Consider the following 144,179-nt stretch of genomic DNA (forward strand, 5'->3'; position numbering starts at 1 on the left):
GAAGAAACTAAAAGCCTCTGCAAACGCACGCAGCGCACCTCTTAAAAGCTTAACAAATATGGGACCCGATGTCGACAAAACTTTCTGCACCATCACACCTACGCCGGATTTCCTCAGCAAACACATAGATGACTCGTTTGATCTAATGCGCCTTTGATCTAAAGCAATATTGAAGGATGACCTATGTCCGCGTGTCTGCAACACGAGCGAACGTTACACAAGCGAACGTTATTGAAACTGTTTACATGACACATAAAATATGTTACACATGACACTGGCCTGGTAGGACTACTTGTGACGACTTTCAGTTTTTCCAAGTTTAATCATACAGAATTTCATAGACAGCGTAGATAGAATAAGATCTTAGATTGCTTTTTGCCTAAACCACATATGCTAGCAATTAAGAGAAGTGGTCATACTCTCTCCTCTCAAAACGTTTTGACTTTTCTCAGTACAGTTATATGGAAACTACATTCTAAGAAAGTTTTGGCATATAACAGGAACTCACATTGTCTCTTATTCAGTGTATTTTTCTGCCATCACAAGGGAGCAACATTCTTTGTTACACATAAACTGCTTCTGACTGATGACAAAGTCCAGCGTTTTTTTAAATATTTTAGTTGGCTAGAACGAGGCTTGGATCGGCTTACTGGCTTTGTAGTTAAATCTGATTCGTCCAGCTTTTATTTTACGCAGGATACTCACTAAAGAGGAAGGCTTCGGGCGTTTTGTACGGTATGCACGGGTTCGTTTTTAGCAACGGTGGGCCTATACAGTTTGCGAGCAGTGAATGCCGTCACAGAGGCACTGAGTGTTAAAATTATTTCATGAAGCTTTGATAAGCACTCCTGACAGGACCTGTCAACAGATTCTCTTGATGTGAAATTTACCCTAGTAAATCAATCATGTAATTCACAGGGCAGAAGAGTTGGTCCAAAGCATGCAAAGCGTAAAATGTACCGCCTTATCGCCTTTTTTAGTGAAGACAATATATAGAGGAAATATAACTGGATACCCTACTAACAAAATGTGGTTGTGGCGACGTAGCCTACTATTAACGTCCTCTATTGGTCTTGTAACGTGCGCTTTACGTTTCAATTTACGTAGTATTAACATTAAAATGTAAGACCAGCGCCCCGTCGCTGCGACGTCGCAAAACAACGTTGTGGATACGTAACAATTACGTCCTTACAACTTTACTTTTGCCAATGTAATAGAATAACCTTACCCCGACGATGTGATTACCTCGCCAGGCAGTCATCCGTAACGTTATAGATTTACGTCGCTGACACGTTGTTTAAACTTCTTTATTACGTTATTTACCTATCCACAACGTTGCTGATTGGTCACTTACTTACTAAACCCTGACCATACATTTAGATTTTGTGTATTAAAAAAAGGTATATCATGGTGTTGTAATTTTGATCTCAATTCTATCCTACCAATGAAATGCCATTGCTTCTGTAATTCATATCTTCAAAATTTATTTTCAAAGATACTCAGTGCAGCAATAAAAAATGTACACACGTCAAGCCCAAATAGAATAGAAAGCCTTTATTGTCATTGTATAGAATACCATTGAGATCAGGTTCAAGTTACATTTCTTGGTAGGCAATATGTGCTGAAGCAAGCACAATTATGGTACAGATGATGAGACAAACATACAGAACTAGATACAAATACAACATAAAAAGGGTGACTTTCACTAGTGCAATGTCCATAGCAGGTCCCCCAAAGCATATGTGCTAGTATAATATACAGTACCTCCTCATCACCATAATCACTTCCACCACCATCATAAGCATCAACTGCAGCATATTGACAGAATATCATGACTACATCCTCCCTAGTATTTTTCTGATAAAATGATGGCATTACCATCCTTACAATTTCTTGATATGTCAACAGATTGAAGTGCACAAGAACTAAATTAAAACACCCAAAACTGCTTGTCAATAAAATATACATTGTCTTGCATTGTTGTAGTTTCAGGACAGTAATAACCATAGACCAATGATTTCAACATTGTAACAGTGTTGAGTATTTTTGTCTTTTTCAAGCGGTGAACTACATTTAAGTTAGGATCCCCCACATATTAAAGTAGGATGTCTGCAGGCATTAGCAAGTTAAATTTAAGGCTTTTTAGACATTTTAAATGCTTCTTAGAATAACATTTAAGACAGTTTGCCACACAAGTAAGCACAGGCAAGTTGTACTCTTAGCTACTTGACATTTTTACAATTATCTAAAACGACAACATTGACATTTGTCCAAATGTTTATTTTGGTCCAAGAAAAGGACACATTGCTGGCTTTTACCATTCAAATACAAATGCATTGTAACCACAGATAAATACACCATGATATTCAACTGTCATGATGTATTAGACAATTTTTTTTGAACAAAAATAAATGTAAGACAAGTTGAGACTTTGTAAGGGCTTGCAATTGCCCTTAAATGCATGTCATGTTACTTAATTTTCAAAAATGCTTTCCATGTTAGCTATTTAATAAGGTTATAAGTGAGGATGAAATTAGTCAAAAACTGAACGACGGTGTTTTCTCACAAACGCGATTCTGTGAAAGAAATCTCAAAATAGAAAAATGGCGATTTATTGGCAACGTGTACTATCGTACTTTCAAGTCATTTGAGCAAGGAATTTGAAACGGACCGTTTGTGCATTTTCACTTCCTGTTAAAGCTGATCCCTGTGAAGTCTCCTTTCTTCACACATCCTTATTTTTCGACATCCCACACACTTTCCGAAAAGTGCGCGGGGCCTTATTAGACCATGATCACTTCAAGATGTGCATTAGCACTGACACACCAAAAGCTCTGCTTAAGTACTCTGACACAGAGGGATTTCTCCTGACGTGACTCCACGCACAAGTCTGGCAATCCGAGAAGCGCCGGTAATTTATGAGTTGCACGGAGCCAGTGGGAGGTGGGGGAGTTCTTACAGATGGTGTTACACAAGGGTCACTCAAACTTAACGACTGCGGTACCGAATCTGCCTGCAGCGCTTCTCAACGGCCTTCTCATTTAAGCTGAAAAGCAGTTGTTTTGTGAAAACAACTCAAGATGGTTACGGCTATCATCAAGTATGGCTGTGAGAAAGGCGATGTTTTAATAATTGCTGCACTTTTCACTGTTTTGAATCAAATGGCCACACTGAGAAAGAAACATTACGCCACCTAAAAAGGCATTTATTTAATAAGAAAATAATATGCAGGATTATTTCATTTTATTGCTTACAAGTGTTCTTGACGAACACGTAGGCTAAAATGTGTACAGTAGAATCCCAGAAGCTTTCAATTAATCTCAGATCAAATCAAATCAAAATGTATTAATATAGCGGGTTTCACAAACAATTGTCACAATTCACTTCACAGACAACCCTGGCCTAAACCCAAAGCAACAGTGGCAAGGAAAAACTCCCTGTAACAGATAGTAAGAAACCTCGGAAGGAACCAGGCTCAAGGGGGGAACCCATCCTCCTCTGGCTGGCTCATAGTGTAGTTTCGTGACCAACAAGGTCAGTCAGTCAATGCACACATGGATCAAATTAGAGGCAGCTAAGCGACAATCCTGAGGTGGCGGCTGAGATGATGGGCGGGGCCGGGTGACGATGAAGGGGGAGTGGTAGGCGGCTACTGAAGTGGGCAGGGTGGAGGTGACGACGAAAGAGGGGCCGGACCGCTGTGGTGGGGGGTCCAGATGACAGTATTCTTTGGATTTTTGGCAAAATCCCCACCGGTGGCATGGGGAAGAAAAATGAAATGGCAGAAGTGGGCAGGCCCAGGCCCGTTAAGCCCGCCCACAGCACCTTAACTTGTAATTGTTGAGTCCTGAGGACAAATAAAAAAAAAACAACACACCAAAAAGCTACTAAGGGCGAAACTAGTTAAACTGTGCATTTTTTATTTTAGTTAACATTGCTGTGTTTCTATACCTAAGTTAAATGAGAATCTACTTGCAACAGCTGGTAAGAGTCTATTTGCATTTTAAAACTACAATACTTTTTCATCCTTTATGATGATATGTTTTGATTTGAAGGCAAGGGACAGATGTAGTGTTAAAACCGTAACACTACAGAGCTCAAATAGCCGTTATGTGAACACCAAACCACCTGTTTGGTTTGGAATTTGTCTTCACATGAATCCTATCAGCCCTTGACTGGATGATTCAGCTGGGATTCAGAGGAATTCTCGAAGGATCTATCTTTGCTAAGCAGTGCTGATGCTAAGGATCAGGGACACCGTATGGTAAGGGCACCTCATCTTTAGGAGGATTCCAAGGCCGTGATCAATAGGAGCCCTAAAAATTGTGCAGTTATTGTTCAGGTGAGATGAGTTGCTGGGGCCCAATGTGAAATATTTTCATAGGGCCCAAAATCCCTGACGACACCCCTGCAGGATGTATGGTAAGTACCTGTGCCATTACTAAGGACGCTTCTGTCCATCTCCCTTTATTCTATTCCTACCTGTCTGTTAATGAACTAGCAAGCTCAGTCTCAGGCTTCTTATATTTTTGTGTAGCTAATTTAGAGAGAAAAATGACCTGAACATTTAATTGAATAGTGCATAAGAAAATTCCCACAAATTCTTTGGCAACCTATAGCTCCCTACTCCAAACACTACGAGGTTGTGGAACCCATCAACCCAGTGCAAAGTATCTCAATTAGTAATCTATTACCACAAGTAAAGCATCTAAGCATGTGGACATAACTTTGAAGTAAATACGTTGACACGATATTGCTTACTGTGCTACTCAGCTCAATAGGGACAGACCCAATGAACCAAATTAAGAGGAAAAGTACTGTATACTTTTTTGGATCTTTACTGCTTTGAGAAATTAATGTGAGCTGGGTGAAAGAATTGTATTTTCTTTTTTATACTTTCCTTCCTTTTACTCAACAATTTGGAATGTCCTTTCATATAGTCTGATGAAAACTTACTGCCACAACCTCCACTGGGTGTCAGTTTGGGTAAGCACAGACAGGGATGTGCCTTCCTCTGAAGCATGTGATGTCAGCTGCCACATTTTATCAGACCAAAGTTTTCAAGTCTGGTACAGAGGTGCTTCCTGTTTAACAGGTAAATTTACAGGCACTCAACTAAACAGCAAGGACTGTCTGTTTCTGGAACTGTCAAATATAGTAGCAGTTTGCCCTCTTGTGGTTTTTTGGGTGAATTACAATTTCGCCTAGACCTGTTCCTCATGCATTAACTTTGCTGGGACTCTTGCAAATCAAAAAATGTAAATAGACAATCTATTTTAATAAAGGGGAAATTATAATAAATTACTTTTGTGAACGAGTTAGGGTTACACTGACGCTAAACAGATAGCCAAGTAGCCAGTGGGATTTTATTGTCCAGGAAGTCAGACAGTATGACAAGTCAGGAGTGAGTACTCCGCCAGCATCTGTCAAAATAACCCTTTTGAAAAGAATTGTGTCTAGTCCAGCATTAAGTTATGTATGAGTCCTTTGTTTACAGTGACTGTAGAATAGGCAGGGTTGAGTATGCGAGCTAAGGTATTCTGTGTGTGTGCTACTGGGGGTGGGAGAGGGGGTGAAAGACTATAGCACTTCTAGGAACAAGGGCACCTAAAATGATTCGAAATTACAAATTCATCATAGTTCACATCAAACCATATGATTGTGATTCTAGCCGAATAAATTCTTGCTTCAATGTAGGCCAAATATGTATTTCTGGCGCCTGGAGCTTCTCTGAATGGGAGGGACCTAGCTCCAAATGGGCGTGACTTATCTCCAAAGAGGAGGGTTATTCCATGACGCCTGGGTTGAAGTTTCGTTTACTTTGTTTCTTTAACGTGAGCCAGGGGGCAGCAATGCCTCTGTTTGTGATCGGACTTGTTTGACTCGTATCTCACTGGAAGAAGAAGACGAAGTGACCACTTCCCGTGATAACGTAGAGCACAAGCGCACACACTTATAGGAAGTAGCGTTTTCCTGTAAATACGGAGCATTTTCCCGTACGATAACGTTAGCTAACGATACAGGCGGTCAGTAAGCTAATTAGCGAATTTGCAAGATTGTCAACTTTCCCGAGACAGATGGCTTATCCAGGATATGGAGGAGTAAGTAACATTCATCTATGTGTAGCTAGCTAGTCTAGCACGTCTTTTTACCCATTTTAATCACGCTACATTCCATCTCGATTTGGCTGGCTAAATTGAGATGGAATGTAGCGAGCCAGCACTAGCTTCTTACCTAATTCAGCTAAGACCAGTTGTATTTAGCAATAGTTCAGATATACCTAGCTCGCTGTGAGATTTTCCGTTAAAACCGTAGCTAGCTGGATTTGATTAGCTAGCCAAGTTAACAATTGTTGCATAACTTGGCGAATAGAAATAAGGAGTAGGCTACCTTATAGACTTCGGACTGGGGAAGTCAGATCGCAGCGTAATTTAGCTAGCTTACTAGAACCAGGCATTACCCCATTGCGTGACTTGGCAGATGTTATATAATAGTAATACGTGCACTTCGTGCTTAACTGGAACAAATGCTTGATTGCGCGACCGTCCCGTCCCGGCCCGCCCCACCATAGCAAGCTAAACTCGTTGACCTGAATGGCCATTTAGGTAAATGCGGTCTTTAAAAATCCGCTGCCTGATTTGGGGAACAAGAAAAGCGTCCCAGAACCAGAATTCAGTTTTCACTTTTTGTAGAATATTGCAGTAAATGGAGGAAGTGCGCTAACTTGCCACACTTGCGATCAGTTTAATATACCCCACTACACAGCCTTAGGCATTAGCTAATTTCCTGAGACGTTAACTTTCCGGAATAAAATCAAAGGGAAGCGGACGTACCTCTACATTATAAATGGAGAAATGTAAAAACTTAACGAAGAATGAGAATCGGGCAATAATGTCGTCAGTGGTTAATCTGCATCTTTTGAAGCAATGATTTAATTTGAGAAAAGATAATCATGTTGCACGAACAGGCAATTCTAAATTATGCAGCCCTACTCATGAGTAGGCTATAGTGCAGGTGTGTACAACAAGGGCCGACCCATTTCAGGATTTTGTGACAACTTTTGCTCTTAATTATTTAATTGGCTCAATCACATCTTGATCTGACATTTATGTAAGCACCAATTACAGCCGGAAGTTGCCAGTGTATCCTACATATTTTTCCTGTGCTCATGTACAGGAGTGAGCCAGCATTGTTTGTAGAGCTGTCAGAAAACTAAACCTAACGTAACTGATTGGAACAAAAACCCGGCATTCGGACTTGTACCTCCGGGACCGGAGTCGTGCACACCTGATTAACAGCGTCTTTTTCATTTTCAAGTATGGGGCCATGCCTGGCCAGGGAATGCAGATGCACGGGGGAATGATGGGGGGTCCCCCGCAAGGAGGGTTTCCCGGACAAGGTGGCTACCACGGGACTTTTGCTGCTCCTCCTCCTGCTGTTAATGACCCCATGTGGGGTTACTTCACAGCTATTGCTGGGCAGGTGAGTGTCCGTTCAGAAATCACATTTTCATCAAGGTGTTTAACGTCCAAAAATACGAAAAAGTGAGTTGCATGTTGGTACATTGTTATGACCACCAACCCCCTGGGTTGTAACAACAAGGTAGTTTAAAGATTAGCAAGTGCGACACATGAAGCACAGTATTAAAAAGAGTGGTATTTAATACAAGAACATAAATCAACAGGTCAGCATTATACAGACGTGACAGGGACAGGGCAGGCATAGGGCATGTTACAGTGCCGTGTAGGCCTGTATGAGATCGCCTGGAAAAGGTCAGCCTACTTGAATGAACATGATCGCTGGCATGTATACATACTTCTGCGGTGATGTAAGCTATGGTATTACCCATCTTGTCCCGAAACGGAAAAAAAAAAAAAAAAACCTGAAAGAAACGACCAATTTATGAACGCCACAGAATGACAACCAAAAGGAAAACTAGATAAATAAAGCGAAATGCTGCATTTGCTTTCACTTTGGAAACTTCTTTTCTGTTTTTGGATGGGAAACCCAAGGCATTTAAAATGTACTGATCTTTATTTGATTAAATTTAGGAAGTCAGCTGAGCACCTGCATTTGGCCCCAAACCACCTAACAAAAATTGCAGGGATGGAAAATTGTGCATCTATTCAATCCATGAAGCTTAGAGTAGAGAAATATGCAAAATATTACTCCTGACAATTGTTCACTGTTAACTGCCGAGACAGCTTGATGCTCTTTAACGTAACGAGTACAAGAACACTGAATGAGTTGACAGTTTCTCTTGTTGTGGACATATTAAATTGAATAATGCTTTGGATTTGAATTTAAGTTGGTGGAGTGTAAATGGTCTGTCTAATGGCTAGTGTAGATACTTGTTTGGATTTTATTTATATTACATTTTTAAACTATGTTACGTCACAGGTATTTAATGTTATTGGTTTGTGGCTACAGCACAACAAAATGTGCCTTTTTTTCTACGGTACACGAGTACGGCCATTATTTGAGCTGTTCTCTGACGTGGTGTTTTTGGTGGTTTTTACGCGCGCAGGATGGAGAAGTCGATGCGGAGGAACTGCAGAGGTGTCTGACGCAGAGCGGTTTCAGTGGCAGCTATAATCGTAAGTGCAGAAGGAAAAAAATGTTGTCTTTTTTTTTTTTTTTTTTGCAGGTGTCTTTGTTCTTCTATTAACCTGCATTACGGGTATATTCTCCTGAACTACCAGCTGACACGGTCACTGAAATGTCTACAAAATGGACCCCAGAACTCGCACACCTCTGTTTGAGGTTCTGAGGTCTGCTCATCAAAGGCTGTTTAGCGTTTTTTTGTGTGTGAGGTCTGCGTTGTGTGTGCTTGTCTCTCATTTACCCTGGTGTTTATTTCTGTGCACTACCTATACCTTTACAGATAATTATAGTAAAACAAGTGTCAGGTTAGTTTGATGTTATTTTTTTACACTATGAGATTACAAGAAATTGGCAATTGTCTCTGTCCAGGTAGCCACAAGTAACATTCGGAAACATTTCGTGCATCACTCATTGAAGATTTTTTTGCTCTTTTACAAAGGCTTATTTTTTGTTAATGAAACATAGAATTCATATTTTAATTGTTTTATGAAATGTGTTCGCACAGCGATTTACAACTGTGGGCATATATAGTAATATATGATACAGCTTCTAAGCCAGTCAGGATTAAGTATTAGTCCCAGCCATGTTGTGCACGTGTGTGAATTTATTTACTTACTTATTTTTTTTATTTTTATTTTTACCTTCAGCGTTCAGTTTGGAGACTTGTAGAATCATGATCGCTATGCTGGATGTATCCTTTTCAGATCAATGACTCAAGCAAGCCACCCCAAAATGTGCTGACAGTGCACCCCGACTCCCAGCCATACCAGCGGTAAATGCCGCAAAAAATGCCCATCCAGGTGTTTTCATGTTAGAAATTCTCATGAAACCTAAATCCCAGAATGTGCAGGGCATTGTGGGTAGAGGCAGAGTGAGAAAAAAAAAGACACACACCAAACATGAGCCATTTGTCGAGTTGCTGGTTGGTGGGGCCATACCCATTACCTGTAATACAGCACAGAGTTTGGCACTCTTTAGGGTTTCCTGCAGAAATGGCTCCATTCTCCACAGACTCGGTCTTTACGCGCGTTACACACACCTGTAGACAGCGCTGGATGTACGTGCACAGAACCTGTATTCAGGGCGGAGTTTTCTTGTATGCTACTTAGGCACCTTGCCATTTGTTTAAGCTGCCTGTTAAATTCAGCCCTGCAGCTCCCTTGTTACACCTTTAGTGCACCGAATTAACATTCTTCTTTGGAAAAGAACCGTGTTGACCTGTGCTGCTTCCTGGAGTGCTTTAGCCAATCACAGCACCTTAGGAGGCCTGCCCATATTTCCTACTGCTAATACTCAAATGAGTAATGGACCTTTCCATGGTGGGAAGCACAGTGAGATTGGTACGAAACCGCTAGAAACTATGTCACCGTTACAGCGTCTACTGATCATTCAAAAGTGCTGTCGGAAATTAACGCCAGGGTTCGTACGGTCATGAAAAACCTGGAATAGTCATTGAAATTTAAAATGCAATTTCCAGGCCCTGGAAAAGTTATGGAAAATAATATTTTTTGAAAAGTTTTGGAAAAGTAATGGAAATATAGCTACAGTTGCATCAAATACAATTGCTAATTAATCCAATCATAAAAATAGTATGTATAGTAATAAAACGTAAATTGGCACGTAACCTTCGCGGTATTTTGGTGGTGTGAGAAGTTAATTCGGTCTGGCTCAGTCTGTTTACAGGCACGCCCAACAGGCACGCTTCTGCTAATGTAGCAGTTAGTAAACGTAGGCCCTACTGTGCCAACAATATGCCAGGGAAGTGCAGCTTCAATTATATATCAGGGCTCGAAATGAACTTTCTTTACTTGGTAGCACTGGTGCTACCAATTTCAAAAGTTAGGAGCACCCACCAAAATGTAAGGAGCACCAACAATATATGCAATAGATTTTTATTGATAAAAACGACAATAACAGTACGGTTTACAAGTAACAGTTAAACTGTCACGCCTAAAATGTGTCGACTCTTCAAGGAATTGCGTGTTATACATTCAAACGACAAAGCGCTTCTCGTCACATTAATACCGCTAATTAAATCAACCGCCAGTAAACTGCATCGGAGAAATTAGCTGTTTCAACCGGGTCGCTACACAAAACGCTACGTTAATGTTTCAAAAAAAAAAAAATGCCGTAATCGTTCGCTTCAACTTTTCAGCTTTCGATAACGCTAATAAATTGAACATAAACTTTTGTCTTCAGGTAACAAGTAAACGCATTAGCTCTCTGTGTCGCGTGACAGTGGAGCGCTGCAAAAGGGAGTGATTGAAGGCTAATATTAACCAATTTAAAATCAGCATTAAAGGTAAGAATGTCAAGCTCACGATTGATTAGAAGGGTCACCGTCAGCTCACAAGGCACATACTGAGTGTACTAACTAGCGAATGTACAGAGAAAGAGACGTTCGACTGAAAAAAGAAAAAAAAAAGGTTGCACCAGAACAATTATTTGCACTCGCACAAATGCTCCCAATTATATTTCGAAGTCGCACAGATTAAATTTTGGGAGCATATGCGACCAAAATGGTCGCAATTTCGAGCCCTGTTTGAGACATTGACGAAAATGTTAAACTATTCGAATTAAAAAATGAAAGAATGTATCCAAGTGTGTCTGTCTGGTGTTTATTTGTTTTAGAGAGGCACCATATGTTTCAGATGCAGACCTCATTTTACTTAGTGTTACAATAAATAATTTTAAATCGTCCCGCTGAGATAAAGTCATTTGTTTTGGTCATGGAAATTCAGTTAAAGGTTGTGGAGAAGTCATGGAAAAGTCATTGAAAATCATTGGTGAAAAAGTGTATGAACCCTGTAACGTTGTTTCAGCTGGCCCATTGTTTCGTTATTGGCGCATAGGGTCATCGGATCATTAACCTGTTTAAAGATTCTCTCCTCTAATTGGTCTGCTTTGCGATGTCATGACATTCTTAAAGACTATGCTGTAAAATGCACAAATCAAGGTATTTCTATTCAGTGGTGAAAGCCACGAGATGAAACTAATGCTGGGTCCTTCTGTTGTTGTGAAAGCACTTTAGAAACACTAATGTTCTCTCTTTGCTGTCGTCGTTTCATTCTTCAGTACACAAATGCATTTACATTGAAAAGTGATTTTAATATTAGCGTCATTTAACGATCCATATACTGTAGTTCATATGAGTATTTACTAGAAAGTAAAGGTTAACTGGTAGTTTGCATTAACGTCTTGTGTGAATACGTTTACTGTCCAATTATTGCGCCATTCATTGATGTCAGCTGGTTGTCGTTCACTGCACTGAACATTGGGAAGTCCTTAACCTGGTCCCCTCCCAGCGGGATATGACGGGGAAGATGGGATTCAACGAGTTCAAAGAGCTTTTCACGGCTCTGAACGGCTGGAAGCAGAACTTCATGATGTTCGACCAGGACAGGAGTGGCACGATGGAGCCCCACGAGCTGGCACAGGCCATCACCTCCATGGGTGAGTGCTCCGGAAGGCTCCGGAAGGCTAGCGTTTTGGCTTCCCTTTTTATTTTTTTTAAACAGTGTTTTTTTTTGCCTTTGCGCTTTTCTGGGGTGGGAATTGTACCCTCTATGGCATAGACTTTAATAATAATGGAAAAAAAAAAAAATGATGGGCTTTTCAGCTTTATTGGAGAGTGACTGGACAGTGTAGAGAGACAGGAAGAGCGGGGGAAGGAGAGAGGGGGAGAGACGTGTGACAAAGTTTGCGCGGTCGGGCTCGAACCGCCAACGTCGCGGTTTGCAATGAGCATGTGGACAGTGCTCTACAGGCTACTCCACAAGACACCCCCAGACTTCAGTATTTAAAAAAAAAAAAAAAAAAAAAATTAATTGTTGAAAACTGGATTTTAAATCCATTTGTATATGAGCCCTAATTGTCACATGACCCTTAATCTTAGCTTGTCGGCCAGTACCTGTAAATTAATCTTTTTTTTTTTTTTTGCGATAATGACTTTCAATACGCACTTCCAGCCAAGGCTTGACGCGTTGCTTCCTGTGGTTGGGGCCTCCTCTTGTGAAACAGGTTACAGGCTCAGCCCTCACGCGGGCAACGCCATCATGAAGCGCTACAGCAAGGGCGGCAGGATCTTCTTCGATGACTACGTGGCGTGCTGCGTGAAGCTTCGCGCGCTTACAGGTGAGGGGCCCTAGGTGTCATGGGTAAGCTTCACCTGCGCACAGTGCGCAAGGCATTGCTCTCTGTCCATCCATCCATCCATCCATCCATCCATCCATCCATCCATCCATCCATACATCCACTATGTATACCTCCTTATTCCTGGAGCCTGTCCCATAATGCACTGGGCCGGGAGGCATCGCTTTAACTGCAAAACTCATTTTGCAGAGAACTTCAGGAAGAGAGATGCCATGCAGCAAGGAACGGTAAACTTCCAGTATGATGATGTAAGCGTCCAAATTTTTTTTTTTTTCTTCTTTCATTCTTATATTCGTTGTCACCGGCGATGCTTAATTTGCCAAGTGCTCGCCGAAACGCTAATCGATTCGCCGTCCTTGTCTCCCCTGGTTCCCTATGTAGTTCATCATGTGCACCATGGCAGTCTAAGGGACCCCACTGACGTTCTGCTCTGCAAGGCCACCTACGGAGAACAGGATTTTCAAATAGATGCCACCAAGGGCATTAAGACTACTAGACCAGAGGATTTGATACAGTCGTGTGCTTTTGCTAACCATCACATAAAAAAAACAAGATATACATATAAATATGCATTTAATCATTTTTATTGTGCTATGCAACGCAAGGATGTCACTTAAATTTAACTGCTTGCACGAATTGCTACTAAGTGTGCTAAGTGAGATACTGTTGTATTTTTTTTATTTTTATTTTTTTATATCTGGTGCCAACATCCGTTTTTTAATATTTTCATATCTGGATTGTTATTGTAATCTGTGCTTATGCTCTGCTAGAGTAAACATTAACGACTGAACAATGGGATAGTTTTCGACAGCAGTCCCAAGATTTTACACTTTCGCACGTTTGGAAGATATTCCTTCGACCACTTTCCAGTCACACTTGAATTTAACGCAGCTGTTCTGTTTCATTGCCTGTGTAACGGTGAAAATGTAAGAAGTCAATGGATATAGGGCTCTGTATTACTCTGTATCAGTGATCTCAAACTCCAGACCACGCTGTATGCATGTTTTAGTGGTTTCCTCCAATCAGCAGCCAGACTGATTCGGCATGGATTGTTGATTCACTCCATTCAGCGACTTCAATTAAGCGCTTAACGTTACGAAAACCAACAGAGATCTGAGTCTGAGAGCCCTGATCTACATAATCTGCTAACTGCTTCCTGTACGCCACGCCATCATGTTCTACTGCCATGTATAGAGAGCTTCATTATACCTGTTTCAGGGACATTAAAAATTTTTATTCATAAGAAACAGTGAACTCCAGATTATTTCTGGTATGCATTTTATTTATACAGTTGCACACAAGTTCATATCTAAATCAGCCGTGATTATTTACATATTATATATATGTATATATGGAACATAAATATTCAAATCTACTGTAAAGTGTTGCTTTATATAAAATATGCAGTGGCAAACTTTAAAAATGCATAGAAATACTTCAGACACGCATTCGATTTAAAATGTACAGATTTCCACAGTACAAGTTTGAAATCCATGTGCAAAAGTTTGCAAGTCTATTAATTGTGTGAGAAACAGTCCTGTGGAGATCTCTCCGGACCTTCAACAGCTAAGTTTAATCAAGCTTGTGGAATATATTCACTGTCAAAGCTTATTAAAAACACTATTATAGCTTAACCGGTGCAGTAAAAGTGCAAATACCGGAATCCAGCTAATGTGGAAGTCTCTAAAATTTAAGAGGATCTTTCTGAATACTTCAGCAAGTGATACGTACATCTGTACATCTTTACACCTGACTGTACATCTCTGGGCAGTTCAGGCAGTATTTTTTTTTTTTTTTATTAACTTTTTTCTAAACTTTGAAGTCATGATGAAAATTAACATGAAAATGTGAATGTATTTTGCCAACTCACTGTAGAGCCTATTCCAAACATTTTGTTGTGCGTACATGCCATTCATAAAACATCTCATTTCAGGGAATGTTTAAACCAAACACATATAGTTCATCTATAGAAATGTATTTTAGAATTGCCCTTAAATTCCAAATGTAAGATGAATTACAACTGGTTTTTATAAACTTGTGTTCATGGTCGCAGTACGTAGCCACCATCTCTTTTGGGAACGCTGGCATTTTGATGGCCCTTCCGGCCTTTTACACAAGGTGAAGGAGTAAAACTCAAGGACAAATTCATGCGCAGTTGCCAGCAAACTCTATGTTGCCGTACAACATTCGAGATCTAGCATGTCTGTTTTCATTTTAATACCCACCCTCCTGTAGCCTGTTGGGAGAAAAGGATTAGCTTTAGTTTTTCAAATATAAATCTTACAGTACATGTTGATTAAATCATCCTAATGTGTACCAGTTATAGTTGTAGTAAAAATAAATGACATTGGAAAAGGCGAGGCATATGATGTTTCGCACAACACCATGAAAAAAATAAATAAAAATTCTAGTTAGTGATGGAAAGAAAATGCCACTTAGGTTTCAGAAGATCGTTCTAACAATGAGTTGCCAGAAGCAGCAGTTTTATTAAATAAATAACATTACAAATATAATGTCCAAAAATAATATGTAAAAAGGTTTTTCTTAATTTTTTTTATTTATTTTTTTTACAGTAAATGTGTTTACTATGGAAGAGGATTAGGGCCACGTGCAATTTCTTTTGGAATTCTGACTTTAAAGTCTGAGATTTTTTCACGTGACCCTAATCCTCTTCCGTAGTTTACCTCTAGGTTTAAAAAAAAAAAAAATTATGCGAAGTTGGCTTTGTAAGGTAAAACGCATCTGGAATTCCAAAAGACACTTAAAGAGACAAGAAATCTAAATCAGTGCTTGAGGAAAGTTTACCCCAAGGTTAGTCTCCACTAATAAACTTTGACTTTACTGTTGTAGCCCCAGCATTAATATGACGCTTGTGCTGTGGTTTCAAATGATGTTGCCTAATCTTACCGTATAAATCTGTTCCCTTGTTAAAAAACAATTATAATGGCTTTGGATGATACGTTTTCAAATAACTTTCTCATTAAGATCCACTATATACTTAATTGACCTGGCGATGGTTATTTACTCTGTATGGAATGTATACAGTATACATTATTATATATGTGTGTTTGTGATCAATTTAAAATTGTTTGTGAAATTGATTATCTGAAATATTTGTCTGGTTTTAGGCACAGTATTGCATCTGGCTGTGAAGTTTATTACTAGGATAAATATGGTGCCGTTGTACACATTTACATTTATATTACCCGATAAATATAGATTTTTTTATTTTTCCAAATATAAGGTTACAGAAAACACTAGCATATTTGAGAATATATGAGAATATACTAATGTGCCTATGGCAAAAAAAAAAAAAAAAATTTTGGTTCAAGTAAGCTTTGTCCTGTAGAAGTGATTTTACAAACATGCCCACAGCAGGACTGGTAACCAGTGGGGTGAGCTGTTTCAACATGCAGGAGAAAACCCACCCCAACATGCACTTCTCTTCTGAAACAAGCATGTAAGGTGCCTTGTGTTGAGGGCAGTGTTAAACCTGCTCCGTTTACACAGTCATTGGGTACACCGTGCCCTCCGTCACGTTTTGGGACATTTTTTCTCGATTTGGCTCTGTACTCCACAAATTTTAGATTTGCAATCAAACAGTGCGCATGTAGCTGAAGTGCAGATTCTCAGCTTCACAGGGTACTTAAAATACTTGTTAGTTTCTCCATTTAGAAATTACAGCACTTTTTAGACATAGCCCCCCATTTCAGGTCACCATAATGTTTGGACACATTATAAAAAATACCCTTTTAATAAAAGCGGAGAATCTGCACCTTTACCCCGTGTGAATTGTTTGATTGCGAAACTAAAATCGTGGAGTACAGAGCCAAATCAAGAAGAGAAAAAAAAAGTATCTCCCAAACATTATGGAGGGGCACTGTGCATGTTTTACATACGCCATTCAAAAGATAGGAAAATAATCTACAGTATTCCTTGCATATGGCAGGCGTACATACAGTAATCCTTCTAGACCCTGAGTCAGGCTTCAGAGGGTGTGCGGTGCAGCTGATCTGGGGGGGGGGGGGGGCGGGCAGCCGCAGGCGCGGTCTACTCCCACGGAAGAGCGGGATCGGAGACGGGCCTCCGCAGGGCCGGCGTTCCCGCGTCGCCCGGGGAACGCAGGGCGGAATGGTTCTGGCCGGGAAGCAGGAGGGATTTTGGCCGTTGCTGCCGCGGAAGAGCGGCTGGGTCCCGGTTCTGTCCGTGGAGGGCTTCCGAGTCCCCCAGCAGAACTGCTACGTGCTCCTCGGAGTCCACTCCCGTACCCGGCAGATGCTCTTTGGGTTTCTGGTGGGGATTCCGTAGGTCGAGGAATTCAGAACTCTGTCGAATGCGCACGCAAACACAGACACACACACACACACAAAATGGATATTTTCTGTCTGTAGGTCAAGGTGTCAGTGGTGTAGAGCGGCAGCATAGCTGACCATAAAATAAAGCTTATGGGGTTATTCCACAATAAATATCAATACAAGCCAATCTCTACAAACCCCAGAATTGGGCTCCTTTTCAAAGCTCATTAGTTACGCTACTAATGTGTAAACTTGAGTTATGAATAAATTATAGGTAATGTACTTTTCCTGTTAGTGTCCAAAATTTCTAAAGGTGAATATGCCACATTATTCAATACACTGTACATTCACGAAAATCATACGGCGAAACAATGCTAATATGAATATTGTACTTTAGATCTGTATAGGATTGTGAGTAAACAGAGTAAGGCATGTTAGATATCAGATACTGGTTTGCGTCACTTGGAATTTCAGGTTGGGGCAACATCTAAAAAAACGCATCGTAAACACATTTTTTTTTTTTTTTACTGAATGAAAACTGGTGTAAATTAAGGAGTATTTTTAAACCGGTGGCTAAACAGGATTAGCGGATTAGCACCCGGCCGAGCTGTTCATCTGATTGGTGCGCATTAGCGACCCGTCGTTGCTAATGAATGGGTCGTGACGCAGTGCGAGTCCCAGAGTGCGCGTGATACCTGCGCTGACCCGGAGCTGCAGCTCAGCTCGGTCCTGGCGGCGGGGCAGGCGGTGGGCCCCCGGTACTCCGGACTGGCCGTCACCATGCTGTAGGTGGGGGGGCCGTGGGCCGACTGCCTGTGCAGCAGCTGCAGGATGGTCTGTATGTCGGAGGTCATCTGCGACTCCAGCCTGGAATAGGGAGACGTTGATCGAGTTACCCTGGGCACTGGCAACTAAAAAAAAAAGCACAAGCGCGAATCCGCGACAGCTGCGACCGCACACGCGCATGCATCCATGTGCGCACGCATCCACACACACACCCTCACACCCTCACACAAACATGTGACCTCTTCTTTGGCTCATGACCAACCTTTCCACAAAATCTTGTGCAAATCTGAAAATCCATTCGGGAGTTATGCGCCTTTTTGTGATAGGCTGTGCCCATCGCCACGCCCCCTCTTGGTCAATCGGCCTGAAAGTTACTCGGCTCTACCTTCGGTCATAGGCAACCTCCATGCCAAATTTCAGCCTCCTGGGGCGAAAACTGTGGCTGCTACGGGGTGGGACACTTTTGTAGAACAATCGACCGACCGACCGACTGACAGACAGAGCTATAGAGCTGCGTTCGCAGCTAAAAAATGGGATACAGTTATGAATTAAATATTTATTAAAAGAAAGCTTTTGTGAGGTTTGCTTCAATGTTTGCGTCAGTATTTTTTTAGCATCGATTTTTAAAATGAACAAAATTAGGAACTGTAGAATACCCTTATAATCAAGTAATGCGAATCAGTAGATGCTCATTTATGCAGTTCATTTTATATACACCAGGGGGAGTATGTGCTCTAATGATTCGGCGTGGTTCCCTCACTGTTCGTGCAAAAAAAAAAATCTCAGCTTTTTCTTTTTCTTTGCCATGTCTGCTTACAAACAGCTAGAAAAATTGTGGATTTGTCTCCAGAGCATGTTCAGTTCTGTTTAGGTACTGTAGTGGGCTTTTTACATTACACCTTATCTCTTCAATTATTTACTGCTGTAGTTGTCATTCATATCCAAATGGGCCTCATGCACAAAACTTTTCTTAAATTATTCTTACTTTTGTTCTTAAAAATGTTCCTACGAAAAACCAATATGGGATTCATGACATGTGCAGACATGCAGTTTTTGTGGATATCCCAGGTGTATGAGATGATGAATGCTAACTGTGTGTAAATTTATTGCACAATGTGAATAGCCAAAGGAAACAGCCATGAGCAAATACAGATAATGAAAAAAAAGATCGATGCCAAAATGTTCTTGGAAATTCTGTTCTGTTCTTACAAACAGTTTACGATCAAACGTGATCGTACATGTTTTGTGAATGAGGCCCATTGTGAGAACATTTGTGGATATTGAAGAAATTATGTAACATGAAGCAGGTGCCTCGTCTGTGCTTATGCAAATAGGATGACAAATACCAAGTCATCATAACATAACATAACATAACATAATGACAAGAGCAGGCCATTCAGCCCAACAATGCTCGCCATTTTCCTGACTAAATTAGTGCTTTGATTACCTACAGACTAGATAGTATCTAACACTGTATAAATCTTAGCCTTGAGTTTAGTTCTGATGCAGTAGTGTACTACTGAGTACAAAATACAAAATAAGGAGAACACTATTTTCCCTAAGCTGAGATACAAAATGGCCATTTTGGTCACAGTGATTTTCGAGCTTTGGCAAACAGGATGTCACAAGCAGTGTAAAATTCAGCACCGAATTAGACTACCAAAGACGCTCAGACACAAACAGCAGCATAAATATCAGTACCAAAGTACCAAAGACACTCAGAAACAAACAGCAGCATAAATATCAGTACCAAAGTACCAAAAACTCTCAGACACAAACAGCAGCATAAATATCAGTACCAAAGTACCAAAAACTCTCAGACACAAACAGCAGCATAAATATCAGTACCAAAGTACCAAAGACACTCAGACACAAACAGCAGCATAAATATCAGTACCAAAGACGCTCAGACACAAACAGCAGCATAAATGTCAGTACCAAAGTACCAAAGACACTCAGAAACAAACAGCAGCATAAATATCAGTACCAAAGTACCAAAGACACTCAGAAACAAACAGCAGCATAAATATCAGTACCAAAGTACCAAAGACACTCAGAAACAAACAGCAGCATAAATATCAGTACCAAAGTACCAAAGACGCTCAGACACAAACAGTAGCATAAATATCAGTACCAAAGTACCAAAGACGCTAAGACACAAACAGTAGCATAAATATCAGTACCAAAGTACCAAAGACGCTCAGACACAAACAGTAGCATAAATATCAGTACCAAAGTACCATAGACGCTCAGACACAAACAGTAGCATAAATGTCAGTACCAAAGTACCAAAGATGCTCAGACAAAAACAGTAGCATAAATATCAGTACCAAAGTACCAAAAACTCTCAGACACAAGCAGTAGCATAAATATCAGTACCAAAGTACCAAAGACGCTAAGACACAAACAGTAGCATAAATCATACAAGTACCAAAGCTCAGACACCATAGATAAAATCAGTCAAATACCAAGACTAACACAAACAGTAGCATAAATACATCAAGTACCAAAGAGTACCATAATCGCCTCAGACGCAACACAAACAGTAGCATAAATATCAGTACCAATGTACCATAGACGCTCAGACACAAACAGTAGCATAAATATCAGTACCAAAGTACCATAGATGCGCAGACACAAACAGTAGCATAAATATCAGTACCAAAGTACCAAAGATGCGCAGACACAAACAGCAGCATAAATGTCAGTACCAAAGTATCATAGACGCTCAGACACAAACAGCAGCATAAATATCAGTACAAGTACCCTAGCGCTCAGACACAAAGTACAAATATCAGTACAATACCAAGCGTCAGACACAACAGTAGCATAAATATCAGTACCAATGTACCATAGACGCTCAGACACAAAGTAGCATAAATATCAGTACCAAGTACCATAGATGCGCAGACACAAACAGTAGCATAAATATCAGTACCAAAGTACATAGATCAGACACAAACATGATAATTCTCAATACCAAGATGCAACCAAGTAGCTAATATCAGTACAAGTACAAGATGCAACACAACAGCAGCATAAAGTCAGTACCAAAGTATCAGACTCAACACAACAGCAGCATAATATCGTACCAAAGTACCAAGACGCCACACAACGTAGCTAAATATCAGTACCAAAGTACCAAAGACACTCAGACACAAACAACATTTATTTCTGTGATGCTTTTCTATTTTTGGCCATTACTCCTCAAATGAAGATAAATGGGAGGGAGACAGAAGCGAGTGGAAGGACGGGAGGTAGCCTGCGGTCTCTTCCAGAAGACATAAATAAGGAGGTCAGACAGAGGGCAGTGAGAAATGTCTGAGTGAGAGATGGAACGATGAGTCTCTGCTTATACGAGAAGGTTTTTTTTTTGTTGTTGTTGTTGCTGCGATTATTTCTCATAACACTACCACCTGCTCTCTGTCCACCTCCCTAATCAGCGAGCCAGAACAGACCGGTTTCACATTAAGCAAAGAGAAAAGGAACTAGGGCTGCTTCTGGTGTGGCGATACACGTTTGCTGAGTAACACGCAGAGGCTGCAACAGGGCTGTTTCAAGCCTTCACAGTATATTATAGCTCAGGAGACTCTTTGCCTGAACTCTCAAAACCCAGCCTACCTAGAGCTGAAAATGGGCAGTTTAGCGTATGCTAAACCCTATAGCTGTTTGCGTGTTCATGAGATCTTAATATTAATGGGTGTTTCTTTTTTTGTCCAGATTCAACTTTCGCATTGAGGTCGGCTTGTCCATTTTGTATTAGTTGCTAAAATATATTTTGGCAATGCAATATCAAGAAGTAGGCTCGGCTATGCTCTTATTATGTGGACAGCTGAAAATATGGATAATCTGAGATGAAACCATGATTTGAGTTTAAATCTCTATCCGCTTCCATCGGTCTCTTTACTGTGTTTGAGGCCATGCGCTGAAAAGCCCTCTCGGTTCCTACAGTCGGAGCGGGGGGTGTGGTCTTGGGGAAACGGTGGGTTTTCACCTGTTCAGGTGCTCCTGCAGAAGGTCCAGGCGGTTCTCCACCTCCCCGTACGTGATTTCGCTTTCTGTGTCGTCCGCGACTTTCAGGATCTGCGACTGCGCCGACTCGTCCCGGGACCTCCTGGGCTTCTCGCCGGTCCACTCCTCGCCGCAGACGTCTGCCGGAACAAAACACGCGAGAACGCGTCTCTTCACGCACGGCTCAGTTCCTCGAATTCATTCGAAACACAAAGAACAGAAATAGAGCGCGCTTAGTCATCGCTGGCGCTTCTTCTTCCGCGCTCTCCCGTTGTTGGCAATTCGTCCGTTTGTTTGTTGCTAGCGGCCGTCGTTGCAAAGGCTGGTTATCTCGGTGGACCCAGGCCCTCCCCGAATGGCCAGACCACGCAGGTTATCTCTGGCAGACCCCCGTAAAGCCCACTAGTCTCAGTGATCTATTGTTATTCGGGTCTTGATGTCTGAATTTATGGCTCTATAATGTTTGCTAATTAATCCTAGCCATAAGCTTAAACCAGCGACGTGACAGGCAGTGTAGGTCTAAGTGCTGCATAGACCTTAATGTCTTTAATGTATTTGGTGGATAGAAATGAGAACGAACAGCCGTTCCGTTGAACAGATTGCTTTACTGTAATATAGCTGGAGCTGCGTAATGACTATAATGACTAAAAAAATGTCCTGCTGTGAACGTTATTGCAATTAAAATCATACAGGACAAAACAACTCACTGTCACAGTTATGTTTACTGCACGCCGATGGGTTCAGCAATGAATTGAACAATGGAGTCTTTGTGTAATCAAATGTAATCAGATTACCCCATTATGTTCCCGCAATACTGTACAGCCAAATTGAACCATTCCATTGTACCATTCGTTTCCTATTTCCATATTTTTGCAATGGCATGACCCTCAAAATGGTGAATTTAAAATAATTATCTTCCGTTACACAGTAGGCTTAGGCTACTCATTTTTACAAAAACAATAATTGCGGCGCAACATGTCCTGCAAAGTTCCAATAGCTGCGCTGTAACTGAAGTACCTGCACGCTTAATAATGGCTCCACAGATAACTGCTGTACGTGAAAGGTTACTGTTTATGTAAAATATTTGCGTATAAATTAAGTTAGCTAAATTAAGATTTGCAGACTTGTGTGTAATGTAAGGTACTGTCCTCAGACTGCCATAATTACAAGGCTTTTAAAAATAAAAAAAAACCAGTTATTTCTGCCACCTACCTGCTGCTCCCTAAAATGTGCCATGACTGCATTATCTACATCTGGGACTGAAGCAGATGTGGTACTGGTAGCATGCAGGTTTTGGTTCTTCAGATCAGTTGTGCATCACACAGTTAAATTTATGTAAGAGTGAAACTCTGAAAGCCACAAATAAATCAGTTTCATTGTTTATAAATGGTTTCCTAAAGCAGTCTGGTGTTGCCCTGCCAACAGTATTAAATGTCTAGACTCAATTACAAGCCATAAAATTCAAAAATGGTAAATTATTTAAAGAAGTCTGACATCACCAGAGAGTAAGAGGCGATTTGATCCCCGGCCTTCCGGGCATGTCCAAGTGCCCTTGAGGAAGTCACCTGACCTCAATTGCTCCTGACGAGCAGGTTGGTGCCTTGCATGGCAGCCTTTTACCACTGTTGTGTGAGTGTGTGTGAGTGTGTGTGAGTGGTGTGTGTGTGTGTGTGAGTGTGTGTGAGTGTGTGTGTGTGTGTGTGTGTGAGTGGGTGTGTGCGGGTGTGTGTGTGTGTGTGAACGGGTGAGTGAGAGGCACTCATTCTCCACTATGATCTCTAATCCCTCTGGGAACCCTTATGAAGTGCCATAGTCCCTGTAGCTGTGGGTCTGAACCTCATGAAGATTCTCATACGGCACAGTCACAATCTGTGTGATTTGGGAGAGCCCGTTCCAGTGTTAAAAACGGAGGAATTACCCCGGGGGGACGGGATCCTCCCCAGGCTGTTCCGGGTGTGGACGTCCAGGGGACCGTCGAAGTCCGGCCCCAGATGGGGGTCCTGCTCGGAGGGGTACCCCAGCACCTCCGAGCTCAGGAGCCCCTCCTCCTCCAGCGAGCGCTTGTCGTCTCCTGCCTCTCTCTTGTCTTTCTCCGCGTCGCTCTCTGTGCCCTTGTTGCTTCTCCCTGTGGAACGGTAATCAGCTGATTTGGCGGAACACTCCATTCACAGTCACGGAGAGCACCAGCGCTGAAGTTAATACGCTCGACCTATCAGTCTACTTTCTGTCCTTCAAGGTCCAAGTTAAAAATAAATCAAAAGCTGTCCTTTGGCTTCTATGATATTGAGTGAGTTTCCCATAATGCGTCTTTCAAATTATTTTCAATAGTTCTGGTAGATTTGTGAATCTGCAAGCTTTATTGCTCGTGTTTACAAGTCTAAAAGCATGTGTGCTGCCCACACACTTCAATTTATGTGCCAAAATATAGCAGGAGTAAATATATATTGTGAGAGCTCGAGCTACTTCAATATCAAATAGGAGATATACTCTATTTAATTCAACAGACATATTTTCAAAGCCCCCCTTTATGTAGTGTAACTTTTATTTGTCATGTTTATTGGTCATGTTTAATAGAACCAGTGACATCACACTCGTTTAATACCAAGTCAATATGCTGCCCAGTCATACCTGGACAAAAAAGGTACTGCATGCATTTTACCCTACCATTGCACGATTTCCGTTTGAGGGAGAACTTTCTTCTGCTTTTGTCTTCCTCATCCGAATCACTGCTTTGGGAATAGTTTGCCTGCACGGGCAAATGAAACAGAGGATCATTACAAGCCTGGCAAACAGAGAAGACATTTTAAGATGAAGTCACTGCTCAGTTATGCGTTTCGATAAATCCCGGTCGTGGTCATTCTTCTAATCCGCACAATTCCACTTTAATTTCCCCCCCAGCAGCCACGGCAGACTGAGCGTGCCCAGACCGGTCTGATTCCTACCGTGTCAGTGTTGTTTAGATTAAATACCGCATAATAATAGTATCTGCATTTCAGGATTACAGCGTCCAGGGCAGGGCAGTACATCTATAGCAAATGCGCTGGATTATTGCCCGTCTACTGCATGCTGCACATTCTACGAGCTGACAGATGGCCATACATGCACATAGGAAATACATGGAAGGGAATCATCTAAATACAGTTAGTCACTACAGTCCATGTTAAAGTATAGTTTGTTGGCTGAGGCATTTAGGCTGCACATCTTTTGTTTTGAGAATGTGCAATTGTTTCATCATTTGTTTGCTGTTTTTTGGAATGACTCACTGACCCACAGCCTCATAAACCTGAAGCCGTTAATCTGGGATAAGAGCCCCTCGTCCCTATCAGACGTGCTGAAATCGCACCTTTGCTTCCTCGTCCCTCAGGTTGAACGTCAGCTCCAGGTTGGTGAGGAAGTAGTCGGCGAACTCGGGGTACATGTCCAGCACTTCCAGGAGCTCCTCCCTCTGGATGGTGTGCAGGTCGCAGTAGCTCAGCGCTCTGACGTCGGCTTTCGACTTCCCCGGCTTCGCGTAGAGGTGGATCATTTCTCCGAAGATGTCGTTTTTCCCTGGAAGAGAAAAAAAGGGCAGCTAGGAACAGTGCGGTTCTCCCAGTGGGAGCCGTCACCGCTGATGTGCTTTTCCTTAAGAGCTTTATCACCACCGCTTCCTGTGAGGATAATTTATAACGGGAAGCTAATATTTTTCCTCTCCACATTATCAACAGCGGTACGGCTGTCGGCGAGCATTATTCGCACCGTTTCTCCCCGTGAGCATACAAAGAAACGTTTTGTTTTAGTTCTCTCTGTTTATATTACAGGTCTGCTAGTCTTCAGCGTCTCCACACTGAGAACCAGAGAAAGTATTAAACACAACAAACCACAAAAACACAAATCTAGCAGGGCTCCTGTTTGTGCCCGGTCAGTTAGGGGTGATAGAAGTCTTTCTTGAATAAGATGGAGGACAATTTTCACCAGGAACATAAATAGTTACAGAGTAACACCTTTGCTTAGGTTGTTAGAAGCATTTATCTTTGTGAATCATAAAGTGTAAACAATCCACTGATCACTCTCAGTCTAAAGTATAGCTGACTCAACTAATCAGACAAAAAAAAAAAAAAAGAAGCAAAACCATTTCAATCATAAACCTTTAATCAGTCATTTGGCTTTCCTATTTTTATCAGTAGGTTGTCCATCATATATTTTTTAAAGAAGCATGGAACCTGTAATCTCACTAGTGAAACCTGCCCCCCCCCCCCCATTTCTCTCCTTCGGAATCAGCTTTTCCACGGAGCTGAACAAAGTGAGCGGTGGAAAAATGCCTGAGACCAGCGCTGTCTGTTAACACCTGGCATGCACTTCACACAGGACCCACACGTCACACACCTCACCCCGTGTCATTAGCGAAGATCTGATTCACAGATAGAGCTGTCAACAGAACGCATTCCCTTTGTTACTATTGTCATCCCACCAGATTGCTGCGAGTGTGAACGGAGGTAGGTCATTTCAACTGAGTAACATTCAGCTTTATGTTGTGAGATACTAGTTGTGGATGAGTGTCTAGTGTGCCAGCTATTACCACGCATATTGATAATTAGCAGTGACCTTACTGGCGTTGTCCTCGACCTGTTTGATACACTATTTACCGCAGAGAAACTGCATCCGCTAACAAAACATTATTTTATGTGAAGAAACACATCCAATAGAGAGCCATGCGCTTTACTCAGTTCGCTTCAAAGGGAATGACTACATTCATTGGGAGTAAATTATAAATGATGTCATGTTGCACTTTTAAATATTAAGCTTATAGAAAGAAAAAAAAACATTTTCCAGAATAAAAGCCTCTGGCCTTTAAGTCTATAGACCTATGGGGACCTGGCCCACCTTAAAGAGGAGACTTAAAAGGGGGACATTCAGTGGGGCTAGGTCAATCTAAATGTCATCCCCTGCCTGGCATTTCCATTTGAAGGAGAAGTGAAAGGTTAGGGTGCTGTGCAGTAGAGGATGACCTATATGGAGCCACCGCAAGGCTCTGTCTCTCGCCTGCTTCCCCCGCGCTTTAGGAACACAGCACAGCACGGAGCATGCAAATACGCGCACGGGCCTGGAGTGTGTGTGTGTGTGTGTGTGTGAGAGAGAGAGCACCCAGGGCTACAGGCCTGGTGTGCGTGTGTGTGTGTGTGGGAGAGAGCACCCAGGGCTACAGGCCTGGTGTGCGTGTGCGTGTGTGTGCATGTGTGTGTGTGTGTGAGAGAGAGCACCCAGGGCTACAGGCCTGGTGATTGTGTGTGTGTGTGTGTGAGAGAGAGCACCCAGGGCTACAGGCCTGGTGTGTGTGTGTGTGTGTGTGTGTGCATGTGTGTGTGTTTATTTGTGTGTGTGAGAGAGAGAGAGCACCCAGGGCTAAAGGCCTGCTTTAGATGCCACAAGCAAATGGCCCACAGCTCTTTTAGTGCTTTAGGTTTCCCCAGTACATGTCCCTGCAGTGTTAAAACATACACATGAGCACACACACACACACACACACGCCATGCAGTAAACACGCTCACTCTCACACGTAAACTCACACACTTTCAAGTCTTTTCATAGTGCTGTTTCAACATAGCACCCTCTGATTTTATTTTTTATTATTATCCTGAGATGTTTTTTTAGGGTTTTTTAGGGTTATGAAAAAGCAGGTTAGCAGTCCTGTTGCCTAATTCCTTTGCTGTGACGTTCAAAGTTGCACTTCCTAACTGAAACTAGGACCTCTGCCCTAATTCAGTCAATGGCTTTGCGAAGACCATTCATATTGCGGAAATATGGGACCTTAAAATGAGGCTTACCCTACTGCACCTGTTCTGCGGAAAGTAGTTCCCCTTATTACACACAGGATCTGGCTGTACAGCACAAAGCAGGGACCATTTGCTTCTTTCACACATCGATGTTGGAATCAGGGGCCTAATACGAAACTAACTGCATACGATATGTATTACACAGCGTACAAAATTATGCACGTGCTTGAAAAAGATGAGCCAAGAAGGCGGTACAAAGTAAACCATGAGCTGTATCGGACGGTCAATGAAATGGGGGAAAATACTATTATATGAATACTGCTTCAGTCCGTATGTGTGGGTAGTTTGGGAAACACATTTTGGTTAAATGAACTGTTATATTGGTCAATTCCACTGAGTCACTATTAACACTATTTTCCACATGTAAGGGAATTGAAATATAGCTGAGCAATTGTTTATTTTAGTATTCTTAGTTGATCCTTATTATAGGTGTGAATAATTTTTGAGGGCCCTGTATATAAGAGTCAGTACAAAAGTCCTGCCCTGCTTTCTTTTCCATCTCTTTTACTCTTTACTAAAAAAAAAATCATAGAGACACTGTTCCTTTAAGATGCCAAACCTTTTGCCGAGAACTCGATGAATAGAAATGTCAAATCTCGCCATTCCATCAGACCTCTGTAGGGATAATGAGCAGGGCCAGAAGATATCACCGCGTCCTGTATCTTTAGGACAGGAAGTACATGCAGTCATCGCGGAAGAAATGTAAGCTGGCATTTGGGGAATATGGCTGTGTTACAATTAACCAGACGACAGGAGCGCATTTTTGAAAGGAGATTCTTCTCCCCAAGGAAAATAAGACTTCAATAATGCAGATATCGTCGCTGGTTATAAATACAGACGCTGCACGCTTTCAAAAGCAGCAGGATAAAGAGTCTGTAGCCGTGCTCGTGCGCTAGCATTTTATCACTGTATTTTTTGTATAAAGATTAATCAGTTTTGGTCCTGAGAGAAGGAAGTTCTCTGTTTAAGTTCCCTCAAAGAGCCTTCACCAAGTCATTGTTAAAAATAATGACCGAGCTTTTCAGTGAGGAAGTCACTGTGTCCCTCTTCTGGAATCGATGGCCATCGCTTGTATATTAGCAAGCACCATATTCCTCTATTTCTGAGAAAGGTAATTCCCCAGCCTCCTTCCTGGGATAATTTCAGTCATGCAGCTGGGGCACGCAGACTGTAGGTTCAGTTTACCAGGGGAGCCGCTAGTGCAATGAGACTGATGACACCCTAACAAACGAAGTCACTCTGGAGTGTCTGCTAAACAAATGTAATGTTTAATTATTACAGTTAATATGGTAATTATTACAACCTCTATTGTTGTTATAGGTCTAATACAAAAGCCATCAGTCATCAGCCATCAACCACTCCATGCTCTTATCTGGTTAAACTGAAGCAAGTTAAAATAATAGAATGGAAATCCAATGTCCTAGCACATTGATGGACACTGTGCTGTAGACAGTTCCATCTTCCAGCTGAGAGGTTAAACTAAGATTTGATAGCGATTAAAGATCTCAGGTCACTTTTTAAAAGCCTATGGGCTTTTAAAAGCCCTGGTGATTCCCTGTCAAATTACTATAAAATCTGGCTCTTAACATTATCATTTTGTTATTATTTCTACATTATGGCCACCTAATCATCACTTATATCAGATAGGCTACACAGTTCCTTGCATTTTCTACCAAAATTGATGCCCATGCCATCAGGGCAAAGGTGAAATGAGATCTCAGTTGACTGACCTGACCTGAATAAAGGTAAAACACGTTGAATTCACATAAACAGGTAACCATAGACATTATCGCTCATTAGAATTTCTATGCCGCGAAGACTTAGCAGCTTGTGAGCTCACCCAAAATGGCCACCACGATGTCGTCCTTCAGGATCTCGATGGAGCCTCGGGACAGGAAGTAGAGGGCGGTGAGGACGTCCCCGCCGTGCACCAGCGTGTCGCCGGGCGGGGCATGGGTGGTCTTGAAGCGGACGGCCAGGGCGCGCAGGCAGCCCTTGGTCGCGCCTTGGAAGGCCTTGCAGTTCTCCAGCAGGTTCTGGTTCAGGTGGAGGCAGATGTCTGCCTGCAGGCACTCTGGGAAGCCCTTTAAGACCTGTGTGCATACCGGCCACAGCGCAAGCAAAAAGGGGATCAACGGATTCAAAGACTTATTAACCGCCACATAATCCCATAAACTGTGTTTGTTCAGGATGACTGATTGCATTAGTGTTTACATTAGTTTACAGTACCTGTTTCCACTTCAGATATATGTGTGTTTTTGTGCAGACAATACAGTCTGTGAATGTGAATGGTAGTAGAATGCAGTAAGGTATATTTTCTAACTTATCAGATACTTAAAATATATAGATAAATCTCTGATAGATAACTTAAGTCTAAGTGTGTTAAAAGCACGTACTGTACAACAAATAGATCCTGAGTCTTTGCTTTTTAATAATATTTGCAGTCAACTGAATACCAAAATGTTTCTCTGAATTATTAGTTTAATGCAAACACTTATACGGGCACTGAAATTCTATGCATGCTTGCAACAAAACAGAAATATTGCAATTGAATTTATTATTTACTGAAAAAAGAAACTTATTTTAAAACAAAGTGAAACCCTGTCTCTTCTCAAAGTGAAGCAGGCCTTTCACCGTTTGCAGTGTTTGGATGAAGCAGGTTTAGTTTCACAATACGCATGCACACGCACAACAGACACTGCTTAGGAACGAATTACAGAGGAGAATATTGTGAAAGGACATGCATGGCAGCTTCTGGCTAACGTCCAGAAGTGTCAGCTTGGAATGACTAGAACATTCCGGCTGGGGAGGTTCACTCTGAGCCTTACGTGATACGAAGGCGACAGCGTCACGTGTGCGTGAACGCGCCTTTCACGCCGAAGCCAACCCGCGCCGGCGCACGCGGGCGAGCCCGTGACGCGCGCGGACGGCCGACGGCACGAATCGGGCGGCTGATTGCTGACAGACGCGCTCGGACCCGCGGCGAGGAACAACCAAATGAACCGCCGAGCGGCGGCGGGGGGATTCCGTTCGCTGGCGGATTTCCTCCACCAGTCGTATTCCGTAATAGAGAGGCGGGAGAAGCACGGCACGAGAGAGGGGCGCCGTGCCGACCGTGACCTCGTCCCCGGCGGTGCTGCGGGAAGGCGGCTGTTCAACGTACCGAAACGCTCATCCCTCACTTGGATATATTACATGCCCCCCCCCCACCAGCGCACTGACCACTTTATTATCACAAAAACAGTCGGCTGATGTAAGATTACAAGGCTAAGGGGCAAGAGGAGCATTTTTCGCTGCTCATTTATATGCTTTCCCCCTTCTCCAGATGAGTCTTCATATCGCCAGTGTCTTCAGGACTTATTCTTACTCCAAACAAAGACATCAGTCAATAAGCTGAAGTACATCCATACAAGATAGTGCCGTATATCTAATAATCATTTTAAAATGCAATCAGAATCTGGTCAACCCACCAGTGTTTAGCTCCGCCCTCTTACAAGCATGTAAACAGGGCTCTTTTGTGAATTGTGATAAGAAAATGGTCTGTTGGAGTCCGCTTCACCTGTTACCTAAGTGCCTGCCTGTTACCTACGCGTAAAAAACGGGCTATTCTTATCAGCACAGAGACAGTGTACGGACAATCCCTCCGGCAGGGATCTGTGTTAATCGGTTTGCCTGTACGCCAGTACCTCCTGCTCTTACCACAGTGGTGAGGCCATTCCGTTCGGTATGAAGCAGACAAGAAAAAAGACAAGTGCTACATAAGTACATTGATTACAACCACAAAACGAGCCTGGCCAAGCAAGCAAGTGACATGCACGTATTTACTGCATTTACAATAACAAGGAAAAGATATATAGTTAGGTCATTTCACATACTGTATGAATGTGTACTGTGCAATAACAGTATGATTAGTAAACAAGGTCAGCAAATACAGGGAATGCATAAGTTGGGAATACTCTGGTAAGTATGCTGGACTGGAATAACATCGGGTTCTGTTCTACGGGCCTTTTGGCCGAGGGGCAGACGGGAGCCACGCGGCGCTCGTACCGTGTTCATGTCGATGCCGTTGGTGTAGGTCCAGGAGTGCTGGAAGTACTCCTCCAGGCGCTGGCGCAGCGGGTTGGGGATCTGGTGGAAGCGGATGAACTCCTTGACCCGCAGCATCTGCATGTGGTAGCGCGCCGTGCCCGAGTACAGCCGCTGGATGATGGCCGACACGTTCCCGAAGATGCTGGCGTACATGAGGGCTGCGTCACAGGGGAGGGGACGGGGGCCGCGCGTGAAACCTCAACAAGCCAACCATGTCTATCGGCCCATCAGCGCGGGCCCTATTAAGAATTGTACTCAAGACTACGAAGGGGCGGCAGCAGAGTGATAGACTGCCACATGTGGAGTTGCTAGTTCAAACCCCTGGTGGGCATGTACGGATGCTGACTTGTATCTGGAGATATGAATTTGGGTCTCTACAAAAAAAACTATGCCGTTGAGCCCTTGAGCAAGACCCTTAGCCCAACCAATTGCTCCTGGGGCAATTACCCTTGTTCTCTCTCTCTCTGACTCCCCACTTGTGACTGTTATCTCCGGCCTTTCTCCCAGAGTGTCCTTGTGAAAGAGAAACATGTTCTCAATGGACCTTCCCTGGTTAAAAAAAGGATTTTGTTCAAAAAAGGGACTGAAGCGTGAGGTGTTTGACTACAATGAAATAAACTGCACTCATCTTGCACCTTACTATACCTGTTGTGCTTTGATAGTGCTTCCGATAAACTTTTAGCAACTCCCTCTGTCTTACTAGTGTTGTGGCACTGCTAATAAATTTCAATTTAGTCAGTGGTAGACAGTTGGAACCCTGCTCTTTCACCTTGGTGTGCAAAGAATACATGTTTATAGGCAATCCCATATACTGACACATTCCATATAGCTGTGGTGCATGATGAACATTGTTTTGAGTGAGCTTGTAGGTTTGTCAGCACCTAAGAGAAAGGAAATAGTGCGGGAGAAATAATGGCCTGGAGAAGGACTTACAGCCGATGAGCATGACGCAGATGGAGAAGATCTTCTCGGAGTTGGTGTTGGGCGAGACGTTGCCGAAGCCCACGCTGGTCAGGCTGCTGAAGGTGAAGTAGAGGGCGGTGACGTACTTGTCCTTGATGGAGGGTCCGGAGTCCGGGTCGCTGAGGTTGTACCGTTTGCCGATGGACAGGCCCAGGTTGTCCAGCCAGCCGATCTTGTGCTCCAGGAAGGGCCTCTCCACGTTGCCGATGGCGTACCAGATGCAGGCCAGCCAGTGGGCGATCAGCGCGAAGATGCACATCAGCAGCATGAGCACCGCGGCACCGTACTCCGAGTAGCGGTCCAGTTTCCGAGCGACGCGGACCAATCGCAGGAGCCTGGCCGTTTTCAACAGCCCAATCAGAGTGGTGGTCTGGGGACACAGAGAAACGGAGATATCCAATTAACTACCATAGATTTGTGCATTCCATTCAACACTGTAAATCAGGCATTTTTATTTCATGTAATCATCGACTGGACATTGAACGACTCCTGGGTGAACAGAATCTAAAAAATACAGTGTTCAGAAAAAGGCCAAAAAAAGCATTGAACTATTTTTGTGAAATTGTGGAATGTGTTAGAATGAGATAGCCTACAGCAATTCCTGAAAGAAATAAAATACAGTTCCTCTGAGTAGAGTTTGAGTATAAAGGTTTTATATTGTCTTGCGGTTTGGTTTAATGGTGTCCAAGTAATACCTCTGGTTTTTCACGTACACTTTGAGATTTCAGCTCAGGCTGGAAATCTGCTGAAGGTGTTTGTCTGTGAAAACTTGTGATGTGTCTGAAGGTACACTTGTCTGGAGTTATTATTATCTGTATGTCTATAAAGATGGAATGTTATTTGTTTCTTCATGGTTGTACTTGTTGTCCTCTCTCTAGTATTTAATCAAAATGCCTTTGGCCAGTCAGTACTCTGGTCTGAACAGAAAGTAAACTTTAAATTACATAGTACCGGGATGCACATTGAGCACTATTTGGAGTCATATAAACCACACTGTAATGGTAATTTGAAATTTTATTTAAGAGATGTGACAGTAATACAGAAATATATGAAGACGGCTGGACTATACCTTCAATAACACAATTGTAGCAAAATATCCATTAGATACTCCTGCCAGTAATCCAAATGTCTCCTTTCTGGCTGGATCAGCCATTTTCATTTTAGTCAAGTCTTCTCCATAGTTTAATGCAGTCTTAATCCCGAGAATGTTGCTCGATTAAACACAGCGCCAGGTCATAAAACAGCCAGCCCGAGCATAAATCCTCATTTAATAAAAAGACACGGAGCGTAACCGCATCAACTGGCGAGGCCCAGAGCTTACCATTCGGTTCACATCTCATCAGGAAAAGGTCCACCGACACCTTCATGCGGGGAAAACGCATTACCCTGACAATCACCAGTCCCCGGGAATTTGAGTTTGCGACTGTGCGCGGTTATTTTTGGAGCATAAATTTTCGTTAGCGGATGAGGAACTGACAATGATTAAATTTCGTAGGAAAATGGGGCCGGGGCTCTGTACGGGCAGGCAAAAGTGCAGGGTTAGCATGTGTTCACGCTGCTTTGGGATGATGATGTTGTACTGAAAACGAGATTCCAATATGCAGCGCAAATAGGTTTAAATCAATCTGAGAGTTACATAAAATAAGGTAGCGACATATAACAGCACTTATTTGAATCTGACTAAAATATGACTTTTAATGCTTTACATATTGTTATACGTGTTGCTAAACGAGATGGTACATCTCAAGGGGTTATTCCTAATAAAGAATTTTCCTATATTCCCTGCAAACATCCCATTGTCATTAGGATAAGAGTCACATAACCCTAACCTAAAGGTCAGAGGTTCGATTCCTGAGTAAGACACTGCCAAGCAAGGTACTTAACCTGCATTGCTTCAGTATATATCTCGCTGTATAAATCGATGCAATATAAATGCTATGTAATAGTTATGTAAGTCCCTCTGGATAAAAGTGTCTGTCAAATACCTGTATTGTAATGTAATGTACGAGGTGGATTGCGTATCCCTTCCACTAAACAAACTGGCTGTTGCCACGGGTGGGACATTCAAGCACTCAAGATCTCTGCATGGTGAGACGTTAAAAAGAAATTTGGACGTGTTCTGAAATAGCCTTCTCCTTTGACACATTCTATATATTTTTAAGTCGTTAACCAAACGCCACGAACGGCCCCACATTTTGAGCGGCGCCTCTCCCGAGGGCTCTCGAAAAAAAAAAGCTCTCGCTGAAACGTCAAGCTATTTGTGGAACTTGTTTGGTGGCGTCAAATATTAAAGTCTTTGAGGGCTATTTCTGAGCGTGTCCAACTTTCTTTTGAGGCACTGATTTGTTGTGTGGATAAACGCCCAAAGAAGAAGACGCACGCTGTTTTTCTATTGGCTGTCATCAAAACACACACGATCCCGGGAAGGCTCGGCTGCCCGTATGCTGACGCAGTCACGCAGGTTAGAAAACCGCTTCGGAAAGACCGGGGACCCGACTCAGAGGTGCCAAGGTCATAACCCTGTCGCCAGGATAAACAAACAAATGCGCCCGGGCAGGTTATATATCTTCCCTGTTGTGATGGATGGAATCGCTTCCTTAGCGTCATCATGTCATGCTGCCAGATAGATATCCACTGTGCTGTTGTGGATGTTCCGTCGTCAGCAAAGCCAGTATAATTGCCCTACGATTGTGAGGTTACGAGATTATCATTATTACAGTAGCAGATGGAACATACCGGTCTGGAACGCTGTCCAAACTAACCCTGGCGGAACCTCCTCTCTCCTTCTTCGGGAACGCGCTGTGCCGGCCGTGACTAGCTAATGCATTTTATGCCACGCGTGATTCTGGCGACATTATTTTTCATTTATTATGAATGGGAACTGCCGCGCATAGCAAAACAAGGGACTTATTGGTGTTTATTAATATTTGATTGGAATCATTACGTAAGCCGCTGGTGTGTTCATGTATTTATTTGAATGGTCCGCAATACACTCACCGGGACTTACTGGGGACCTCGGTTTTCAGAAGCGAACATCTGCCCTTGGGTTCAGCACGACTCGCATTAAAACGCAGCAGACCGCCGGCTTCTCTCTGTGGCGGCCATCTGGTCTACCGCTGTAGTAGTTACCCCTTCACACACTGACCCTCTCACCTCTGCTCGTCCGAACAGCTCATCTAAAAATAAATCTACCGGCAAAAGGATGATTGAGCCATGGGTGATGTGCCACTGTGCTGACTTGAGAAGGTTAATAAGAACATTGTCATTCCGTTATTGATATGCGCGCCGGTCGATCAGTGTAGACTGCATCGCGTGTCAACACCTCCTCCGTCATTTCCTTGTTTGGGCGGGTTTCTAACTTAACCATGCAGAGCCGGCTGCTGGCTTAAACGCTCTATGCGGTCGTTTAGGGCCACAACCGTCTGTTCTTCCGCTGGTTCCCGGTCCACAATCACCGACAACCCCCCCCCCCTCCTGGTTCCCACCGGTTCGTTCTTATTAGGGCCCAATCCGAGTGTCAGCTCCGTAACCACGCCAACGTGTCCAAGAGCTGTCAGGAGGAGTGTCGACGGCCTATTAACGTCACGCTTAAAGGTCTGACTTAGCGTGCCCACAGAGGAGGCCGCTCTTCAGACCCGGCAGCGCGCAGAGAGAGGAGAGTCTTTGAGCCGAGTCAGAGGGATCCTTTTTAATGCGGTATTCACGCGGCTTGGGAATACTACGCACCGCACGCGTGACGGGGGACCCCAGCTGAGCTTCGAAAGGTCAGAGATATAAACAAATTCCCTCCCGCTGGCCGTGGTAAATAGGCCCCGCTGCCTTAAGATGGCTGATCAATAAAGTAAACTGATACGAATCTCCACCGGTTACCCTCTGACAGTGACAAGCCAAAGCTCTCAAGCAACAGAGCAATTTGTCACAAGAAAACGATTTGTACGGCCGCTATACGTCCCGCAGGAGATGTTCAAGATGCGCTTTTATAATGGTTTGCCTATTGTTAAGCAAGATTAACTGGAAAGGGAATGAAACCTGCTTGTGTTCCTGCCAGTCATCCTCTTCACTGGAGCCAATTTGTGTCACTGCAAACTGCGGTTTATGTTACGGCTAACAGTTTCAGCTCTTCACCGCAGAGCTTATTATGCCACCCAGATGTAGTGTACAAGCATCGGACTAGCTGCTGTTCCATAAGGTTTTATTCGAGTACCATTCTCACTTGGTAAGAGAAGAAAAGGTGAATTTGAGATTAGCATTGACTCTCTGACTCTTTACGGTGCAACAGAATACCACAGACTGCTGATGCAGCACCTGCCCCTGGAGGTACATCTCAGTACCAACAACCAAGCAAAGAGACATGCCAACCAGCCCTCCACTCACATGTACAAACACACACACACACACACACACACACACACACACACACACACACACACACACACACACACTCACTCACACACAGTCACTCTCACACACACACACACACGGACACACACACATTCACAAACACACACACGCACACACACACACATACACACATGCACACACACTCACTCACACACACACACACACACACACACACACACACACACACACACACACACACAAACACACACACAAACACACACACACACACAAACACACACACACACACACACACACACACACACACACACACACACACACACATACACACATGCACACACACTCACTCACACATGCACACACACACACACACACAGATACACACATGCACACACACTCACTCACACATGATTGCATTCCTCATTTAAAAGCACCATTGATTGCCATTTGGTAAGCCATTAATCCACGTGAATAGATTCAAAAGCAATGTCCATTCAGAAAAAACAAAAACGAAACAAAAAAAAAAAAAAAGCGATTTAATGCTGTAAGCCTTTCGGATCTGAGATGGAAGCATTACTGCAATAGGAAGTAGCCTAATGCTATAAGCTTACTGAATTAAAAAAAAAAAAATCCAGTATGAAAACAAGAGGCGATTAAAGGCTATTTTAACATCGTACAGGACGAGTTCTACGCTGTAAGAAACATTTAAAAATAACGTGTCGACGACGACCGCTTACTTCATCAGACCCCGAGCCGAAAATGAGCAGGTCGAAGGGGATGGCGGCGACCATGTCGATGAGGAACCAGCCCTTGAAGTAGTGGACGGCGATCCGGCCCGGGTGGCTGACCACCTCCTCGTTGACGTTGACGTAGGTGGTGCGGAAGTTGATGAGGATGTCGATGATGAACATGATGTCCACCACCAGGTCCACCATGTCCAGCGGGTTGCAGGAGTAGCCGCAGCGGTGCCGCCGCTGCTCCTCGCGGCCGTTGAGGAGGAAGGCTGCCGAGTAGGGCGTCAGGATGGCGGTGTAGATGACCAGCAGCAGGATCAGCCAGTCCCACACCGCCTTGAACGGGCTGTAGTGGAGGATGGTGAACCTGTTGATGCCCGGAGTCTGGAGCTTGTACTCGGGCAGGACGTCCGCTCCCAGGGACAGCACCTGCGGTAATGACAGCGTGAGAGAAGCGTGAGAAGCCTTAAAAAAAAAAAAGAACCACGTCGCCTTGTTATCAGCTGACTGCCGTTTAAAATAAACCATCCCCGTTTCCTAGAAGGACAAAGCTTTTTTTTTAATTTCAGCCAGTTTAGCTAACTTTCATCATTCGTCAGTTTTAGAACTTAAAGAATGCACTCAAAAAGCAGGTTAAACGCAGCACATAACATGCCATTTTTTAATGACTCCAAGATTAGTTAAAGACAACACATTTAGCGTTACTTTCAACGCAGTCTGTGTAGAAAGTTTCCCTTTGTAGCACATACATTGTATATTCATCCATCCCTTGCATACTTTTAGTTCCAAAAAGTGTAAATTAAGTACGGATGAATCACAGCACAAACACATATATCCTTGTAATGAAGGAAAGACAGTTATAAAAGATTGCATCATCCATCCATTATCTATACCCGCTTATCCTAGTCAGGGTTTGTGGGAGGTGCTGGAGCCTATCCCAGCGTGCATTGGGCGAGAGGCAGGAATACACCCTGGACAGGCCGCCAATCTATCGCAGGGCACATAATATGAGCTTTTTTATTTATTTATTTATTTTTGAGGCCTAAGATTATTCACTCACACCTTTTACTCACCACTCACTCACACACTCATACCTATGGGATATTTAGAGTCTCCAATAGCCCACCTGCATGTCTTTGGACTGTGGGAGGAAACCAGGCCGGGATTTGTACCCAAGAACCCCATCTCTGCTTCTTATCCCATTCTACTGCATTTCAAGGTTTCATTCCCTTATCTTGCTTTTTTTTACTGCTGTGATCTTTAAAATACTCTCCATGAGCTATTACCTTTTCAATAATCTCAAGCCGCAACAATGAATACATAAAAAAGCTCATGGCTTTTTTATGGCTGCTAGCTTATATGCAGCTAAATGACACAGGTCTACTAAAAAGCTTGCGTTTATATAATACTTATGTTTTATTATTATCCAACAGTAATCTGGGCACTTAAGTCAATGAAGGGGAGAGACAGTTTCAGTTAAACCTGTATCTACTTATAATAACAATGATTTTAATAGCAAACAAACTCAGTGAATCCAGCCATTACTCCTAAATGATGATCTGCAAGTAGCAGTTTTCTATCACACCATAGCACATATCATCATATCATTACTTTGAAACGCAGTGCAAATTCTATCCTAGCAGCGCACCTTATTTTAAGAAAGCCAATCTGTTACCAAGCCAACAGCGAAATCTAAATATAAATGATATTCCTCAATATCTATGGCATAAAAAGGATTTGCATGAGCAACACTCGTAGCATCAGAAGCCGACAGATCCAGCTTGCGAGAAGCCCAAACAGCAGCAGATACCCAGGAGGAGTCAGCTCTAATTTTGTTATTGAATATTTGGGACACTTTTAATACATTAAGACAGAGTTAAGTCAGTTAATGCTTCATGTCTTATACTTTATATATTCTGTGATCACCAATAATATCAGTTATTATATTATATTGCATGTTTACTTTGGCAATATAAGTTTCATGTGTCTATTTAGCCTTAATGGGTGTGATAGACATTTGCACAAGACCTCATGTTTGGTTTTGTGACTCTGCAAGTCTGGCCGGGCATACTGAAATGCATTATTTTCACGCCCAGTTTACTCTACAGCATGGAAATCACCTCAGCATGGAAAAGCAGCTATCACAGGTCCAGGGGAAAAAGAAATGCATTTCACAGACCAGATATAAGCTGCTTCTGTCCTGGCCGCAAATTCAATTTCCAAGCCGGCTGGAGAGTCTGATTCAAGTGGATGGAGAGACTGGCAGATAGCATCTAGGGTTTTTAGCGCCGCTCGAGAAGACAGGTGTACAACAGGAGGAAAAATATTAGCCGAGAACACTGCCTAAAAATAAGTGCACGAATATTGCCCAAGAACAGGCCCGTGTTCCGTTAAACTATTGCGAAAGTGCACCATCCTCCGAGCTTATGAAATAAACAGCGTCGCTTTGCACTGTCAATGTGCTCATTTCAAATGTGAAATATACACATAACAGACAGGAAGTGGTTCTGCAACTCTATAACTCCTTTCATTGGTTTTCAATGCAACTGCTCTAATTAAGGCTGAAGTGTTTTCAGTGTGAGCATTGTGGGTATTGAGCAACCGACTGCCCATTGCCCAACGGTGATTTCCTATGGCCGCAGGCAAAATTACACCTCTCTCTGGGATGTTTATTATCACTGGTGTGGGTCAATAAATGATTCAGACTCTATTTTTAACTAATTAAGCTTAGCTGAGATACGCTATAATTCAGCACTCTGCAAGCTTTTAATTCTTATCTAGATTTAATGAGGACTGGCGGTCAGTGGACAGGGGCCCTTTCCTTCATAAACACCACACCGGAAATAAACGATGAAGGCATCAGGAATTTTTAATAAGGACTGACAGTCGGTGGATGCGAGCCCTTTCCTGTATAAATACTACATCGGAAACGATGGAGGCAGTGGGAATTTTTTTCGTGTTGCCTCAGCATATTTTTCTGCAATGGAAGGCATGAATTATGAATTTTTCTATATGTCTTAGCAGGCAGGAGAGGCAATGCTTCTCAGAGTCACGCTGAAATCACTCACATACAGGAAGGTAAGAGACAACAGGGAAAAATGGAGAAACACTGAAAACAGGAAGTTATAGAAAAATAACAAACATTGCCTTTCGGATAAAAAACTTTTTCGTTCATACCTGGAATAAGGAGAGCAGCCATTACCACTGTGATATAGAGCAGAGTCTGGTTCGCCCTCCGACACATTCTGTACACTCATTGACATTAATAAGAGGATACTTCCTAATCTGAGTGTGGAAAAAAACTGGAATCTCCTATACTGTGCTCCTGTTTTTAGGAACAATTCTGATATTACATTACAGGCATTTAGCAGACACTCTTATCCAGAGCGACTTATATAGTATTTTACATTGTATCCATTTATACAGCTGGATATATACTGAATAAATGCAGGTTAAGTACCTTGCTCAAGGGCACAATGGCAGTGTCCTACCCAGGAATCGAACCTACGATCTTTAGGTTACAAGACCGTTTCCTTTCCTGTTATACTACACTGCCGCCCTATGAACTATCACATCATAATACATCGCACAAGTTTTCATAACAACATGTCAATGTAAGAATTCATTCGTTAAGAAATTCTTAACTTCAAACAAGCTTTATAGCGAATTCAGGGTTTGATCTGGACAATCTTCCCTCTGCAGCAAGAAAATCCTGTCTGAAGGACTTTTGTGGTATATGTACATAATGATTCTGCAGACAGGAATAGCATTATCAATCTCAGGAACACAGCAGACATTGATTTAACCTGTGTCTGATCCAATAATGCGCTTTCTGTGCCACCCAGACAAACTTCCAGCTGTCCTTCAATACACAGAAACATGCATTAGGGAACTTGGCTCTGTTCTAATACTGCCAACTAATTTGTTTTGCTGGCTGCGAGCTCCAAATTGTGGTACGTGTAACAGTGGCCAAACCCCGAAGCATCGAAGCCGCAGTGCAACGGTTTCAAAGAAGGCCACGGCCATCTGAAAACAGAAACACCTGTAATGGTGAAAAAGGCATCTGTCTGTAATGAATACCATCTGTCCTATTACTGACATCACCTGTTTCAGACAAGAAGACCAGCCAATAGCGGATCCGGCTGTTGGTTTCTGGCCCAGGACTGTTTCCTCTGCACTGGAATCAGTGTAGCTGAGCAGTTAGGAAACTGGACTTTCAATCAGAAGGTTCAGAAGAGTTCAGAAGGGGATTAGTTCTGCCGCTACCTCGAGCAAGTTACTTAACCTGAATTGCTTTTTTAGAATGACAAAATTCTAGAATATGCAAAATATCCAAGTTACCCTTAATGAGTGTCTAATGAATAATTTAAACAAAATGATTTAAATCAATTAAATGCGACAAAATAACTTCAATTGGTTTTGGGTGTGGCATTACTCCGATGCACTCACTATTCAATTAAAAATACAGGGCAGCAATGATTATGCATGGCAGTAAAAAAAGAGCGATGTCACACAAGTGGCTCAACACTCACTGAGAGAAGAGTTCCATTTTAACGTATCAGCGCAGAGTGACGGATCAAGCAGTCGCTGAAAGGAGCAGTATTGCGTGAGAATGCGACGTGTAACCCGCTTGAATGTGCCGCTCCGGCGGTGACTGACCTGCGTGACCTTCTCCGTGACGTTGTGCGCTCGGTCCTTGACCTTGGGCGCCACGATGGTCTTCTCCGAGGAGGGCGGCGAGGCGGTCTTCTTCTCGTTGGTCTCGGAGAAGTTGAGCGCGATCAGCGGGATCTTGTTGATGGTGCTGTACTTGTTCAGGTTGGAGTCCGAGGTGGAGCCCAGCAAGCTGGACTTTAAATGGTTGAACGGGCCTTGAAGACAAAAGCAGAAACCATGTCGACAACGGAATGGCTAGCGTGCCGGGGTGCAATACTGCCTGTGGATGGTAAAGAGAGATTTCTTAACCAATGTCTCACTACCAGTGCTTTTTTGTTGACTTACCACCATACAATTCAAGTATGAGTGGCAGTAACAAGGTAGCTAAGGCAATACTGTACCAACCAGCTAGCAGGCAATTGAAGTAATCCTATTGAAGGCTAACTCAGCTCACACATGCCAGAAGGACAAAATGCACTGAATGTATTTACATATTTCACTAATTATGTTACACATGGCCAATGATTCCACAGCCTTATTCCTCTTTTCACACATTGCACGACCTGTGTCTATTCTGATCCTCTAGCACTTTTATATTACACTTGTATCCACTATTCATCCAGCTGTTATATTGCACTTGTATCTTTATTCTTGATGTTGTTGGTCTATCATATCTTGTAATCAGACCTCATTCTAGCTTCACTTGGCATAGCTTTCTGACCTAGCCTGGACTTACTGTGTGGACTGGATTTGATGTTCATGGCTATGAACAACAGTCACATAATGAGTATTGTACCTTATCGGGTCGGCTTTTTAATTGTCCAATAACCTTCGATATGAACTTATTGTAAGTCACTTTGGATATTATAATTATTATTTTATTATTATTATGTATTATCATGAGATGTCTTGGGGTGCTGTTGCTTCAGAGGAAATATTTTGAAATGTTAACAAGCAACAAACCATTAATATTTCTACATGAAGGTGAAAACAAATCCATGGGTTATAAAAAAATAATGTTCACTCATTGAATTAGGCGATCCTAACCACACATGTTCTTGTGTTGCAAAATGCACGACTCAGTATCACTTTATTCCATTGAATCTAATAACACTGTAATAAAGCTCCATCGATAAATTAGCTGAGAACTGGAGACCGCAAAGCTTGTCCTCACATCAGCAGTACAGATGGGAACTTTGAAACAGTGAGGCAGCTGGTAGTGCAGTATAGCAGGAAGCTGAAGCTCTGTGGAGCAAGGGCTTATTAAGTAAAAAAAATAGCAAACTGGACTCAACAATTACAAACAATACAAAATTAAAATTAAATAAATAAAAACGAACGGACGGACGGACGGACGGACGGACTGACTGACTGACTGACTGACTGACTGACTGACTGACTGACTGACTGACTGACTGACTGACTGACTGACTGACTGACTGACTGACTAAATAAGCCACTCATTTTTAATATTGCAACTTTTGAATAAAGGGTTTTTTACCTATTCATTAAAGGGAGTGGCTTGAAGTTTAAAAAATATTTCTGGCCATGCTTTTTGAAGACATGAGTTATAAAATTGACTGCACACTAAATCATTAAACAAAAAAGATGGATTATTCCCTGTGTTATACTGCCATGTTTAGAAAAATAAGCACTCAAATGGAAACAAGAAATGAATAAATAAATACACATTTTTTATCAGTCATGACAGGTTGCATAATTATTTTGAAGGAGGGAGAATGGGCATTCGGCATTCAAAAATGACATACTTTCAAAAACAAATTCAAGGCAAGGCTTGCTTCATGCGGGCTAGCAGGGGGGTTATTTATGCTTTACAATGAGAACAAGCCACAGTTCAGAAGCATCTCTCAGTGGCCTAGCGGTCAGCAGTAACAAGCCCGTGACACCGTGAGAACCTCCACAAAACATCCTCATAAATCATCCATGTTCCAGATCATACATGCCAAGTGCGTTCGAAAGAGACTTTGTGCTCATCGTCTTCCACAGAAAACATGCACCAAGCAGTCCGATATATCATGTCGCAGGCACGTGCATGAAGCATACTGTTACCTTTGAAAGTGCGACCATTGTCTGAAACGTAGCACCGGTGTGTTGGAAAAAAAAAAAAAAGACGGGGGAATAAGAAATATGAAATTCCAGCTGTATGTATTTCTCAACTGAAACCAACAGTTTCTTCAAACACAATTAATAACCAATATGCCATCTGCTACTTGTGTTACATAAATATTACTGTTGTACCGTTATAAGTATTAAGTATAACAGTATTACTGAACAGTATTACTGATGGCGTGTTTGCGCTATGCGATTTGTTCATCTGATTGGTTCTTTAAAAGCCTGGTTGGTTCTGATTGGTTCTTTCTCAGGACGGACCGGCCTACCTTCGCTTGCGTGGCGGTCTCTGAAGGCGCTCTTGGCGTTGGTGCTGAAGGCCTCGATGTCCTGCACGGAGGACGCCCGGCGCATGCCGCAGACCCCGTCGCGGGCCGGGCCCGGGGCCAGGCAGGAGGAGGACACCCGCTGCTCCGGGTGCGGCCGGCCCCAGCGGCGTTTGGGCGAGGAGTGGTCCAGGGGCCCCGGCGCGCTGACGGGGGGCGCCGGGGGGCGGCGGGAGCCGATGAGGGCCCGGGTGTCGTCGGCGGCCGAGGGGCTGCGGCTCTCCCCGGCGGGGGACCGGTGGCTCCGCCCGGCGAAGGAGTCCTCGCTCCGTTTGGGGGAGTCCACCGTGACGGCGTCCGGGTCGTCCTGGGGGAGGGACCGCTTGCTGGCCCCCAGGAGGCTCAAGAGGGGCAGGCGGAATCGGAAGAACCTCCCCTTCTCTGCGAGAGAACGAACGGAAGACCATTAACAATCCATCTGCCCATATGCTTTTAAAAATAGCGCGGGTTTGATTGACAGCTTTAGACTGCACCGAACGAATAAATCCCCTGTTCTTCCTCCAGGGCAATGCCTCCCTCAAGCAGACATGGAGACTCTCACAACACTGCACATTACTTTGGGGCTTTTCATGACCAAAACACAATCATGTTAAGTTCTTTAATCTTCCTAAAAGCATCAGGGCCCAAAATTCAATATATTTTCCAAGCATGAGCAAGAACATTATCTGAAAATTTCAACAGGATTCTTTTGGACATGAGATCGTAACATAATGTACAGCTCCTGGTTAAATGGGTGCTTAAATCCTTGCAGCTGAATTTGGCCTTTTCAATAGCAGTTTTCAACAGTCTCCTTGGCCAAAGCATAAAGGTAATAATCAGATTTGGAACAGGTGAAAGCTTCATATATACAGTATTTTGGTCTTAATTGAATGGGATTTTTTTGTTCTCCTAGAGATCCCCTAATACAGTACCTTGTAGTCATGTTAGTATCAATTATATTGTATGTCTGACAGTTATTTTGAAACAACTTTAATTTAGCAGGTTTGAACTGCAAGCATTGCCATGTTACTGAATATTTCCCCCCTTGGAAATCTATCGCATAATATTAAATAGTATTTATCCAAATCAAAATGTAATTTACAAGAAACATTAATATATAACATTTTTAAATAAAATAGATATGACAAAACACGTGTCATTATCGCTCACATGTCTTGTACTATATGCAGACAATGTCAAAGTAATTTAAGCTTGAATGACGTGCTATATTTACTCTCATGCAACATCCGTGATGTTTCTTTCATTCCTTTCGCTCAAACAGCAGACGAGAGAGGGTGCAGTCAGTGTATGTACTGACAATGCCACAGTGATTGAAGGCTCTCCTTATTGATCATTAATGCAGAAGAGAAGAGAAACTGAGACAGAACGTAGAAACACAAGGCTGTCATTCAGCGCAACCGCTGTATCTCCTCAGTTTCCTTCTCGATTACCTTGCGGCATTCACCAATGTCACAGTGCTCCATTGACACAGTACACCCATCTGATTAAAAAAAGGTGTGAAGTACAGCAATGAAGATGCCTGTTAATCGATTATTTTGACAGGTGATGAATTGCAAAGCAACAACAAATTAGTAGCAGGAATATCTGTACTTGTTCTTGCACACCTGAATCACCATTTTTCTTAAACGTGCACATTTTATCAGATAACTGACCGCCCGCCAGTATTCAACAAACAGCTTAATAAACCCTAATTATCTTAGCTCATTCGGAATCAAAGCTAACATTCATGGTCAGCATACCAGTGTAATTTGTGTCAACAGTGCTAACATGTACAACTCCTTTAACTCATTAATTCTGCTGGAGCAATGCTATCATTCCACTGCCACACAATTGCCATGGCTGGCTTGATTTGTGCTATGGGTGTCCATTAGTAGGCTGTTCATGGGCAGACAAATGGACCGGCTCTGAAATTGCTTACTGGTATGTAATCTGTAAATCGACACACAGCATGACAATTCCACATATCACACAGGAATAGGCCAAATCTATTTCTGCTTAGAACTCATGACACAGAATTTCATATTTCATACTATCATGTTTAGTCTTTTGTGCTCAATTATAGAAAGCACAAAGTGCATAATAACATAATTTTGTGATGTATATTTAATCATATTCTGACGTGGTTACTAAATTAAATAACTCCCCTCTACTGGCTCAACTGCATTGCTTTCCAGTTGAGACTGACTAAATAAATACCCATATTTTACGGCAAAAAATACATAAAAAACTGAAAGCTCAACTTCCGCTCGCGTGCAGGGTGTCACACGCACCAGCGGGCTAACAGCGTTGTTATCCCAATTACTCGTTCCTCTGTCTTGTACGAATTCAGCTGGAATGGGAGCATGAAATCCCGCTGCCAGTGTTATTGTACACACTCCGCGGCCAAGGGAAGTAGAGCAGGTCTTCGGAATGGCAAACCGGAGAGTTAATCTCTTTATACTTCAGTTCATGACTCCTCTATTTTACAACATGGGAAATAAGCAGTGTGTCTAATTTTATGTGCCATCAGGGGTCAGCCAGTCTCGGCACATTCATTTGCAATTTCCTACAGCGGCTATTAAGCCATTGATATAAATTATTGCGGAATTAGACGGAATAGTTCACAAGGGGACCGCGATTTGGAAAAACTCCCACGACTTTAATTTAGTTCCGGACATGAAATTAATAGACGTGACACTTCTTTTAAAAGCAAAAATAATGAATGTCGGGGCTCTTAATGCAAAATCCAATGTTTCTCCTGTCTGTTTTCTCTTAAATCGGCTTTGGCGCGATTCATTTCTCAAGACGTGTGTCTAATGGCGTGATTTTAATGGGATAAATGTTCCCGCTCTCATTCACAGTATGTGGTAATATCCTGAAACAATGGGGCATTCCTTAATTGGATAACAATTTATGGTTACCAGTGAGCATTATTCTTGGATCTTTGATAAATGCTTCGGGGTTGTTGTTTTTTCTTTTTTTTTTCTTTTGCAGGGTATCTAGCCTACACAATGCTCGTTAAGAATGCAGTAGCCTACATTAATACTCAGTTATGGGTGGCGCAGAACGTGGTGTATTATGAATGTGGTGGAGCAGGCAGACTGAAATCAGGGGGTTATACTCCATTACATGCACATTTTTGCTTGTTGCTATGATACCACCAGATATATTTGCATAGAATGATAATTAGATTTGAGTTGCCCGTTTCCCCTGAAGTATGAAAGCACGTTTTAGAACAGGCGGGCAAAAGGGCAGCAAATGTATTTCCTTGTACCCGTTTAATTTCCTGATATGAATCTACTAGTCAGCCATTTCCTTACTGCTTGACCACATGTTAATTCTTCCATTTCTAAATGTACCGTTCTTTATCCCTGTGAGTCATGACTTCTGTTATAGTGGGAAATAATCACTTCTGAGAAGCAGCATGGAGAACAGTAGAGAGGAGCGTGCACATGCGGGCACACACAAAGACATAGATGTACAGTATATGTGCGCATTTACTAATACTCACACGTGCACACTTCACTAAAACACAGCTGGACATGCATACATGAACAAGCATACATGCACACACACTCACACACATGCACACGCGCGCACACACACGCACACACACACACACTCACACACATGCACACTCACACACATGCACACACACACACACACACACACACACAGGCAGTGGTGGCACCCCGTTGCCCTGAGTGATGGAGATGCTCTTTCCCTGGGCGGCTCTGGGGCGCTCAGTAACTGAAGAAACTGGAGCCTCACGTCTTCAAACAGGAGGCCGAAAAGCCTTTTCTCTGACACTCACGCCTTCTGACACATAGCTAAGAGGAGTAGAGGAGTAAATAAGCACCACACTCAGCTGCTGATGTTCTCTACATTAGCCAAGAAAACCAAGGGACGCTTCTGGAAATGACAAAGCACGCTGAATGCTGCGTAGGGGGAAATCTCGAAATGCGGTATAATAATAGAAATCTTCACGGTCTGGAAACGCAGCGGTTGCGTCGCCCGCTTTGTAAAAGTCATCTCCGATCATTCTGCTCGGCTAAGTTCCTGTGGGTTCCTTCCTGCTTCCATGATACTGATGAGAAGAGAACGTGCTCTGCGCAGGTCAAACAACGCAAGTGAAAAATGATCACTGCTCCCTTTACAGTATGTGGTTTCTGCAACATACTGTACGATATCGAAGGGAAAATATGATAAATAGCAGAAATAGCAAGTGAACTCATTCTACACTATAGCCTTTTAAAATTTGCGTGAAAAATGACAACAATAAATATCAGTTTATTTGTTCTTTTCTCAGTGAATAGTGAATAAAACGTGAATAGAGATGCAGCCAATAAATCACACGTTCAGCTAGCGGCCTTATGAAGAGCTACCACTTAACAGATAAGCGTGACATAATATTTTATTCATGTGGCAGCTAATTATGAAATAACCATTTCGTTTGGCAGGATGTCTTCTATGAAGCCGTGCGGACGCCTATTTCAGGGGCGCGCAGAACTGCTGAGGGCTCCCCGGCCAATTAAGGAGATCTGGACGATGACCCCGCTCGGTAACCAGGGGGCCCGTTCACGTCCCTCTGCCTCGAAGGGGGGGGGGTTAGGGGTGCCGTATAACTGCTTAGCGCTGGACACCCAGATTAATCTGGAGACAGCGGCAGCACGAGGGGGTGCACTGACGGAGGGGGAGTACTGAGGGAAGAAGTATCACTTCCAGCTTTATGTTAAAATACAAGAAATAGAGAAGGCTGCAGCCAATATTTAAAACTAAAACGTGAGTTTTGTGAGGACACCTATATAGATAATGTAAACAAATGAAGATAAGTAATAATAATACTAATAATAATAATAATCATACTAATAATAAATATTTTTATTATTAATAATAATAATAATAATAATAATAATAATAATAAATATTTACACTTATTTAAAATATTTACAATAATAATAATAATAATAATAATGATAATAATAATAATTATTATTATTATTTGTTTTGCTGGGTTCAGTTCTGGGTACTTCATACTAGGATGAAGCAGGCCTAGAGGAGCTGATAGGATGACTTATTTAAAAGCAGACTCTCTACAGTGCTTCTCGCTGGCCCTTGGTGTTCTGAGGGAACAGGTGGTGGCAGGTGTGTGTGCCGTGCGCAAATGACGCTGGAGACTGCTGGGCCACACAGCTGCTGGAGCTCGCTGATGGAGAGCGACAGCAGGTTTGGAACCGCAGCTATCTATGTTAAAAAAGGAGCACAATTCAGCGTACTGGAGTGTAATTATCTAAACCTTAATTACAATTCAAGTGCGCTTAAGTATAAAATAACGTCCTCCAAGTATAATTCAGGATACTGTTATTCACATGGGTATGCAGGTGTTATGAGGATCAAGGTATAACATTTTTTACTGTATTAACAGAAAATGCATTTGTGGAAAAGAATGATTTGACATGCTTTTGGGGAGTCTTAACTGTTGTAAGAAATCAAATCCCGCCCCCTCAAAAGACAGAAAAGTACACTATATGACCAAAAGTATCTGGACGCCCCTAGGTCTGGGGCTGTTTGTCATGGTTTCGTTTGGCTCCTCAGTTCCAGAGGTGGCAAATCTCAATGCAAAGACATTCTAGATGACTCTGTGCTTCCAACTTTGTGGCAACAGTTTGGGGAAGGCCCTTTCCTGTTTCAGCATGACAATGCCCCCGGCCACACAACAAGGTCGATAAAGAAATGGTTTTGTCAAGTTTGGTGTGGAAGAACTTGACTGGCCTGTACAGAGCCCTGACCTCAAGCCCATCCAACACCATTGGGATCAATTGGAAAGCCAACTGTGAGCCAGGCCTAATCGCTCAATCAGTGCCCAATCTCAGTAATGCTCTTCTGGCTAAATGGAAGCAAATCCCTGCAGCAATGCTCCAACATCTAGTATAAAGCCTTCCCAGAAGAGTGAAAGTTGTCATAGCTGGAAAGGGTGGACCAACACCATATTAACGCCCATAATTTTGGATGAGATGTTGGATGTTAGGTGTCCACACATACTTTTGGCCATGTAGTGTAGGTCTGATACCGTGTCCTGGTCAGGGCCATGCCTGGGTGAGGCTGATGTTAAAGTGGAGCATCACAGGTCTTCCATTACATTACATTACATAGCCCCTGGCTCAGCATGACTGTATAGATATAGGACATCCTACATCACTGCTGCTCAGAGTCTGATGGCAAGGGTTCCAATTTGGCACTGTGAGTCTGGATCGGGGAGGTGTTTGAAAGAAGAGCATACCCTCCCTCTTCTCATTGGCCCAAGCCGGATTCGAGGCGGCCAATGAGAGACGAGCTGCACAGGAAGTCCACACGGCTCAACCTGTTAGGAGCACATAATGAACTGCACACCACACAGCAGAGAGAATGGCGCTGGGCCGGGTACTCACTGTGGTTGGATTTGGCGGAAGACGTGTGGCTAAGCTTCTCTAAGGATTCGCTGCTGGACTCATCCAGGACGTAGTCGAAGTTTAGGATGAACATCATCACCACCCCTTCCTCGTTCTTCACTGGGATTATGTGAGTGTTGCACAGGAAGTCGGACCCTCCGGGAGAAACAAACAAACAAACAACGTTTTCAACCTCAGCTTGAAAAATGTCATACATTTTCAAATGTAGCTATTACTTGACTCTTCATTCTGCCATGGTTAGCGAAGAGACCTTGAGTGCTCAAAGTCATCTACATCCATCCATCTACACCCGTTTATTCCTGGTCAGGGTCATGGGGGGCAAGGGCAAAGTCATCTCCAGTACCTTCCAAATATGTAGTGAAATTGTAAAGGGCTTTTTGAAGTTTGCATAGTGCAGAACAATATGAGTGCGAGGCTCATAGGCTTAAAATAAAATAGCCACATTTCTGTGAGAAATGCATCTTAAAAGCACACATTTGTTTTTACTAAATCACAGACATGTAATATGGACGATAATAATCTATTCATTGATTACAAAAGATTATTGTGCTCAGTCGACAGTTACAGAGTTACAGCATGCGTACGGTATAGAGAATAATGCAGTAGATGAAAAGGTCAGCGTGACAGACAGACGTATGATGTGTCTCTGTAGCGGAGGGCCACGCGGGTTGTCAGGTGGCCTGATCGCTGGCGAAAGAAGTGGAGCGAAGGCCCGGGGGTCAGATTAGGCCGGGCCGCCCTGATCCCATCACCAGCAATCAGCGCGCTCCCCGGACGTCACGAGAGCCCTGAGGGGGGCGGGACGCGCCAACGAGGGCCGCGTCAGACGTGCGGGGAGCCGGGACGCCCCGGCGCAGGCCCCGGTGCCATTTTGCGGGATTTCCGGTGCTTTCCGGCGCCCGTTCGCTCGGTCTCTCCGGTTCCCCTGGTGCGGCCGGGAGACCATTCCATAGGACCATGGAATTTATTAGCGCTAGGAACGCGTGCAGTTCATTATTCATTTCCTTTAATCAAAAAACGGGAGCGGTAGAAAATTGGTCAAGACTTCAATCCCCGCATAATTCATGAAGGCTAAGCATTAGCGGAATACAGAGTGCGCTGCGCATTAATATGATAGCAGGTCACATTAAGGTTTCACAGAGCCGGCATCTTCACTCCGCATTCTATTAGCGAGTGAACCAATCAGCAACGAGAGGAAAAGGTTCATAATCACTGCAGTAGAAAGTTACGGTGGACAAACTTATTTTGCAGTGTCTTCATGCTATGCAGCTTACGAAGGATACGCACTGCAGGTGTACTCCTACATAGCACTTCACGCCCATGTAATCTCTGAAAATCAAGAAAAAAATGTTTTCAAAAAAATAATTACCGCTGTGAATATGGCAAAGCTGCTCACAAGGGACGTACCAGAACCAGGGAACAACCAGAAATGACATTAGGCCCAAATGTCAGCAGAATCACAGCAAACACGAGCATAAAAAAGTCAGGTACACGGTAGTTTCTCCACCGGGTGCTCTTTCCGCGCTTTCATTAGTGATGGAAATACCACAGCTTTGACGGTACTTTAGCGATGAACTCAAAGACCCGCCGTCGAAACAGCTCTATTTATACCACAGACACAGTCCGAAGCTCTCCCCCCGATGCTCTCCCCCCGATGAGCCCGGCGCAAAAACCACACACGCTCCGCATCCATCAAAAAACAGCGACGGTAATAATGATGCGGGAAAATCTATTTTCCGCGCGCGGGGGGGCTCAGCGAATCTATTCGCAGCCGCTGTAATGTGCTGGGTTAAGCACCTCCGCGGCCTCAGCGTTCCGTCAGCGTCACTTACGCCGAGCTGCGCCGCGTGCGGAGGGTCGCCCGAACCTGAAGTGCGGCGGAAAGCATTCTTCCTCAGGTTACCCAGTGCACTGCAGTGTCAGAGCGGCGATCGAGAAAATTAGACAAGGAACCGTTTTTGGCGCGTTCTGTGCATGTCCTCCTACCACGTATAGTCTAGACCCCAGCTATGCTTCAGTATCTGGCAAGGGAAGCTACAGTTTGTGAGATTTGTTTTCTTCAATCTGAACACTTGGCTGGTAAACCATTGAATTTAGATCTTATGCATTTTCGCTCTTATTCGCAGTGAATTATGCAGCCTGTTTTAATTTTACATACAACCCATTTGTACAGCTGGGTGTTCACTAAAGCAATTCAGCTCAAGTACCTTTCTCGAGAGTACAATAGTAATGCCCTACCTGGGAATTGACCATAAAACCAGGAAGTTCCCAGCCCAGTTGTCTAAACATTATGATATACAACTACCTCCTGTCTCTTACTTCACCCCTCCCACTGACGAGACTTCTCTGACTACTTCCTGTTGCGTCCAACTAAGATTACTCCTCTCCCCTGCACTTGACAATTCTAGTGTACAGTAAGTAGACGACTGTAAACACAGATAAACATGGATATTTCAGATTTTTTTTCCCAACCAGCTATACTTTTTCAAAAGTTCACTGCAGTGTTCATTATATCCCTTCTTTGGAGGCAGTGTTGCTCGCATCCAGGCCACGGAATGCACAGTAGACATGGTCGCCCATAAATTTTTCACAGCAAGGCATTCTGACCCGCAGAATATTGCTTTCGGTGAGTGCACCGGAGCTCAAGGTCTGGGTCTTAGTGACTGCATGCTTCACCAACACTTGAATTTCATGCTTCCGTGATACCAGCACAGAGAAGTAAAAAGCTTTTAAGTCCACACATCACCTGCAAAACAGAACGCATTTCCTCTTAAGCTCTCTATAAACCATTTCATGCCCATAGCACTCCACAGCGATTGGACATGAGTGCCTGGCAAGTGTGATATTTAAAAGTGGACGAACAAGAAAAACGTTTTTAGCCATTTTAGCATTCAGCAATAAGCACTTTAGCCATATGATTATCCAATTAACGCCTTTTAAAACATCTTACTCCATGTCCACCTCTCCATTTCGAAGGTCTAGGTGGAACTATAGGCCTGTGTCATTACAGCAGTGTTGAGGAGGGTGTACACTAACATGTAAATGGTAAATAGACTGCATTTATATAGCGCTTTTATCCAAAGTGCTTTACAATTGATGCCTCTCATTCACCCATTCACACACACATACTCACACACCAACGGTGAAAGGCTGCCATGCAAGGTACCAATCAGCTCGTTGGGAGCAATTAGGGGTTAGGTGTCTTGCTCAGGGACACTTTGACACGCCCAGGGTGGGGGATCGAATCGGCAACCCTCCGACTGCCAGACAACCGCTCTTACCTCCTGAGCTATGTTGCCCCCACACGTGTGTCCTCTGAATTATGTACAGCCCGTGGAAAACATATTTTCACTCGACATTTCAGCGCCTGTGTCTGGCTCATGCACACCTGGCTCAAATGCTTCCTCTTTGGGTGCTCTGTGAACCATAGGGGTGCATCACAGACAGTCCACGAGCCCCAGTGAACTTCTATTCACCATGACCTCCATGTTCTTCATGTTACGTGTTCAGCACAGCATGGACCTGGATACGAGGTTTATCCGTGCAGAGATCTTTGATAGAAGGGTGTCCATGGCTTGCCCTAGTGTCAGTGTGCTGTGTATATTAAATGTATTTAGCAGCTACTAAACACAACAAGCCAGGTAGGTTTTGGGTTTTGGAAATTCTTCAAACAAGTCGCCAACGATTCCAACCAATATTTATTAACCAAACGCTATAATACAACAGTATATATAATGCCTTCAGGTTTAGAATATGCACTCTGTAATTGATGAGTCAACTATTGTGTTCCCTCACCCAATATAGGGCTTCACAGACAAAGAATGCTTCACAGATCTTGCCAAGTACGAGGGGTAAAAAAAAAAAAACTACACGTCAGCTTTTATGAAGGCTTTTGTTTCCCATTGAGCGCTGTCCTCTCCTGGTAAATGAAAAGGCCTCTTTAATGCAAAAGCCTTCCGCTGAAAAATGCTAACTGATGTCTGTCATCCAGAACGCAGCAGCGCGTCTGGTCTTCAACCTCCCCAGACATTCCCACGTTACCCCCCTGCTCACCACCCTCCACTGGCTCCCCGTGATGGCTCGCATCAAATTTAAAACATTAGTGCTTGCCTTCAAAGCAGCCAGGGGGTCAGCCCCTCCCTATCTACGTCAACTCATCAGACCCTACACCCCAGCTAGACCTCTCCGTTCTGCTGCCACATGTCGCCTGGTCCCTGCCCCGGCTCGCACCAGCACCCGGTCACGCCTCCTGTCTGTTCTAGCCCCACGGTGGTGGAATGACCTTCCTGTGCAAGTCAGAACAGCAGAGACCCTGGCCGTCTTCAAACGTAGACTGAAGACTCACCTCTTCAAGCTACATCTTACCTCATCACCCCCCACTACCCTCTAACAAAAAAAAAAAAAAAAAAAAAAAAATAGGGTGTACAATTCACACTTATACCTAAGCAAAGTTATACCTATTGTAGCTCTCTTGCAGGAATGTTGTAAAGCGCTTGTCTCTGAGTTTTGTAATGCACTTGTTGTAAGTCGCTCTGGATAAGAGCGTCTGCTAAGAACCTATAATGTAATGTAATGTAATGTAATGTCTGGCTCTCCCGGCAACCAGCCACGTCACGAAGGCACGTTTGCACTCCAGAATCCAATTCACACTTCCCAGCTTCTCCAGCAGCATTAATTAGCCAAATGCTCCCTGTCTATCTGCAAAGTACTCGTGCCTGTTGTTCTAAATTTATGTGTTGGGATTTCACAGGGCTGACTGCCACTGTCTGAACTTGTACAAATGTGAGATACAGAGAAATCATTTCCCTTAGTGGACGTGGCCCAGGAAGAGCTGCCGCCATGTTCCTTCGGACAAAAAACTGAAGAAATACTCTCTTCTCTCTAACTTATTTCCTTCAAAATGTTCCTGCCATTTCCCTAGGCCATATTATCTGGATCAGACACATTCCACATTTTATCATCTGCAGGTATCGCCCCCCTCTCCCAGAAGTAAGATTAAGGGGTTAACATCAATTATTCTCTTATTTTATACAGTGGCTGCAATGTAAACAGCCACGGTAAGGGGTAAGGGAAAATAAGGGAATAATTTATGTTAACCCCTTATTCTGACTGTCTTGCTACGAGCTGGGGGAGGGGGTTGAAACATATGGATGATAAAATGTGACGTGATCTTTTCACTTCTACAATATGAGAACATGCACCTGGTTTCCCTACAGTGCATTACAGTATGTACAGACGTCGAGCGCAAGCTGAATACGCCGGGCCAAAGAAGTAGACAGAATAAAATAAGACTAGCCTCAGTCCAGGATGCTCTCAGTTAAATCTTAACCGAGGATTTTAAGTGCCCTGGCATTTTAGAATCTACACAGAAGGGATAATGCATTGACATTAAATAATCATGGCTTTTAGTTTTCTGAGTCCCGGCTTCATTGAAATTGCCTACAGGAACAGCCCCTTTGAGTCTCTCAAGACATCTTTTCTGGTAATTAATTTTTCAAGTTAAACTATGCGCTCGCGTCTTAGCAGGCTCCCCGCTACCATATGCTTTCTGTCAGGCCCCTTTCTGTTCAAATGAAACCGTTAATGGAAAAGCCGCATAAAGGAACATCATTTAAAAACCTACAATGACCCTGCATCGCTTACACACCTCGTTGTTGTTATTACAGAGATTAAATGAGCTAATTAAAATTGTGGATTAAAATAAAAATACTCTAAACACAAATACACCAGCTTATTATTAGCACTGCTTTTCAATAAATGGTCACAGTTCAGAACAACTGGACCTGCAACATTGCCAAGCCCGTATCCCTAACTTCACAAAAATGTACCATTACTTTTCTTCAGTGATATTTGGTGTCAGTTGTCAATCTAGCAATATATTGAACTCTGTATTGACAATGAGCAGCACAGTTTAAATGTCTGATTACAGTTATTGGCTATTTTAAATACAAATAATTATGTAACAACTTATCATGGGTTGGGTTTCTAAATTCTCTGAATGCTGGCAATAATTTAAAAAAAGTAATACCAACAAAAGGCACTCTTTGTCCAGAGACTAATGTATTCCAAATGGGTCAAAGTTATATTGATCAGCTCAGAGTAATTTGACAACACACACTAGGAAAAGCCTAAATGTTTCCGATGGTCAACAACCTACCACACAGTATTCAGTGTGACCATTTTTTTTTTTTTTGGTTGACCTTTATTTAACCCGGCAGGTCAACTGATGACCTGGGGAATCAATGTGGACACAGTGTAAAATGCAAAGGATTGTCTCGCCAATCAAATGTCAGGGTGATAGGCTGGCCAGATGTAGACAGCCAGGTTGTAAACATGAATTTTGCCAGGACACCAAGATCTCCCCAGTTTTCCCCTATGTTCAGGGAAGCGTCACTTTAAGACCACAATGCTACAAGCATTTCAGAGACATACTGAAAAAAGAATCATCGATTTTTCTCACTGTGGCCCAAAAGAGTTCGTGCTTTTCTGTATTTGCAGATATCCTAACTGGGAATTCAACTAACACGGAAGTAAACCAATTCTGTTATATCAGTTTAAAGAATAAAATTTTTTTTAAATGCTAATCTTTATTTCCAAGTTCACCACCCAGTTCATTTAAGAACGAATGCTGGAAATGAGACATCGCAAGCCACTTTTCAACATAAACAGGTGGTCCTGAAGCGGTTTCATTCACACACCTTGATTGCCATTAGCGCTTATTGTTAGCGGCAGGTACCTACAGGACTGACTGACCTGCGGACCGCTCTGCTCACAGCATGGCTTGTGTGTGCTCACTTACTGTAACTGAAAAAGGGATCAAAACTAAAAAAAGAACGCTAAAAATAGGAGAAAAATGCATGAGCTGAAAAATGACTCACCTCACTAAAATAGATTGTAAATAATGGTATGGCACGATTTTCTGGTATTTATGGCATGATTTTCTGGAATTTATATAATACTCACTATATATACATATACAGTATATATATATGTGTGTGTAGTAATCAGCTAGAACTGTAGTTAAATACAATATGAAGACAGTGTTTCATTGAGAATGACGGTTTTAATGGGATCGAATCTAGTTGCATTCCTTATTATGCTCATATAACACAAATTTACTGACAATAAATGTCAAATAAAATGTCTACTATTCTTTAAAAAAAGAAGAAAAAGAACGAAGCCGTAAAGATAATGGCACTGCGGAACGAGCTTGTATTTCCCATCTATCGCTATAGTTCTACCGAAAACTGTCCGATATCCCATCAGCACTGGCGCATGTATTATTTATAGCATTTGAAACAAAATGAATAATAGATCATTAAGCTATTTCTAGGGTGGCTCCAGTAACACCAACTCCGAAGGGTTCTACCGTAAATCGCTGATTCGGCAGTTGCTGTTCTGGCAAACAACTTGTGAAAACAACACGTCGCTGGTCCAAGCTGCCAGAAACTAACCCGGCCCCCAGCGCTTTCGACATCGCCGACAAAACGCTGACCGGAGAATAACAAATATTCTCGTTTTGCAAAGTCGCAGCATTTCAAACGTTTCGCCGTGACGGAAGCCAGGCGATGATGCAGAGAGACATCCTTTCACACCTCCGGATGGACTGACCTTTTGCCCGTCCTCTGTTCTGTCACATAGTCCATTCTCTTTGAAGACAACGTTGTCAGGAGAAGCCTACAGTACATCCATCCATGCTGGTGGATATTTACAGAAGCAGATTCAGGTTAATGTTTTGCTCAAAGGCAAAACGGCAATCTCCCAAACCACTATGCCACAATGCTACTTCAGAGGATGTATGAAGTCTGTAAATGTGTACGTGTTGTTAGCATTATGTACTTTCAATTATGTACCCGCTCAACCAAGGTTAGGCTATGCAGCAACCACACCTCACATCCATTTGACCTCAACCTTCTCAGAGAGCAGTGTGTAACCCAAGCAGGACATCGAAGGGGAAGCAAAGCTGAAGACCGAATGGTTGAATCGATAAGGCCTGCATTCTCCTGTGGCCTGTACTTCGGCTTTCTCAAACACTAAGGATGGGCAGGGAATTGTGGGAAGCTCATTTGCCCTTCTACCGTGAGTGTGCATTTGTGTGTGTGTGTGTGTGTGTGTGTGTGTGGGCGTGTGTGTGCGCGTGAGTGTGTGTGTGTGTGTGTGTGTGTGTGTGTGCATGTGTGTGTGCGTTTGTGTGTCTGTGTGTGTGTGTATGTGTTTGTGTGTATATCTGTGTGTGTGGGTGGGTGGGTGTGAGTGTGTGAGCGTGTGTGTGTGTGTGTATGAGTGTGTGTGTGCATGTGAGTGTGTGTGTTTGTGCATGTGTGTGAGTGCGTTAGTGTGTGTGTGTGCGTGCGTACGTGTGTGTGTGTGTGTGTAGGTATGTGTTTGTGTAAGTACGTGAGCGTGTGTGAGCGTGTGGGTGTGTATGTGTGTGCATGTGCGCATGTGTAGATATTTGTGTGTGTGTGTTGGGGGATGGGTAAAAACAGCATATATACTTTGTAAGGGTTGCACTATATATTTGAAAATTGAGATATTGAAACATGCAGAAATATAAAATGACACAATTTTATACAATATATACAAGTTCTCATTAGCTGCATTTATATATATTATATCATTATATTTTTGTGGTCTGTGTTCATGAGAAATCATGGCACCATTATTCCAGACAAAGGTGGATTTTGTTTCTCGCTGAACTGGATACATTTTCTGTACGCAAGCTTTTTACTGGTATAATTCTTGCGAAACAGTACTCTGTATGAAACAAATTACATTTTTGAGTATCTGTGACTATGTGATTCACAAGTCAGCTTGATGCTTTTTTAAACTCAGAGAGAGAAGTGCACCAGAATAACTAGGGTTTATTTTTTTCTTAGTTGCTACGTGCCATTGCTCCACCTTCACTTTATAATAAGGTCATTTCCATGTATGCAAAAGATTTGCATGTATAAAGACTGCACTGTTTGCCATGTCCTATGAACTGCAGCCCGGATTGTGGTTTAATTCTGGTTTATTTAAAATCGGATTTGTGTGGTGCTGATTTGCATTAATCTGGATATGAATTTTATTAAAACATCTAATATGTAATATGATTACCACTGTAATATCGTAATTTTGTGGGTATTTGTGACATTTCAGTCACAAATAAGCAAACAAACCCTTTCCATTTACGAGCCTGCGTTCTCATTCTCTTACTGTAGTACATACAGGGGAAGATGAGGAGGGAGATGAGCAGTGTAACACGTAACATCTGCACCACCCAATACAGCGCAACCTCAAGCATCTGTCTACATCAGAGCCCGAGAAGGGTCACATGACTCGCCCAAGTCGCCGAGATAAAGGCTCGCTATTGTGCGCACATAAATAGATACGCTGTTGAGATCAGTTCCAGTTTCAGCATAATGGAAATTTCATTAGGTTCGATTTCCACCATAAATTATTAAAACAACGCGGCTCATCGGCCAATTCTCAATATTTTTTTGGACCGCAAACATAGCTTCACTTCGTGTGCGGAGGCAGTATAAAAGAAAAAAAACTTAAACCCATCACTTTTTAATTTTCTTTTAAAATACACAAATCATTCATTTCCACGTAATTCAAGGCATATACTAGATTGTGCTACTGAGCTGTCTCAACAGCATTAAGCTGATAACATTTTACTCCGCAGCTTCTACACCTCTATCCTGATAAAAATCTAGAGAGGAAAGTCAGTTTATGATGTTCAGAGCTGGACATCCAGGCTCTTTGAACTGTTCATTGGATACCCTAGAAATGGATGTGATTGTTACAGCATCCGAGTGGCAGAGAATCCAGCAGACATTGTGCTATGGATGGCTTTCACGTTTCTGTTTGAGCTTCTCATAAGATGTCCATACTGTATTTGCAATATGAATATTATGATAGTCGGCATGAGAAAACGTACTCTGCTGCCAATTAGCGTACAACAAATCCAAACAAACTGTACCCCACCCACTTTTGTGATGAAATTTTATTTGCATAGCACTGATGATTAGCAGTGATGCTGCCACAAAAGCACTTCATAGGAACATAGGAAACCAGCAAAAGGGGCACATGAGGAAAGTGTGAACCGTCCTTTCCAAAGACATGCTCATTCTGGCTGGCAGTGACAGCTCTATTCCTCGACGACAGAAACCCAGCGCTGTCTTCTCTTGGAACACTTCTATCTCAAACGCTAGAGCGACAGTACAAAGTTGTCAGCCACGCAGTGAGAGAGAAAGAGGAACTCTGTTGAAGAGAACTCCTCAGTCGAAATATCAATGAGGTCCATTGGCTGGCCATTCGGCCAATCTCGTCTGTAGCTCACTGCTTTTCTGTCGTAATTTTTCCTGCAACCATTATTTGTGCAACAAACGAAAATTAATCTCTCATAAAATCACAGTCAAGTTTTCAATTAGGGTTACTGAATCAGTGCTTGCCAAACTAAAAAAAGCAGCCTTTTATGTGTGCATTCATAAAGATAATTGAAACCAAGAATTCTGAGTTAAGAAAACAATCGTGCTCAGACCAGGGAGACAGTCTCAAGTGTAAACTAATCCAGTAGAAGAGAGGAAGTTTGGGGCAACACTCGCTCTCATGAGGGTTGATACGATGGACAAAAGGTCGCATTTTGCAAATAAACGTGTCCACTTATCGTACATGTGAACTTCACTCATATCATCGTACCTGTGAACTGCACTTGATCTGCATCAATACTTTTGTGTATCCATCTATAATATGGTGTGGGTACCATTTGGTGCTATTGTGCAATAAGCAGTACGAATGGAGATCTGTACTAAGTCAATCCACCGCTGAATGTGGGTTAGGCCCAGTTTATACTTGTCTCTTCATTCAACGTGTAACTGATTTCTTGACAAATTCGATACCCCAGTTGGTAACCGCAAATCTAACCGTACGTAACCCGATTTGAGTCGCATCTGGAGTTGGTCTAGGTCAGATTCAGACAGCATCGAATCTAAACGAAGACACTCCAGCGCCCGTCTTCTCCCTTCACCAACATCCCACTGACGCACAGCATCCCATAATAAGCGCGTGGGATGCACCTCAGCTGGCTGTCAGGTCGGATGGAACGGCGAGCGCAACAGCGAGGAAAAATGCAAGCTCATCTCGTACCATCTCATGACTCGCGCTTATTATGGGATGGCATGTGTCAGTCTGCACATACAGCTTCGGATATTCAACGCATTACAAATCCACTGTAAGCACCGCGCTGCATGTACTGGATATAAAGAAATCTGATTTGCCAACTATTCAATATGAAAGCAAACAGGGTCTAAAGTGCTTTCACATTCATTTGATCTGAATGCCCATCACGTCCATGCAATGTAATGCAGTATATAAATATACGTCCAAGTGTCCATGGAAACCCTGGTGTGATTGAAAGTTTTGTGCATTTTGTAAAGGATCGAACAGTGCATTGTGCCATATCTATCAAAGAGCACTGAAGTATTGTCCATGGCAGATGCACTGACAGAAAGGACAGCTTGTTCTTTCTGTAACATACGAGCCACCGTGTCTCACAGTCTGTGTTGAAGTCTCACAGCCGATAATTTGAATAAGCAAAATATGTCCAGGCTTGCGTTCAATTCTGATACTTAACAACAGATGATTTTCATCTGCAATATCATCATGCATTTGACAAGGTTGGTGTGAAATGTGTCGGAAATCTGCGGTCTATTTCTTCGACACTTACGGAGATGTGGACAGTCAGGAGAAACTAAATAAACTTTTCTTATTTACAGCGCTTGACTTGACATCGCTGAGAGTGGAAATATATTCATTATTATTACTATCGTTTTCTCAGCGATCCTCATTCAGTGCAAATGACACATAACGGGTGTATTCTCATGTGATTCCCATTTCCATTTCTGCACCTCAGAGATACATTAAGCTGTGCTAAAACCTCTGTCCTTTATGAATACAGTCCAGCATTTCAACAAGTGCGTCACAGGCCATCTAAAGAAGTGGTTATTTTGGCATGCAGGCAAATGTATGATTTCCCCTCTTGGGGGAATGTCTTGACCCTGCTGTGACCGTGAAGCCTTTTACGAGCCATACGTGCTGCAGATCGACTTTCCGTACTTGTTCTGTGAATGCTTTGATGAGGTAACTTCTGATGTGATTTGACTTCTGTTGTCTTTTCTGGCCTTCTTTAAAGAGGCACTGGTCCATAAAATAATTCCGCGAGTGATGGGTTTTTGTCGAAATCTTTTGCTTCTAGCCCTCTTTGTAATTGCCAGAAGAAAGAGATGAACGTGTCTTTATGGAACGATGAAATCCAGGAAGGGCTGGGCTTCAGTGCATCGGTGCGCCTCTAAGAGAAAAAACTTTGATGTCATTCATAGGCCAGACTGTGGGTTTTAAAATAATGAAAATATAATGCGCAAAAAAAAAACAAGTTCAGGACATACTCGGAGTTCTCCATTTAAAAAACATCTCAGTTAGATTGCACTGAAACTTTAGTTGCAGATGCACTTTAATTAGAGGGTATGATTTATGAAACAGAAGGTATTCATTATTTATTTGAGAGTACAGTCTATTCACTGGAGGGTAAGCACCCCGTAGGTGGGCCTTATTTATTTTATGCTATGGATCAGCAAAAACAAGATCGACTCAAGTTTTGATTCGGTAGAGTGGGCTCTGTACAAATAAATAACATAAAGAATAAAATAACTTAAAAAAACCCCCCAAAATCTGAATTTTCAAAGCTGTCTCAAAAACAATAAATAAAATAAAAAAACCCAAAATCTAAATTTTCAAAGCTGTCTCCTAGATACAGCCTGGTAGGTGTGAAATGTTTGGCAGGAGAGTTGTTGTACAGAATAGTGACGAAGAGTTAACCTAACCCTGTGCCTGACCCTAGGCGCTGTGCGCAGGCCACGCGGCCGCCCCTGTCCTCATTAAAGCCTCTGTACGCCAGCTGCCACAGGCTCCACTCATTTTTAATCAGTGCAGCCCAAAGCCATTATATCTGGCCGCTAACTCAATCAGCTAATTACAAACTTTTGGCAAGACTCATTTTTGCCCAACCTTTGATTTGTCTTTTCCAGCTGCGTTTCAATATTTGTTTCGGGTTATGATTAGCCTGACACTCTCGATTAGTGCCGTCGAAACGGCTAAATTGTTTAGCTGATTGCGCTGGACCCTGTGACAATGAGCACTTTCCTGAAGGAACATCATTCAGGTTATTTTTGAGGGCAGTATATCACTTTTAAAGAGGCCACGTATAAACTGTGCACAGGGTAGTCATCAGCTGAGAGTAAAACTCTATTACCTCCCAGGAAATTAGGATATGCAGGCTTATACTTGACATCATCATTAATGGCCGAAACGCTATTTAATTAATACTAGTACAATGAGTACAATGTATTTCATCAAATATATGAAATTATGTGTGCTTTGTTACATTATAACATCACTTTGGTAAACAGTACGTGCCTCACACAGAACTGTAAATGCATTTGCTGAGCGTTAATTCTAATTGAGATTAGGGCCTATCGGATCCACTTTAAATGGGGGATCTGTTAGGACAAGAATAGAACTTTAATAGTAACATGTCACTGTCTTTCACTGTCTGTAACACAAAGCCACTACAGACAGCTACCGGAACTTGCTTCAGATCACACTGTAAACGTATATAAATATTAAACATAAATATTGATTTTGAACATTCCGGACAAACACTATGCTTACGGTTAACCAAGCCTAAATTATTTCACCCAGTATGGATTAGTAGACCTGTTCCATCAATGCAAATGATGTTGAGCATGCTGCTAGACATATTGTGTCTCACCCAGCAGCCCCCAGTCCACCAGCCAGGCGTCTGAAGACCACACTCCATGTTCAGCAGGCACAGACGGACTGAGAGTGCTCGCTAGAGCAGAAGCGATGCTCTTGCTAAGTGAGAGTCGCATCACAGGAAATCGGCAGATTTTAAACGTTGTTTGATATAGTCTCTGAACTGCAAAACAGTGCAGCGTGTGCGGTGCCATACAGTACGCCAATACAGTAAATCTCGGTCATAAATACTAAACACCATAATGGCTGGAACAATATGTGGCCCAAAGGTGTGTCCATACCATATCACATAAGTTAACAGGACATAAGGACTGGTTTGCACTTACACCTATAAAAAGAAATATATCGGCAGCAGCAATACATTTTAAGACATATATTTAACGCACCCCTATGCATCATCAAGCTATGCCTAACAGAGACATGTAGGTCTTGTAATGTTTATTGGAGAAATGCAGTGATCGCACTGGGACCTGTGAGATCACTACACCGGTTATCCTTCATCCCTGCACATAATAATAGTCATATATCATGGCTCCTCAACTCCAGGTCATGAGGGCCACAATGCCTGCAGATATTTGTTGCAGCCACATACTACACCACCTGATTTTTACTGATGAGCTTACTACCGGAACCAAGGAGGTTAAATAATTGGTGAAATCTGGTGCCCGCAGGACCTGGGGTTGAGTATCCCTGATATTGATACAGAATTACCAGCCTGCACGCATATTGACAACAGCAGTCTGGTGCATGGCCTGTGGCCATTTTGGTGAGAAGCCCTGCCTATGAAAGAATTTACACAATACAAAAGTAATACCTGCATTTCAGTGACTCTCATAAGCTCTGATTAACTATGCACCTTCTCAGGGTACCAAAGAATCTGAATGCCGCAGCCAATAAAGTCATTTTACACCTATGAAAAATAATAACTATTATAAAGTCGCTGATGAAACCTCACCTTGAAGAAGAAGAGGTATGTCATCATGGATGAGACAATTGGAGAATGCAGCCCTTTCTTTGCCGCTGGGATTCAGTTGCTATAGCAACATTTTACAGCACGGCAGATAATTGGGCAATTCTTTTTGTGGTTTTAAGCAAATGCACTTCAAAGGAACAAGTTAGATGGAGAGAAGAAGAAAAAACTAAATGAAATGGTTTCACTTTTGTATTAATGTGCTTGGGCAAACAAGAAAACAGAATCAGCTTTCCTTTTATAATCCATTAGTTGAACAGAAATGCTCCTCCACTGACAAAACAATTGGATCATAGCAAGTAATATATTTTAAGGAAACTCGATTGGTTCACATGAAAATAACTGCCAAAGGACAGTGAACTCCTTTTTTATGGCTGCCATGGCAGCGTTGTTGCCTCATGAAGTGCACAGCAGACATTAAAAACGGGAATGCCTTGCACTGCATTACTTTCACACCAGCCGCTCTGAACTGCCCTGTCCATCAAAGGTAACCATGCCACCAAAGGTAATGTCTGCAACCCCGCTGCTTTTAACGTAATCCCGAAATAGAGCTACGTCTAGCGCGGCGCGGTAAACCCAGGCACGGTTTTCATTCAGAAAACATGGGCCTTCTAATGTTTCATTGCACTGAATGGTTGTGAGTATATGCTAGCTCTGTTGCACCATCATCAGCAGAGATGGGAGAGATGGGAAAGAGCAAGGCTACAGACCCAGGGCACTAAGTGAGCATTGCATCCCATCTACATGCACTCTATACTACCCTGGCCCTGGAGGCAGTTATATGTATTTTTATTCAGCATGACACCTGAGTATGCTATTCAAGCCCTGTGTCTTTAATTTAGTCTGTAAACTGAAACAAGATCCTGCCCTGTCCAATAATCAAATGGAATATATTTAAGTATGAGGACCTTTTGGAAAATAAAACGGTAAAAACATTTCACAACAGTGTAAAATATTGCGATGACATAAATAAGCAACGACTTGTATCTTAAAAGCATTGCAATACATTTTAAAATAGAGTTAATGTCCATACAGGGTACAGTTTACTTGCAATAAAACCGCATAAAGCTTTGCAGCAACTGACATAACTACCATTAAATCAACCATAACAGAGTCCAATATAGACAATATGCTCTCTATGACAAGCATATTATACCAGAGCTGATTTACACTGAAGACTTTGCTGTGCAAAAGATATAATAAGCAATCGTGACTAACATGAGATCCACATGGCGCAATTGCAAAAATTGTCCCGGGCAGAGAGGATATTTTAAAGGAAAATATTCACTGAGACAGGCCTGTGCGTATGATAACACAACGGGGAAAAAAGCCCACGCAGAGCGATCCACAGTGCCTGCCTCGCCTGTCACTGACTGAGAGTGAGAGAGACAAATATAGCATCATGTGCTTCTTGGTATTATTTTTAGCCTCGGCATTTACCATCCCAGACCCAGGTAGAGCGCTCACATTCAGCTTGAGCTGTCTTTTATTTTTTTTTCACAACGTGAACGATAAAGGTAAAGGCCGGTCCAACAGGACATTTGCCCCTGTCACTTTCCATTCGTTAGCGCAAATGCTACGGCGGGGTCTCCTCAGCTCAAGGCTTAAGCCCGCACGAAGCAGCGGGACCGTAGAAATTAAATTAAAGCGCGAGGAGGGACGCCGGCTCAGTTTGGCAAACGCCGAGCGGAACGCCGCGGGCACCGGCGATTTGAACAGACGGCTCGGGGGCTACTGGGCTGCATTCGAGGAGCGTTTCTGAGCCCGAAATTCAGTTCAGATGAATCAGCGTCTGAGTGTTTGCAGCAGACACAGTTCCACGCTAAGGCTGCCTAATGATTCCACGTGAAGCAGGTCGGCATATTTCTGAAACGGCAGACCCGCTTCACGTCCATGTCCGGGTTCGGTAAGGCCATGGTTGAAAAAAGAAAAAGAAAAAAAGAGAGAGAGAAAAAGATCTAGCAGGTTTTATAAGTCACTCTAAATCTGGTTCTGAACTTAATTCATCTCTCCTCCTTCAGAGCCACGTTATCATCTGTTCAAGCAGGGCTAGCAGTGGGTACACGTCTCCCAACTCACTGCTAAACAGATCAGCTGCCACGATATCAGGCTGTCAAACTGACATCACTCTAACCAACACCTAAACTTTCTGAAAGGAACAACAGGACTTTTGGAAAGGGAAGGGAGGTAACCGAACGGGACAAGAACGTTATAGCTTGTGAGTGGCCCGTTTAAAAGCAGTCGTCCTCAGCTCGCCCACCCCTGCACCCCGTTTGATCCCACGGTACAGGAAGTAGAACAAAGGACTACAAAAGTGAATGACAGCCCCACAGGAACTCAGCATTCCCCTGTACCCCATGGCTATACGCGGCCCAACCCGTCCTCACTTTACACCCGTTAACACGATTTCATACTCTTTTAAATATTCATTTGAGCAAAAACACCTCTGAAGTCCTTTTCATACGCATTCTGAAACACGAATATGTATCACAACAAGAAAGATGGTCGCAGCGAATGCTAGCATTCGCGTGTTTAATGATGAATCATTCCGTGAAACTGAAAGGCCGGTCACTTGTCTTAATTGCGCACTGTGCAAAGAAAATGGCCCTGTTTCGCCTGGTGTAAGATTTCTGTCTGCATCTGAGGTCTTCGTTGGAGTTTTTGTTTGTATTTCTGAGCGTGTGCATAAGCGGCTTAACCTTCCAGTATTTGCCTACAAAGTGAGCCAAGAAGCAAGCCTGGACCTGCTGTTTCTGCTACCGCGGAGAATGGCCCATTCAACTTTTACCATTACAGGCCTCATTTGCTTTCAGATTTGAAAATATTTACATGCCGCGGAACCGGTTCTCGTGCCAATTGATAAATAAATATGAAACCAAATGGCAGTAAGCCAACCTTGAAGAGCGCTTCAGGTCGACTTCCGCGCAAAGACGAAGGCCGCCGCGTCGCGCGTGAGGACGCGTCTAACGGAAAACAGCGGCAGCGACCGGAGCTTTTACATCGGCTTCAGCGTAATTCCTTAAAAAAGCACAGATTGATATGATTAGCGCTGGCACCCAAATGTGAGTGCAATGGCTGTACTAAAGGGAGGGAGGGAGGGAGGGAGGGAGGGTGAGGGAGAGAGAGAAAGAGAGATGGAGGGAGAGACAATGAGAGACAGAGACGGAGAGAGAGAGTGCAAGTGAAAGAGAGAGAGAGAGTGAGAGTGAAAGAGAGAATAGTACGATAGAGTTGCATTATTTAAGCTGAAAGCTGGCGAAGGCCTTATTTGCCTGTTTGCCTCGCCTCTGTTTGCTGTGGGTGTTTGCACATCGTCTGCCTGCCGCACGGTGACCATTTTAGGGCGTTCCTCCTACCCACTCCAGATACGCGTCCTGCCAAATTCGCCGAAACGCTCTCCTGCAACGGGACATCTTTCCGAGCTAAGTCCTGTCCTACTCGCTCGCCCTCCATTCCTCTGGGCGGGGCCACCGAAAGCCTCCATTTAAATCTCCATTTCTCGCCACTCAACATATTGGACTGAAATGAAGGCGAAATAATCTGCATGAGCGCCAGTAACAGACAAAGAATGTTCAGTCTGATAAAAGGATGCACCGGCTTATTGTGCATTACTGCTATTACTGTTGTCACGACTATTGTTACGCATTACCATTTTAATCATGGATGTCACTATCGCTATCATTATCATTATATATAATGAGGTTAACAACTACTTATCCTGTCTTGTTCAGCCATATATTTTTACCTTCAATCAGGAAGTGTACTAGAAGCATAACCAACTTAATAAACAATAAACAACTTCAGGGCCGAGTCTACCCGAGCAAGATAGGGTGGGCTGAACAACTCCAAAGAATAAAATATACATCTGTGGATTCACGAGGAGGGGGGAGTTTGACCATTTTAGTTTTACAGGACATAGTTAAGTCATTCATATAAAGAGACAAGGAGGGGTAAAGATGTTCAGATGACTTGCGCCAAATGAGTTGTTTGCCATACCGCATTCAAAGCTACATTATAGCTATATTTATACGCGTAAAAAAAAAAATAGGAACAAAATCTGTGGTGAGATGAAGACAGGAGAGAGAATACAGCGAGTCTGCCGCTGCTTTTAAAAGCTGCGTCGCGGTCACCTCATATTTGGGTTTCGGTGTAAAACCGGGCGTGTGCGCCGCGCCGCGCCGCGCTAATGCATTTCTGCTGTAAGCCGCTCGTTCTTGGGCGCGTTCGGGACACGTCTCCGGCGGCTTTATTCATGAGCGGGGCCTGCTCAATGCAGTATAGATTGCTCAGCCCTCCAGGGAATGCAAAATGTCTGCCGGAGCAGCAGATGTAGGTAGATGGATCAGTGAAAATTAAATTTGAGACGCGTTCGATGTTCTTTTTACCCCCCCCCGTTTTCGCCCCAAATGTCCATTGTCCAATTGCATAATGGTTTTAATAGCTGTGGAATTGCAACGGTTTCTGGAACATTCCATTATCAAGTCGAAAAAATTAAATTAAACCCAGAGACAGAATGTCTTTTTCGATAATCATAAACGTGAGGAAGCGCAACTGGATTCACCATAAAATGAAATAAATGAAACAATGTACCATGCACGCTGAAGCAGTAAGAATCCTAGAATAATGTTGAATGTAACTATAGTCATCCTGTGGCTTCACTGAGCGTGGCATGCATACTATTTGTATCTTACAATACAAAATAACTTCATAAAATAACATTGTAAAAATGTCGGTAAGGCTAGGTACATATTACATGATTTGAAGATATACTATATGACCAAAAGTATCTGGAGACCCCTTGGACTGAGGCTGTTTTTCGTGGTTGGGTCTAGGCCCCTTAGTACCAGTGAAGGCAAATCATGAGGCTACAGCATACCTTCTAGTTGATTCTGTGCTTCCCCAACAGTTTGGGGAAGGCCTTGTCCTGTTTCAGCATGACAATGCCCCCAGGCACACAGTGATCACCCAATCAGTGCCAGACCTCACTAATGCTCTTCTGGCTGAATGGAAGCAAATCCCTGCAGCAATGCACCAACATCTAGTATAAAGCCTTCTTAGAAGAGTAGAGGTTGTTGTAGCAGCAAAAGTGGACCGAGTCCATATCAATGTCCATAATTTTATATGAGATGTTGGATGTCAGGTGTCCACATACTTTTGGCCATGTAGTGTATTAGTGAATTTTAAAATGGTTTTAAAATTTAACCTTTACGTCTGTATACCATCTATAAATAGACGGATGCGCAGTTCACCAAAGCACAAGAAGGAATCTGAATCTATTCATTCTTTGAAATCCTGTTCTGTTGAGGAAGGACCTCATACATGTAAAACACTACGGTCATTCCTCTTTGACACGGACTAAAAAGATCCTGGATGAAACAGCCCCGACTGCAAAAACAGCAACTACAGAACATCTGAAGGCTGATCTGAGATCAGTCTGAACGCAGCTCATCCACTCCCCTCTGTCTGAGGGGCCCTGAGGAATATCAGGCATTGGGTACTAATCCATTATCGCTGTACTACAGGGCTGTATGCAGGACGTGCAGGTGAGCTGCTGTGTACTGCACACTAGAAGATCGGAGGTAGCATAATCTGCACAAGTCTCCACGCTGTCTGTAAGGCACACACACACTCACATACAAACACACATGCACACACACATACTCTCACTCACACACACACTCACACACACACCAGCACACACGCTCTCACTCACACACACACAATCACTCACACACTCACACACATGCACACACACATACTCTCACTCACACACGCGCTCACTCGATCACACACACACACATACTGACTCTCTCTCACACACACACACACACACACCTATACATGCGTACACACACTCACACACTCTCTAACTCACACACATACTCACTCACTCACTCACACACACATACACTCATTCACTAACTCACTCACTCACACACACATGAACACACACACATACGCACACACGGAGACACACACGCACGCACAGTAAAAACAAATTAGGCACCAAAAAGTTGTCATATCAAAACTGCCACTGAAGTGCAAGCTGAAGTAATTTGCAATTAGCAATGTGTTCCCAATGTTAGAGGCATTAGAGGCAAGTAGCACAATGCAGAATGACTTGAGCATTCAAACACTGATTTTGGAACAATACGTGAACTGCAGGACACAATGTGCATCGAATTAAAGACTGATCGCTGGGACAAGAAACAAATAAAACACATTTTAACTGTCTTGAAACAAGGAAAAACGTCTTTTTAATAATGATTTCAAAAGCAGGATAATATTTCTCTGAATAGCATTAACCGTTCTCGTGAAACCCACTGTGATTAAAGTGCGATGCTCAGGCCTCTGCGGTCGTACCTGCCACTCCACTGATTTCCCTGTTATGCAATAGTAGTGATTGTCACCACCCTAAAGATCACCGCCGCTTCTTCTGTCTCCCCTTGTGAATGTGACATATGATACAACTGATTAAATAAAACATTCTCCACGCAATGCAACGTAACTAGCCCAATGTATATGAGCTGTGGCGTGAAGCCATGGTTGTGCATTTGCCTACATAAGCTATACAATACCAGAAATGCTAGCAGTTGCTTTTCCCCCCCACTGCTATAAGATCACTGTGAATAAATAAATCTATGAATAACCAACTATGCCTACGGCCATGTTTTCCAACCAGTGTGCCACATCGCGCTAGTGTGCCAAGAGAGTTTACCAGGGGTTTTTTCAAATTCCACCACAACTGAACGTTTGTGTGACATTTAATAAATTTTTACTGGTCAATGGCATAATAGTATGCCATAGAATTTTTTATTATAAAGAAGTGTGTCTTCACAGAAAAAATGTCGGGAAACAATGGTCTAAGGGGCCAAACTAGTTGAACCAAAGTTTGCTTATCGTTTTTCAATCAGCTTTATAATGTTTACCAGTTATTAATTTGTTCACTTTCCAAATTAGCCCTGAAGCAAAAGAGTGTATGGAAGTGAAGCTGCCCTGAGTGTTGACATTGATTGTCCCCCACATTATTTCATTGCTAGGGCCGATCTCTCCATAAGTATATCAGCAGTGCAAATTGCTGATCACTGCCTACATGTAGGCAGATTAGTGTTTTATATTACATTAGATGCAAACAACAATTAACTGCTGATTTTACTGCGCAGATGTAGTGGAAAATTACTGCACTGCAAAATATTTCAAGGTGGCCTTCATCTGAATCTTCAGTTCTTCATACTTCTTCAGTATGAACAGTATGAAGAAGTATGTAGAACTGAAAGTCCGCTGTTCGCCTGATTCAAGATTTTAAGGCTGACAGGTTACTCTGTATTTTAAGTAGAGCCGCCTTTGAAATTCATACGGCGTGTCATTTTGGTGCGTCCTCCTGGTCGCGATCTCACACCACGGGCGTCGGTGCGCACGTTCACAAGAGTAGCGCGCGCAGTAATCCAGCACGGACTCACCATCCTTGCGATGATAGGTAATTTCCACCCGCCTTTCCTCTGAGCCCAGCAGAGCTTGGGCCATCTGGGCGATGGCGTGCCGTTTGGTGTGCTGTCCGTGGAGAAAGTCACAGGTGCACGGCTTCTGCATGACGTCTGGTCTGGAGTAACCAGTCATCTCGCAAAAGCCATCATTGCAGTAGATGATCGCACAGTTCTGGACTCTAGCATTGGCTATTATGAATTTCTTATCTGCAAAACAGACAGGATAGCTGCAGTTCTTTTCTCAATTTCACTGTTATGTATTATTATTATTGTTATTATTATTATTATTATTATTATTATTATTATTATCATCATCATCATCATCATTATTATTATTAACAAAACAGTTTTCATCACAATCATAATAACGGAAAAAATATGATAATATATTCCATTAAATAGACTGGAATTCGGTTTACAGTTCAACACTTTTCTCGATATCGATAGACAATACAACTGCTCAAAACTATAACAATACATTCTAAACTTACCATACTGTTTACATATAGACATATCGTCATCCTTTCACTCAGTCAGTGCTTGCAAATGATGTGTGCATACTATTGGACGACTCGAAGAGCATGTGTCTATATGCATGTATGCAACTACATGGGGAACATATTTATTAAAAGAGCACAGCGCTATCTACATTAAAAGATCTATCCGTAATTTCGCGAGGACGTAGTGTTTTTCATTTGCCTAATCCTCAGCTCATTCTTTTAACCACGTTTTCGTACGAATGTTGCAGATATTGATATTTTATGATGTACAGTACAAGGACACGACATTCTGTCTCTACATTTCACCTTACTAACTGTACCCAGCCACATACTCCGCAAGTTGCTTTAGAGTGAAAAAACTCTATAGATCGTACAATCATTGCCATGCCACTTCCCCGTTCAAATAAAATCAATGCTTCAAGCAGCTCGCGGTGCTGAAATCTCCATGGATGAAAAATACTTACTTTGTCCTTCGAATTTCCGTATTATGACGCCGAGAAATGTATTTTGTGGAGCAACGTGACCTCTCCGAACAGGCATGATTGAAAAATATCCCCAGTTATAGTAGTAACAAGCTTCTGCCGAACAGCTTTTCTTCAGTTACAAACGTTGTAGCCTTACGATATCCCTTTTGTCACAAGTCATCCTCGGAGCACGTGAAGTCCCCACTTTCATGACCTCTTCCCATTTAATTGGTGACCGCTCGTGTCAGGGCGCAAAACCCAGCCTTTGAAACACCACTCTGTCAATACGATGGGGAAAAATAAGGAGCCGGGGGGAAAAAGTCGAGTCAAATTTTTGTTTGACTAACATTGCAAATTGCACCGATGGTGGGTACGATCTTTCTGGTTTCCGAAACGATGTGGCGGTAGTGAATGGAAGACTGAATTTGATCAGCAAGGGGAGTGACGTTACCCCTCAGGGTTTAGCAACAGCACCGCGCTCAGCTCCAGCCTACCTAGGGCAAGGCTCGGCGAGTGCTAAGGAAAAGCCTTTGCACGGGCGCAGTTAATACGGATGAGTTGCTACGCTCAAAACAAAACACGTGCATAAATTTTCCACGCCAACGCTGGGGCTGGACTCTTCAAGTGAACAGAACTGGATATTCACGTATACCGAACTCCCGAGGAACTGGATACTAAACGCTTAAATTACAACCGCTGTTTATGACATAATACTTTTGAACCGCAGCATTATATTTGAACTCCTCAACGGCCACATCACGCTTGAATTTGAGCATCAGTATGTATGAGCCCTCTAGAGAGGTGACTTGTCCATGGTGCTGAAGTCTATAGGCTAGCAGTTGTTCTAACCGCTGTCGTCTGTTGCAATGTTGCCCCACTTAAAAAAATAAAAAATAAAATATCGGGCGGGGGAGGGGGTCATAACTAAATAATAAAATAATAACAATGGTCAACAAATATTTATATTTTACTATTATTATTTTGATTTCACAGAAAACATTTTAAAAGTCACGTTTAAGTAAACGTAATGTAAATATTCTGAATGGGTTTTAAATTGAAATGACACTAAGCCGCACGTGCCTAATGCGGTTAGCTTATATATGAATTACAAGCGAGCCGCATGGAGGCTGGGTAAAAATGCAAATATGATGTAGAATGGAAAGCCTACTGCTTTGAAACATCTGTCTCTGTATTTCTCCAAGACCTCATCGGCCATCTGCTCATTTGAGAAAAAAAGTGGTATAGAACAAAACAAATAGATACATGCATGAATAAATAACTTCAGGGAGATCTGTGGAATTTCAATTTAAATATGTAAACACAATCAAATATTTGATAGTCTTCGTCACTGCATGACGAACTGCCTCAGTATAAGTTCCCTGAGTTTCACACATCTCAAATGAGAGTGTTCTCAGAATAGTTTAATAAGCCGAAACAGCAAGGGGCAAATGCCTTTCATGCGAATTAACCTTTTCAAATTATGGTTCGTGAACGAGTAGATAAATGCTTGTTAAGGACTTTTAAAGCACGAACAGCTAGACTAAAGTAGTCTTTTTAATAAATGATCTTTGTTAATACATTAAGACCCCATCAGATGTGTGCAATTATTGTTGATAATGTCAAATTGATCGTTTCCGGATTCACCATTAGTGAATGCAAAATCAGTTCAAAAATGCTTTTTATAGCAATTCATCTGCAGATAATTTGAACTTTTTGAACATGACAGAACCGATAAAACGATGAAGCCGCTAATCAGTTTGCCACTCATCCACAATAGTATCTTACCTCAAAGCGGAATTTGCAGAATAGCGTGAAGTGGACAGAACCTTCTTTCCAGTGCAAAGTGCAACAAATGCAAATTTCATCTTTAAAACGAAAAACTGATAAGTCACAGACAAACTAAGAGACGAAAGTGTTGACAGCTGTGGAGTATAATAAAATGTAAATTGTATGTATACAGAATACAAATAGTATCAATAGCTGTTGTTTCTTGTCACACAGGCTTGAATAAATGTATATTTTCAGAACATAAACAATTGTGTCATGAACTTTCTCAGAGAGCACAAGCAATAATTGCTTATTACTGCAATACATCCGAGCAGACTTTAGGGGACACTTCCATGCCAGACCCGTCAACTGTACAACTGTAAAATGTATATGTTGAACTGTGAAGTTTACTAAATTAATTTGTGGTTTTCATATGGCAAAAGTAAATGTACAATATAATACTGGACACTGCTTTAAGGTCTACTACAACCAAAGTTTTTTTCCCTTTAAAATCCACACCTATTCAAATACGTGCGCCAGGTTCTGTTTCACATTTGAATAGGCAAAGTACGCCCCTTAGTCATCCACGGCCGTTTTACCACGTGCCCTCCATTACAGCATATAGCATTACATTCCATCATCAGTCACTGCATGCATGTACTGGCACCCTTGATACTGAGCAAAAAGGCTGTATAAAATAAACAACAGGTAATGGGCTATATTATATGCTGACATAATTGGATAATTATATTCTTTCATTCTGATACAAATGCTCAGAGAAAACATTTTTTAACAAGTAATACTTTTATTTCCCAAAAAGATACACTATAGGTGTCAAAGGTCACCTTCCATTCACAAGGACCAAACTGCTTGAATTGTCTTCTACAATGTTTTATGAGACTGATGATCATATTGACCATATTGATGATCATATTGACCGTTCCTCCATACAAAATCTTTCAGATTCCTCCAGATCCATTGGCCTGCACTTGTGGACTGCCCTCTTCAGTTCAAACCTCAAATCAGGTTCAAGTCCTGGAGGCTGAATTGGCCATTGCAAAACAGAAATTTTGTGGTGAGTTAACCTTTTGTTGGTAGGCGGTGGGCAGGTATACAGAGTGAAATGGTGAAATATTTTGGAGTATTTTGTAATACTTGATGTAACGGAATTGTTTTGCATCTAAGGGTCTGGGGGCACTTTTTAAAGTCAACGGGGCCACAAACCCCATCAAAAAACTACAGTAAGCCTAGTTTATTCAATGGACATAAATAAATTGGCTGAACATTAGGATTAAAAAATATGAAATATACTGACTCCCAAGAAGGTGGTTTTCGCCCCCATTTTAAGTGCTCCATACAGGGAAAACCATCTCCTCTGGAGGCTGCAAATCCTTGAAGGGCGGAGTGGAAAATAAACACTAAAAAATAAACTTACTTTCAACAGCATCTGCACCTGTCCACAGTATTTTAAAATAGGTATGTGTAAAATAAGTATTTAAAATCACACAACAACAGCATTTTGTTTATATTTCTGAGTAGCGTCACAAGTCACATAGGAGGTCTTTAACAAAATGGCCACGGATCCAGTTGCAGAAATCCTCGCCGAATGCGGACAGAATGTTAAATTCGAGACTGAGCGAGACGGCGACAGAGAAATGGCATGGGGGAGGAGGACGCATTATGTGCAAATTGGACAGGCATGCCTAAGCGGTGACACATTGCACTCCTGCTTTTTTTCCATTCGCTGCTGAGGGGATGGCAGATATCCGAGGCAAGATTCACCACGCAGATGGAAAAAGAGCCCAATCATCATTCCTTCTTCGCCGTCGTGCTCATCAGCACAGCATTGCATGTAAATCACTTTTTTAAAACACAAATTTGGTGCCCGACGTGGGGCTGCACGTATCCAATTCCCATTGTAGTTTGGAGCAGTGCAGTTACCCGCAACCATGGCCACATTCGTGCGCAAACACCGCTGCCGATTCAGGAGCGTAGACATCCGCAGTTATGCTCCGAAACACGTGATGTCGCCAACTGTTTCATTTCACACTGCAGGTTACAGCTAGTGTGGAGTAGGAGGAAGATCTTTCATATGTGGCATTGCCATGCTGTCCCCGAGGTCCGCCGGGCCAGTGGGGGTCACTAGATATTGATGAGAAGCAGACCCCTAACAGCCTGAACCCACCCATGCCCTGGACAAGGCAACTGAGAATTGTGCATCGCCCTACGGAGCTACCAGCCACAGTAGGCACTTGCATGGTCCAGATTTGATCCGAGACTGTGGGCATATTTCCATTTAGGCCTCTGTGTAACATTGCGATGCATCAAGTTTGTGGATATTTCCATGCTACATTTGGTTAGAAACTCTAATTTCTCACTCACAGGTCAACTCTGCGTCTACAAAACAATATCTTTACAGTATGTGTCGACAGCATTTTATCATACTGCACACACATTTTAACCAAATAATATGTTAGGTTGTTACATGTTTCGAAGACAATAGATCCATATTCACACCATCTCTGACAGGACAAGCCGAATAGTTCGGGTATTTCCTATATCGACAATGACCTAACTAACAAGGAACAAGAATATTGGGTAACATTCTGGTGGAATTCTCTTTGTTTATTAGATAGCATCATGGCTAAAACATTCCTGTAAGGCGTTTTCCAAAGTTCGAAGTTCAAAAAAGATTCTGTCAAACTCAAAGAACAGAATGTTCCATATATATATATATATATATATTGTGCACATACTTACTAGTTTCTGATGATCCCTGATGAATATAATTTAAAAAAGAAATACAATGCAGGGCATGTCTTGACAACATTTCCAGAATGTAATTTTTGACAGAATAACGGTGCGCAATTCAAGCAAAACTTAAAAGCTCAACATGCTAAGCTGAACATCCAAAGTATATATAAGCAAAAATCCATGTGCCTTGAAAACAGTGTTCCAGTGAAATCAAGAAACCCAGAGAAGATTTACAAGTTAGGCGCACTTACCCAAAAGTTCTGACACTGTTTGGGGAGCCAATATTTATTAACTAGATATACAGCAGATCTATAGATACCTGGGGCTATATTCACAAAACATGTTGTGGCTAAAAGTAGCTCCTAATTTGCCAATTTTTGGAGAAACTGTTAAAAATAACTGTTAATAATAATAGCCGTGTCAGTCATAACTACTGGACTCCCTAGTCATTGGTCTAAGAGTAATTCACAAAGCATTTTAGCATTGAAACCAGCTTCTAATTATGCAAAAAGTTAGCGGTAGTCAAAGAGGACTCCTGAGTCACTAAGACCAGATCACATATGGTAATGGAAATGGCCACTTCCAGCAGTCCATCCCATAATCATGTCAATATTTACATCTAATAACATTGAGATTTAAAAATGGTATCTCCCCAGTCTTGTAGGTATTATGATTATAGTAAAATGGAAAGTACAAGTTGCCATGCTTTTGAAGTATTCATGTTGTCATGCTTCCTTCTTGGCTTTTGAAGTGATCCCTACCCCAAATTCCCTGTCATTAATGGTCTTTCTTTCATGAACCACTTGGGCAAGAAGCAAAAGCTGTTCTTGTGTCCAGAGTGGTTTTGATTTTAATTTGCAGGGCAATGCAGTGTCACACTTGCTGCTGTCAGACATGCCCATTCTAGCCTAATAATTAAAAAACTGTTTAAATACATATCTGTTAATTAATTTACAAGTTGTCAGACACATAAGACAATTATCCAAATATACACTTGACTAGTCAGTAGCTTATGTTAAATCAGCAATACTCAGCCTATATTTTTATTTAAAAACCTGTATTTGAATATGGCAATATTCTATTCTACGAATATTTCTACAATGAATTTGCTGTCACAGACGCATCCCCTATCAACCAATCACTGTGGGCATAGGAAGTAAGCTCATTCATGAAACACTACGTCACCCATAGCAACGAGGTCAACCCCACCCTTTCTCTGAGCTTAAGAGTTTTCCCCATTCCTTCCAGACCCATAAGTTGGTCTCAGCAGTTTTGTGAATACATTTTAAGAGGAAACTCTTAGAAACTCTTGGAGCCACATTGGTGGTAAAATGAAATGTTTTATGAATACAGCCTACAGATTTTTGTTGGTGTAAGCCAGTGATTTAAGAGAAATATTTTTCACTTGTTACATATTGACTTTTCAAGGTAAAATGAGACGTTGAAATTGAATCTAACTCTACAGGCAATAATAGAATTTGTAGACTGATCACCGGACTGTCTGCCTAAATATCTGTCACCCTGAGACTGCCGCTAGAGATGAAAACAAGTTATTTTTGTTCATCGTTCACTTTTATTTTGCCCAACTGCAGTCCCAGCAAAACAAACATTGTAAATGACAGTGATACGTGTACAAATTATATTGGTATTGCTTTCCCTCACAAACACACACACACACGCACACGCAAACACACGCAGACACACTCACACACGCTCGCACATGCACGTGCACACACACACAGACACACACAAACACAGGCACACACACATACACACACTCGCACACACACACACACAAACACAGACACACACACACCTACACACACACTCACACAAACACACACACACACACGCACACACATGCATAAGTGTTTCATATAATAAAGCGAGATTGTAGTGCTTAGATTTGAATACTGTCGTGTTGGGTAGACCACAGTGTCTTCCTGTGTCTTCCTGCACATCTTATTCCAGCTTGTGCCTCACAGGCTGACAGCGTTCCTGTGATGAAGAGAAAGCGAGAGGCATATAATGGTCCAGCCCACCTGAGTATCACGGGATGGATGCTGCTGTGCGTTCGCGTCTGACTGGTAGGTGGGAGCACGTAAGGACATGCACAGCATCATTCCTGTGTCTTTTTACGTGCACGCGCGCGCTCTTTCTCACACCTTCATCCAATTACCGTATACCTGCTAAGCAACGCTGACAGGAATGGTTAGCTTCATTCAAACCGTGTATTTCAATATCAGGGTGAGTTGAACTGAGCCATTCAGCAGATTTGGCTAAATAATCACTTGACCTCCACTGAGCAGCTTCCATTGCAGAACAATGGCTGCTGACAACTCAGCAAGAGATGGTTGCAGAGAAGAATGATTACATCATTTCCACTCGGTTGAGATTTCCATCTCTTGTAAAAGGTTTTTCGGGAAACAATGTTTGATAGCACAGAAACCTCTTAACCCAGTCTACTGGTTTATTTTATACAAAAAAAATTACTTTTCTTTATAGATGGACTTTTAATTCCATCGCTTGGATTTAGAAAAAAAAAGAAAACCTAACGATGCATAAGATCATAGCGTATTATTAAAATATAATTATATATCACATAATTAAATGCATATTGTAATGTATTTACATAAACTTTCACAGTAATACACATTTTCCCTACAAGACAAAAAAGAAGGTGAATCCACAAGACTTAATTTGTATCTACAGTATATGTCACATGGGCCTGTTTCTGGCCAATCATGTAGCCTTATTTTGTCACTATATGGAGCCATTTAACAGCCGTAGATGGGGGGGGGGGTCAGTTAAATCTGCATCTCATCGGCGGAGCGTGCTCTCCTCTGTCCTCTGGAGGGGACGGTCCCGTACTCCCACGCGGCGCAGCGCGATTAGGGCCAACCCTCAGAGGGAACAGAGCGAGGCGCTTACCCCCTCCGTTAAACCTCCAGGCCATTACCGCCCCGGCCCGGGAGTAATCCGCACCTCCCGTCCCACAAAGCGAAAACACTGAGCTTGCCCCAGATTAACGAGCACACAAAACCATCTGCCCAAAGCATGGGAAGAACAATACGAGCCATGCCTGAGTTCACACCCATTTTTAGGATTAGGATTCATTTGCTCAGTTTGTGTTTTTGTCCGTGCTACGCCTACATTCACAAGCATGTCCGTTTCTACAGCTCAGGGTTCACAGAAGCCTTGTTAAGTAATGAAGGGTACAGCAGAAAGGTCTGTCCCCCCCTGCTGAAAATTCCGGCGAAGACCAGCTGGGATTCTAAGGTGGTTTTAGCTGGTCATAGCTGGTCTAAACCGGTCTGTGGCTGGTCAAAGCTGGTTAAGATGATTAAACTAGCAGAGTTAGCCGGTGGCTAAACTGGCGGACTAGCCGACTACAGGCTGGTGAACAGCTGGTCAAGCTGGTCGACCAGCTAGAAGTTTCAACAATACAGCCTAAACCAGCTTAAACCAGCTTTGGCCAGTTTAGGCTGGTTTTATCTGGAATTGTCAGCAGGGCTGGGGTTTTGGCCCCGAAGCCTGGCGGTTGAAAGGCCCATCCCGTTACCCTGGCTTGCCCTCCCAGCTTTTCTTCAGCCGGCTCTCCTCCAGCGGCAGACTTTCCCTCCATTGTCTCGGAGCACAAAGGGCCCGGCGGCGGCCATCGTGAATCAGGAGCGCCGTGTCAGACCAGCCGCTCCTCGCGCATTTTTATTGCGCTGGAGAACAACAGGCCCTCCGACTGTCCCGCCGATGATAAGGGGGGCGGGGCGGGGAGGGGGGGTGGGGGGGGGGGGATGTGTCCCGGGAGTTTAATGACACCGAAAGCACAACACGGGGAGGGGGGCGGCAAGGGCCCCGGCGATTTGTCAAGGGGCCCCCGGTCGCCGGGAGACGGAGTCACAAAGCCGCCTCGCGTAGGTCAGCTGCCGATAACCGCCACCGCCGTCCGTCTCTAGCGCCGCTATCTTAAGGACGCGGCTCGTGGGAACGGGACGTGACGGGGGGGGGTGGGGGCATGCGCGACGGGCGATGGGCCCCCGGGTCACCCGCCGATAGGGCCCCGCGCCTCCGCCAACTTTGTCTACCGTCACAGTCGCCCTCCGGCTGAAGCGCCCGTGACAGTGCGGCACGTCGCGCTCGGATAAGACTTCCCCAGGAATGCGCCCTAATCTGCGGCGGAGGCCACCCGCGCGAGAGAAAGGCGGCGTCGCCGCAGAGAGGCCTCTCCAAGCACCCCGCTCCAGTGAAAACATGCGTAGGCGCTCCAGCCGTTCGCCGATAACACGTTAAACTCAATTCAGATTCATCTGTTTTTCATGTTGATTAATCAGCCAATGAGCTAAAGTGGCTGATATCGTAAAGTATGTGCATGTGTTTTTCTTAAGAAAGGTGAACTTACGTTGCACCCTTTGAGTTATGCTTCAGTTGCCATCTAACAGACGGAGTTCAAAATCCCTCACTTCAAACGCACCTTTTGCCATCATAAATAATGCATCTCTTCTCCACGAGGGAAATATCTGAAGACTTGAACCACTTATCACATCACAGAGTGAGTAAAAATAAACGCATAGAATGGCAATGCCAATAAATGGGAAACACGCAGTATTTTTAAAATGTAATATTAAAGTCATTCAATAACCAGTGAATCATGACAATACGTTTTTATATGCCTCCCCATACAGTACAGCAGGCGCTGCTCTGAATAAAATTGATGCAGGATTAATTATTTGCTTGGGAGGCACACTATTCACGGTGACCTGATGAATAAGCACATTTGTACCAGCAAGATCCAAGTCAAACATACAGAGCGAGTCATGTTCTCCACAGGGTATTTGCACAGTACTTCAAGGCACTTCCTATGTACAGAGCGTCTATTTTTGGAAGCAACTGGCGAAATAGCCAGTGTCATGTATTGGCTTTCTCTTCAGAGTGGAGGAGGGGGAGGTGTTTGTGTGTGTGTGCGTGTGTGTCTGTGTGTGCGTATGTGTGAGCAGGCAACAATGAGAAAATTATGTTTAATTAATTCTGTGCATGTTAAATTTTTTACATTCGTGATTGAATTCCTTTCACTGCTCTGATTGAATCAGCAATTCAGCAATTCAGGAACAGCCATGCATAAGTTAGTGAGCCTAACTTGGCCTTCCTCTCCGGGGGAACTTTTACGAGGGAGCTGAAATGCGGATTGCAGCCCTGAAGTTTTCTGGGAGCCAGCGCGCTACGCGCTGCTGCCAGACCAGTGGCAGGTACTCGATTGCCTCATTTTCACTGCAGCCAGTCAGCGTGATCCGAGGTAACCATAGAAACCGCTCTGTCCCTCAGGATTCTCTCTCCTGCTTTTTTTCTTTTTTTTTTCTCAATGCGAAAGCTTTTCCACAGTTTAATATGATCCCCGTATCTCTGTTCCATTAGTCCGGCCTGGCACCGTGCGGGTTCTGGGCAGATGATTGTTAAGATCTGATGAGATTATCGGTGCTGCTGGTGCCCGACGGCGCACGCGGCGGCGCATCCCTTATCAATAGCCGGCGAGACTGAGATTTAGCCCTCCCTAATGCAGCGTAATGACATCCCGCATGTAATGCAAGCGCCGACAATCCATCCTCAAAGAACATCTGTCTCTCTGAGTGTGTGTAATGCGGACACGCCGCACCCGAGCAGCGCTGGTTTTTTTTTAGCGGAACTGTGCTTAAGCAGACGTGCCTCTCTCTCTCTCTCTCTCTTTCACTCTCTCTCTCTCTCTCTCTGGTAGGCGCGACGGTCTCCGGGTACTACTCTTTTTGCGGACAGACTCTCCGGACAGCACAGCCGACGAGAAGACAAACAACTTGTTTTTCCACGCATGAAAATGCTGGAGTCATTGTCTGATTTTTCTTTATTCACTACCACGGTCAGAGAACAAGAGACAGCAGAGGTCGTGTTCAGTAGACTTTTGGACACTTGAGTTAGTGTTTCATTAAGTGCGAGAGACCTCCCAGTAAATGTTAGGAATGCTTTCACCTTGCAGAGTGACTCGTAAAAAAAATCAGCGATGGAAACTGTGCGGAAATGCTTCTTTATTTTATGAGCATGCGCGATACATCAATCTGCATGCATGCATTGCAGGAAAGGTCTTTATCCTAGCCACTGTTGATTATCCAAGTGTAGCAACCGGCTTAGAGAATTATGATTGATATCCATTATGGAATATGACCTCATACACACAGAACGTGCATGCTGCTTGGTTTGACTACCCAGCCTTGACGACCGTGATGGATATTCAGTACTTTCGATGGCCATATGTATTTCTCAATGAAATGCATCTTCATTCATGAAGTGGAGCTTTGCGAAAGGCTCAGAGCTGGCTACCGAGGGAGTGTTGAAACAAGGCTCAACCAGACACAGATACACATTTACCAAGCGGCTGATCCTATCAACCAGAGGATTTAGCTTGTCACAGGCCTTCTCATAATCACCTGACACTGCACAGACCTGTCATGAAGGGGGTTATTTTTTTTCTGTATTCCTGTATATCATGATGTTGCATCACACAGGGAGAGCCACATATCATTATCAAATTTTCTATTTCAGTTTGTCCATTACTATATGCCCGACACCCAACTGAAGGTTTTCCCAGCATGCACTGTGGCTTGTTCACCTCATTAAATATAAATCTATTTGAATGAGTCACCCTGGACTGATCCATCAAAAAGTGCTCTTTGACAACAAACCACGGTGTATAAAACCAATAACCAAAGAGTGTAAAAATACAGACAGTCATTGTGAATTGAACATAGAGGAAACAATGCCCTAAACAGGAAGTACAGGCCTACTGATTAAGAAATGGGTTCATGTGTCAAAACTCCATTTCCCTTATTCATGCTGTGACTAACCCTAACCGTAACCATTTAAGATGAAATATCACAAATAATTAATAAGAATGTTCTTAGCATTCTAGTGCTGATGTAGCAATTGAAATTGCTACAGTAATTGAAAGCAATGGAGCTCTAGAAAACTACTCTTCAAAAAGATAAATGGTGAAAGACAAGGTAACAGCAGCACACAACCAAGGTCACAGACAAAGGTAGAAAAACAAGAGCTATTTTTATTTCATCCATCTGTCCTGGCCCAGCAACCTATTCATTCACCCACATCTTCATCAATAAGGAAGTATGAAAGTATGCATGCTATCCCACAACACCATGTCTACACTATTTTATAATTTATATTTTATTATATTTTGAATGATCCATTTATTCATTTTTTCTGATATTTTCAAAGTATTTGGAAAAGAGACATTCTTTTAGAGAGAGCTATCATTTTACTACCACTGGCATATAGGCTGCATAGGGTGCAGATATCCCTTCTTCTAGAATGCATAGTCCATATTTAGTTGAAAAAAATAGAGTTAATACAGCCATCTACTGGATAATACAAACAATTACACCCAAAAATGATGACAGAAAGAACATGTTTTTGTTGCTGCGTCCTCAAATTTGGTCTTTTTTTCTGCAATGGAAACTGGACCAACCAATCAATACAAGAGTCACATTTGCAGTCCTAGTACAACTTCTAATTCTTCTTCTGCCACAGCAGCCCAAAACATTCACAGGTCATAGTGCTGCCACTTAGGTCTTATAATCAATTCTCGGTGTAGCCCCAAATGTAGACTATGATTCTGTCGTACAAGTACTGCACAAAGCAATGCATTGAACACAGCTGTATATGTGCTGTCGAGACTGTCTTTGGGGGAGCTTGGCTGTCAGTATGCCTATTTGAAAACATTGGCCTATCTGACCCTTAGCAGCTTAAGGAGTGGGGGACTGCTAGGCCCTCATATATATATATGTAAAAGGCATGCATCTAGAGGGTGTAATAACTGACACATGTTATGTACAAACTAAGCTTAAATGCACACAGCACACAGGGACCGTAGCTCACTCAGCATTGGGCCTGCTTCACACCTGTGTGGCTTGTGGCTGTGGTGTGAAAAGAAGCAGCTGGCTGGCGCTGCGTGTTTCGCAGGAGAACCACAGGCTTTCCTCACTCTCCTGAGCAGGTAGCAGGGGGCATATATGAATGTGCTTGTGCATAGCGAGCAAACTGGCATCTCCCAAAGTCGGGGGGGATTGGAGACCCCGAATAAACAAACACATTTAAATAAATACATAAGTAAATAAAAAAGAGAGGAAAAAAACAGTAAATACAGAACCAGTCTAAAGCTCATTGACCTTAAAGTGGTAATTCAAACTGGTGGTATTAGCCATCAGTTACAGACTCCTGTTTACAAAAAGAGACACAGTGGGCAATTAAGAGGCAATCTGAAAGGGAAAAAGCACTCGCTCCTGAGGTGACCTGACATTCTGAGGGTGGAGAAAACAAAATAAAGTGAAGGTCACCTTGTCATTTCCATACTCCTCCCTGCTTTTGGCTAAGACACCTCTGTATGTGAGGAGTACAAAAAGGACATTACCCCTAAAGAGTCAAGTATAAGAGTAAGGAGATGGAATTTTATCTAGTATTACAAATATATTTCATGACTTCGAGGGCTTGGTGATTGTGGAATGCACAACAATGTTTGCATTTAATGTTTTAACAATTGTTATTTAATATGCTAATAAATATTATGAAATGAATTTTTCAGATTATCATGATTTTGAGATTTTAATTTCTCAACTGCTAAATGTCTGATGTCTTTTAAAACTTGCATTTGTCTAAATTTGCTACATGTCCCACAAACAATTATACAAACAATTAAGCTCATGCATTTAGAATCATATCAATAACAGTCAAATTGAGACCATTTGCCACAAGGGCCTGACATTTATCAGTGTTAGTAATGCATAAAGAATTTTAGGATCTTAGAATTTTCCATTTGTACATGCACACTTTCTGTCTTTTCTTACTGTCTTTTACTTCCATTTGAATATGTGCATGTACAAATGGCTACCACAAATGGCATGTACAAATGGCTACCACTCCAGACATCATCTGCAAATATCCTGGGTCCAAGCACAACTATTCTGAAAAAAAATAAATAAATAAATAAAATGTCATCTCTTCCACCGTAAGGCAAAGTGTGAACGTGAGTGTGCATCATTTATCAACAAACGCTGGAAGGCCAGGCCCGTTTGAGCTGAAGTGGCAGATCTAATCTGTGGGGTGTCCAGAGACACACGTGAGCCTCGGGGTCTGCCGCGCCCCGGAGCTCGCTGGGTAATGGCTGTCTTATCTGGGAGGAGGGCTGCGCCAGGAAAGACCACTTTCCGTTAGGACGCCGCGGTTTCCGCGGCCTCTGCCAGTGCAAAGCTCTAAGTGTGAGCGCCGTACAACGTATCCCAAGCGAGCTAGACGCCGGTCCTAATTCAAATGAGGGTCTAAATGGTAAATGGACTGCATTTATATAGTGCTTTTATCCAAAGCGCTTTACAATTGATGCCTCTCATTCACCAGAGCAGTTAGGGGTTAGGCTCAGGGACACTTCAACACGCCCAGGGCGGGGATCGAACCGGCAACCGACTACCAGACAACCGCTCTTACCCCCTCTAAACGCTAGCCGTTCCGTTTGAAGAGATTTAAAGCGTCTTCTCTGTTGGCCCCGCACACACCAAGTTCAACAGATGAGCGCAGGACTTGGGTACTTACTGGGAACATTCTGATCTGACACACAAGAAGAGAGCCGGGAAACCTGAGTGGAGGCAACAGTGCAGATTTAGCAGACTCACCAGGTACTGGGCTCATCAAGATGCATCTGAATGTTCTGCCGCTTTACTGATAAACTAAAAGCTGAAAGTCCGTGCATCTTCTGAAAATTAACTGAATAGAAATTCAGAGTTACAGTATTTTATTGATCCCTCCATTCTACGATGTTGAGAAAAAAAAAAAAAAGATCAACGTCCTGTGTCCAAAACAGGCCTCTCCGCAGGCTCAGTGACATTTTTATCAAAAATGAGTCGCACATATACATGTACTCTATATAACATCCTCCACAAGTGGTGGTGTTAAATACCTACGATTAGCTAGCTATAGCATTATCTGCTTCTTCGTTAGAAAACTGCCTTCCTCGTTACATCGGCTTTAGCTGTCGCTTACTGGATTCTTGCACTGGAGAAGGACGTTTCTGTAACAGTGAGCATAGCAGGCCTCAAACGTTTTCTTATTGGAAGTGCTGTCCTGTCCACAGCTCCAACCAAAGCTCTCTGACGACAACAGTATCTGAAGCCTATCAGATGCTGAGGAACATTTGCGCTCCAAAGTGTCTGATGCCTTGGCAGTTGGCAGCAGAGTACAAATTGGCAGGGCACGGAATGAACGAGGCAAACGATAAACTGCTAAACCCTTGACCCGGCATTGCTCTGCTTTCACTTTATTTAGCTCATTTTAAGAAATAAGCTTCCCTCCCAAACACACCACAGGCCCCACATGCCTTCGTCCAGTGCAGGAGGGGGCTAGGGATGTTGAGCCGCTCCAGCAGCCTCTCCAAGCACACATGCCTTACCCTGTCAAAAGCCTTCTCTTGACCGTTCTCCAGCGTGCCAATGGCCATCGAAGGTGAGCTCTTGCCCACTCACGTTGATTGTGGCGCCGAACTGCAGACAAATCAAGACCCCGGTGAGGACGTCGAGCACGCAGATGAGCTTCCCTGAGGCGATTTCTGACTGTTTGAGCAGAAATTCTACGGTTGTGTGAACCAACTGTGTCATCAGCTGTTTGTGTGGCCGGCCTAAGACGATCCCCGAGGGGAAGAAGTGGGATGTGGCGGTCCTGGGATGGCGTGGTTACACGTGGTCTGCGGTTGTGAGGCCTGTTGGACGAACTTCCAAAATCTCTGAAACAACGCTGGAGGAGGCTTATGGTGGAGAAATGAACACCCATTACTCTGGCAACAGCTCTACACGACATCCCTGCAGTCAGCACGCCAATTGCATGATCTCTTAACTCTTGAGGCATCTGTGACATGGTGTTGAACAACAAAAAATTCAACATTTTAGGGTGGCCTTTTATTGACCCCATCATAAGGAACACCTGTGTAGTGATCATGGCTTTTAATCAGCATCTTGATATGCCACACCTGTGCAGGAGATGGATTATCTTGACAAAGGAGAAGTGCTCGCAAACAGTGATATAAACAAATTTGTGGGGAAAATTTGAGAGAAATAAGATCTCTGTGCACATAAAACAAATCTTTGAGGTATTATTTAAACGCATTAAAAATGGCTGAAAAATAAAAGTGTTGCGTTTATATTTTTGTTCAGTGTATTAAGGAGGCCTGTGGTAGTAATTCTTACACTGCCACATTGTATTTGAAAATGTCATGTAATTTCTCTTCATGTCAACCAAAATGCCTGTTTCAGGAGGAGCATTTATTTATTTGTAAGTTTGTTTATCATAAAGTACACAGCATAGCGTGTTTTAATTCATTAAAAATGTAAAAATTGTATCTTAAATCTTGCATAATGTGGCTGGTAGCCCATGTCCAGCATAGACGGTGCACCATCATCCAAGGTGCACTCACAACACCTGAGTGAAACTGCTTTCCACATTAAACAGATGTTCCTATGAAAAAAAATCCGAAAACCCTCCAGGACAGAGGTGGGTAAAAATAGCCTACCACTCCGTACTATAGGAATACGGCCATTGGCGTAGGAACCGGCTGGAACGGGTGGGACGTGTCCCCCCAATGTTTGTAAAGAATCGAATTGTCCCCCATAACTGATCTCTCTCCCATGTAAAGCTTTCATACAATAAAGTCTGCAACAGCAATAAAAGATGACTTCAAAAGCATCTGTCCAAAACGTGAACAAGCAAGGCAGTTTTCACGGTCGCGAAAACTTTTATGACGACGTCAGCTGGCTACCTGGCGATAGCTGCACTCGGTTGCTAAGCAGGGAATTAACGTGACTCCCAGTGTTGCAGTCTTATTATTTTAGCCAATGTTTTGTGTAACGTTATGGACACGTCTTGTAAAATTACACGTTTGTTTTAACTATCGATATCTCTTTTTAACGTTAGCTCCCCCTCAATAGCCCCCCTAAATCTTGTGTTTTCCTTTACATTTCCACCATAAATTGGTGCAGAAAAGGCACAAATTGGTCCATAAAAATTCACCAGAATGCAGGAAATTAAGTGTTTGGCGCTCAAAATTTCCTGGGGGAGAACCCACAGACCCCCGCTTATGTGTCCCCCTTCAACGTGTTCAAACGAAACCTACGGCACTGACTAGGGCTACAACTGCGGCCAATCACACCTGTTCAGTGAAGCAAGGGCTCAGTTTATAAAACCGTTTGCAACGTATTTATTATCCTGAACAGGGCCTAGATGGAAGGTTCTGTTGACACTAAATTACTGCTAATTCAATACCCTGATGTATGTAACTACTTACGTTATTAATATTCAATAATGGCGAGTTTACAATGATTGATAGAAAACAGATGATGTGGTGAAATACAAATATTGAACGACTTTTAAGATTACATTACATTACATTACAAGCATTTGGCAGACGCTCTTATCCAGAGCGACGTACAACAAAGTGTATGAGGTAGTCTATTACCGTAATAGACCACTACCTCATCTTAAAAGTCAATCGCAGTTAAACCAAAGAGATTCGAATCTCTGGTTAAACCACAACAGGCCTATTATTTTTCAAACTTCAGACACTACTGTTCGCTACAGTGGCAACTGTGACGCGACAGTATATCGATTACATTTAATAGTTCAAATTAATTCCAATTATATATATTTGGCAGTCTCCATCTGTTGACTATCATTTGACTTATTTTCTTCATTCAGTATTACGCCCGTTTGATACGCTTATTGAAATACCAAGGAGGGGACAGCCTATACAAGTCCTGCCATCATGGCAGGAATTCTTATGCAAATCCTTCTGTTGGTTTTGCTTTTTCAGTATAGGCACGGACCGCGATTAAGAAACTACACGCGTTACGGTGAGTTTACTATACCTTTCTAGTCTGGCGAATTGTTGAGCTGTGAATCACAATTTTAACAATAATAAAATTTATATTTTAGTGTTAATATGCCCTCCTTTGCAGGAGGTGGTGCTGCTGTATCATCTTAACGGCAGCGAATTATCGAATTTATCGAGCTAACACGCGAACTTTTCACATGGCCTTACTCACAGACAAGTTAGCCAACTTTACAGTACGGTAAAACTTACATCCGGTTAGCTATCATCAGATCTATGTGGATTTGTTATGCGTAAATAGCCCGATGATTTCCACAGTACCTAGCTAAACTCACTATCAAATGTGGTCTTGTAATACGGTAAAGCAGCCCTATATATCTACTACCTCTAACGCAAATTTGCGGTAAACTGGTTCATGGTTTGCTAAGAAACCAATTTACCACTTTTTATTAATCACTATGTGATGTAAGCGGAACTTGTTTTAGCATCTTCCTGTGGACCTGCTTAACATTAGCAGCGGTATCTGACGTCATTTCCTCCCTCTCACCAGCGGTACTTTGCCAAGGGGATGAGACTTATAATGAAAACTCATCCCTTCTTTCCTTTGACGCCATTTTAGGAAATGTAAGTATGAATTCAGTTCGATACATAATAATTCAGTAACTGTTTTGTGTTATGTTTGTGAGGGTGAGCATAGATCAATTCTTCATTGACCATTTCCTGTTTTATGCATAAACAGGGTGTAAACCAGAATGGATTTGGACCTGGACCGGATGACCCCAACAGACCCAGTGAAATATATTCTACGGCTTTTGTGGAGGTAGGCCCACTGTGGAAATGGCTTTTCTAATTATCTACGTTTAATCCAGAATACTAATGTTCGCAAATACCCACAATTCCCTCTTGCTTCCTGGCAAGTACCCACAATTCCCTACGCTTCCAAGTTGCTCATGAGATATGTGGCCACTAGTCAAGACCATTGAGTTGTTCAGATAATTCCAGTTTTTCTTCATTTTCCTTTTTCCCCTTTTAGGAAACATCCTTTGCCCATGCCGGTTGGGACGCGACCCCTCTCCCCTCTGCTGTGGCACTGATTGAGATCGCTCCGGCACAGGAGTCCGTCTGGCCCAGCTTCACGGCTCTCAGACGCTTCTTCCACCAGACTCTGGAGCGTTTCCACACTTACCTGAGAGAGGTGAGCATTAAAACCGCCTTCCACAGAAGCACTTAGGGTAGAGGTCATGGTACTATGCTTTAAAATCAACAGGATGCAGGTTCTTATGATTATAATAACAATAAATTTATTTATTAACAGCTTTTAAGCCAACTGGGCTTAGGGGATGGACAGCAGGACCACACCAAACCCCGTGAAATACATTTCTCTGACAAACTAGAGACCGTTGTGGAGGTAGGCACTGAGCATGTGCTTTTATCATGAAATGCTTTTTTTTTTTTAACCAGATTCTCAGGGTTGCCAAATGCCCACAATTCCCTCTGCTCCCAGGCAAATACCCACAATTCCCTCTGCTCCCAGGCAAATTCCCACAATTCCCTCTGCTTCCTGACAAATATCCACAATACCCTCTGATTTCAGGCAAATACCCACAATTCCCTCTGCTCCCAGGCAAACACCCACAATTCCCTCTGTTTCCAATCAAATACCCACAATACCCTCTGATTTCAGACAAATAACCACAATTCCCTCTGCTTCCTGGAAAATAGCCACAATTCCCTCTGCTTCCAAGTTGCTCAGGAGTTATGTGGCCATTAGTCCCTGTTAAGACCATCAGGTTGTTTGTTAAGATCATTTCAGGTTTTCTTTTTCCCCTTTTAGGAAACATCCTTTGCCCATGACGGTCGGGACGCGACCCCTCTCCCCTCTGCTGTGGCACTGATTGAGATCGCTCCGGCACAGGAGTCCGTCTGGCCCAGCTTCACGACTCTCAGACGCTTCTTCCACCAGACTCTGGAGCGTTTCCACACTTACCTGAGAGAGGTGAGCATTAAAACCGCCTTCCACAGAATCACTTAGGGTAGAAGTCATGGTACTACGCTTTAAACTCAACAGGATGCAGGTTCTTGTGATTATAATAATAACAATAAATTTATTTATTAACAGCTTTTAAGCCAACTGGGCTTAGGAGATGGACGGCAAGACCACACCAAACCCCGTGAAATACATTTCTCTGACAAACTAGAGACCGTTGTGGAGGTAGGCACTGTGAGCATGTGCTTTTATTATGAAATGCTTTTTTTTAATTTTTAATTTTTTACCAGATTCTCAGGGTTACCAAATGCCCACAATTCCCTCCGCTCCCAGGAAAATTCCCACAATTCCCTCTGCTTCCAATCAAATACCCACAATACCCTCTGCTTCCAATCAAATACCCACAATACCCTCTGATTTCAGACAAATAACCACAATTCCCTCTGCTTCCTGGAAAATAGCCACAATTCCCTCTGCTTCCAAGTTGCTCAGGAGTTATGTGGCCATTAGTCCCTGTTAAGACCATCAGGTTGTTTGTTAAGATCATTTCAGGTTTTCTTTTTCCCCTTTTAGGAAACATCCTTTGCCCATGACGGTCGCGACGCGACCCCTCTCCCCTCTGCTGTGGCACTGATTGAGATCGCCCCGGCACAGGAGTCCATCTGGCCCAGCTTCACGACTCTCAGACGCTTCTTCCACCAGACTCTGGAGCGTTTCCACACTTACCTGAGAGAGGTGAGCATTAAAACCGCCTTCCACAGAATAACTTAGGGTAGAGGTCATGGTACTATGCTTTAAACTCAACAGGATGCAGGTTCTTATGATTATAATAACAATAAATTTATTTATTAACAGCTTTTAAGCCAACTGGGCTTAGGGGATGGACGGCAGGACCACACCAAACCCCGTGAAATACATTTCTCTGACAAACTAGAGACCGTTGTGGAGGTAGGCACTGTGAGCATGTGCTTTTATTATGAAATGCTTTTTAAAAAAAAATCAGATTCTCAGGGTTACCAAATGCCCACAATTCCCTCTGCTCCCAGGCAAATACCCACAATTCCCTCTGCTCCCAGGCAAATTCCCACAATTCCCTCTGCTTCCTGACAAATATCCACAATACCCTCTGATTTCAGGCAAATACCCACAATTCCCTCTGCTCCCAGGCAAATACCCACAATTCCCTCTGCTTCCAAACAAATACCCACAATACCCTCTGATTTCAGGCAAATACCCATAAATCCCTCTGCTTCCTGACAAATATCCACAATACCCTCTGATTTCAGGCAAATACCCACAATTCCCTCTGCTCCCAGGCAAACACCCACAATTCCCTCTGTTTCCAATCAAATACCCACAATACCCTCTGATTTCAGACAAATAACCACAGTTCCCTCTGCTTCCTGGAAAATAGCCACAATTCCCTCTGCTTCCAAGTTGCTCAGGAGTTATGTGGCCATTAGTCCCTGTTAAGACCATCAGGTTGTTTGTTAAGATCATTTCAGGTTTTCTTTTTCCCCTTTTAGGAAACATCCTTTGCCCATGACGGTCGGGACGCGACCCCTCTCCCCTCTGCTGTGGCACTGATTGAGATCACCCCGGCACAGGAGTCCGTCTGGCCCAGCTTCACGGCTCTCAGACGCTTCTTCCACCAGACTCTGGAGCGTTTCCACAATTACCTGAGAGAGGTGAGCATTAAAACCGCCTTCCACAGAATCACTTAGGGTAGAAGTCATGGTACTATGCTTTAAACTCAACAGGATGCAGGTTCTTGTGATTATAATAATAACAATAAATTTATTTATTAACAGCTTTTAAGCCAACTGGGCTTAGGGGATGGACAGCAGGACCACACCAAACCCCGTGAAATACATTTCTCTGACAAACTAGAGACCGTTGTGGAGGTAGGCACTGTGAGCATGTGCTTTTATTATGAAATGCTTTTTTTTTTTAAACCAGATTCTCAGGGTTACCAAATGCCCACAATTCCCTCTGCTCCCAGGCAAATACCCACAATTCCCTCTGCTCCCAGGCAAATTCCCACAATTCCCTCTGCTTCCAATCAAATACCCACAATACCCTCTGATTTCAGGCAAATACCCACAATTCCCTCTGCTCCCAGGCAAACACCCACAATTCTCTCTGTTTCCAATCAAATACCCACAATACCCTCTGATTTCAGACAAATAACCACAATTCCCTCTGCTTCCTGGAAAATAGCCACAATTCCCTCTGCTTCCAAGTTGCTCAGGAGTTATGTGGCCATTAGTCCCTGTTAAGACCATCAGGTTGTTTGTTAAGATCATTTCAGTTTTTCTTTTTCCCCTTTTAGGAAACATCCTTTGCCCATGACGGTCGGGACGCGACCCCTCTCCCCTCTGCTGTGGCGCTGATTGAGATCGCCCCGGCACAGGAGTCCATCTGGCCCAGCTTCACGACTCTCAGACGCTTCTTCCACCAGACTCTGGAGCGTTTCCACACTTACCTGAGAGAGGTGAGCGTAAAAACCGCCTCCCACAGAATCACTTAGGTTAGAAGTCATGGGACTGTGGATTTTTATTGCATAAATGATAAAATATCCAGCTGTATAAGTGGATAGCATTATATGCTAAGTAAGTAAATGAAAGTTGTCTGAGTTATATTTGTGTAGTGAGCTCTGTTTGGCTTTTCATGGGCTCAGAGAGCAAGTGTGTACTGAGCTCTGATTGGCTGTTCATGGTCTCAGAGAGCAGGTGTGTACTTAGCTCTGACTGGCTGTTCATGGGCTCAGAGAGCAGGTCTGTACTGAGCTCTGATTGGCTGTTCATGGGCTGAATGGACAGGTCTTTTAAACCTTGTTTTTTTCCCCCCCTAAGCTGATTGGCGGCTTGCCGGAAGAGTGGCAGCCAAACTTCGCCCTGCACGAATGGAGCAGCCAGATGTTGTCCTTCGTGGCCACTGTGGAAGCTGTCCTAATTGTTGGCAGCGTCTTCATCTCACAATGCATTGTACGTTTTGAAAATGTTTCTTTATTAATGTCTTGGTACTGTTAACGAGAGTGAAAGGGAATGGGCCTGTGCACTGTGTTCTGATCAGGCTTAAAGCAGTTGTATGAATTGGAGCCTGTGACGACACAGTATATCGGTTGCTTGTTTTGTTTTGTTTTTTTGCTGTAGTTGCAGGAACACAAGGGTGAAAGGGTTGTGATTGGTTGCTGTGTTTGCCTTACAGGTGGAATCTGCCTTCCTACACAGTGAGGAGGAACTAGACAAGGTCTACAGGAAACTACTCAATCAGCAGAATCAGACTCGGGCTATGGAAAGTAAGCTGTCATGTACTGCATTTTGTCTCACAGCACCAACACAGCGTAATGGCAGACTCATTAAAAACACGTCAGCCACTCATTTTCAACTCTGAAGTGCCACAATGTTTTGTCATTTTTGTGCCATTGAGAGTAGAAGTTTATCTATTACCATGGCAACGTGTCAAATGGGTAAAGTTTTATTGTTAGTGGCGCCATTTCGTTGATTGACAGTGTAAAAAAGCACATTGCCACGCTCCCCCCTCCCAGTGCATCCTTGCTGGGCACTTAATGCATCAGCGCACAAGAATCTGTGCAGCGTGCGCGTCTCTCACTGCGGTCCCTAGTGCATCAGGCAGCCTGGGCAAAGCGGTTCCCTGTGAGCTGACCTGTGGCCGTGTTTGTGTGCGCTCACCAGATCAAGTCAAGGAGCTGGAGCTGCAGCTGCAGGTGTACGAGCGAGAGAGGGTGTTCCAGGAGCTGCAGGTCCGAGAGGCCCAGGGCCACCTCAGCACCATCGACAGGAAGTGCACAGAGCGCGTCCTTAACCAGTAAGCAACGGGCCGCTGGATTGGGTGGAGGGATAGAGGGCTGCTGTGCATGTGGCATGTTGTTCAGGGCAGGGCTTGAGCTGCAGGAAGAGAGCTCTATTTTGCAGGAAGCTGGCTTAGGGCAGAATGAGTCGGAAGCCCCTAGCAGGAAGCTAGCTCAAGGTCAGTGTAAGCCTGAATCTTGTGTGCTCGCTATTTTGCAGGAAGCGCGTTCAGGAGCTGGAGGAAGCCAGAATGATGCAGGCACGGGAAGAATTAATGGCTCACAAGCGGAAGGTGAAGAAGAACCATCAAACGAACTCGGTGAGATAGCAAGCCTGCGTCTGCTTCACACGCCCACCTGACAAGAATCACAGTTCCACCCCTGATAGTTATACGAAGGTCTCCTTCAACAGTTTGTTCCCTGGTTCGGCAGTAAAATCCTACATTCAACATTCAAATGATGGAGGTCATTAAAAATAACCCTCCCATGTGACTCGGTTCCCAAACCTGTTCCTGGAGATCTACCGTCCTGTAATTTTTAACTCTGACCCCAAAAAAGCACGCCTCATTCAACAGCTAGAGTTTTTGTTCAGCCGCTAATTAAGAGTCAGGTGTGCCAAATTAGGGTTGAAATGAAAACCTGCTGGAAGGTAGATCTCCAGGAACAGGGTTAGGAACCGCTGCTTTAGACTGTTTAAAAAAAATAATACATTTTGTCCTCCCTTCCACATTTCCGGTTACCTCTACCCTGTGGCCACCTGACTGTGTGCACCTTTTCACTGACACCTTCACAGGCTTGGTTTGGTCCCCAACGTCGGTGGAACATTAATGTAACGTTTGAATCCCTCTGTTCACTATCCCTCCGCAGTCCGCAGAGGTCACCCTTCAGGAAGAACAGCTGTCACTCGAGATCCGAGAGACCAGGAGGTCTCGCAGAGAGTGAGTGTTCACCTCCAAAGGTCCCTTTACTGATGAGAGTCATGAATACACACTGAGAGAGCCTCATTCTAAACCACAGGGTTTGGCTGTTATGACATAAACCCTTTTTTTTTCCAAAGGCTGGCTAAGATGAAATCAGCAATGGATGAGGTGGACGAACTGGTCTTTGATTCCACGGCACGCTGTTCTAAAAGCCAGACTCCCCCTCCCGAGACGGGTGAGTGCGTTTTCCCAAAACTCGTTTGCAGTGTGTTCCAGCACATTATACTCGCCTGAGGGAGCCCTTATCCGCAGAGTCCCCACTGCACACCTGGACTGTTAGTTGACGCTGCATTTCATACTGTTATCAGGAAGTGTCTTCATTTCGCACTTAATGTTCTAAATTCATAGAGTAACTTGCCAGGTCTTCTGAGCTTTCTGTTTGATCAATGTATCTCTGTCTCTCTCTCTTTTCCAGACACTCATGGCTCACAGACTGATTGATGTGTCAAAATTCACCGAACACAGGTGCACCAGGCTCTTTACCAATAAAAAACTGATCTACCAAGCTCTTCACCAATCAAAACTTACCTAACAGAGCCGCTCCAAGCTTCTCACCAATCAAAATTCACCTAACACAGGTGTACCAGGCTCCTTACCAATCAAACCTGATCTACCAAGATTCTCACCAATCAAAACTCACCTAACAGAGCCGCACCAAGCTTCTCACCAATCACAATTCACCTAACAGAGCTGCGCCAAGCTCCTCACCAATCAAAATTTACCTAACAGAGCTGTATCAGGCTCCTCACCAATGAAAACTTATCTAATAGAGCGTATAATCCAAATGAGTGTCCTGTAATTGAACTATTTCTCTCTCAATAAAGCATTGTCCAAAAAAAATGAAACTGTTTTGTTGTTTATTTTGCTGTTAGTAGAGTTGAGAGAGGTGCTGTGACTTCATATGGGTGGAACAGCCTCCATGCCTATGGTTTTAAAGCATTTAAGATAAAAGTTACACAGTATTTAGTCTGTTATGCTTCCCCCCTTTTCTCCCACCATGATTGGTCCAATCCAGTCTCCCTCCGCTGTTGAATCAGGAGAGCAGTGCCAATCAATTTGCTCGCCTCCAAAACGGGATGTCGGCCTCTGCTTCTGATCACACTGTAGTTCACAGGCAAGGGCACTTCCTGTGCAACAGACTGCAGGGAGCAGACAGGGTCAGGTCAACTGAGTCCTCTTCCCTCTGCAGGGGTCACTGATACTCGGTCAGCTCAACCGAGTCCTCTTCCACTCTGCAGGGGTCACTGATACACAGTCAGCTCAACCGAGTCCTCTTCCACTCTGCAGGGGTCACTGATACACAGTCAGCTCAACTGAGTCCTCTTCCACTCTGCAGGGGTCACTGATACACAGTCAGCTCAACTGAGTCCTCTTCCCTCTGCAGGGGTCACTGATACACGGTCAGCTCAACCGAGTCCTCTTCCACTCTGCAGGGGTGACTGATACACGGTCAGCTCAACCGAGTCCTCTTCCACTCTGCAGGGGTCACTGATCCACGGTCAGCTCAGCCGAGTCCTCTTCCCTCTGCAGGGGTCACTGATACACAGTCAGCTCAACTGAGTCCTCTTCCCCTTTGCAGGGGTCACTGATACACAGTCAGCTCAACCGAGTCCTCTTCCCCTCTGCAGGGGTCACTGATACACGGTCAGCTCAACTGAGTCCTCTTCCACTCTGCAGGGGTCACTGATACACAGTCAGCTCAACCGAGTCCTCTTCCCTCTGCAGGGGTCACTGATACACAGTCAGCTCAACCGAGTCCTCTTCCACTCTGCAGGGGTCACTGATACACAGTCAGCTCAACTGAGTCCTCTTCCCTCTGCAGGGGTCAGTGATACACGGTCAGCTCAACCGAGTCCTCTTCCCTCTGCAGGGGTCACTGATACTCGGTCAGCTCAACCGAGTCCTCTTCCCTCTGCAGGGGTCACTGATACTCGGTCAGTTAAACTGAGTCCTCATATCCACTGATACTCGGTCAGTTCAACTGAGTCCTCTTATCCACTGATACTCGGTCAGCTCAACCAAGTCCTCTTCCACTCTGCAGGGGTCACTGATACACAGTCAGCTCAACCGAGTCCTCTTCCACTCTGCAGGGGTCACTGATACTCGGTCAGCTCAACCGAGTCCTCTTCCCTCTGCAGGGGTCACTGATACTCGGTCAGCTCAACCGAGTCCTCTTCCCTTTGCAGGGGTCACTGATACACAGTCAGCTCAACCGAGTCCTCATATCCACTGATACTCGGTCAGTTCAACTGAGTCCTCTTATCCACTGATACTCGGTCAGTTCAACTGAGTCCTCATATCCACTGATACTCGATCAGTTCAACTGAGTCCTCATATCCACTGATACTCGGTCAGTTCAACTGAGTCCTCTTATCCACTGATACTCGGTCAGTTCAACTGAGTCCTCTTATCCACTGATACTCGGTCAGTTCAACTGAGTCCTCTTATCCACTGATACTCGATCAGTTCAACTGAGTCCTCATATCCACTGATACTCGATCAGTTCAACTGAGTCCTCATATCCACTGATACTCGGTCAGTTCAACTGAGTCCTCATATCCACTGATACACGGTCAGCTCAACTGAGTCCTCATATCCACTGATACTCGGTCAGTTCAACTGAGTCCTCTTATCCACTGATACTCGATCAGTTCAACTGAGTCCTCATATCCACTGATACACGGTCAGCTCAACTGAGTCCTCTTCCCCTTTGCAGGGGTCACTGATACACGGTCAGCTCAACTGAGTCCTCTTCCCCTTTGCAGGGGTCACTGATACTCGGTCAGTTAAACTGAGTCCTCTTCCCTCTGCAGGGGTCACTGATACTCGGTCAGCTCAACCGAGTCCTCTTCCACTCTGCAGGGGTCACTGATGCACGGTCAGGTCAACTGAGTCCTCTTCCACTCTGCAGGGGTCACTGATACACGGTCAGGTCAACTGAGTCCTCTTCCCTCTGCAGGGGTCAGTGATACACGGTCAGCTCAACCGAGTCCTCTTCCTCTTTGCAGGGGTCACTGATACTCGGTCAGTTAAACTGAGTCCTCATATCCACTGATACTCGGTCAGTTCAACTGAGCCCTCATATCCACTGATACTCGGCCAGCTCAACCGAGTCCTCATATCCACTGATACACTGTTAGCTCAACTGAGTTCTCATATCCACTGATATACTGTTAGTTCAACTGAGTCCTCACATCCACAAGATCACACTTATCCCACCCGAGTCCTCATGTCCTCTGAGAGATGCTGGGTATAATTTTGTAAAGTGCACATAGTGCTCAAAAGAAGACTCTACATTACATTGTATCAAGCAGCGTTTAATGGGTCTGTGGTTTAATGACATACTGATGATGTATCAACATGTTATCTTTTGTTATCTGGTGCTGGACATATTCAAATGCGCCACAGAATTTGGAAGCTACTTTTTTCAAAGGCTTGTAAAGAAAGTGTTGCATTGTTAAGGCAGTCTCTCATTTGTTTTGATGAAATTTAATGTTACTTTTGTCTCTTTTTGGGAAGTTGTTGGTTTTATGTTTCAGAGGCAAATAAGAGGATGCACAGGAACACACTATCAAATACGGAAGCATGCAGAAGATTAAAATAATGACCCACGAAATGCATTTTGAAAAATTCCTTGCAGTGTGTGGCAGTTTATCCAGCGTTTCTAGACGCAATGTCTGTGTCTAAGTTGCTTTGAAGTCCGGTGAAAAGTATTTCTTGCTTTCAACCACAAACCACAAAATGATGTGACACACCTCTGTAAAAACTGTCTTGGTCTATGAATGTGATCTATGTAGGATGGAACATGTTCGAATCGGCTTAGTATGTTCAATCACGTTTGAACATGTATAAATCTGATGTAAGTATAGTAAATCAGTAAGTAAGTAAGTTAGTGAATACATAAATAAATAGTTAAGGAAAAATGATGATTGAATCTAAAATGTGTCTCTCTTGTGACTGAGCTGCTGTAAGGATGATGTAATGAAGGAACACACATATCACAGAGGGATTCACTCTGTAATGGAGGCCCAGCCCTCTCTCTTTCTCAAAGCGTGAATGCATGACCTATGGCAGGAGCCCAGGGCAGGACTGAGGCCTTCTACAACCCACAGACAATGCCTGCTGACTCTGCTCCTGATAATGCATTGAGATCACTTTCTGTGGGATTGCTGACACGGTAGAGATAAACAACTTAAACGCACTGCTGGCCTCAAGTCACAGGCCATTCAATTAGCTGGCTACTAGCACATTATTAATCATCAAATTCACTAAATCACAAGAAAGCATCTGCTGGGTATAAGGTATAGATGTCCATACAATGTCCCCCATAAATTTATAATTATAATTATACTGTAATATATATTTATTTTACAAAGCAAATTTCATAAGGCACTGGTACTGTGCATTGAGCACAACAGTTAGTACAGGCATATACTTAAAAAGTGCATACTCAAAAGTAAACTACAATAGATGTTATAAACTGAAAAATAAAGACATATGATTTATATGACAGCTGATTACAGGTCTAATTGATCTAGTCAGGGGTAACTCCCACTTCACCTGCTGATCAACCCATAATAAGACATTTCAAAGTTAGGATGGGCAGAAATAAAGCATTACATTACATTACATTACATTATAGGCATTTAGCAGACGCTCTTATCCAGAGCAACGTACAACAAGTGCATTGGTTCATGATGTAGAGGTGCAAAAGAAACACTAGAGTGAAGTAAGGATCGTAGTGCCAGAAGTGACCACATCGATCAGGACTCCAACCCTGTAGAGTAAGCTTGTTCAGCAAGCAAGAATCCTACCAAGTACAAACTAGCACTGGAATCACATCTAATCACACCTAATCAGACAAAAACAATCCTGCCAGATACACTAACATAATCATATTATCCTAACTAGGTACAGTGAGCTAAACTATAGGCTCTCGCAGCACCTTCAGACGGGTGGCAGTCTCTGTCTCCTTGAGTTGGGGCGAAAGGAACATCCATTGTCATTATTTTAGTATATACTTGGCAGATGTCCTCACTCAGGATAACCTGCAGACTGTCAGGCCTTTCTATTTATGCAGCTGGATATTTACTGAAGCAATTCAGAAGCGACAACAGGTTGTGTGTGTGTGTGTGTGTGTTTGTATGCATGTGTGCGTGTGTGCGTGTGCATGTTTTGGTATATACGTGTGTGTAAGTGTGTGCGTTTTTCAGTATTATCCCGTCATAAAATACTTTTAAAAACCCAGTTTACGGTAATTACACGAATCAAAATGCGATTGGTTCTGCATGCGACGCAAATGCAGTAATCAATATTTAGAGCACTGAAATAGCGTAAGCTCTGAAGGTTTATCCGTGTATGTTCGGCTGCTGGCTCTGCGATTCTATCTGCGCTATTTGAGAAGCTTCCCCTAATTGTTTAGACGGGTGTTAGACTGATAGTGGGAGGTCGTCCGAGGGTTACCCGAGTGATATGCTAACAGATATGATCGCGGTTTGTGCGTGTGGAGCAAGGCACTGGGAGAGCTCAGGTGCTCAGCCAGCTCTGTCTTCTCTTTAAGGGCCTGTCAGTCGTGGGTGTCAGGCAGCAGGGGATGAGCGGTCAGCCAGTGATGAACACACGACTCTCATGTGTCCTTGTTTGGGTCGTCATGCTGTGGTGCCAAGTGTGTGATCTCAACAAGCATTCCTGAACGGGCACAGTGCAATGGACTTTTTTAAATGAAAGATTTATTATTATTAGTGTGGTTGCCTTTGGCAATCACACTACTATTATCTGACATATTATTCTTCTTTATTCCACCAATTTTTGGACAGCTACTCCTCACAGAGTTTTCGCACCACATACACGTGCAATATGTCAAATTGAGCGGCTTCATCGGGAATGGAGTGCTATTACTTTGTGGAAAGTTTCAGTGCATGGTTTCTGAAAAATTCAACTTGTTGTGGGCAATTTTCCCCATAGAGAATGAATAGTGGAATGATGACCATAGTGACATCACATCTGCTGAAGACAGAGCATTGTGACATCACGAGGGTGAACATTCCACCATTCATTTAAATAGCCAGTGTTTATTATTTCATAGCTTTTGAACTGTGTTAGGGTAACCCTAACCCTAACCATAGCTGTAACCCTAACCCTAATCACAGGTGTAAACCTAACCCTAACCCTTCCTGTAACCCTAACCCTAAACCTAGCTCTAAACCTAACCCTAACCCTACCTGTAACCCTAACCCTAATCCTAACTGTATGTCTAACATTACATTACATTACATTACAGGCATTTAGCAGACGCTCTTATCCAGAGCGACTTACACAACTTTTTACATAGCACTTTACATTGTATCCATTTATACAGCTGGATATATACTGAAGCAATGCAGGTTAAGTACCTTGCTCAAGGGTACAACGGCAGTGTCCTTACCCGGGAATCGAACCTGCGACCTTTCGGTTACAAGCGCAGTTCCTTACCCACTGTGCCACACTCCGCACTCTAACCCTAACCCTAAGCCTAACTCTAGCTGTAACCCTAACCCTAACGCTAACCCTAGCTGTAACCCTAACCCTATCACTAACCCTAACCCTAGCTGTAACCCTAACCCTAACCCTAGCGGTAACCTTAACCCTAACCCTATCCCTAGCTGTAACCCTAACCCTAGCCCTAGCTGTAACCCTAACCCAAATCCTAAACCTAACCCTTGCTGTAACCCTAACCCTAAACCTATCCCAATCTGTAACCCTAACCCTAACCCTAACCCTAGCTGTAACCTTAACCCTAACCCTAACCCTTGCTGTAACCCTAACCCTACCTGTAACCCTAACCCTAACACTAACCCTGACCCTAGCTGTAATCCTAAACCTATCCCAAACCCATACCCTAACCCTTGCTGTAACCCTAACCTTAACCCTAATCCTAGATGTAACCCTAACCCTAACAATAGCTGTAACCCTAACCCTAGCTTTAACCCTAACTCTAACCCTAACCCTAGATGTAACCCTAACCCTAACAATAGGTGTAAACCTAACCCTAACCCTAGCTGTAACCCTAATCCTAACTCTTACTATAACCCTAACCCTAAACCTAGCTGTAACCCTAACCCTATCCTTAACCCTAGTTGTAACCCTAACCCTAACCCTAGCTTTAACCCTAACCCTAGATGTATGCCTACCCCTGACAATAGCTGTAACCCTAACCCTAACCCTAGCTGTAACCCTAACCCTAAACCTAACCCTAGCTGTTACCGTAACCCGAACCCAAAATCTAGCTGTAATCTAGCTTACCCTAACCCTAGCTTTAACCCTAACCCTAGATGTTACCCTAACCCTAACAATAGCTGTAACCCTAACCCTAACCATAGCTGTAACCCTAACCCTAATCACAGGTGTAAACCTAACCCTAACCCTAGCTGTAACCCTAACCCTTACCCAAACCCTAGTTGTAACCCTAACCCTATCACAAACCCTAACTGTAACCCTAACCCTAACCCTAGCTTTAACCCTAACCCTAGATGTAACCCTTACCCTAACAATAGCTGTAACCCTAACCCTAATCCCCAACTCTAACCCTAGCCGTAAACCTAACCCTAACCCTAGCTGTGACCCTAACCCTAATACCTACTCTAACCCTAGCTGTAAACCTAACCCTAACCCTAGCATTAACCCTAATCCTAGATGTAACCCTAACCCTAACAATAGCTATAACCCTAACCCTAGCTGTTACCCTAACCTTAATTCCCAACTCTAACCCTAGCTGTAACCCTAACCTTATCCCAAGCTATAACCCTAATCCTAACCCTAACCTTAACGCTTGCTGTTACACTAACACTAACCCTAACCCTAGATGTAACCCTAACCCTTTCCCTAGCCCTAGCCCTAACCCCAACCCTAACCCTAGCTGTAACCCTAAACCTAACCCTAGCTCTAACTTTCACCCTAAGCCAGGCTGTAACCCTTACCCTAACCCTAGATGTAATCCTAACCCTAACCCTAGCTGGAACCCTAACCCTAACCCTAATGCTAGCTGCAACCCTAAACCTAGCTGTAACCTTAACACTATCCCTATCTGTAACTCTAACCCTAACTCTAGATGTATCCCTAACCCTTGCCTTAACCCTAACACTAACCCTATGCCTAGCTATAACCCTAACTCTAACCCCAGCTGTAAATCTCACCCTAAGCCTAGCTGTAACCCTATCCCTAACCCTAGCTGTAAACCTGACCACAAGCCTAGCTGTAACCCTAACCCTAACTCTAACCCTAACCCTAGCTTCAACCAATACCTTAACCCTAGGTGTAACTCTAAACCTAACCCTAGTTGTAGCAACCTCCTAAAACACCCTAGCAAGCACCTAGAACTCCATAGCAACCACATAGCAATACCCTAGAAACCGCCTAGAACTCCATAGGAGCCACGTAGCAACACCCTAGCAACGACCTACAACTCCATAGCAACCACCTAGCAACACCCTAGATACCACCTAGAACACCCTAGAAACCACCTATTACTCCATAGCAACCACCTAGCAACACCCTAGCAACCGCCTTGAACTCAATAGCAACTACTTAGCAACACCCTATAAACCACCTAGAACACCCTAGCAATGGCCTAGAACTCCATATCAACAACCTAGCAACACCCTAGCAACCACTTAGATTACCCTAGAAACCACCTAGCAACACCCTAGCAACCACCTAGAACATCTTAGCAACCGCCTAGAACTCCATAGAATCCATGTAGAAACACCTTAGCAACCACCTAGAACACCTAGTAACTGCATACCATGAGTAAAACACTGAGATATCAAGTTTTGGTGAAGAGTTAATTCAGCTAGGTATATATGTGTCGCAAATCAACTCGTTGCTGTGATGTTATAGCACATACAGATTAATCTGTCTCTGCTCATACTACAGACACTGTTCACTCTGTTCAGCATATATTATTATTATTATGATTATTATTATGATGATGATGATTATTATTATTATTATATCAAATGTTCTCAAAGATAAATTATTATTATTGTTGTTGTTATTGTTGTCATCATTGCCATTGTAAAGCAGACTATTTTACATAAAGATTCATTACAAAGTATCAAAAACACAAACATTATCAAATTATCTACTGAACAAAGACCAAATAAAATTAACTTATATTACTTTGGGTATAGACTCTTAGTATACTGTAAAAAACAAAAACCAGGACAAGAGCTCAAGGATAATACTGTTTAATACAGTTAAGGTACAAATAATATAGTGTTTTTCATACAGTGATTAACTGGCCTTCTGAACATCCTTCTCCAAGCATTAAAAACAGAAAAGACAAAAATCATGTGGCCTTACCTACTTTAATGATAAAGTAAAATGATATAGTTCAACATACATGCAATTTCTAATATTGGGTGAAAGAATTGATAGGTGCTCACCAGCAGATGGCAGTATTGTCCATTCAGTGATGTACAATTTAATGGGACATGGTCCATGAGATTGAACAAATATAATGCAAAAAATGTCATACATGCAATTTGTTTTATCAGTAATGCCTACCCTGTCAATTTCACAATATGACAACAAATTTACAGTCATATAGACAAAGCATTAATGCTGTTCTTAAAATGCGTCCAATTATATTTTTCTTAGTTCAAACCTTAAATCATATCAGAGGTTCAAAATCCAGGTTCAGAAAGTAAAAGTACTCCCCAGTACTTGGTTGCACCTGTGTTTTCTCATTAGCACAATTCCGCAGCCAGGAGGTAGAACTAATTAGCAAAATCACCTGGTTGAGAAACACATGGCGGGACTTTTCATTTCTGTCCCCGGGACCTTCCACCTCTGAATAATATCTGTGCTCGGTGTTCAGCATAATGTCTGGCGAATGAAAGAAGTGATAAAATGAATCTATTCTATTCTCCCATTTCCTAACCCTGAAAAGATGGGAGACATTTTGTTCCCATATAGTTTGTCCCTTACTCAAAGGGACTATACAATTGATTATTGAAATAAAAATATTGTCAAGCTGTTGTAATATGTCAAAATGTGTGGGCACATATACAAATTATTGCTCCTTGTTGCTGTGAAATATTGATCATATTTTCAAAAGGTCCACATATTTACAATATATTGCAGGATATTCCATTTTCAAATGGACTTTGATCCAATCAAAACAACTTTACTATTATTATTATTATTATTATTATTAGTAGTAGTAGTAGTAGTAGTAGTAGCAGTAGTGCTGTGATAACTCTTTAATCCGTTGACAAAAATGGATAAGGTGTATTCAAAGGTAAATGCAATACTGCTGGGATTAACTAGTTTTATGGATTTCCCATATATAACACAGTAGAAAGTCCTTTCCGATTAAATAAAAAAACGGAATAAAAGTTTTCTGTTGCGCCAGGTGAGAAAGCGAGAGGGTGTGGGATCAAGACTGGCTTGGCATGCCCAAACAGATCTTATTATGGTGTAGTTACTCTTTGAAAGGCCATTTTCATCTATTCCACAAATCCCATTATCAGACAAACCTGCTTCTTACACCTCTAAAGACACCCAAAGCTTTGAAAACAGTCACTAGATCCAGCATTCTGCAGTTCCGCCTCACGGTTCCATACACTGTCAACAGAAAGGGTTCCAGAAAGCTTTACTGTGTCTCCACAGAGGAATCCTGTCTAGTTGAAGGGTTCTTTGTCGGGCTAGACGTTTCAGTCTGGGAGCTTTCACACTTTTCACACACCTACCATAGAGGGCTCCATAAAGAACCAAAAAGAGTTCCCCTGTAGAGACAACCCAAAGAACCCTTCCAGAACCATTTTTTTCTGAGGCAGTATATCAGGTTTTCCTGGCACTGACAAACTGAACGTCTGCTAAGGGAACCTTTGTTTTCAAGGGGAATCCACTGGTCATCTGGTCAGAGCCTTGACCTTCTGAACATGATACTCCAGCTCAGAAACCTGTCTCTCAAGGCGAGCCTGAGACAGACAGGGCTCAGGTTTCACTGGGGCGCCAGTTGCCGGTGCCACACACCAGGGAATTCAGCGATGAAAGTGTGCTTGTAAGTAGAAAACAAAGTAACTTCTGTTCGACTTCTTTGAAAGTCTTTGTTTTATCTTCCTAGTGTATCAACTGCACATGCTGTCTAGAATTTTGAGACGCTTGTTGCTTAACACCTGGACAGCTGGGTCGTATTTATTCAGGAGCGTCCAATAATGACGGTCGTTTATTTTTTTATTTCCCCGTACCCTGTAGAGTGATGAGAAACACGACAGCCAGAGGCCTCCTTCCTCATCTCGTAATTCCTGCTACGGACAAAACGAATGGGCTCATTAATGAGGTTTTTACCCTTGAAAAATCGAATGAGGCGCTTGCCGGGTGCGTTTGAAATGCTCTGCGGAGAGTGACCATTCCCTCGCGCTAAAGGACATCGCCATCTGGAGTGCGTTGTTCGGACTGAATTGAGGAAACGCATCCCTCGCCCTGACGTTCGCTAAGACGCGCCCTTTCCGTGACCTTTTCCAGACCGTCTGGCATGTATGACTTGTTATATGAACCTGTAGTGATTTGTCATGCGTAACAGAGTGCCAGATTACCATAGTCAGCTGAGAGGGTAGAGCTGTGATAGAAGGGAGCCATATGCACCTCTGAGGGCCAGGGAAGGGACAGGTGCTCAAGAGAGAGGTTACTGAGAGCCCCGCGTCGTTCACTCCCTTTCTTGCCACTAGGTGGCAGTGCACAGTAAAGAAAACCAGGACGCGCCCGTGCCTGTGGACCACACGTTCTGTTCTTGAGTCGAGCGTCTGCTGGTAGCGACCTGAAGGCAGACACGCTCTCGAAAAAAAACCTATGATCTTTATTTCCACATAATTAGCCAGAGGATAAATTAAAGCGTTCTTAATGGTGGCGGTAAATGCTAATATTGTAATACCTCCTTAAAACATATCCATAGTTGTAATAGATTGTGCCGTCTTTAAGAGGGAAATGTCACCATATCTAACATTCAAATAATTTGAATTATAAATCAGAGAGAAGGGGAGACTAGGTTCTAAGTTAATGAATATTTAAAGAGTGGAGTTTACAGATCAGCATATTGACAATAGAAGAATACTAATGTCCCTCTCTGTGCTTCTGATAAGAGGTTAAACAGAACACTAACTGCATAATTTATTTCCATTTCATTTTTTTTTACCTGTGATAATCTTTTATGCCAGTTGACATCCATGTATTATAATTTTAAACAAAAAGCCTGATTTTCCCCCTGAAAAATTAATGTATCGGAGGATGCTGCATGAGAATGAGATGGCACATAAGTTCTCTGTATTTTACATTAGAATAGCGAACTGAGGAAGTTCACCTAACTACACCTACAGATTCAGCATACAAAATGAGCTGGAACGAGGCGTAGTTTAAAATTTTTGATTTTTGGCGTTCTTCAAACTTTTCGCGGAAATAATGTTGAAAACAATTCAATCTACATCAAGAATAGGCTTACATGTTCTGCAACCTTTTCAAATCGACTAAAGGTTTTGTTGACCGGATACAACGCCTGATTCATTTTCCATATGTATTTAACCTATTGCGGAAGACTATATTTACATTGGCTGCAGCAGGATCGCAGGATTGGCTGCGCCTGGAACGGATCTTGTCGGTTCAGAACCAGAGAGCGGAAACGGCTTCGCTCGGGCGCGCGCGCGCCGGAAACGGCGGACGTAGCCTAACGCAGAGCGAAAGTCTCGCGGCGACGGTGCGAACGGCGAGGAGATCAACACGACGTGAATTATTGAGAGCGCTCGGGGGAACGCGCCCGAGCTCCGTCCGCCGTGCGGGCGGGACGCGGCCGCGAGCGCGAGGGCCGGCGGCGGGACGCGGGGCTCGGGCTGCCCCCTCATCCCGGCGCTCATTAGGAGCCGGGAGCTCGGGCCGAGCCCGTTCGCGGGAAGGCAGGGCTCTCAGCGGGGAGGTGATAGCCGAGGCTGCTCACATCCCGGATCTGCCTCCTTTCAGGCCCGATCAGACTCTCCCTAGAAGCTCATTAGTAAGCTCACTGATGCATAAGAGCCAGTCATTAGCTGAGCTCTCCCCCCTCCCCCCCCCCCCACCCCCCACCCCCCACCTTTCTCATTTCATTCCTCAGACACCGTGTCTGACAGAGGAGACCAGCGGCCTTTGCAGGTTTTAAAAAAGACGGGCGGGGTCTTACGTGTGTGGTGGCAGGGAGATAAGTAGGCTATGGGAAGTCAGTGGAAGGCTGGTGGGGCTGGCGGAAGGGATTTGTGTCAATTTGGGGGGGGGGGGGGGCGAGCGGTTAAAACAGACTTTGTACATAGCCCTCCAAACTGAAAGTAAACATCAACGCTTGACCTGGACTTTGGCTGCGCACTCCATTCTTCTTTCACTGTTAGTTTTGATCTGGGGATATTTGTCTTTGCTGCAGGCAAGATCCCCCCAAGTATCTACTGGTTGGCCAACCTCTCTCCAACCCTCTCCTCGCACGGCCTGCTGGGTAAATAAGATCTCTGTTGTGTGCTGGCTTCCAGCTGTTCGGTGAACACCGGCTCAGAGGCCTCCTGAGCAATCTCTCACGCTCACCCCTCTCTCCCACCGACGGAGGAAATGTAGTCCTTTTTTTACATATTCATTTCCATTTCCTCAAATGCTCTAACAATACTGCCTGGGGTTCTTCAGAATAGATTTTTTAAGGTAATTAAGAGAACCGTTCTCCCCTTAGACTCCGGGAAAAACACATGCAGGCAATGTGTGTAGTGCTTATATTTTGATCCTTCCATTTTCAATAGTTTTGAGTGTATCTGATATGTATACATTTTGACAACTTGTCACGATTGTGAGGGGCCTGAAATGTATGTTAAAATATTAAATGTATGATTATGACCTAAAAGCAATGCATTAGCAATGGAAGGTATATACACTGCATGTTTGTATCAAAAAATCCACATTTCCACCAGTAGAATGCATGCATTCATAGATAGATACATTATTTATGAATTTGGTTGTCTGCAGCAGAACGCAAACAAAACAGCACATTACATAAGGTACACAGAGACAGCATGAAAGCAAAAAGCGCATGCAACACCACACCATAAAAGCATCAGCAGTTTATAGACAAGTTACAAAATGCCTATGAAAGAGGTCTGCTCTCTTGCGATTTATAAGCTCAGCAGCAGTCCAAACAGTACACTGTTAGTTGTGGCATCCCACTACGTTCCTAAACTAAAAGGGAAACGACACAAGCCCTTGATTTAGCCGCCTTTGTGAGGAATCTGGCAGAAACCTAGCTAGCTAAGTTAATATACTGTGACATTTCAGCAGCCCAGAAAGGAGGAGGCATTTGCTTTTGTAAAAGTTTACTGAAACAAATCACATCAGCTTAATGCATTCTGGCTCTGGCTTGTATGGGACACTTTCATGTCAATTACTCCCAGTCCCGAGCCAGCGAGACTCCTGCTGACTAATTCACCACTGATGTTTTCTACTACTACTACCACAGTACAAAAAAACCTTTAGGCCCAAACTGCCAAAAAAAAAAAAAAAACCTCTCCTCTGCCACAATTGCGCCGCACGGCAATTTACGGCAATTAGTCAGGCCACCGGAGCGGGGGTGACGTGACACGGGCTTTCAGAACCCCGCGGAGGGGCGACGCTCACACGCCAGCCGAAAGAGCCCGCGGTGTTTGTTAACCCCCCCCCCCCCCGAGGTTAGCCGCCGACGGAAGACCAGATTGACGTAACGCAGATCAATGCGGCTGCCAGGCCCGCCGCCGGGGGGGGGGTTGGGGGGGGGTGTGCTGCCCGGGCACCTCCGCTTATCGGCTTAACCGCGGCGCTAACGCGGCTTCGTTTCTGCTTTAACCCAGGCGGCAACGGATCTTTCGGTCGGGCGGCGAAGCGAACGCGGTCGCCCGTCGCGGACCGGACGGCCGATCGGTCTCCGCGCTCCCGGAGGGTCTTTTATCTGAGACGAACCGCAAGGAGGACGGGCGATTTACACCCTTCACTCAGCCGCCGAGACGGCCGCGGGTGGACCGCGTCGCCCCCGCTTGCCTTCCTTGTTGTCTGAAGTAAATGATAATAATCACAGCTCCCCGACACCCACTCACGCTGAGAAGGTCTGAGATGCCCCCTCTTTAACCACCGCCGAACTGTCTGCCTCTGATTTCATTAATGCCGCTTGTCAGGCGACACAATAGGATCGGAGAGCGGGGCGAAACGCGCACGCACACCGTACTGTACGGTGGACGCACACAAAAAAAAAACTCCCCGCGAAAAAACGGCGGGCGTGTAACAATGCGCTAACGTGCAATTTGTCGAGCGTCCCGCCGCTTCGGTGCGGACGGGAAACGGAACGCGACGTGACTGATCTTTGTTCCGAGCGGCCGACACAAAGGTGGGGGGGGGAGGCGGGGGGAACGCGTAGCTCGGTGCCAAAATCTATTCCGGGGGCCAAAATGACGGCGATGCCGGGGGTGGAAACAAAGGCCCGTGACGGAGGACGGGACGCGGGGGCCGGGTAGCAGCCGGGCAGGACGCCAGCCCCGGGCCCGCCCGTCGCCATTGTTACGGAGCCGCGTTTCTACAGGCTCTCCTCACGGCCTCTGCGCGGGGCCCCGGGAAACTGCGCTTCGCTTTTGTTTGGACGGCTCTCTAAATGCCAGAGCCACGTGCGGCATGCAGGGGGAAACAACGTTCCGTGTGACTTCGCGTGTTTAACAACCGGTCGTGCCGTGTGACAGAACACAACACGACTGAATTCGTAAAGCTGGGTTTCGGATATTTTGTACCTTGCATTTGGAACAATCGTCTTAAACTTGACAAATTACTTGCAATGCCTGACCTCAAACACGTAATTCATGACTCTGACTGCAATATGCCCCTGTGTTTATCCTCTACGCTGCTCTTAACTACTGTTACATGGTGTCTCTTTCTCCATTTGATATTTGTAACTCGCTTGTCTTGTGTAGCTTTGTAACTTTGTGTTTTATGTCCTTGCAAAAGAGATTTAGATCTCAATGGGGTCCTTTCATGGTTAAATAAAGGTTAAATTAAAAAAAGGAAAAACACTGAAGCAGTCTTTGGCTACTTCGAAGAAAGTTTGAGGAACCAATCCCCAATTTGAATCAAATTAAAATAATTTGAAACATTCTCGAGCAATCACTATTTTAAAAAATAAGCAATTTGTTTTCACGTTTGATCCCACCTAAGCATAAGTATACCTCTTCATTTAGATATATTCCATTCGAGATGTTTTGCTTAGTTTTGCAGTGCTGTTTCTTATTTCTCCATGTAAAAGTTGAAGTAAAATTCGTCTGAAGTACATTTTTAACATAGCCTAAGCTTTAGCTAGTACACATCCCTCTGCTCTTTGAAATTCTTTCACTCTTTTCCAAATTCCAAAAGGCATCATAATCCCTATGACAGAAGGCATTAATTAAGGCCATTGCATTATCATTCTGTCTTCAGAACATCACTGATTAAAAATTCACATGGTACAATTACACCCTCCAGTACTACCATTAAATGAACTCTGCAGTCAATGACTTTGGATTTTATTCTTGAGAGATTCGCGGAGCGTAAGAGAAATCTGACATGACGGACGACAGCTGAATCAAAATCACAAGTGCTTGAGGAAATGCTGTAATTACATGCAAATCGTAATATATCTTAGCAACATATTCATTAGAATATTGTGTAAATGGAGGAACAACTAAGTTATAACTCATCTCATGATACACTGGTTACAATTTGTTTGCAAAGTTTAATTAAGCAATAGATTACATTCGGAAGGGAGTGCTCAATTTAATGAATCTCCAGAGTGGACTGATAAACACTAAAAGAGAATCAAAGCATTTATCTCTTTAATGGATGCGAGAATTATGTATGTAAAAGCTCTTGAGTCTGTCGTATCAATGCTCATGGGACCATTTGCAACATAGAGATGACATTTATGTAATGTGCATTGTACATTTCTTTGCAAATGTATCACTGTTGTGCAATATATCTAGATAACATTTAGATTGACAAACACAAGAGTGTATGTACTCAACATCAATGTCATACAACATATACAAATGTCATTTTTCCCCCAGTACACCTGGTAAAGTGATTTGTATACTGGTATGTATGGGGTTTCTAGTCAGTCAATATTTTCTCCTTAAGTGCTGATTTTGTTACCTCAGTCATGATGTAATATACTGTAGTCTACTTTCATTTCTGGATCTTATGGGTAAGCACCCAGAAGCATTTGGACTGGATTCCTTCATGTTCATCGTAGCCGGAAGGTAAAAACAGTGTATCGTGTCTTTTTTAATTATTGTACCAATCCCCTGTCCACAGAACCATGATTTCTCTCCCTTTGTGTGAACCAAGCAGTCTTTCACCATGAGAAGCTCTGTCTAGTTGAGCCCAGCTGCATGCGTCCTGCTGCCTGCCCGCCCGCTCTCAAACTGCACGAGGTCGGCGAAACCAGCGACATCGGTCGATGGAAGCGTTCTACGCGCGTCACGTCCGCCTCAGCGTGTCCGCCCGTTATTTACCCTCGCGGTGCCCGGGCCGGGCGGGGCCTGCCGTGACCAGGAGCACGGACGCGCCCAAGGCCGGTCCTTTCAGTCGCCACGGACGACATGGCGGGTGGCGCGCGTTTGTTATTCTGTACGTATCCGCGTACACCACGAATTCGGTTTCGATTCCTCTCGCTGACCATCGATCTGCTGTCTCTGATTCTCGGCCGATGCTTTGTGTAGATATCAGCAGTTTTCTGCTGGTTTCGAGAAAGTAACTTATAGATGGATGTCTTTCAGTGGAAGGACTGTATTACAGTTTTAACTTTGGGTTTCCAATAAGCAATACGCAAATAAGCTGTTTTAGAGACAATTCGGAGGCTGCGAGTTTGAAGCTGCAGCAGAGAGGGGGAAGCGGACCTGAAGGAAGAAAGTTTCAGTGGCTCTGGTCTCCTCCTGCTGTGGCCACAGGAAATTCAGAAAACATATCGATTGCTTCTTCTTCATGCCAGCGAGACCCGCAGGGGTCAGTTTATGTAATATCAAGTAAACAGCACACTTAGCTGTAAACTTGCCCGCCACATTTCATATGCTGTGTGGCCTTTACATTGGTGTCTCTGACCTGCTGATGGATATAATTTCTCAGAACGAATTCGGATCAGGGCTGGCCAATCATCAGTTTCATTAGGGTCAATGTTTGTGCTGTCTCTGTGAATCGTCGCCTTCTTGTCATTTGAATTTTGCGGTGAATGCAGTTGCGGTTGGAAATATATTAAGACATGGACACATTACTGAGAATAGCCTATGTGACTTAGCGATTTGCACAAAATCTTTGATAACATGCTTTGCCATGCCATTCCAATTTAGGGTACTTTGACATATTCATACTATTTAACGCTCCATTGCTCTCTCTTTCTCTCTCTCATACGCAGAAAAATTAAAGGAAGAACCAACATAAAGTATCTTAGTAAGGTGTTGGGCCACCACAAGCCACCAGAACAGGTTCAATGGTCCTTGGCATAGATTCTACAAGTCTCTGGAACTCTGTTGGAGGGATGGAACACCATTCTTCAAAAAGATATTCCGTCATTTGATGTTTTGATGACAGTGGTGGTGAGCTTTGTCTAACACGTCGCTCCAAAATTTCCCATAGGTGTTGAATTGGGTTGAGATCTGGTGACTGCGAAGGCCATTGAGTATGATTCACATAATTTTCATACTCATCAATCCATTCAGTGACCCCTCGTGCCCTGTGGATGGGGGCATTGTCATCATGGTAGAGGCCACTCCCATGTTTCATCATGGGATAAAGGTGATCACTCAGAATAACTTTATATTGATTTCCAGTGACCCTTTCCTCTAAGAGGACAAGTGGACCAAAACCATGCCATGAAAATGCCCCCCATAGCTTAACAGAGCCACCAGACCCCCTCAATGTTGGGGTCAAGCATTCAGGCCTGTACCGTTCTCTTGGTGTATGCCACACATGCACTCGCCCACAGAATATGGTGAAGGATGGCTCATCTGACCATATCACTTTTTTTCCACATCTCTGTAGACCAGTGCCTATGGGTTTTTGCACCACTGAATTCTCAAATGTGCATTCGTCTTTGTAAAAAGGAGTTTATGCACTGCAACTCTACTATAATATCCCTCTATATGTAGTTGCTGGACTGGTCTTATTGACAGAGTCTGATCACATCCTACATTGAAATTCTCAGTCACCTGAGGAAGAGTTGATTTTCTGTTTTTCCTTACATATCACACTACAGACACGAGCGTCGCAATCATTGAATATGCGCTTTTGACCAGTTTCCGACTCATTTACTGATGTCTTTCCCATAGATCTAAATGCAGATGTAATTTTACTCACTGTTCATATTTAAACACTAGCCAGTTGAGCAGTCTTTGTGACTGAAGCTCCTGCCATCCGTGCCCCAATAATGTACCCTCTTTCAAATTCACTAAGAGGTTTTCCTCTTGCCATCTTGATCTAAAATCGAGGTCAACTGGAACTTCTCAGAATTTTTATACATGCAACAGAGCATGATAGGATGTTACACCTGCATGAAAGCATATACATTTGTTATGTTTCTTCACTCATTTATTCAGGCTTTTCCTTCTGTCCTGTGAAAAAGTATTTGCCCCCTTCCTGATTTCCAATACCAATGCATATTTGTCACACTGAATGGTTTCAAATGATAAGACAAAATGTAATTTTAGACAAAGGGAAACTGAGTAAACGCAAAACCCATTTTTTAGTTTAATGAAAAAAGTTATCAAACACCCATATTACCCCCGTGAAAAAGTAATTGCCCCCTAAGTTCCTCAATCAACCAATTAACCATATTTAAGGTCAGCTAAGGTCGGTGTTCATGACTCTACAGTAAGAAAGAGAGAGTAGCAAGGCAGAAACCACTGCTAACCAAGATCAATGCTTTTCACATTTGCAACAGAAGCACCAGGATGATCCAAGCTATTTGGTATTATGTTCTATGGACATATGAGTCAAAGATGGAACTTTTTGGATGACACAGGTCCGATTACAGTATGTCCGGTATAAAGCAAATACAGCATTTCAGTATAACATCTTACCAACAGTCAAACTTGGCGGTGGTGTGATGGTGTGGGGATGCTTTGCTGCCACGGGACCCCGATCATTGGCCAACACTGAAGGAACCATGATTTCTGCTCTGTACTAAAAAATTCCTAAGGAGAATATCCGGTCATCTGTCCGTGAGCTGAAGCTGAAGTGCAACTGGGTTATGCAGCGAGACATTGATCCAAAACACAAAAGCAAGTCCACATCTGAAAGGCTGAAAAGAAAGACAATTTAAGCTTTGGAGTGACCTAGTCAAAGTCCTGACTTGAACACAGTAGAGATGCTGTGGCAGGACCTGAAACTAGCAGTTTTTGCTCGAAAACCTAACAATTTGTCTGATTTAAAGCAGTTCTGCAATGAAGAGTGAGCTTCACAGCGATCTGAAAACTGACATCAAATTATCAGAAGCATTTGGTTCCAGTTATTGCTGCTAAAGGTGGATATATACATATATATATATATATATACACACACACACACACACACACTCACCGGCCACTTTATTAGGTACACATTGCTAGTACCAGGTTGTCTTCTGCTGCTGTAGCCCATCTGCTTCAAAGTTTGACGTGTTGTGCATTTAGAGATGCTCTTCTCCATACCTCGGTTGTAACAAGTGGTTATTTGAGTTACTGTTGCCTTTCTATCAGCTCAAACCAGTCTGGCCATTCTCCACTGACCTCTGCCATCAACAAGGCATTTTCGCCCAGAGAACTGCTGCTCACTGGATATTTTATCTTTTTCGGACCATTCTCTGTAAACCCTAGAGATGGTTGCGCGTGAAAATCCCAGTAGATCAGCAGTTTCTGAAATACTCAAACCAGCCCGTCTGGCACCAACAACCATGCCACGTTCAAAGTCACTTAAATCACCTTTCTTCCCCATTCTGATGCTTGGTTTGAACTTCAGCAGATCATCTTGACCATGTCTAAATGCCTAAATGCATTGAATTGCTGCCACGTGATTGGCTGATTAGATATTTGTGTTAACAAGCAGTTGAACAGGTGTACCTAATAAAGTGGCCAGTGAGTGGATTGTATATATATATATACAGAGAGAGAGAGAGCTAAAAGGTATGAATAGGTATGCACTACAGCAAAATCATTCAATTGAAAGACGTATCCATCCATAAGTTACTTTTATGAAACAATAGACAATTACCACCCCAATATTTACATAACACATTGGCCAAGAGCTGGAGACAGGAGATCAATAATCAGTGAGAGAAATATGAACTGAATTGATAGTTTATGTACTGAATAACAAATATGCACGATATCATCCATGATACTTGGCAGTATGCACTACACCACTGATCACTGGTACACACACACACACACACACACACACACGTCACACACACATTATGCTGTAAAAGGTGTATGTACAAGAGTGTTTGGGATTAATGCTAATGTTTTATCAGCATTACTACGCAATGCAGAGCACAAGAACAGAACCCTACAATTATAGGATTATGGGAAGAAAAACAGCAGCTTCTGATCCCCCCCCCTCCCTTTAAGCCACAACAAAGGACAGGTTTCCACTGTCTCAGTGCAACTGGCAGATGCTATTGAATTGTGCAGATACACAGGGGAAGGGGAAGGAGAAAAATTAAATTTTTATGATAGGTAGCATTGGGCTCTGGTGGGAATTGGGCTGAACATTGTGGTACATTTCCAAACACTAAGAGGAAGGTGGGAAATATCTGGAAAAAAGCCGGAATATTTATCCAGTTGAAGCCACAAACGACTGATAGGCTTGGCACGAACATATAGATGTAGTGACTGGACAACATATCATGTGCACAGCATATCATAGTCAGTGACAGCAAGAGTGCAGTTGCTATGGCCTTCATAGCTATTCAAAGAAGCTTTCTTTCAAGAAATCCCAGAAAATGAATGCCTCATAATGCAATTGCGGTTCACATTCAAAGGCCAAGGTTAGCTTTGAGAAAATAAGAAGTTTGTCCTCTGAAATCTAATACCTTTCGTTTGAATGACTGTATTCAGTTTGCCATTCATGAGCAAAATCATTGTGCAATTGAAAACCTAAATTTAATTTCATAAGCTTTTCATCTTAATATTATTTAAATGGAAAACAAATTCACTAACTTTATTTTGCCTGTAATCAAGGCTGAATGTTGATTCTTTTTGAACGATTTACAAAGAGGGCCAATACAATGTGTTTTTGGTTTATTTATTATTTTGTTCTGATCTATGCACTTCAAAATAATCCTTCAACAATTTACATTTTCTATTGCTTCATTTTTTAGGTGTTTGATTTTTGTAACCAAAAGCAAAGATCCCTTAATTAACTGCTGTACCAAGGTGTGTGTATCCTTTAAAACCTTTTTTTATCGAATCAAAAGATGGACTTGAATTAGTCGTTAATTTTTCCTCATACGCTCCCTGCTTGGATACTTGCATGTTTGAGTAAAGTTGCAACATTAGAAAGGTTAAATTCTAATCAAAATCGAATGTGTCTTCACGGCAGCCAGTGACTCCCCTCAGAACTATATACAGTATATATATATATATATGTATATATATATATCCGTCACTAGCTGGCCAAAGAAGCGCTCTAGGAGTGTCACTCTACAGAGTGTCTCACAGCAGACAGGAAGCAACCTGTCTCACACACTACACCTTCCTGTCTCACACACTTAGGTGAGCCAGGAGTGAGCCAGTCTAAGCATGGTCACTGGTAGACACACACACACACACACACACACAGCCAGACCCATACCTCAGGCTAAGCATGATCACTGGTAGACACACACACACACACACACACACACACACAGCCAGACCCATACCCCAGTCTAAGCACAGACCATAGCTCTTCTACGCACCCTTTTCTGGGCCTCCACTGTTTGGAAATGTATGGCAGTCTATCTATTCCATCTTAGCATCACAAACGTAAGCACAGAGCTTGTGAAGTTCACTCTAATGCTTCTGAGAAGACACATCTGCCAAGCTGCAGGATTACCTCTTCCTTATGTCATTGGTTTTATTTGTTTTTCTTATTTGAGTGTCCTGGTAGATCCTCATCTCATTGACTATCATCAGAAAATGACTGATTTTCTCATTAGCTTAACATATAGACACAGGGTCCAGAAAGCTGCCTCCTACTGTGTCATGCTCCCACCACAAAGCTTTTCAGAGCTTCAGCCATGCTCTGAGCCATGTGGTTGATATGCATTTCTGGTACAATTATGGGATGGCAAAATCCTCCAAAATGGCCATTCAAGTCTATAGATTCCATAAAATAATTAAATCAAACAGTTTTCAGCAAGCTCATACACCCATGTACTTCTGCCATTGAGGCCCACCGTTCTTCAAAGAGAAACCCTTAGGCCACTGAGAAAGGTGCACTGGGACCAGACGGAGGAGCCGGGGCTCGGGAGGAAAGGGGGCCGGTGGGGGCGCCCGGAGCTGACGAGGTCTGACAGGGCCCCCCGTGCAAAGGAGCAGGGGGCGGCACAGACATACCCAGCAGGGAGGGGGGTGGGAATGGGGGGGGGGGAGAGAGGATTCATCCACCATCACCCCGACTATTAGTCTCATCTGATGTCTCCTGGTCTTAGGTGGAGAGCTCTGGGAGAGTTCGCGGGAGCTGAGGCGCATTCGCGTCGGCTCTCGCCGGGTGGCCCCGGAAACCGTCGCCCCCGGAAACCGTCGGGCCCTGAGGGAAGGCTGCGGTGCAGAGCGCAGACATCACCGCACAGAGCCAATGTGGGGGAATGCTGCCGATGGTCAGTCAAATCAACAAATGCTTTCAAAGACTGCTGCAAAAATACTCTGTGCTCTGTGCAGTGATGTCAGTACCAGCTGCTGAGCAGACCCATGTCATCACCAGCTGCTGAGTATCTGATCTGGTGATTTGCTTGAACTTGAGCAGATGAGACACCTCTCTACACTTCAGAATTTATTCTGCTGCTGCTATCAGCAGTTACATCATCAGTGAAGGCTATGGAATTATTTTCCTTCATGTCCTTCATGGATAGAATAAACTTCCCGACTCTTAAAGTTCCAACTAACAGCACACCCACCTGGTATATGCACTGTCCCACCTGGTATACGCACTGCTCCACCGGGTATACGCACTGCCCCACCTGGTATATACACTGCTCCACCTGGTATACACACTGCTCCACCTGGTATACACACTGCCCCACCTGGTATACACACTGCTCCACCTGGTATACGCACTGCCCCACCTGGTATACGCACTGCTCCACCGGGTATACGCACTGCCCCACCTGGTATATACACTGCTCCACCTGGTATACACACTGCCCCACCTGGTATACACACTGCCCCACCTGGTATATACACTGCTCCACCTGGTATACACACTGCCCCACCTGGTATATACACTGCTCCACCTGGTATACACACTGCCCCACCTGGTATACACACTGCTCCACCTGGTATACACACTGCCCCACCTGGTATACACACTGCCCCACTTGGTATACACACTGCCCCACCTGGTATACACACTGCCCCACCTGGTATACACACTGCCCCACCTGGTATACACACTGCCCCACCTGGTATATACACTGCCACTCCTGGTTTACGCACTGCCCAATAAACCATGCAGATTAGTGCTCTTCTCTTACATGAACACGAGAAAAAGTTGTTGAAGGCTTCAATGCTGGCAAAAATGATCTTGACTGCTTGAATATTATTGGTGCCTTGTGACAAAGCCAGATTCAACTCATGCAGCTTGCTCCATCCTAAGTCTGGCAAATGCGTTTAGCGGCAGGACAGTAGTTCTCGACGGCTCTCATCACCACCGTTATCGCAACCTTTGCATCTCTGTCTGACCTCATATAAAAAAAGCCATGAAAATCATTCAGCTGCTGTGCCTTGCTTGTTAACATACCTGATAATAACAGTGATTTGGCACTTGCTGGAAATGTCTGAAGTGTCATCCACTTCAACCGGAATAGAAGGACACACATACTTATTTCCTTGTCAATCACACCTTGGATTACACAAGGAATACTTCCGATGATGTCATTTTGAATTCCGCTTGACATACGCGGAAGACTGGATGACCTCAAGTGCTCTGCAAACACAATGTCAAACTCATGCACCATGCATGCACTGGTTTCAACTAGTTGCCCCTGCAAACTCATCTTGCCCCCAAATGCCTGCTCCAGGGTTGCATGGTACCGGGCTGCTGTGATGTTTCCTCAGAATATTCCAGTTCTTCGTGACCTGTTCTTTATGTCACTTCATGCTAATAGCTTCTGCTAGGTCCAAGGCCTCACAGAACCTCAGCCTTAAGTTACACAGAACAATTGATGTGACTCCTGGATTTTCCATGGCTCCCAACAGCCCAAACCAAGTTGACTATGTCACTGAATCCTGTTGTGGCCCACAGGCTGTTAAGAGAGCATGAATCCCAGTCACCAAGAAGACTTGGCCAACAAAATAGTCTCTGACGCTAGCCACTCGGTTCAAACGTAATTGTATTCAGAAAATGTCCATGTCCCCCCCTCATTTTCTTGCCTGTTTCAATCCCGTCTGATTTTGTTTTGAGCTGCTGCTGAAAAGGTAACTTTGAGAAGTTGTTCTTCGCCAAAAACTCCAGATCTCCATCCTTCAATATGCTTGCTAGCTAACTAGCTAACTTAAAAGTTTCATTTGAATTATGTTGTACAGCTATGCTGGGTTTGTTCGTTGAGAAGCCACAGCCTGCGGCCTGCATCCTGACCATTCACAATTTCACAGCAGCACGACAACAGCCACATCAGTTTGGTTGACACTTATCCATTTTCTAAATCAAAGGCGGCCAAATTCTTTGGCCTTCTCTTCAATATACTTAAGACGAAGGGCTACTACGAGACCACAAAACAATCTCACCAAGCACTTTGACTAGCATTTACTGTACCACACATTGCAAACTCGAGAGGAGCAGTTTCACCGATTTGAAGAAACTCAAAGCGAAGAGAAGAGATACCCGCAACAACTTGTCACGTAACACAAATACAGTACATGGAACGAGGCAAAGAAAACGATTTAATGCTTTCATTGAAATGACGGAAAGATTAAAATGATAATTGAGGAAGCCTGGCTTCCTTTGGTGTCCGGGAGAAAGCGCCTGATATCTGCCACTTTGAGTTGCGCTCGTTAGGTTGAATGTTAATAAAATCGGTGATGTCATATCGCGAGATTCTGTTCTCTGAAGTCTCCGCCGATTCTTTCCCGCCATTTTAACTGTCCATCGTTCAGGTCGCTCACGGACATTTGTCACCAGGAAAAAAATGAAATCATATGGTGAAGGGCAAAAGACAAAATAAATTATGATGGCAAACTAATACGATCTATATCAAATCAGTAAATGTTCTGGGGTGAAAGGTTTATTGATCTGATCCACTTTCTGCTTGTTGTAAAGATTTATGATGCCATGTTCCCAGTATTGATGAACAATCTCTTTTAACCTCTCTGTTTATTTTTCTTTCATTACTCCTGTTTTGAGATGTGGCATTGCGTTTTTCAATCGATTCATTTGCATCATTTATCCATCTCTGGTTAGGGAAACTAATTCTTTTCTATTTTTAAATCAAAGTTGTATTTTATACTTTTATAAAATCAGACACAAAAAAGAAAATTGAAGTGAATAGGGGATAAATGCAGGAATGACAGATGCATTTCAAATGCATTACACCCTTAGGACATTACATAATGACATCTCAAACAAATACTCTCTTTACTGTAAACAGACACTTGCTAGATTTGGTCTGCCTGAAAAAAGATGGATTTTAAAATGAAGGAATGCAGGGCCAGTTCATGAGCTCTATCAATTTTTGAGCTGCATTAGCACATGTGGAAAATATGGGGTCGGCGTTATGGCATAATTAATATTAATATTGTTATTTTCTTTGAACTGGGTCAATGTTATTTTTATAACTTGCCATTATTTAATAGACATTTTTGAGTTTCTGCTTTGTATTTGTGAATAACAGTTTTTTTTTAACAAAGCTGAAATCATTCATGTTGACTCAGAATGCACTCAAAATCTCTTTCAGTGTCTCAGTCAAGGTTGTTCTTAAGTGAGATTTAGAAACGGTCACTCTATTTGTAGGGTTTTGAATCATCTAATTCTCTAGCTCGGACGCATTCAGCTCACTGTCAAAATCAACGGCTGAATGTCTGACTAACCAGTGGCTCTTTGCTTTTGTAAAATATGTAATTTATAGACATATTTTCTCTCTCAATTTCCACTCAATTAATGCTTGTGAAAGAAATCTCCAATAATTTCCCATAATTACAACATTAATTTGCATTGATTTTGACAATTACATTTAAAACAGTTGAGACAAGGTACGTGGCACGGCACCAGAATTGTGCGGAATGAGTTTTATCATGAAGTTAATTTAGAAAAACATACCCCACTGTTTTAGCAGTACAGTGTTACGAATATCATGAAAACATAATATAATTTGTTATATACCATTTTTCACCTCATATTAATTTCTTATTGTGCTTGCTCTTCTGTCCTAACTATTTTTGTCATGTAATAATTAGCGGAAAAAGAAAGAGGATATCTGAAAAATACTATAAGATTTGGGGGGGGGGGGGTTCAGTCTTAATTTTCTGTCTTTGTCTGAATAACTGCTCTATAAATACAACTGAATGTACTTGAATTTGAATGCTTCAATGTTAAATAAGCTCAGATAATATATGTTTTGTTTCATGTCATGTCTCTTTTCATACGCAAAAGGCAAAGCAATATAAATGGCCATATTATATCATTATAGGTGTAATACGTTATTAAAACATTGCTATGACATGATTCTAAAGCAGTGGTAACCAACCCTGTTCCTGGAGATCTACCATCCTGTGGGTTTTCATTTCAACCCTAATTTGGCACAGCCGACTCTACTAATTAGCAGCTCAACAAGACATCGTAGCTGTTGAATGAGATATGCTTTGTTAGGGTTGGACTGAAAACCTACTGAACGGTAGACCTCCAGGAACAGGGCTGGTTGCTACTGTTCTAAAGGTTGAGATCTCTAAACTATACGATCTGCAGAGACTCCTATATTTATAACCACAGTTATAAAAATAGATTATCTGCATAATAAACAGACTTCATTTAATATGACGGACTTCACAGTATCTCTGTGAACACATGATACCCCTGCCCAGATGATAGTCTGATAGTCTGCCCAGATGATAGGCTAATATATGTTCAGTAACGGGATGAAATAGGTAAAATAACTGCTCTCTTCCCTCTCCACCATCTGATTGCCTATTGCCAAAAAACAGTGGGAGTGGCTACATGCACAGAAATCCCGATTTACCAAAAAAAAAAAAAAAAGAGAAAAAACAACAACATATGAATGGCCATTTTCCTACTTAAATATCTTTAACCCCTTGTTTAATCTCGCGAGGCAAACATCGAGGAAAACCGATCTGGTTCAGGCGCAAGCGCGTAAACTGATTATCTTTCCTGAAGGGTGAAATCATCCCCGTCTGGCGTGGCTCGCGCTCTGGGGACCATTAGAACTTGTGGAGTGGGCTGTCTTTGCGGATTCCCGTGGGAGTCTTCCACGTGACCCCGCGGAATAGCCGACACAAATTAGAAAGCCCGAATGCGCTCATGCTGCAGACATTGTAAGACCATTTTAACTGTTATGGGAGCTAATATATGAGCGCTTTAGAATGCTAGTCATGCCAGGAATAGCAATGAAAAGGACAATGAGACAATAGCCTCGAACTGGACTGTGACAGGCTAATTATTGTGCCTTCATTGTAAAATCTCTTTACATAGGTCACCTGGAAAGTGTAATTAAAAATGCGTTATATATTTTTTTTTATTGAGGCAATTAAACTTAAAAGCAAAAATGTAATCAAGTGCAGAGGTAATAATGATGTTGGTCAACATCCTTTGTTTGAGGAAAGGAAAGAGTTTGCATTGTGTTTGCAATGCTCTTCACATCCATAGTAATGGCAGGAGGTTTGATATATGTGTCACACTAGATTTTTAAATGAAAACCAATTAAGTTTATAATGTCAAATTTCAAACAGGAATTAGTTAAGATTGTTATTACGTGGAAGCTAATTGCAACCAAATGCTAAACTGATTTGCATCATTTGCTTATTTAAACATATTAAGCATTTGAAAATATTAACAATTCGTGCCATTAAGTTTATAATTGCATTAAATGAGTAGTCTCAGCCATGCTCCAGGAGAATCATGGGATATAAAAAGCCAAACTGTGTTTTGTACAGACTTATTGTTGGCTCACAATGGACACAAAGAAAGACAGGGAGGCAATAATATTCTAAGGTTAAGCTCTACAATTGCCTCTTAAAAGGTTAAAAAATCATCACACAAAGGTAAAACATAAGTGTTCCTACTGAAGATGGGCCTACCGATGTCAGGAAGGCGTCCAAGGCTACTTGACTTGGCGACTGGATGCATTTCCTGCACACGTAGCGGATAAGTGGTCAGCATTGATCGCCCGATTGTGACAGATAACGGAATTCAGAAGATATGTTAATGCGCGGGGGGAAATTGCGTTTCCCTATTTAGCATACGTAGCTTGCGCAATCCTTAGCTTGCACATTTAGAGCGCTACAATGATAATGTGATTGTTTTGAAAGGTAAATTGTCATTGTGTTCCAAGGTCACGATTAGACTGCAACAACTGCAAAATAAAGATGAGATAAATAAAGACTAAAGCTTTGTATGCCTAAAATGAATGGCTTTTTGTGTGGTCCGATGAAGCAGTACAAATTTAAAAAAAAAACACAATATGTCCACATTTTCATTTTTCTTGTCATTTTCAGTTTTCTATTAACAGACAGCAGAAGATTATTGGAATATCAATGTTAGACATCTCTGCAGTATGGTCACAATGATAGTGAGATTACACTAATTTATTTAATCCATGTATACTGCCCTACAAAGCCTAACTGCAGTAAATACGCAAAGGGTAAAACTGGCTTTAAAGTGTTTTAACTGGCCAGCCATCATGGTTTTTTGGCATAAAAATGACCTCATGAATACATGTACAATTAGTGCAATATCACTTATATACCTATAACCCATTTCACTGGCCAGTTAAAACACTTCAAAGCCATTTTACTCAGTTTTACCCTTTCGTGTAGTTACTGCAGTTAGGCTTTGTAGGGCAGTATACTTGTTAACTATTAAGACCGTTTTAAGTGAAACTGAATAATCCACAAGACCAAAACAAAGCATTTTCCACAGGTTTATAATCGACAGTATAAGTAGCTGGTCCATAGTTCCAGTGTCTGTATACTGTGAAAGGTGCAGGGTAGGCCCCCTGCTTCTGAATTACTGAGGGAGAGCTACAGCGCCTTTGAGAATAACCGTAATCTAGTATTTTCCTTTGGTGCAGGTCATAAATACCTTGAATGGATTCTTGTATATAGGGAATGGTAGTAATTTTTGTTGATGTGTGCCCGGTAGGATAATATTTCTGGATGTCTTTTCATGGAAAAACATATTCTTTATTATCTTTTGGTTTCAGATAGTGCACTAGGCTTTTTTCTAAACTTATCTACGATGTGTTTTCTACATGTGTATTTTCTCATCTTAATGTTGAATATCCTCCTGTGATCCAGTGGGAAAAAAAAATTGAATTATGAACTTTTTTTGACAATACAAGTGACAAAAACATATCACTGTGAAAATATTTTTGAAAATAGTAATATTTTTATTGAATGACCCGTGTAGTGTGTTTCAGCATATTACAATATATGGTTCTTGAGATTAAGACCGCAGACTCATGTCCCTTACAGGGGACAAAAATGAACTGCTGTGTCTTAGGGAGATTTAGATGTTTAGTGTTCTGTGTATGGCCACCCGGAGACCCCTAACCTCCTTCAAGTTCCTTGAATTCCTAAAACGAATGGCACTATATAAATGCAATCCATTATAAACTTGTTGGATCTAAGAGGCTAAATAACAGTACTGTGTGTTATTTTAAGCCTTCCATCATTCCACACACACACACACACACTCACAAATGCACACACGCACACTGTCTGTGTGCAAATAAAAGGGGAGTGCAATAGGACTGTTCTTTCTTTTGTTTATGTTCACTTTTCATCCTGCACCTACTGCTAACTTTATATGGGTATATATGATTCTATTTATAACTACTGTTATGTTATATCATAACATGTAAACCACTTGTCACTTGTTTGGCACATCACCAAATAATGTTTGAATACAGCAATGAGGCTTAACAAGCTTCACTGGACAGCTAAAATTTTGAGATATAGAAAGGTGGTATGGGGCCAGAGGAGAACCACTGTGGGGGTTGGGGGGGGGGGGGGGTTGTGCGGATCATTAGCCTTCAAGGCTAATTCATTCTTACCCCCCCAAACCAGGTGAGGGTCGGCTTCCACCCTGTTGGACCCGTCGCAGCACCACCGCAGTTTGCACTCCAGGGAATCCAGGTAGGCCCCACAGCACCCCACAGATAACCCAAATCCCAAAAATGATGTTTCCCAGAAGCCAAAAAAAAAAAAAGCAAAGCATACAACAGCTAGGAGGAAGATCAGCGAGAACCTAGAAACGGGTTTGAATCCCGCCCAGTCCGGCGTCCGCGGCGCTCTCTCCTCTTTTCGCGCGGCCGCCGAAGGAGCGAGCGGTCGCGGGGGAGAGAGACCCGCCGTCCGCCGCGTCGCGCCGCGTCGCGATGCTCCCCCCGTTTGTCCCGCCCCCGCTTGTCGTTGAGGCTCCGGACGGCAGAGGGCAGATTGAACGCGTGAATACTGAGGCGCTCAGCGCAGGCGGGGGGGCGGGTTGGGGGCGCAGGGATTGGGGTGTGGAGGAGGGGCGCGTCGAGGCCTGGCACCGCGGGAGAGACTGGCAGCGCTCAGAAAGGGGGAGCGCGGAGAGATAGGAGTGCTCTTTTAGCGAAGAATCCAGGCCTTCGTCTGGCTTTGCTGTGTAACGGCACCATGTGACCAGGAGAGTGTGTGTCTACACGCGCTCACACGCAGATTCCCAGCACCCCTTCAGAGTCCTCATTTCCCTCCTGTGCGTAATTTTAAATTATGATGATGAGGATGATGATGATGTCAGGTCTGGCAGAATTACTCATATTAATTATGTGAATGAACTTATGTTTCTCCTATATTGTAAATCAGTTTGGATATAAGCATCTGTTAAATGAATGTTATGGAATGCGATGATGGTGATAATGATGACGATGATGCCAGGTGTAAATCATGTGATTGAACTCATGTTTCTTCTATATTGCAATTCAGACCGGATAAGAGCGTTTGATAAATGCATGTTATGTAATGTGAGGATGATGATGATGATGGTGATGATTTCAGTGTGTTGAGAAACAAAATCAAAATCATCCGTCCACCACAACGTACTGATGAGGTACTCTGAGAAGTGCATCATTTGAAATGATTACAGGACAGGAACATGAGCACATTTAAGCAACTGATTACGTAAGCGGTGACAGCCCCTGTGACAAGTCATGCAAGAATGTGCAGGAAAGTGTGCAGGTAAACCAGCACGTGAGGGGGAGCGCGAAGCAAATGAGAACTGAGCGAAACTCACTCCATCAGCCGGCACGCGTGTTTTTGAGACCGCCCCCTTCCCAGAGAGCCCCCCCCCCGGCGCGATGGCGCCTCGCCACGCGGCATCTCCCGGCCGTACATCAGGACGCGCCGGGGTCCCGAACCGCCATCCCTCTCCTCCGCTCGCCGCAACGCCCTTAATGAATAACAGTGTGTTTCCCCCGACCCCCCACCCCCCCCCCCTCCATCCCGCAGCCCGAGGCCAGGAGCTCACCCCCCCCCCCCCCCCGGCCTCCGCTGGGCGCGCAGAGCGCCGGGGCCCAGGCGAGTCCGCGGGAGCGCGCGCACTCGCTCTTCATCACTGTCGGCCGCTCAGCGGTGGTCCCGCGGTCCTCCCGATGCCGCACGCCGGTCGGTTACCCTTCGCCGAATTCCTCTCGCTGTAAATACACGGAGGCTCCGGCGACTGGGAAGGCGCTCTCATCCGTCTCCGAGCGCGCGTGCCGTTCATCGACGCGCGACTCTCCTCGCTCCCCCCCCCCCGCCTCGCGTACCGTGACCGCTCGCTACGCCGGGCCCTCTTAACGTCCGTCCACGTTTTCCGCGTTCCGCTCGTGGCGCGACACGTCGGGCGAGAAAGCTACGCGGGCCGCTAGAAGCTAACGAAATAATATCCCCAGAAAATGGTTCGTCATGCTGAACCACCGTTAAAAATGCTCAGAAATGCCCACAGCGAGATTGTGCTTTTTAGCGGGTAGTGTTTAAAAGCGACCTGCTGTAACCCGTTAAATTAAGCACATTTGATATCATCAATGCTCTGATTCATTAGTACTGGCTAACAAAACGTACAAAACAAAAAGTACGTCAGCACACAAAAATATTAACAGTGGCAATACCTCTGTTTTGGTCGTAACTATGTAAAAACAAAAACTGTTCTTTTATGTTTGCATAAGCTTTGTATATATGGTACTGGAAAATAAGTGAGAGCAAGGTGTGGAGTTACAGCAAGGAGAAAAGTATAAAATATATACAATTTTCACCTGTGTACAACAAAGCACGTACAGTATACATTGATGGTGCTAAATCGACACACACAGCCCAGAGTTTTATGACATATCTCTATTATTTATATATAATAAAATCAATACTAATTACAACTGTAAAAGTGCCAAACCATCGCAGCAAAGGCCAAAGCCAGTAATAAAGAATAAACGGTCCTTCTATTAATTATTCTCATGGAATATTCCAAATTGGTTAACCTTTGTGATTTTTAATCAACAGCCATGACTGGGCCTTTCCATTTCAATAGCAGGGCATCTCGTCAGAGGAGATCGGTCAATTGAATTTTGACTCTCAACCAGCGGGCCTGTCAAAAAGGTAAAAGGCTGTTTTTTTTTTTTGTTTAATTGGACTTGGAAATAATTGCTGATATTAAAGTCTTAACAGAGGCACAATTGATTCATTCATTACTCAAGAGGGGCGACGCACGCGGCATCGAGATTACAGCACTTTCACCGGAGAGGGGGACCTCCGTCGAGGGGCGTCCGCGTCGTGCCCGAGGAAACGCATCTCGCGTGTGTGCCGATCCGTCTGGGACGTGAGCTAAACAGAGGACGGGATACATCTTAATTATCAACACTGTCAGTTCCAGACAGAGACGATTCTATACAAATCAGTACTCATTAGCATTCCATTGAAATCACTATAGGGCTAGCGATACGTCTCTGCGTCGAGCCAAGTGGCTGTGTGTGTGTGCGTCTGTGTGTGTGCGTCTGTGTGGGTGTGTGTGTGTGTGTATCTGTGTGTGTGTGCGTGTGTGTGTATCTGTGTGTGTGCGCGTGTGTGTGTGTGCGCGTGTGTGTGTGTGTGCGTGTGTGTGTGCGTCTGTGTGTGTCTGTGTGTGTGTGTATCTGTGTGAGTGTGTGTGTGTGTGTGTGTGTGTGGGTGTGTGTCACTGTGTGTATCTGTGTGTGTGTGTGTGTGTGCGTGCGTGCGTGTGTGTCTGTGTGGGTGTGTGAGTGTGTGTGTGTGTATCTGTGTGAGTGTGTGTGCGTGCGTGTCTGTGTGTGCGTCTGTGTGTGTGTGTGTGTGTGTGTGCGTCTGTGTGGGTGTGTGTGTGCGTCTGTGTGGGTGTGTGTGTGCGTCTGTGTGGGTGTGTGTGTGTGTATCTGTGTGAGTGTCTGTATGTGTGACTGTGTGTATCTGTGTGTGTGTGTGTGTGTGTGCGTGCGTGCGTGTGTGTCTGTGTGGGTGTGTGAGTGTGTGTGTGTGTATCTGTGTGAGTGTGTGTGCGTGCGTGTCTGTGTGTGCGTCTGTGTGTGTGTGTGTGTGTGTGCGTCTGTGTGGGTGTGTGTGTGTGTATCTGTGTGAGTGTGTGTGCGTGTGTGTCTGTGTGGGTGTGTGTGTGTATCTGTGTGTGTGTGTGTGTGTGTATGTGTGTGTGTGTGTGTGTGTGTGTGTGTATCTGTGTGAGTGTGTGTGTGGTGTGTGTGTGTGTGCATGCCTGTGTGTGTGTGTATGTGTGTGTGTGCGCGTGTGTGTCTGTGTGTGTGTGTGAGAGAGAGAGAGAGACAGAGAGAGAGAGAAATAAGACATGCTGGATCAGCAACCTGGGACTTCTTCCACCTGTCATTCACCAGCTCAGGGCAGTATCTCTCTTGGCTCAATCAACATTCATCCTCAACTTTCACTGAAATACAAACAGGAGTGCTGCCTTTATTTCAATACAAAGCCATTTTGGTTCACTTCGCATGCTGTGTGTTTGTGAAGAATAGACAGTGGAATTGAATTGGTAATGGTTCATTAAATCCAGAAACATGGCCTCTTGGGCCATACTTTAAAAATATGGAAAACAGGATCTGGTTGAGCACATATATGACACAGCTTTGAGCCGCGGATGGTGTTCAAGTAAGATATCATTTGCTGCCATTTAGAAAGAAGACATTTTCCAATGCCTCATGTCAGAAGCATTACCTTAGTATGCTTCCTGAATTAAATGTACACTGGAAAATACAAGTGTATCTGCATGCAGGGCCGGCCCTAGGATCTTGGTGGCCTTCTGAGGGGGGGGGGGGGAGGGGGGTGCTGTAGGATTCTGTCTGCCATTCCATTTTAAATTTATATCGCTAGTTCCACGATAGGTGATTACGAAACGTAATTACGAAAAGTTTACATTATTTACCTTTGATAAACATTGGATCGTGTGGCCCCCCCTCGTGGTCGTGTGGCCCCCCCTAGCGGTTGTGGCCCTAAACAAGCGCATAGACCGTTTATGCCATGGGCCGGCCCTGTCTGCATGGGTGTGTGTGTGTGCATTTGTGTTTGTGTGTGCGTGTGTTTTGTGTGTGTGTGTGCGTGCATGCATGTGCGTGTGTGTGTATGAGAGAGAGAGAGAGAGATCAGGAGAACAAACTGCACATTACTATGTGCTATGGGAAATTATTTGTCTATTAAATAAACATTCCGATTTCGCAGGTATAGATGTGACAGTGCCTTTTCATACTTCACAAATATTATTCTACAATGAGTAATTATTTACTGCACACCTTTCAAAGGCCCATATTCTTTCCACATCACAGATTACTGGATTTCTTGCTGAACTATTCTGACACATCGCCTTCAAATGATCAGATTTCGATTACGCCACTGTGATCCCACTGTGCCAATGCAATGCGTAGAGGAAAGCAAAATTGAACAATTACACCTTTTTAACCTCTTTTTACTGGGATGAGCAATTAGATTACTGGCTAGAAGCAAAGAAACGTCTTGTAATTGCCCGTGGTTTGAAATGTGCCTTAAAATAACAGAAGTCTCCCGCAAGGGTACGTCTGAAACGTGGTCTCGCTGGACCTCCCGCGCAACCTAAACGTGACTTTCGATGTACCCTCTGATTCAATTCATAAAACGGGCCTTAATACGCATTTTCCTTTATGGGAGAATATAATGCGACGGGAGATGCGTCGATATTAATTTAAATTAAACGAACACGCGGGCGCACCGCATTAAAATTAACGCGTAATATGAAAGGTATAAATCTCGGGGAAAAAAAAGGGGCCCTCCTGGAATTGGAGATGATTAGAAATTAAATAAAATGACCTAAAATTGTAGACCTCCAGTCAAACCCGTGTGAGAAGCACCGGCAACGGCACTTCCCTGCTCTTTTCCAGGGCTAAGGGTGTTTCGCGACTCGAATGTGCACTTATTAAGTTTTCTAAGTTTAATTTGAAGGGATTTTGTAATTAACAAGTCAGCCAAAGCTTTAATATGTCAAATTTATTGTAATTTTATATCTCGGAAATTCAGCGCTAAAACAGAATGATGTGTGGTTTATGGCTCGCATGATAAGAGGCTTATGCACTCAGAATCTCAATATAGATCATTTGGCAAACGACTTTGGTGGCCACTCAAAAATTGGTTTCAACCTCACATTTAAAAGATATCTTTGAATAAGGGAAGCAGTTTAACACTTTTCAAAAGGGAAGGCTAATGCAAATGAACTTAATTTCCTTCTGTTTTGTGAATGTTTAACATTGTGTGTTCTTAAGACTTTCTCATTTCCCACTGATAGAGACAATTGCTGCTTCCATATTAAAGATTCACATATAATCTTTTTCAAATATTGAGTTTAATTCTTCTCTGCCTATCAAGGGCCACAAACAATTAAAATAACGATCTGATATCAAAAGATAATTCTTCACATTAATTCCATTAATAAAGCAAACACAAAGTGTTCTTAATCAATGATTAACTATAATATAAGCACTAATATATTACTTTCTTCTGATAAAACATCCAACGGTGCCTTTGTATCTGTATATTTTAAAGGTTTATACATTATACATTCATTCTGAGAGAATGTATTTCGTAGCTGTACTATAGCTGGAACAGAAAAAAAAAGAATGCATTTTGGGGAAGGTCATCCATAGAGCTACAAGCCAATACTCACAGAGTTACAGGGGACGCCATTGACCTATACATTTTTAATCAGAAGCGCCCTCCTTAACCCAGACCTTTGAATAATAACATTGTCATGCCTCAGCTTCAAATTTTTTTCTTTGGTCTTAAGAGCTACACGATTGACGCTATTGTTCCAAAGCATTTAAAAAAAAAAAGATAATTTCTCGTTTTTAAATGCAGCACATGTACCCGTGAGTCTAGCTACGTTGTTTTCAGAAGAGCGCTGCGTACGTCACATTGTTTGGTTTAAGGAAGCGCATGCCGTCCATCGCTGGCTCGGCGTGCTGTATGGCATTCTGCATGATGATGTGATTAGGGAAGGGAAGGCGCTGTGGCAGTAGCACTGGGAGAATCCTCTCGCCCCCTCATCAGTGTTGATACTGATTTACCATAAGCCTGCGAGACCAAGCTAACCTCAGCTCCATGCAACACAACCCAGCCCCCTGCGAGACCAGGCTAACCTCAGCTCCATACAACACAACCCAGCCCCCTGCGAGACCAGGCTAACCTCAGCTCCATGCAACACAACCCAGCCCCCTGCGAGACCAGGCTAACCTCAGCTCCATACAACACAACCCAGCCCCCTGCGAGACCAGGCTAACCTCAGCTCCATACAACACAACCCAGCCCCCTGCGAGACCAGGCTAACCTCAGCTCCATACAACACAACCCAGCCCCCTGCGGGACCAGGCTAACCTGGACTCCATACAACACAACCCAGCCCCCTGCGAGACCAGGCTAACCTCAGCTCCATACAACACAACCCAGCCCCCTGGGAGACCAGGCTAACCTCAGCTCCATACAACACAACCCAGCCCCCTGCGAGACCAGGCTAACCTCAGCTCCATACAACACAATCCAGCCCCCTGCGAGACCAGGCTAACCTCAGCTCCATACAACACAACCCAGCCCCCTGCGAGACCAGGCTAGCCTCAGCTCCATACAACACAACCCAGCCCCCTGCGAGACCAGGCTAACCTCAGCTCCATACAACACAACCCAGCCCCTGCGAGACCAGGCTAACCTCAGCTCCATACAACACAACCCAGCCCCTGCGAGACCAGGCTAACCTCAGCTCCATACAACACAACCCAGCCCCTGCGGGACCAGGCTAACCTGGACTCCATACAACACAACCCAGCCCCCTGCGAGACCAGGCTAACCTCAGCTCCACACAACATCCCCCCCCGCCCCCCCCCCCTATGTTTTACAAACCACAAAATGTTATGAATAGGGAAATCTCCTTTCTCAGCACACTACAGCACTAGTACCAGTAAGAATGCAGACAAGGGAGTCAGACCAGCCACTGACCAATAGAGCTCTGATATGCATTGAAATTTGAACCCAAATTTGTCTTAGTTAATTCTTACACATGACCTTAAATATTTTTTGACACTGTTCCATACAGTGGAAACAATGGTTCTCGTGTGCAGCTCCTAGAATGATCTGAAGTAATCAGTTTGGAAATTCATCAACAGCCAGTGACTTCCAACTGGCACTGAACACCATAAATGTTACCAGGAGTAGAGTAGAGTCCAGAGTAGAGGGGCACAAGTAGCTCTGGTGAGTTTCTTACATCAAGTCTGAATTAGCTGCTCCTGACGAGACACTCCTTTACGGCTATTTTCATGCAGCTAATTTCAAGATGAGATGTGCTAGCTTATTTACCTACTGACTGTTAAAAAGGTTTGATGGGCATCTGCTTAGAGGAACACAGAGATTATTTTGCAATTTAAAACACCATCAACACCACCTACAGTCCTCTTGGATGAACAGATTCCCTCTCAGAATATGAGTGGTTTTATGCCGTTGAGATGATACAAGTTCAAACCATATAGTTAAAAAAATATTTCATGATTTATCATCATCAAAATATGACAATAATTGGCAAAGATGGTGGCATTAAATAGAAATGCAGAGAAGACCAGCGGTTTGATGTTCATCTCTCTTAGCGGTCTAAAAAGGAGACCTCCCTCTCATGGTGTCCTCTTGACCAGGCCTGTTCCTGCCTAGCTCCCTGTATGACAGATATTTCATCATCTATTAAATATGATTGTTGGCTTTATTCAATTCTGGACGCACGTACTTTAAGGAGCAAAAAGAATCATCAAATTGATTCGATGATGGCTAAAGTCTGAGACAAGGCATGATTCAGCCTCCCCCCATGTAAATGAGTCCAATTTAGCATCTTGTATTCAGCCGGAAACCGTTGCTAAATGATCAGGCTAGCTAGTCACAGATATTAAAATGAATTATTTCTAATCTGAATTTTAGTCACGCCACATTAACTAATAGAAAGTTATTAACATTTCAAGGGAGGGGGGAAAAAAAAGAGAGAGAAAGCTTTTGCCTGGGAAATTAACAGTGGCTAAGCTGACCTGTAAGCCGCGTAGCCCGGTCACTGTAATGACAGCGCAGTGGCATATTTACATTAAAATCTCTGCAGCTAATATGGGATTCAGATCCGGACGGTAAGTCAAGGATTATTTGGTCTGGCCTTCTGGCCTCTCCCAGAGATTTATTTATTTTATTTTTTTTTTAACTTCAATACAAATCAGAAACTTCTCATTTCATGACTATTTATGTGGGCAGTCTGGACAGCCTGCAATCCTTTCCACATTCTAATGTGCCATTTAGTGCAGTTCCATTATCTTCCATCTCCTCTACTTTCCTTAGTTTTTAAAGGCAATTATCATCTCACTTTAGCTGCGTCAAAATTCAACACATTGGTTTTAGGAACAGTATCCATGTAGGCTGAGTTCAGCCGTTCAGCAGGAATGACTGCTCCTTTTCTCCTTTTTGTCTGTGTTTCCGGGAGAAAAAAACAGAAAGGGATTTTTTCCTTTATTTTTGCATATTTTAAATATCCAGCTTTCAACTCACAGAACTTGCCCAGTTTTTTTATTTTAATTTTTTTATATGCACTTCAAGCATTTAAAGTTCAAGGGTTGCAAGAAATACACTTTGGTACTTTTAAAAACAGCACAGTTTGTAAATATAATAATAATAACAATAACAACAACAATAATAATAATAATAATAACAATAATAATAACAATAACAACGACAGTAATGAAGAGCATTAGAACACAGTCTGAGATCTATTGTATTCAACAGCTAAGACACATCACGCCCTGAGGCACCTGCCAAAGCACTGACACCACACTTCAGAACGTGACTCCACCTCTGCGCGTACCTCTGACACCAGGAACACAGCGGGATTCACGCTGGCCAGTAGAACGAGCCAAGCTACGTCCTTACACATATTCCGGCACGCGAAACGAAAACGTAGCCTATTGTTTTGGTTTCGTGTGTGTGCGTGCGCGCGTACATGTGTATGTGTATGTGTGTTTTCCTGTTGTTTAAACCACTGCGGTTGCAGCGTCGCAAGATTTGCGATACAATTTGCGAGATGCATTGGATGAACCGGTGTTTGTGATTGCAGCAAAAAGAGCAGGTGACCTTGCACTCACTCACCCCCGAGGCTATGGCTCTCTCTCTCCGTCGAGCATTTCCACTGGCCGCGAACAGCGGCTCCGCTCATCACTGTCACGCAATAAAAATTTTACAGAGGACACAGCTCCTTTTTATTATTAAACACGGGAGCACGGCAAGATTCTGAGTGTATATCATGCAACAAAAAAAAAAAAAAAAACCTTAAATGTCAGCAATGTAGCGAATGCTATTAGAAACTTCACAGTGAAGTAGACAATAGAAGAATGTAGCTGAAGGTCGGGTTTGATCTTTCCTACGCTAAATATCTGAAGTGCAGGTGTGAGTGGTTAAAAAAAATCTTCAATGTTTCAACAAGTTATGTTAGTTTCAAAGTGCTGATGAGTGGTTTGTTTCACTGTGGATGGAGAATAACCCCACAGGTTATAGGTACTAGAGGGTTCAAATACAATTTTCTCTTGTGCCACAGACTAGTTGAAAGGACTTAAAAGCACATTAATAAAGGTACATTAATCATCTATATGGCATACAAAGTATTGCAGATGGAAATTAAATGGGTGGCCTGTCATTTTAAATGCAAATTATGTTGTGTCACTTCAATGCTAGAGGATACTATATTCAGCACACGTACTATACGTGTCTTTATTGTAATACGGTTGCAAGTACTCTGTTGTCGCCTTTTAACAATCAGTAAGCTGAATCATTAAAACAGTAATAAACTGTATACAGTAATGGACAAATAAATATGTCCAGAGATATTTATTAGACTTATACATAAACAGCAAGCAAGTTGTACACTCAAGTAAGAAGTAGAAGGAAAACCGTAAAATAGTGGTTACTAAATTTCCTATGCCCAAATATGATGGATGATAAATATGATAGATGTTTTTTAAAAAAATGGCTTGCAGGTAAATAAAAATTTGAATTACGTAGTACCACACACACACCACACTCTACTTCTTGCATCTGATACATGAAGCTGCAAATTCCAAACAAACAATCCACAGCAGTACCGAATGAAATTTACACTCAGACAGGTTGACCGCTTGTTTGATTGAACATTGACGTCATTAAAGAAGTGGTTCTGTTAAACAGAACGTAAAAGGGAATCCATGATCTGCACTTAGTCCCCGGGCCGTTAGCTGACAGAATGCTGTTTTGACATTATGCAGGTGGGCCGGGTGACGTGTATTTAAAAATGCAAAGTGACACCGAGTGCTTGTGTTCCCGCCCGTTTCACAGACTCCGGCTGCAAGGCGCCATCTGCTCCCTGGTCAGGTGCGCCGTGTTGGCGGTACTTAGAGCTGTTAAGTTGCCTGCTTTCTCAAAGGAGACCCGGTGTTATCAAATCCCTTTCCCCTGAAAGCCAGGGACTGTAAGAATAACAATATGGAAAGGAGGGGGGCGTGTGTGTGTGCATGTATGTGTGTGCGTGTGTGTGTATACGCATGTGTATGTGTCTGTGTGTGTGTGTGTATACACGTGTGTGTGTGTGTGTGGTTGGGGGGGATGGGTTAAAATGGTTTGTCTCCCCTAGAAGCTAGGCTTTGTCACTTTACAAATGAAATCACTTCAGAAATGCGCAGAATTAATATCATAATGAAGCCGAAAGTGGCCATTAGGTTGGGGTAATGTTGCTCCAGAGAGGCATGATAGATGTCCAGCGGCTTCAAGCCCCTATTTGCACACAGTCACCTCTGCCGCGGCTGTTATTAGGAGGGCATGTTAGGGAGAGAGAGAGGGGAAGCCATGGGAAGAGGGGATTTTATTAGACCAGTTTCCAGGGAGCCCAGAGAATGAGGTTTGGCTCCACCTGTCAGCACCATACAAAGGATTTCTTTTTATTTACCACTTGCTTTCCTCTCTCTCTCTCTCTCTCTCTCCCTTTCTCTCTCTCTCTCTCTCTCTTTTTGGTAAGTTAAACATTTCTTCAATAATGTTGATCTTTCTTACGTTGCAGAAGCATTCTTTTAATGTTACCCCACGGGATGCAGATGTTCAGAAAAGCGTGATCAGGTGAGTTTAGGAATTGTCTAGAACCGTGTTTGTGTTGTTTTTTTTTTTTTTACTTTCACAGTTCCAGTTGTTCATTTACTCCATTTCTCCTCTTTGTTTAAAAAGCCATCAACAGAATCATATACTTTTTGTTGTGTATGTTTTTCACCCCCCCTCTCTCTTTCTCTCTCTCTCTCTCTCTCCACATTTCAGGAGGAGAATGAATTGCTCTGTACTGTCACTGGGCCCTGGCCAAGAATTCATTTTTGTGGGTCAAGTGTTTTAGAATGTCATCTTTGACAGGAACCATCTCATACAATGAATACAGGGACAGACCTTGACTTCCTAAGTTTTTTCTCTCTCCCCCCCCCCCCCCCCCCCCCACCCCCACCCCTTATAACTGCACACACATATGTACGGTCACCATTGTGGGAATATCATGTCATGCAGTGAAAGATGTGTAAAAAAAAAAAAAATCAATAACAAATTAAAACACCCAAACCACGTGAATAGGGAGAGAAAAAAAAAAAAAAAAAAAAGGAGGGAAAAAATTGTGGGTGGAGTGGCGGGAGCGGGGAGAAGACGTCGGAAAACCCGGGCAAGCAAGGGGTCGCCGACGAGGGCGGTGCGGCGTGGCGGAATTCGACAATTACGGAGAACAAACGAAGCGGCGAGCCGGACGCGGGTAACGAAAACAATCGCACTTAACGCGGTTCCTCGCCGCTCGCCACTCAGCGAGCGAGTGGCGGTTCGGCTGGCCGGCCGGCCGGTTGGCTGGCTGGTTGCCTGGCTGCCTAACAGCGAATGGGAGGTAGGGGGTACGTGAGGAACAGGGTTTTAATGCGATCGGACCGTAGCAGACAATCTATTTACGGCGTGCTCGGGGGAGCTTATAAACAAATGTTGAGTAATTTCAGCCAGTGGTAATTACCCTTGCAGCTGACAAGGAGAGTGTGTTTCTCCTTCACCTGCAGCCCCGGTCTGGAAGACGCGCGCCTCGCGCGGGAGCAGCCGTACGCATCTGCGCGCGCGCGTCGGGCTGGGAGCCAGCGGCGCACACCAGATACACGTTTTCATTCGCTCCTTTCTCTGGATTCCCCCGTCGGGGCGTGATGCGTTTACACCGTTCTCTGTGGGGAAAGAGACTTCCTATTAATCCCGTAATGACTCAATATCTGAGTTAATCGCATATAAAAAATAATCGAGGGGTCCGTGTTAAAATATTAGATATGTTCAGGTTCAATGAACAAGTTATTTAAATGTATGTAGTTAATGTTATAGGGTAACACTGGTTTAGTTATCACTGTAAAATAATATTATTAATGATAAAAATCCAAACATATGTTTGCTTTATTAACGTGGAGATCAGGGCCTGATTATAAAATCAGGCGCAAGAATCAAACAAATTAATGTTCGCCTTAAACAAGCAGGGAGGCCAAAGACGTCTTCACCCTGGAAGATCAATCTCAAGCCTGCCGGCTGCTATGAAATAGATTTTCACGCAAATACGACTCAATCAGTCGTATTGCCGCTTGTCAATAAATCGATTTGCGAAGCGCACACGCTAAATTAAGTTATGAAGTGATCATTACAGGTGGACCGAAGGTGGACGAACGGACCCGTGCAGAAACGTGCAGGCAAAAAAAAACCTGTGAATACACTGAAAGGATTTGACAAAACGAGGGGAGCAACAGGACCTGCGGAGGGACGTGGCGTGCAGACGGACAGACGGTCAGCAGCCCCTGCCCCCCTCCCCTCGCTTCCCCCCCCTCGTTGCCCCCCCCACCCCCTCGCTGCAGACGGACAGATGTCCCCCCCCCCCCCTCGCCGTGAGCGGGCTGACCAGGGGGGGAGAGCTGTGGCTGCCCGTAGATGAGAAAGGCAGAAATTGGAGAGCTCCTGGGGGAGGCCGGCTGGTCATTTGATGTCCGACGCGAGGGCAGGGAGGGAGCTCGGGGGACGGAGGCGGCCTCCGCGGTCTGCCAGGAGACAGGGCCGACTGGCGGGAGAGCGGCCTGAGCACGGGCACCGTCCGCGCGCGGCACACTCTGACAGGCCCAGACAGACACGGCTGCATGTATGTATCTGTAATGAACTCATGCGCAACTGACCATAGCGTCAGCATACAAATGACGCAGGTGGCATTACTCTAACGCGCAAAATATACACTTGAACGAAATATACTATTAAAACTATTCAAGAAATAAACAGTGCCATCATTAAAATAAGAAAGCAATTAACTCTACTTAAGGTAGTATAGTTTAATTTACTATTAATGAATAATATGTATTTGTAAAATGGTATCAGAAAATATCTCAGGGAGGATATAATAATAATAATAATAATAATAATAATAA

General features: G+C 43.4%; 4 protein-coding genes across 7 annotated transcripts in view; 2 read left to right on the forward strand and 2 right to left on the reverse strand.

The window, feature by feature from the left end:
- LOC135240764 (dipeptidyl peptidase 4-like) overlaps positions 1 to 585 on the reverse strand; it is a 22,264-nt gene extending 21,679 nt beyond the window's left edge. For both annotated transcript variants that reach the window (XM_064310677.1, XM_064310673.1), the window contains exon 1: positions 509 to 585. The gene's annotated coding sequence lies outside the window, so the exon portion shown is untranslated. The remainder of the gene's footprint in view (positions 1 to 508) is intronic.
- Positions 586 to 5,859: 5,274 nt separating this feature from the next.
- LOC135240501 (sorcin-like) lies at positions 5,860 to 14,003 on the forward strand. The gene is made up of 8 exons (XM_064310036.1): positions 5,860 to 6,101; positions 7,318 to 7,482; positions 8,528 to 8,597; positions 9,252 to 9,295; positions 11,910 to 12,057; positions 12,625 to 12,738; positions 12,946 to 13,004; positions 13,138 to 14,003. The coding sequence occupies exons 1-8, from the start codon at positions 6,078 to 6,080 to the stop codon at positions 13,162 to 13,164; spliced, it is 651 nt and encodes a 216-aa protein (XP_064166106.1). The 5' UTR covers positions 5,860 to 6,077; the 3' UTR covers positions 13,165 to 14,003.
- A 1,963-nt stretch (positions 14,004 to 15,966) lies between these two features.
- Positions 15,967 to 75,042, reverse strand: LOC135240502 (potassium voltage-gated channel subfamily H member 7-like). The gene is made up of 15 exons (XM_064310037.1): positions 74,583 to 75,042; positions 73,595 to 73,825; positions 51,326 to 51,481; positions 44,862 to 45,299; positions 42,466 to 42,677; positions 37,810 to 38,235; positions 32,684 to 33,083; positions 31,709 to 31,908; positions 29,502 to 29,754; positions 25,192 to 25,397; positions 24,513 to 24,594; positions 23,767 to 23,973; positions 21,832 to 21,988; positions 17,747 to 17,918; positions 15,967 to 17,082 (listed from the first exon to the last, which is right to left on the reverse strand). Exons 1-15 carry the CDS (start codon positions 74,656 to 74,658, stop codon positions 16,807 to 16,809), a joined length of 3,492 nt encoding a protein of 1,163 aa, XP_064166107.1. The 5' UTR covers positions 74,659 to 75,042; the 3' UTR covers positions 15,967 to 16,806.
- Positions 75,043 to 91,625: 16,583 nt separating this feature from the next.
- On the forward strand, positions 91,626 to 99,607 carry LOC135241138 (uncharacterized). Of its 3 annotated transcripts, XM_064311289.1 has the most exons (20): positions 91,629 to 92,020; positions 92,549 to 92,622; positions 92,738 to 92,818; positions 93,032 to 93,193; positions 93,314 to 93,406; positions 93,833 to 93,994; positions 94,118 to 94,210; positions 94,559 to 94,720; positions 94,841 to 94,933; positions 95,512 to 95,673; positions 95,797 to 95,889; positions 96,318 to 96,479; positions 96,841 to 96,972; positions 97,196 to 97,286; positions 97,684 to 97,816; positions 98,020 to 98,119; positions 98,667 to 98,737; positions 98,857 to 98,954; positions 99,195 to 99,244; positions 99,317 to 99,607. In XM_064311289.1, the coding sequence occupies exons 1-19, from the start codon at positions 91,933 to 91,935 to the stop codon at positions 99,218 to 99,220; spliced, it is 2,076 nt and encodes a 691-aa protein (XP_064167359.1). In that variant the 5' UTR covers positions 91,629 to 91,932; the 3' UTR covers positions 99,221 to 99,244; positions 99,317 to 99,607. The 3 variants fall into 3 exon arrangements, with proteins under 3 accessions (XP_064167360.1, XP_064167359.1, XP_064167357.1); XM_064311287.1 differs by having other exon boundaries at positions 91,630 to 92,020; positions 99,195 to 99,607; XM_064311290.1 differs by lacking the exons at positions 93,032 to 93,193; positions 93,314 to 93,406 and having other exon boundaries at positions 91,626 to 92,020; positions 99,195 to 99,607.
- Positions 99,608 to 144,179: the final 44,572 nt, after the last annotated feature.

Source organism: Anguilla rostrata, chromosome 15 (assembly GCF_018555375.3).
Source record: "Anguilla rostrata isolate EN2019 chromosome 15, ASM1855537v3, whole genome shotgun sequence".
Lineage (NCBI taxonomy): Eukaryota > Metazoa > Chordata > Actinopteri > Anguilliformes > Anguillidae > Anguilla > Anguilla rostrata.

Excerpts from the sequence above, each read along its gene's own strand:
- LOC135240501 (XM_064310036.1), top strand. The coding sequence starts at position 6,078 with ATGGCTTATCCAGGATATGGAGGA. Across the intron at positions 6,102-7,317 it reads CTTATCCAGGATATGGAGGA|TATGGGGCCATGCCTGGCCA; the intron begins GTAAGTAACATT and ends TTCATTTTCAAG. Across the intron at positions 8,598-9,251 it reads TTTCAGTGGCAGCTATAATC|CGTTCAGTTTGGAGACTTGT; the intron begins GTAAGTGCAGAA and ends TTTTACCTTCAG.
- LOC135240502 (XM_064310037.1), bottom strand. The coding sequence starts at position 74,658 with ATGCCTGTTCGGAGAGGTCACGTTGCTCCACAAAATACATTTCTCGGC. Across the intron at positions 38,236-42,465 it reads TCACGGAGAAGGTCACGCAG|GTGCTGTCCCTGGGAGCGGA; the intron begins GTCAGTCACCGC and ends TCATTACCGCAG. Across the intron at positions 31,909-32,683 it reads CTGCGTCATGCTCATCGGCT|CCCTCATGTACGCCAGCATC; the intron begins GTAAGTCCTTCT and ends CCTGTGACGCAG.
- LOC135241138 (XM_064311289.1), top strand. The coding sequence starts at position 91,933 with ATGGCAGGAATTCTTATGCAAATCCTTCTGTTGGTTTTGCTTTTTCAG. Across the intron at positions 95,674-95,796 it reads TCCACAATTACCTGAGAGAG|CTTTTAAGCCAACTGGGCTT; the intron begins GTGAGCATTAAA and ends ATTTATTAACAG. Across the intron at positions 97,817-98,019 it reads ACAGAGCGCGTCCTTAACCA|GAAGCGCGTTCAGGAGCTGG; the intron begins GTAAGCAACGGG and ends GCTATTTTGCAG.